Source organism: Bos indicus x Bos taurus, chromosome 2 (assembly GCF_003369695.1).
Source record: "Bos indicus x Bos taurus breed Angus x Brahman F1 hybrid chromosome 2, Bos_hybrid_MaternalHap_v2.0, whole genome shotgun sequence".
In the NCBI taxonomy this organism is placed as follows: Eukaryota; Metazoa; Chordata; class Mammalia; order Artiodactyla; family Bovidae; genus Bos; species Bos indicus x Bos taurus.
The window spans coordinates 25849095-25993273 of NC_040077.1; the positions used below are offsets into that span (position 1 = coordinate 25849095).

The 144179-nt window shown below is 40.7% G+C and overlaps 1 pseudogene; it reads right to left on the reverse strand.

Moving 5' to 3' along the window:
• Nucleotides 1-305: 305 nt before the first annotated feature.
• Nucleotides 306-59953, reverse strand: LOC113880983 (annotated as a pseudogene).
• Between the last annotated feature and the right edge of the window lie 84226 nt (nucleotides 59954-144179).

Below are 144179 nucleotides of genomic sequence, written 5' to 3' on the forward strand. Positions count from 1 at the left end.
CCCGCCATTCCTCAGCTATTTGTTCACTCAACTAATAAACTTTCTGAGTGCCAAGTATGGCAGGCACTGCACCAGATGCCAGGGATACAGGACAGAGGATTCCTGGTCTCTGGAGCTTCCTTCTAGTGATGGACAGAGATGAATCAGTATGAAAACTGGTGATAAGGACTTTGAAAGAAACAATCAAAGGGCTGAAACAAACAACATTTGCGGATGAGGGTCACTTGTGCCCAGTGAAGGGAAGGACTCTCAAAGGAAATACCATGAAAATCAAACTTTAAAGTGTGAGAAAGGAGTGGAAGGAGCTACACGGAGAAGAGGGAAAGCATTTCAAGGAGGCGGAGCAGCACGTACACGAAGCCTCTGAGCATGATATCCATGTAGGGACCAAAAGTCTGTTGGTTGAGAAGCCGGTAGACAGGTGGGCAGGGCCAGCCCACACAGGCCTTATCAGGCTATAATGAAGATTTTGTTGATTATGCAAATAGAATTCTTTGAAGTGTTTGAAACTGTAAATGTGAGACTAGATTGTAAGAAGTTAACATGGATGCAAGGAGACCAATTAGGAGGACTTGGTGAGAGAACCCTACTACGTGCCAGAGAAGAGCAGAACCAGAAAGATCAGATGACCAGGACTTACACAAGTCCCACCTTCTTCTCATCCAATGTCTTCGGTTTGTTTTACCCACCAGTGGGCTGCGGTTCATGGGGTCGCCAAGAGTCGGACACGACTGAGCGACTTTACTTTCACTTTTCACTTTCACGCATTGGAGAAGGAAATGGCAGCCCACTCCAGTGTTCTTGCCTGGAGAATCCCAGGGATGGGGGAGCCTGGTGGGCTGCCATCTATGGGGTTGCATAGAGTCGGACACCACTGAAGTGACTTAGCAGCAGCAGCAGCTATCATATTGACTAAAATTAACAGCAATAATAAGTTATGGGTTGCTGCTGCTGCTGCTAAGTCGCTTCAGTCGTGTCCGACTCTATGCAACCCCATAGATGGCAGCCCACCAGGCTCCCCCATCCCTGGGATTCTCCAGGCAAGAACACTGGAGTGGGCTGCCATTTCCTTCTCCAATGCGTGAAAGTGAAAAGTGAAAGTGAAGTCGCTCAGTCTTGTCCGACTCTGAGCGACCCCATGGACTGCAGCCTACCGGGCTCCTCCGTCCATGGGATTTTCCAGACAAGAGTACTGGAGTGGGGTGCCATCGCCTTCTCCGAGTTATGGGTTATTAGGTGCCAATTATTCTATATTTGGCAAAAATCACATACAATCGAATTCTCATAACAGCCCTGTGAGGTTGGCTTTGAAAGTGAAAGTATTAGCCGCTCAGTCATGTCTGACTCTTTGCAACCCAATGGACTATAGCCCACCAGGTTCCTCTGTCTATGGAATTTTCCAGACAAGAATACTGGGGTGGGTAGCCATTCCCTTCTCCAGGGGATCTTCCAGACCCAGAGATTGAACCTGGGTCTCCTGTATTGAAGGTGGATTCTTAACCATCTGAACCACAAGGAAAGTAAGGTATAAGGATAGTTCTATTAATAAGTGACAGAGCTGTGTTTTAGAACTCTCCTTACATTTTCCTTGTAAAAGACCACTTTACATTTGAACACAGAAAACTACAATTTCCATTCTGTCAGAGGTAGTTTCCTGAACTTTAAAATAACCCTAATTTAGAAAGAAAGAAGCAGGGCACCTCATAAAAATTAATCAAGACACCACAGGGAAGCTAAAAATGACTGATTCTATCCTTTCATGCATTTGTTTAATTTTCAAGTCAGTCCCTATTTTGTGAGGGAACTGCAGGTATCTGATAAAAGAAGATGCTGGGGTTCTGAACCTAAAACAAGTCCTGTGGGTTCTACTTGCACAACCTCTCTCAGATTCATCAGCTCCCCTGCTTCCCCATCTCCACTGCTACCCCCTCAGTTCAGGCTAACAGTCTCTCTCAGGTTGATTTGAAAACAGCCTCCTAGTGGTCTCAGTGTAACAGTACTTCTTGTATCGTCTCCAATCCATTTGCTCCACTGAAGCCAGAGCCATCATCTCATCATAACAAAATGCAAGTTGGGTTTTGTGACTCCCCTTCTTCAAAACATTAAATGGCTTCTTTTTACCTTTAGAATAAGGTTCAGAAGAATTGTCTTTAGAATAAGGTTCCTCAACCTGGCTCCAAAGCCCTGCATGATCCGGCCTCAGTCTTGTCTTTGCTCCTCTCTTCCCCCACCCCTCCACTCCTGTCCCCATCTCATCTCCTTGGCTGACTTCTAGTGATCCTCAGGGCTCAGATTAAATGTCTCTCACACAGGAAACCCTCTCCTCCTAGGCTAGGCTATTGCCCTTTCACCTGCTCTACTTTCAGAGTGCCTTACATTGCTTGCTGGTACCTACCACAATTGTTATGCATTAAGCTTATTTTTTTTTTGCTTAATGCCTGTGACCCTTCCCGCACCTATCCCTCTCTCATCCCCGATCTACTCCAAGCTCCAAGAATACTAGGACCTTGTCTATTTTGTTTACTCTTGCAAACCCAACAGAGAATATAACACTGGCATGCAGCAGGAATTCAATAGATAGTAAATGCATAAATGGAGCCATGCTCCTGAGGAAGTCTGATGTCCTGTAATAGTAATAATAATAGGAAGAGAGGCTAACTCTCTGATAACATGTACCAACCCAGGCACTTTTAAAAGTTCTTTTACATAAACAAACTCACTAATTTTCATGGCAAACTCATGAGGTAGGCTCTAGGAGCATTTTCATTTCACAGATGAGGCTCAGAGAGGTTAGGTGATGAGAGCGTTAATTCTTAGGTAGCTTGATAAGGAGTCAGGGGCCCTTGAGGTGGAGAAAGGGATAAACCTTTTTTCTGTATTGTTTTGTCTTAATCACATAAGACGTTTTTTCTTAAACTCTGAGTTATTATAACAACAATCTTTAAGACTTTCTTTAAGCCCAGAGCTAATGATTACACATTAAAACAACTCATCTTGCTCAAAGTTATGTTTTTCCTTAAGCTCTGTACTAATGATTATATTGGAGAAGGCAATGGCACCCCACTCCAGTACTCTTGCCTGGAAAATCCCATGGATGGAGGAGCCTGGTAGGCAGCAGTCCATGGGGTTGCACAGAGTCGGACAAGACTGAGCGACTTCACTTTCACTTTTCCCTTTCATGCATTGCAGAAGGAAATGGCAACCCACTCCAGTGTTCTTGTCTGGAGAATTCCAGGGACGGGGAAGCCTGGTGGGCTGCTGTCTATGGGGTCGCACAGAGTCGGACACGACTGAAGTGACTTAGCAGCGATGATTATATAAGAACAATGTATCTTGCTCAAGGACATGTTTCTCCTTCTTAACAAGAATCTTCTGACTAATCTTGTTATCTTAAGATGTATGTTGTGGGAGTGGGTCTGGTAAAAGTATATAAGGACTTGATAAGACTAGTGGGTCACTCTCTGTCCCCCTTCTGATGTCTATGTCAGAAGCTTTCTTTGTCCTTTTTCACTGTAATAAAACTTCTGCCACACAAAAGCTCTGCGTGATCAAGACTGGTCCCTGAAAGTGAAAATGAAAGTGGCTTAGTCATGTCTGACTCTTTGCGACCCCATAGACTGTATAGTCCCTGGAATTGTCCAGGCCAGAATACTGGAGTGGGTAGCCTTTCCCTTCTCCAGGGGATCTTCCCAACCCAGGGATCAAACCCAGGTCTCCCACATTGTGGGCAGATTCTTTACCAGCTGAGCCACAAGGGAAGCCTGAGAATACTGGAGTGGGTAGCCTATCCCTTCTCCAGCAGATCTTCCCGACCCAGGAATCGAAGCGGGGTCTCCTGCATTGCAGGCAGATTCTTTACCAACTGAGCTGCTGCTGCTGCTAAGTCGCTTCAGTGGTGTCCAAGTCTGTGCAACCCCATAGACAGCAGCCCACCAGGCTCCCCTGTCCCTGGGATTCCCCAGGCAAGAACACTGGAGTGGCTTGCCATTTCCTTCTCCAATGCATGAAAGGGAAAAGTGAAAGTGAAGTCACTCAGTCGTGCCCGACTCTTTGCGACCGCATGGACTGCAGCCCACCAGGCTCCTCCGTCCATGGGATATTCCAGGCAACAGTACTGGAGTGGGATGCCATTGCCTTCTCCGACCAACTGAGCTATGAGGGCTAAATCTTCTTTGGAGATCATGAATCTGACATCGTTCTCCATAAGCTATCAGTGACATACCCAAGGTCACACAGTAAATGTCAGAGACAGCCTTGAACCAAGAACAGTCCATGCTATTGACCACTACTGCTATGCTGCTATTTTTTTTTTTTTTTTTTTTCTTTTTTGCCGCACCATGCAGCTTGTGGGATCTCAGTTCCCCAACCAGGGATTGAACCCTCAGCAGTGAGAGCCAGAATCCTAACCACCAGACTGCCAGGCAAGTTCCTATACTGCTCTTCTTAAAACAAAATAACTTTTTCCTCTCTCAAACTAGGGGAAACTTAATATATGGAATATTCTCAGTGCTTTTTTTTTTTTAATAGACAAGCTCAATTTTAAGGGAACTAGTAATTTATAAAAGTAACTGCATATTGTTAAATTCTACCTGGTATAACCAACTCCAGGGAATGGGCATATCTATCCCAAAGTAATCCCAATCCAGCCCTTTCTATTGTGCTTGTAAATATCTTTTAGGTTAGAAATCACCATGTATCCTTTCCTTAAATAGTTTCTTGCCTTAGGGGAGGCTGAGGGTAGGAATGGGGAGGGATACTAAGAACAAAGAATGGAATGTAGCCATAAAAATTCCCAGAGCCTCCTATCTATGCTGCAGCATAAAACCAGAGTGAGAAAATAGGGCACGTACACTGCCTGTTTTATAACTCTGGATTTTTCAAGGAGATATTCAGAGATTCTTGCTCCCATCACAGCTCCAGTTGGTGTAAACATCATTTCCAGATATTTTCCAAAACGGCTGGAATTGTCATTGATGGCAGTGCATGCATTTCCAAAGGCTTCCACCAGAGAGTTGACTTGCAGAATTTTTTCTCTCAAGGTCTGATTATCTGCCTGTGCCAAACAGAGAACAGTCCAGTGGAGTCTCCAGAAACATTACTCCAGTAGAGTTGCCACACACCCCTTCCCGTCCATAAAAATCACATTTATCTTTTTGGGAAAAAACTCCATTAGGGAAATTAGCATCAACCACCAGCACTGTTTTCTCAGATAAGCATCTCCCCAGGTGCATGTGTCAGATGAGGCTAGATTAGGTCAGTTTTTATGACCAGCCACACTTCTCTAAGTCCTTGACAGATAAAATGCCTAGAGTTTAGAAAGAATTTTAGAGAGATTCCATCACTTTTCTCAGTTATTCATTATAATATTCAATAAACCTCCTCTGTAAAAAAAATACTTAAATTTGTTCTTAGTCTCATAATACACTGCTTATAAGTAATTGCTAGGCTATTTTTACAGCCATATCTTCAATGTCCATTTCACCAAGCTAAAAATTTCTATTTCCCTCAACTTTTGCTCAAAGATTTCTACTTTCCAATCCTTTAATCATCTTAGTGACTCCCCTGCTCCTGCTTCTGGTGTTTAACCACTTTTACTACTTAATGGCTAACTGTTTGTATTATACTGAGAACAAGAAAAACTAATTGCCAAATCTAGTAAATTCGTGCTGGCATTATTTTCTTCACTACATGAAAGGAGGAGGACATGCTGACATCTTACAAGGCCTAGCAATCAGGAGGCGAGCATAATAAAGATGGAATGTTTCTATGTACCCCTAATAAAATCCAGTATTTCCATCATTTTAGAAATATGCAGTAACTCTGAAGGGACTTCAAGCCACAATACAGAAAGCAGGTCATCATTACCTTTCCCAAGAAAGTCAAATGCTGAACGATCAGGTGGGCACTTTCCGTCTTCCCAGAGCCACTTTCTCCGCTGATGACAATGCACTGATACAGAAAATGAAGTGTCGGTGAAGAATTCATAGCACAGTAACCATCCTGTGTGTTCAGCTATGGTTTTCATATAACATCCACCACTGTTCACCTTAACTCTTCACTGAGCAATACATCTTAGGGATCTTTCCATTTCAGTACACTGAGAGCTTCTTTAACCTTTTTAGTCATTTGTGGCTCCTTTGTACAGATGTACCATAGTCTATTTAACCAGTCAGAATGGATACTTGAGTTTTTCCCTATGTCACTACAAACAATACTGCAATGAACAGCCCTATGGATAGGTCATTATATTTATGCAGGTTCATTTGTAGAATAAATTCCCAGAAATGGGATTATTGGACCGAAAGGTAAACACATTCATAAGTTTGACAGATTATACCAAATGGCTTTCCTAAGGACTGTATGACAGTGCCTATTCTCCTGCAGCATCACCACCTGGGTATGTTGGATTTCTGCTATTCTGATAGGCAAAACACTGTATCTCGGTAGAGTTTTAATTTGCACTTTTATTATGAGTGAGATTGGCCATCTTTTCATAAGTTTAATGTCATTCATATTTTCCTTTTTTGTGCCCAGTCTATATATCCTTTGCCTTCTTTTAAAAATATTATTGGTCTTTCTATCAGTTTTTTCTAGGAGCTCTTTATGTATAAAGGAGATTAGTGGGTGTGGTATAATAAAAAACATATATTGGGTCTTTGCCTCTGGTTCCTGACTCTGAGCTCCTAAACTTTTGGAATGTCCCGAATGATAGAACTGGTGGAGCATCCTTTGTTATTCACAAACAAGTCCCTTTCAAGCAAATATAACTGCTAACCAAGTGGTTCAAGGTGGAGCCCAAGATAGCTTCAAGATGGGGGCTGATCACCAAAAAAGACCAAAAAAGATTTAGGGGGAGGGAACTTTCAGCTTTACCATTCCAGCTTCTGGAGAGGAGAAAAGGGCTAGAGACTGACTGAGTCATAAAATCTCTTGAACAACGAGATTCAGAGAGCTTCCAGTATGAATATGTTGCAGGCCTGGGAGGGGCCTGTGCCTAGAGAATGCATAGAACCTTTGCACCATTTTCTCTCCTATATCTTGCCCTAAGCATCTCTTCCATTTGGCTGTTTCTGAGTTGTGTCCTTTATAAAAACCCAGTAAACACAAGTATTTTTCTGAGTTCTGTGAGTCATTCTAGTGAATTATCAAACCTCAGGGGGATTCTGGGAATCCCTAAATTTGTAGTCAGCCAGGCAGAAGAGTGGGTAGCCTAGGCACCCCATTCACAACTGGCGTTGAAGTACAGGTGGTCTTGTGGACTGAGCCCCGAACCTGTGAGGTCTGTGCTAAATCTGGATAGCTAGTATCAGAATTGAATGGAACTGAATTGTTAGACATCCGGTTGGCATTAGGGAATTGCAGAATTGGCTAGTGTTGGTAGAGACACAACATTTGGTGTCAGAAGTGGTGTCAGAAAAAAGATAACACAGTGGGATAACTTTGTAACTTGAAAAACATATATATCTCCCTTCATTTACTCCTGTCTATGAATTCTGTGGACATTTCACAAATCTCTGGGAAAGGTAATAATTTGGAGAAGCCAAGTTTCTAACCCATAGTTAATCCATGTATTCCATTTTATAATTTGCACTATTTCAAGTGTTCCTCAACAAATCCAAAACTGGATTTCACAGGTCTCAGGGAATTTATACATTGTGCTTCTCTCATAAAAATTTCTCATGAAATTAGACTGTTTCTATTTCAAATAGAATAAACACACCAGGGAAAAAATACATATTACAAGTAAAGGAAGGGCCAAAGGTTGGATATGCCACCACTGTGAACTGGAGGTCCAGACAGTTACAATTTATGGGTGAGCTTTGTGTTAATAACATTGAGTTTAAGATTTGTGCAGTTTTTACCCAATTCATCACAATTTCTTAGCAGCTAAACAGTGTGGTACGTGACCATTATCAGCCTGTGTGCAGTATTTCATACAAAAAGGACTGGACCATGAACTTTCTGAAACCTTCCTAGGAAAGAACTTAATTTCTGTCATTCTCCATCTTGTTTTTATTATAGTCATTACCATGTCATCAGTTTTGTGTTAGCTCTATGTTCTCATATTAGAATTATCTTATTATATTTTAGGGATTCCCTGATAGCTCAGTTGGAAAAGAACATGCCTGCAATGCAGGAGACCCCAGTTCAATACCTGGGTCAGGAGGATCTGCTGGAGAAGGGATAGGCTACCCACACCAGTATTCTTGGGCTTCCCTTGTGGCTCAGCTGGTAAAGAAACTGCCTGCAATGTGGGAGACCTGAGTTCGATCCTTGGGTTGGGAAAATCCCCTGGAAAATGGAAAGGCTACCTACTCCAGTATTCTGGCCTAGATAATTCCATGGACTCTACAGTCCATGGGGTGGCAAAGAGTTGGACATGACTGAGCGAATTTCACCTTCTATTATATTTTACCAGGGAAAATGAGTGTATTTGAGGAGGATGTCTCACATTTCTTGAAAAGGGTTTCTACATTCACTTGTTCCTCTAGTTTATCACTACTCCTGTCCCACTGAGCTACTATTTCATTGCCTATTTCCTTGAGTCAGTATCAGCAACCAGAATGGCAAGTTTTTAGGAAAACTCAAGAGCTGCAAAGGAGGACAGAAAACATCCTACTGTGGGACTTGGTGGGAAAGGACAGTTAAGTTCTTACCTGATCTTTGCTGAAAGTAACCATGCATTGATAAGCAGCATCTGCTGATGCAAATATGTGGGGGGGATTTGAGGCACGTTTCACTCCATGATACAGTCTGGAAAACTGAAAAACATTAATTTAAAGAACTCTTCTAATGTCCCAATACCCTTTGCCCATAAAACCAAAGCTGTGTCACTTTTCAGGGGAACTGTGGCATCAGAGAGGCTGTAGAGCAGAGTCTCCGGAGTCTACAGGCCTGACTTCAAATCCCAGTTCTTCACTTACTGGCTCCATAGCTTGTTCAAGGACACTAACTTCACTATGTGAAGTCTCCTCATCTGTCAAATAGGCTTACTAACAGTACCCATCATGCAGGGTCATGAGAAATATCCAAGGCAACTCAATGCCCGGTATACAGTAAACGCTAATTTAATGTTAGCTGTTATCGTTACATCTTAACTTAAAAGTCACCCCCAAAGTGTACGAATTTTGTTGCACTATTATTTTCAGTTTGGGGTATGTCCACCCATGGTATTTTATTCTCACTTTTTCTCCCTTTTCATTTTTCCTTGAGATTTCAAATTTCCTGTTAAGGAGCCACATGCTCAAAAACATTCCTTACCTGTGGAGAGTATATGCTTAGATTCTGGAAGGGGTTTAAGGCAATTAAGATATCTCCAACATATGTGTAAATAAGTAAGTCCACATAACGCTTCTGCAGCTGATGAATAATTGTATCCTAAGAAGAGGATAAATAGTACCGAGAGTAAGCATTATTTCTAGTCAAGGGAGAGATACTAAAAATAACAACAAGTGTATTCTTACAAGAATAATTTTCTCCAAAAGATTAAAATAGTCCATTTAAATTATACCCTATTGATTAGGACCCTAATGATCCTAAATGCAGATATTTGCCTTGAAAGAAGAAAAAAATTAGGAATATACTATTTAAAAGAATTCAGCCCATTTAGGACTTGCTAAAAAACACTGACATATCTGACAAGAGTTTTGTTATTATTAAAAAACTGTTTGACCCCATCCAAATGTTCTATTCAGAATGCGATTTAATAGGCCATTCCTATTAATAAAGTACAGATAAATTATAACTTCATTTTTCAAAGCATTACACTTAAAATTTATGTGGTGGGAATGTAGAATTGAACACTTGTATATCACACTTTAGTGATTCATACATTGCATTTAAGGGTCCCCAGAGTTAGAAACAGAAGAAGCAGGCCCAATGCAATTAACAGCTCTATTAAACATGCATATTTTAAATGGGGATTATCACAATTTTCAAATTTGGAATTCAAGCTATATTAGCTTCACTATTTCCCTAAATGAAGCTCTTCTTTATGAAGAACAAACAACTGTCTTAATTTAAGGGTTAAATTGCACTGTTCTATAAACAGAAAATAATTTCAGCTGATATAAAAACATCTTTTAAGCCTGGAATATAAAAGCCTTCAAGGGAAAACTCCAAATCCTTTTCTCTTCACCATTTAGGACATTTAGGGGACTATAAATGAACACAGAACAACAAGGGATCATAGTCACAGCAGCCAAACATCCTTGAGTTTCATCCCAGGGCTACACAAACCAAGTCTCAAGTGACCTTAGGAGAACATGGTCTACGACAGAAAGATCAGACCAGTCGTGTGAAACAAATGTCCTTGGTGAAAATTGCCTATTAAATATTTAGTACCTCATCCAGGACCTCCATATTGACCAAGTCATCCTCAAGGCAGTATTTTTCAGCATCTTCCACATGATAGGGTCTTTTGGTGTGCATCCTTTCATGCCTAGAGTTTATCCAGAGAATATTAGTACTAAGGCAGTAAAAAATATATCAGAAACTAGGCCACAAGAACAATTCAGCCACTGTCTTATCACACAACACGTTCAGAGACTTCAGAGAAGGGATAGGAAGAGCAAGCCTAGTCCAAGCCCTCAGCCCTCTCTCATCACTGCAGAAATTCCAGAGGAAAGGGGTGCTCCAGCATTCAAGCCTTCTGCTGCGGTGAGGAGCACTGCCAAATGGGCCCATATAATACTCATATCTGCTTTTCTTAAATGCCAACCACAGTACTTCCTCACATTATTTTCTGTTCAGCATCAGACACATAATTCTCATTAAGGTACTTCCCTTGAGGTCCCCTCTTGCTTCCACCAGCACCACTCCCCATTTTCTGGGGAATTTTTAAAGCTACAGAAAACTTTAGAGAATAATATAGCAAATACCAATGAATCAAGAAACGCTCATATTTTATCTTGTTTGTTTTAAATCCCTTTGTGACCCACTCCACTTTATTCAGTTCAGTTCAGTCACTCAGTCGTGTTTGACTCTTTGCGACCCCATGAATCGTACCATGCCAGGCCTCCCTGTCCATCACCATCTCCTGGAGTTCACTCAAACTCATGTCCATCGAGTCAATGATGCCATCCAGCCATCTCATCCTCTGTCACCCCATTCTCCTCCTGCCCCCAATCCCTCTCAGCATCAGAGTCTTTTTCAATGAGTCAACTCTTCGCATGATGTGGCCAAAGTACTGGAGTTTCAGCTTTAGCATCATTCCTTCCAAAGAACACCCAAGGCTGATATCCTTTAGAATGGATTGGTTGGATCTCCTAGCAGACCAAGGGACTCTCAAGAGTCTTCTCCAACACCACAGTTCAAAAGCATCAATTCTTCAGCACTCAGCTTTCTTCACAGTCCAACTCTCACATCCATACATGACCACTGGAGAAACCATAGCCTTGACTAAACAGACTTTTGTTGGCAAAGTAATCTCTCTGCTCTTGAATATGCTATCTAGGTTGGTCATAACTTTTCTTCCAAGGAGTAAGTGTCTTTTAATTTCATGGCTGCAATCACCATCTGCAGTGATTTTGGAACCGAAAAAGATAAAGTCTGACACTGTTTCCACTGTTTCCCCATCCATTTCCCATGAAGTGATGGGACCAGATGCCATGATCTTTGTTTTCTGACTGTTGAGCTTTAAGCCAACTTTTTCACTCTCCTCTTTCACTTTCATCAAGAGGCTTTTTAGTTCCTCTTCACTTTCTGCCATAAGGGTGGTGTCATCTGCATATCTGAGGTTATTGATGTTTCTCCCGGCAATCTTGATTCCAGTTTGTCCTTCTTCCACCCAGCGTTTCTCATGATGTACTCTGCATAGAAGTTAAATAAGCAGGGTGACAATACACAGCCTTGACGTACTCCCTTTCCTATTTGGAAAATAGGAAATTTGGAACCAGTCTGTTGTTCCATGTCCAGTTCTAACTGTTGATTCCTGACCTGCATACACGTTTCTCAAGAGGCAGGTCAGGTGGTCTGGTATTCCCATCTCTTTCAGAATTTTCCAGAGTTTGTTGTGCTCTTCACAATCAAAGGCTTTGGCATAGTCAATAAAGCAGAAGTAGATGTTTTTGTGGAACTCTCTTGCTTTTTCCATGATCCAGCGAATGTTGGTAATTTGATCTCTGGTTCCTCTGCCTTTTCTAAATCCAGCTTGAACATCTGGAAGTTCATAATTCACATACTGTTGAAGCCTGACTTAAGAGAATTTTGAGCATTACTTTACTAGTGTGTGAGATGAATGCAATTGTGTGGTAGTTTGGGCATTCTTTGGCATTGCCTTTCTTTGGGATTGGAATGAAAACTGACCTTGTCCAGTCCTGTGGCCACTGCCGAGTTTTCCAAATTGTTGGCATATTGAGTACAGCACTTTCACAGCATCATCTTTTAGGATTTGAAATAGCTCAACTGGAATTCCATCACCTCCACTAACTTTGTTTGTGGTGATGCTTCCTAAGACCCACTTGACTTCACATTCCAGGATGTCTGACTCTAGGTTGGTGATCACACCATTGTGATTATCTTGGTCATGAAGATCTTTTTTGTACAGTTCTTCTGTGTATTCTTGCCACCTCTTCTTAATATCTTCTGCTACTGTTAGGTCCATACCTTTCTGTCCTTTATTGAGCCCATCTTTGCATGAAATGTTCCCTTGGTATCTCTAATTTTCTTGAAGAGATCCCTAGTCTTTCCCATTCTATTGTTTTCCTCTATTTCTTTGCATTGATCGCTGAGGAAGGCTTTCTTATCTCTTCTTGCTAGTCTTTGGAACTCTACATTCAGATGCTTATATCTTTCCTTTTGTCCTTTGCTTTTCGCTTCTCTTCTTTTCACAGCTATTTGTAAGGCCTCCCCAAACAGCCATTTTGCTTTTTTTGCATTTCTTTTCCATGGGGATGGTCTTGATCCCTGTCTCCTGTACAATGTCACGAACCTCCGTGCATAGTTCATCAGGCATTCTATCAGATCTAGTCCCTTAAATCTATTTCTCACTTCCACTGTATAAACATAAGGGATTTAATTTAGGTCCTACCTGAATGGTCTAGTGGTTTTCCCTACTTTCTTCAATTTAAGTCTGAATTTGGCAATAAGGAGCTCCTGAGCCACAGTCAGCTCCCAGTCTTTTTTTGCTGACTGTATAGAGCTTCTCCATCTTGGCTGCAAAGAATATAATCAATCTGATTTTGATGTTGACCATCTGGTGATGTCCATGTGTAGAGTCTTCTCTTGTGTTGTTGGAAGAGGGTGTTTGCTATGACCAGTGTGTTCTCTTAGCAAAGCTCTATTAGCCTTTGCCCTGCTTCATTCCGCATTCCAAGGCCAAATTTGCCTGTTACTCCAGGTGTTTCTTGACTTCCTACTTTCGCATTCCAGTCCCCTATAATGAAAAGGACATCTTTTTGGGTGTTAGTTCTAAAAGGTCTTGTAGGTCTTCATAGAACTGTTCAACTTCAGCTTCTTCAGTGTTACTGGTTGGGGCATAGACTTGGATTACTGTGATATTGAATGGTTTGCCTTGGAAACGAACAGAGATCATTCTGTCATTTTTGAGATTGCATCCAAGTACTGCATTTTGGACTCTCTTGTTGACCATGATGGCTATTCCATTTCTTCTGAGGGATTCCTGTCCACAGTAGTAGATATAATGGTCATCTGAGTTAATTCACCCATTCCAGTCCATTTTAGTTCGCTGATTCCTAGAATGTCGATGTTCATTCTTGCCATCTCCTGTTTGACCACTTCCAATTTGCCTTGATTCATGGACCTAACATTCCAGGTTCCTATGCAATATTGCTCTTTACAGCGTCGGACCTTGCTTCTATCACCAGTCACATCCACAACTGGGTATTGTTTTTGCTTTGGCTCCACCCTTCATTCTTTCTGGAGTTATTTCTCCACTGATCTCCAGTAGCATATTGGGCACCTACTGACCTGGGGAGTTCCTCTTTCAGTATCCTATCATTTTGCCTTTTCATGCTGTTCATGGGGTTCTCAAGGCAAGAATACTGAAGTGGTTTGCCATTCCCTTCTCCAGTGGACCACATTCTGTCAGACCTCTCCACCATGCCTGCCCGTCTTGGGTGGCCCCACAGGGCATGGCTTAGTTTCATTGAGTTAGACAAGGCTGTGGTCCTAATGTGATTAGATTGACTAGTTTTCTGTGAGTATGGTTTCAGTGTGTCTGCCCTCTGATGCCCTCTGTACCAATTTCTTTACCCAGTCTTATATTGATCCTCATTTAGGCTGATTCCAGCTTTTTACTATTATAAACAAAACAGCACTCAGTATCTTTATCTGCATCCCCTTGCATATATTTGTGAGATTTTCTCTAGGGGCTGTTGCTCCCCAGGAATTTAAAAACTTCCTGCCTATTAAATTAGAAGTTACTTCCTGATCCCTATTAGTGATAGATTTGAAGAAGGAATATTTTAAGCAGGTATTAGTCATCTCTAGTACTAGAATCAACTTTTCTGCTAATTCATATAAAGCTCCAAAGTGGATGAAACTTAATTTTACTTAGTAAAATCAAATTTATAACCTAAGCATTTAAAAATTGTTATTAAACAGAACAGTTTATTCATCTCTATTCTATCATATTAGTGATATGAAAGAAAATAGGTTTGGAAAACAGCTTTTTATAAAAACTCAGAGCTGTTTCTATCTAGCCACTTTGCTAAATAAAAAAGCAAGAAGGTCCATATTTCTGGCCAAATCCTCTTCACATAAAACCCAACCAGTTTATTCCCTTAAAGTTCATCATAAAACCAAATACTGTAACATATTTTTAGTAAACTAATTAAATTCTCATCATTTGAAATTCAGCTAGTTTATATCCTTCCTAAACTTATAGCTTGCAATCATATGAAATAGGTTATGTTAGAGTTTATTTCAAGCATCTTTTAACAAAGAAAGTCAGGAATTTAATAACAAAGAAAGTCAGCCCTGGTTCCAGAATAAGGACTCTCCATTCTCTCCCAGTACTGAATGCAAGTAAATATGTTGGACACAATGCATGATATTCTCAAAGGTACGTGGTAACAGGCTGACTGAGGGAATCAGAATTCAAAATATCATTGAATAAAATGGCAAGTTTCCTAGGAATTATTTTTCTTCCAGTAACTCCTGACCTGAACTTGAAGTCAGCCTGATCTGCATACAGGGATGTCAATCTTCACACTGTGTGGCATTTTTATAACCAACTAAAAATGGAAGCACTGACAAACCTCAGTTGCAGTATCACAAATAAATAAACTCTACTACAAAGTCCTGACTTTAACTATGAACATGTACAACGCAATATTGAAGGACTGAAACTATTATCTTCTGAACTCGTAGAGTTAATCTATATACCAATCTATCTGTCTCACAGATTTAACCTCCAGGAATTATGCAGATGTTGTCTGCAAATATGAGCTTGATTCTCATAAAATCTCCAGTAATATTTTATAAACAAGAAAAACCTTTTAAAAGATTTAACCTGCTGTCCTTAGCAATGTATGACCTTTTCTCATGTGTATAAGCAATTAACTTTGGGAGCAATTATTTGCTCCCAAAATTGAAACTAGCAATCTAGAAGTTGATGTAGATGTAAGGTATTTCCACCCTGATAAAGGCCACTTCATTTTCTCAACCAGGGGAAAAAAAATATGCCAGCCATATCTCTATCTTCCTCAACTAGTGTTCCTCTGAAACTGCTACCTGCTTCATTTTCCTGCTTTGGATACTGGAAAGGTTTGGAGAGAATAAAGAGAAAAAATTATTTACTCCAATTTTTATATTTTAAAATTGACATTACCCTAGATTACATGTTTATTCAAAGTGTTACACGGTTTTATATTTATGCATTTTTAGTTGAAATTATTCAAAATAAATTTGGTTTAATTTTTTTACAGTTTTCTAGAGTTAAATAATTTGTTGTCACTGGTTAACAGATGACACCACCCTTATGGCAGAAAACAAAGAAAACTAAAGAGCCTCTTGATGAAAGTGAAAGATGAGAGTGAAAAAGTTGGCTTAAAACTCAACATTCAGAAAACTAAGATCATGGCATCCGGTCCCATAACTTCACGGCAAACAGATGGGAAAACGGTGGAAACAGAGACAGACTATTTTTGGGGGCTCCAAAATGACTGCAGATGGTGACCACAGCCATGAAATTAAAAGATGCTTGCTCCTTGGAAGAAAAGCTATGACCAACCTAGACAGCATACTAAAAAGCAGAAACATTACTTGGCCAACAAAGGTCTGTCTAGTCAAAGTCATGGTTTTTCCAGTAGTCATGTATGGATGTGAGATTTGGACTATAAAGAAAGCTCAGTGCTGAAGAATTGATGCTTTTGAACTGTGGTGTTGGAGAAGACTCTTGAGAGTCCCTTACACTGCAAGGAGACCCAACCAGTCCATCCTAAAGGAAATCAATCCTGGATATTCATTGGAAGGACTAATGCTGAAGCTGAAACTCCAATACTTTGGCTACTTGACGCATAGAACTGACTCATTTGAAAAGACCCTGATGCTGGGAAAGATTGAAGGTGGGAGGAGGAGATTACAGAGGATGAGATGGCTGGATGGCATCACTGACTCAATGGACATGAGTTTGAATAAACTCCAGGAGTTGGCAATGGACAGGGAAGCCTGGCGTGCTGCAGTCCATGGGGTCACAAAGGGTCGGACACAACTGAGCAACTGAACTGAACTGTCAACTTAAAATTTCCTTTAAATTCACATGCTCCACCTAGTGCCTTATTTGAGAATAGCATCTATTATCAGTTGTTGAACACTTCCTTATTTAATGTGAACATTACAGATTTCCAACTGTATCCAACTCTGGATCTAGTATTCCAAAGCTTAGAGGGATGGAGAGATAGATAAATGTGGATAAAGTAAACAAAAGGCTTCCCTGGTGGCTCAGACAGTAAAGCATCTGCCTGCAATGCAGGAGGCCTGGGTTCAATCCCTGGGTCGGGAAGATCCCCTGGAGAAGGAAATGGCAACCCACTCCAGTACTTTTGCCTGGAAAATTCCACAGATGGAGGGGCCTGGTAGGCCACAGTCCATGGGATTGCAAAGAGTCAGACACGACTGAGCAACTTCACTAAAGTAAGCAAAAAGTATTCTATTAAACTAAGAGTTATGGTAAGGAATTACAGTTTTGATGATTTAGAAGACATTTTCAAAATTCAGTTTTTTGCCAGATTTTCTATTAGTTTTTATGAAGCCCTAAGCACATTGTCTGCCATGCCTGGATTTCCAGATAAATGGAGTTTGGGGGTTAAAGCTTACAGAAGATGAGACTCAAAGCTCTGGTTTAGGCTGGTTCTCAGAGTTTGGGTTTTGTGTGGTAGTGGGGGAGGTAGTGGTGAGTAGGGTTGACCTAAGGATTCAGGGTTCAAGAAAAGAGGAAACTGGTATCTGAGTCCCCAACTCAAGTAAGATGGGAATGAGTGAAAGTCTGAAACATCAAGTCTAAGGAAATAATCACTGGATCTGAAGAGTGGGTGAGACAGAGCCAGAGGTGGAGCCTAGGAGCTCCTCTAAAACAAGAGTGGGCACAGATGGGACACAGGATAGAGGGATTTTTTGGAATGCCTTGCTGCTGCTGCTGCTAAGTTACTTCAGCCGTGTCCGACTCTGTGTGACCCCATAGACGGCAGCCCACCAGGCTCCCCCGTCCCTGGGATTCTCCAGGCAAGAACACTGGAGTGGGTTGCCATTTCCTTCTCCAGTGCATGAAAGTGATAAGTGAAAGTGAAGTTGCTCAGTCGTGTCCGACTCCTCGCGACCCCATGGACTGCAGCCCACCAGGCTCCTCCGTTCATGGGATTTTCCAGGCAAGGGTACTGGAGTGGGGTGCCATTGGAATGCCTTAGGTCCAGTTTATGAGGAGGAAAGGAGCTGTAGAGGGTATGAAGCTGACTCAGACACTGAGAGAATAAACCCTGGAGTGCTGTTGCCATCACTATAGCTTAATCTCTATATCTGTATTAGGTTAAAACCATTTCTGTGAGTTCTTTTTAATGTCTCATCACTGACCTGTGGACTTCTTTATTTGAGCTGTTGGCCCTATGAATAATATTGATCATATAAGATATATTATGTCCCAAAGTGACTATTTAAACCCTTAGCCTGTTCCTGTCCATCAACTCTGCCTGTGGAAGCAGTAACTTCAATGTAGGTAGGTCTAACAGGGCAGCAAGAGCTTCACATAGGTGTGGCAGGATACATTCTTCCCTCCACCCCGACTATGTAAAAGAACAAAGAGATAGAAGGAGGGCCTCTAAACTATAACTGAAGAGTAGGAAGGAAACAAAATCTTTTAGCCTAATAATGACAAGGGAATGTGCTAATTAGAGGCTAAACTCTGCATTGAAAAATGCCTGACTGTCTTTTAGACAGCTGCCCTGTGACAGGAGGACCACTGGGAAGGCCACCTCTACCTCCACCCCTCCACACTTAGGATCAGAACCCGAGCCAGTAGACGCAAAAAATGACTAACCCGCTTATCAGATTCCAGATAAGTAAGTAAAATCTGTTGGGCATGGAGAAGAAAATGAGTAAGGGAGAGGCTTGGAATCACAGGTGGTGGTCCTCAAGAGTCTAAGACAAAGATTCTGTGGCTATATACAAAGCTTAGAGACATGCTGACAATTTGGATACATTTAGAGAAACCTTTCCTTTATCATCACATTCAGTGGCTCTCATATAGTAAGGAAAATGTTACTCAAAGTGGGGATAGAGTACTATTACTCCAACAAAGACAGTGATGTTGAATATTTCTTCCAAGTCATTATTTCCATTTCAGTATATCTCCTGATAACAGGACAGATGAAAGAAACTTTTGACTATAATTATTTAATCATGGACCTAGCATGAGAAAATTAATGGCAGACCATCTAGGTGTACCATTATTTTTTGGTACACCTGGAGGGCATGGTAACCCACTCCAGTACTCTTGCCTGGAGAATCCCCACAGAGAGAGGAACCTGGCGGGCTACAGTCCACGGGGTCACAAAGAGTCGAAAATGACTGAGTGACTAAGCACATCTAGGTGTAACTTCATCCTGTTGTTTAGTTGCTAAGTTGTGTCTGACTCTTTCGTGACTCAACAGGAAACAGGAGATGGCAAGAGTGAGCATCGACATTTTAGAAATCAGTGAACTAAAATGGACTGGAATGGGTGAATTTAACTCAGATGACCATTATATCTACTACTGTGGGCAAGAATCCCTTAGAGGAAATGGAGTAGCTATCAAAGTAAAAAAAAAAAAAAAAGAGTCTGATGCAGTACTTGGATGCAATCTCAAAAACAATAGAATGATCTCTGTTTGTTTCCAAGGCAAATCATTCAATATCACAGTAATCCAAGTCTATGCTCCGACCAGTAATGATGAAGAAGCTGAAGTTGAACAGTTCTATGAAGACTGATAATCTAAAACTAACCCAAAAGACATGTCTTTATCATTATAGGGGACTGGAATGCAAAAGTAGGAAGTCAAGAGACAAGCTGGAGTAACGGGCAAATTTGGCCTTGGAGTACAGAATGAAGCAGGGCAAAGGCTAATAGAGTTTTGCCAAGAGAAAGCACTCGTCATAGTAAACACCCTCTTCCAAAAACACAAGAGAAGACTCTACACATGGACATCACCAAATGGTCAATACCAAAATCAGATTGACTGTATTCTTTACAGCCAAAGATGGAGAAGTTCTATACAGGCAGCAAAAACAAGACCAGGAGCTGACTATAGCACAGACCATGAGTTCCGTATTGCCAAATTCAGACTTAAATGGAAGAAAGTAGGGAAAACCACTAGATCATTCAGGTATGACCTAAATCAAATCCCTTACGATTATACAGTGGAAGTGACAAATAGATTCAAGGGATTAGATTTGATAGACAGAGTACCTGAAGAAATATGAACAGAGGTTCATGACATTGTACAGGAGGCAGGGATCAAGACCATCCCCAAGAAAAAGAAATGCAAAACGGTAAAATGGTTGTCTGAGGAGGCCTTACAAATAGCTATGAATAGAAGTAAAAGGCAAAGGAGAAAAGGAAAGATATACCACACTTGAAAGCAGAGTTCCAAAGAATAGCAAGGAGAGATAAGAAAACCTTCCTCAGCAATCAATGCAAAGAAATAGAGGAAAACAATAGAATGGGAAAGTCTAGAGATCTCTTCAAGAAAATTAGAGATACCAAGGGAACATTTCATGTAAAGAGGGCACAATAAAGGACAGAAATGGTATGGACCTAACAGAAGCAGAAGATATTAAGAAGAGATGGCAAGAATACACAGAAGAACTGTACAAAAAAGATCTTCACAACCCAGATAATCACGATGGTGTGATCACCAACCTAGAGTCAGACATCCTGGAATGTGAAGTCAAGTGGGCCATAGGAAGTATCACCACAAACAAAGTTAGTGGAGGTGATGGAATTCCAGTTGAGCTATTTCAAATCCTAAAAGATGATGCTGTGAAAGTGCTGTACTCAATATGCCAGCAAATTTGGAAAACTCGGCAGTGGCCACAGGACTGGACAAGGTCAGTTTTCATTCCAGGCCCAAAGAAAGGCAATGCCAAAGAATGCCCAAACTACCACACAATTGTATTCATCTCACACACTAGTAAAGTAATGCTCAAAATTCTCTAAGTCAGGCTTCAACAGTATGTGAACTGTGAACTTCCAGATGTTCAAGCTGGATTTAGAAAAGGCAGAGGAACCAGAGATCAAATTGCCAACATCCGCTGGATCATGGAAAAAGCAAGAGAGTTCTAGAAAAACATCTACTTCTGCTTTATTGACTATGCCAAAGCCTTTGATTGTGAAGAGCACAACAAACTCTGGAAAATTCTGAAAGAGATGGAAATACCAGACCACCTGACCTGCCTCTTGAGAAACCTGTATGCAGGTCAGGAAGCAACAGTTAGAACTGGACATGGAACAACAGACTGGTTCCAAATAGGAAAAGGAGTACGTCAAGGCTGTATATTGTCACCCTGCTTATTTAACTTATATGCAGAGTACATCATGAGAAACACTGGGCTGGAGGAAGCACAAGCTGGAATCAAGATTGCCAGGAGAAATATCAATAACCTCAGATATGCAGATGACACCACCCTTATGGCAGAAAGTGCAGAAGAACTAAGAGTCTCTTAATGAAAGTGAAAGACGAGAGTGAAAAAGTTGGCTTAAAACTGAACATTCAGAAAACTAAGATAATGGTATCCAATCCCAACACTTCATGGCAAATAGATGGGGAAACAGTGGAAGCAGTGAGAGAATTTATTTTGGCTGAAGGAGATCAGCCCTGGGATTTCTTTGGAAGGAATGATGCTAAAGCTGAAACTCCAATCCTTTGGCCACCTGATGGGAAGAACTGACTCATTTGAAAAGACCCTGATGCTAGAAAAGATTAAAGGCAGGAGGAGAATGGGATGACAGAGAATGGGATGGCTGAATGGCATCACCGACTCAATGGACATGAGTCTGAATAAACTCCAGGAGTTGGTGATGGACAGGGAGGCCTGGCGTGCTGCAGTCCATGGGATAGCAAAGAGTTGGACATGACTGAGCAAGTGAACTGAGCTGAACTGGACTACAGCCCACCATGATCCTCTGTCCACCTGATTTCCCAGGCAACAGTACTGGAGTGGGTTGTCATTTCCTTCTCCAGGGGATATTCCTGGCCCAGGGATGGAAGCCGAGTCTCCTGCCTGGCAGGCGGATTCTTTATCACTGAGTCATCTGGGAAGCCTAATACCATCCTACTGAGAGCCAAATATGAATGAAGTTACCACCTAGATAACTTTAAGTACATTAGTCTATCTTGATCTGAAATTTAAGCTTATATGTATCAAATAAACATTATAATACAAAGATTAAAAAATACAAGAATTAGTTGGGGGGAAATCTCTAAAGTATCACCCTATTTTTTCATTTAAACATAGTTTTGACCGTAATTCCAATAAATCAGCATCTTATCAATTATATTAAATTAATTTGACATAGCTACCTTCTCCAGGCAGTAAGAATCAGTGACAGCAGCAGAAAATTAAACATCAATTCACTTAGTTATAGACAGACAGAGACAGATACGCTGTTCAGTCATGTCCGACTCTTTGCAATCCCATGGACTGCAGCCTGGCAGGCTTCCCTGTCCTTCACCATCTCCCAAAGCTTGCTCAAACTCATGTCCATTGAGTTGGTGATGCCATCCAACCATCTCATCCTCCTTCCCCTCCTGCCTTCAATCTTTTCCACCATTAGGGTCTTTTCTAATAAGTTGGCTCTTCAAGTCAGGTGGAAAAGTATTGGAGCTTCAGCATCAGTCCTTCCAATGAATATTCAGGACTGATTTCCTTTAGGATTGACTTGTTTGATCTCCTTGCAGTCCAAGGGAGTCTCAAGAGTCACAGTTCAAAAGCATCAATTCTTTGGCACTCAGCCTTCTTTATGGTATGGATTTGTTTCTTGTCTGTTAGGAAAATCCTTAACCTTCTATATGTCAATCATCTTCAGCACTTGATGAAGTAATCATTCAAAATTCGTCATTTACACAGGAGTTCAAGAAACCAACAGTGTGTGTGTGTGTGTGTGTGTGTGTGTGTGTGTGTGTGTATTGGGGTGTTACATGTTTACAGGTAATAAAGGAAGCAAGTGAGCAAGACTTACTGGAAAAAGCTCAGCAGTTAAGCAGTGAAGTAAATATCTGTTTTTAAAGGTCATTGCTGCTGTTTGAAAAGAAATCAGAAAAGCTGAGGTCATTGTTTTAATCATTGTTTTAAAGCCTTAGGCAAATTGCAAGAGTATAATCAAAATCCATTAAACAGAGCAGGAAACAACCAGCAACTTAATTGCTCTACCAAGTAATACTTGGTAGTAGACCCTTGGCATTTGAGGGTTTAACATTTGTGGTTTCAGCTAATCCCAAACCACCCACTGGGGAAGGAACAACAGGCTGGATTTTGCAATTTTCCTGAGGCCAGAAGCTGAATCCACAATGGGAGGCTGGGAGGTGGGAGAGGGTCAGGTCACAGCACAGCCAACCATTGGTTTCCCTGTCTCCACGGCCACTGTAGACAGTGGTTTTTACTCTTCTCCCACTAACCCTTGTGAAGTGCTTTTTTAAAAATTCATATCTTCTCTAACTTTGATAGTGATAGGACACACCAGATGATATTGATGAATTCAGGGATTTCCAAAAGTGATTTGGGGAAAAAGTCCTTTTGAAAGTCAAAGAAATGGGAGCTGATGTAAGGGAAATGGCCAAATTGTTTCACAGTATCCCTGACAGGTTAAGTAAAAATGTAACTCTAAACTGTTGTTCATGGAATATCAGGGTTATTTAACCTCCTTCAAGAGAGAGTCAGCTTTGGGTACATAACCTCTTTACTGTTCCTGAATTCAACATATGCTACAGCAAAATTATCAATTACTGGAAAAACTTAAATTCCAACAGTTTCACTCATTTAATCAGCATCAAAAATTGGTATCAAATCTCAGATAGTACAACATAATGTGAAAAGGGAATGGATCAGTCTAGCTGTCCCCGCCAAACTGTACCATTCAGAAGAGAATGCTTAGACCAGGAGACAGCACCTGGGACCTCACCATTTAAGCCCTTTTTTTATTCTGTGAATGAAAAATACTGCCTGCCTTATCCATGAACAAAGGATGTTGCAGCCATCAGGCCATCACATTACAACCTCACTGATGGTGAGCTCTGAGGGAATTCAGGATGGAAACTGGATGCCTGATGCCCACCATTGAGCAGTCAACTGCTCCACCCACCCTGAATGGTGCACCCCGAGGAGACAGGAGACGCAGGATGGGAAAGCACAGGATGCTGGCCCCAGATAGCTAAGGTGCATATCAAAGGAATGATTCCAGGGAGCCCACAATCTTGTATCTTCCCATACATAGAGAGGCACTAAATTCCTTAACTTGAGATATCTGGTTTTCTTTAATTAACTGTAATCTTTGGATGTTCTGACCATTTGGTCTTCATTGCAAAAAAAAAAAAAAGAAAAAAAAACTTCTACGTATCCTGGATCCCCACCTTGCCTCTTTGGAGCAGTTCTCCAGAGTTATCTGAGATGTTGTATCCCAGGCTTAAGTTCTCAGTTGTGTCCACCAAGTAAAGCATAACTCTCAATTTTTAGGTTGTACATTTTTTTTTCAGTTGACAATATATAGTACAGCTTCTGCTCTATTGTGAATAAGCCCCCCATGATTCCTAACCTCACTCCTGAATACTCATCTATTTCCTCATCACAGCTGAAATGGACCATTTCCCTATAACATTCCTGTTCGCCCCTACCCCACCTTCCATCCACTTACAGTGAGGGAATAGGGGAAAGGAGCTTCCTCCTTGCTCCCCTCTGCCTTTTCCCATCCATTGTTCTCCCTGACCAGTCTCTCTCCTTGAAAAAGTTCACATCACACTCTTAAGTCATCTTCTCCAGCACCTGGCCCCCATTTGCCTTTCTCTCTCACTCCTTCTCCTGATACCAGGCTTTGGTTTTCCCATACCCTACCAATCACTCCTTGTTCTACTCTTTCCCTTCTTCTCACTACTGCACTTGACTAGTCTTTTGCAGACCTGCCCCCCTTCTAGGTATTAAACACATTGTTCTTGCCTTGATTTGAATTTTAAAAATTCGGAAGTCAACACTTTCTTATCACTGAGACAAGAGCTGGGACTTTATTTGGTGGGGGGGCTCCAAAATCACTGCAGATGGTGACTGCAGCCTTGAAATTAAAAGATGCTTGCTCTTTGGAAGAAAAGTTATGACCAACCTAGACCGCTTATTAAAAAGCAGAGACATTACTTTGCCAACAAAGGTCTGTTTAGTCAAAGCTATGGTTTTTCCAGTGGTCATGTATGGATATGAGAGTTGGACTATAAAGAAAGCTGAGTGCTGAAGAACTGATGCTTTTGAACTGCTTTTTGAACTGTTGGAGAAGACTCTTGAGAGTCCCTTGGACAGCAAAGAAATCCAACCAGTCTGTCCTAAGGAAATCAGTCCTGAATATTAATTGGAAGGACCAATGCTGAAGCTAAAACTCCAATACTTTGGCCACTTGACGCATAGAACTGACTCATTTGAAAAGACTCTGATGCTGGGAAAGATTGAAGGCAGGAGGAGAAGGGGATGACAGAGGATGAGATGGTTGGATGGCATCACCGACTCAATGGACACGAGTTTGAGTGAACTCCAGGAGTTGGTGATGGTCAGGGAGGCCTGGCGTGCTGCAGTCCATGGGGTTGCAAAGAGTCAGACACGACTGAGTGGCCAAACTGAACCAATCACTTTGTTAATTCTTTTCACATTGTGATTTCAAGAGTCTTCTTTGTTGATTCTTTAAAAATTTTTATTTCTCCTCTACTGAAGCTGTCCACAATTGTGCTGTGACTAGTTCCCAGTAATCTCTCAAAGGTTCCTGAGAACTCAGTTCTACAATCTCTTTTCTCACCATCCTTTCACTGCATCTGCTCTTTGTCTTCATTGTAACCGCCAGTCCCCTGACCCAGACGCATGTTCAAAGTCAATAAACCGCTCTGGCTTCACTTTTCTTCCACACTCCCAAAAGACCTCGGGGATACACTCCTACTCAGATTCTTTTGCCCCCATGTCCACCCATAATGTCCATCCAACCCAGTCTCCAACCTGAAGACCACAGTATCTTCTTTGTCTCCTCCGGCTCCTGTGGCTAAGAATTGCGAGAGATGATAGATGGAAAAGGTGACAGTGTTAATGGTACAATTTTACGGAGGTTCTAATGCCAAATGGTCTCCTGAATGCTCTGCATGCATTATCTTAGACACTGATTAATTCCACTAAAATACATTGCTATTTGATGAAGTTCCACCTGGGTTTTCTGTGCTATTGAGTAATAGTTACATCCATCTTTAATAAACTCTTTATCATATTTGTCATATTGGCTATTTCAAAGATTTAACACTTCCCTGGAGTCCACAGCCCATTCCCAACTTTGAGACCACTTTGCTTACTTTTTTGGAAAGCTAAAGGCCATACAACATCAATGTCCTCATAGCATCTCCTCTTCCCCCTGCCCTTCATATTTTCTGGGTATCACAACCTTTCTGTGTCTTTCCCAACCTAGATGTGTTTTCTAAGGTCAGTCTTTCTCTTAGATGCTTAATTCTCCTCCCTTGTGCTTCCTCTGTTACCTTCTCTGTTTTCAGTGCCTCCTTCCTTAGACGATCCTTCCCTCACCTATCCAAGTTCTTCCCCATTTTGCCTTCTGCCTTCTCTGCCTTCTGCTCCACAGCCCCCTGAAAATACCAACTTTTCTCTCCTCTCGGGAAAGTACTAAAGTGGATAGAACATTCCCTGCCTTTGCAGGAACAGTAAAACATGTCCACCCTATAGGCTATAGTTCTCATTTCTCTACATTAACTCTCAAAACTAAACAAGTCTGTGCCGCTGAGGGGCCCAGTACTGTCTGGACTATTGAAGAACACTTCTTTGGGCAGAAAGCTAGAACCTTTGTGTGAATCTGTAAGTACACAGCATAGCATGGGCTGTGTAGGGCATCTGATAGGATATGAAGAGGAAGCAAAGCCTTTTCACTGGTCTTTGTTTCTCAGTGTCTTGCAGTTTCTATTTGATTGAAGTCTGAAGCAGGGTAAGGAGCCCAATTCAGGCAGACACTGTAACACTTCTCTCTTCCCTAATCTCTCTCCAATTCACCACTAAGTCCTGATGATACTATCATCATACTATAAGGTTGGGGCAAAATTAATTGCGGCTTTGCATTGCTGAAGTTTGCCATTTTATATTCAAATACATTCTTAAAGAAATGTGGTTAGGTTATACATCATTTAAACGCATATTTCTTACTTTTTTTTTCTTTGCTAATGACATTACTTGCTATCTATATTTATTTTAGACTGGGGAAATGATGTTAGACAAAAAGAAAATTCAAGTGATTTTCTTATTCAAGTTCAAAATGGGTCGTAAAGCAGCAAAGACAACTTGCAACATCAACAATGCATTTAGCCCAGGAACTGTTGATGAACATATACTGCAGTGGTGGGTTAAGAAGTTTTGCAAAGGAGACGAGAGCCTTGAAGATGAGGAGTGCAGTGGTCAGCCACAGGAAGTTCGCAATGACCAACTGAGAGCAATCATCAAAGCTAATCCTCTTACAACTACGTGAGAAGTTGCTGAAGAACTTCAACATCGACCACTGTATGGTCATTGTGCATTTGAAGCAAATTGGAAAGGTGAGAAAGCTTGACAAGTGGGTGCCTCATGAGCTGACCAGGAATCCAAAAAATCATCATTTTGAAGTGTCGTCTTCACTTATTCTACACAACATCAACAAACCATTTCTCTATTGGATTGTGATATGTGACAGAACGAGGATTTCATGATGACCAGCTTAGTGACAGGACTGAGAAGCTCCAAAGTACTTCCCAAAGCTAAACTTGTACCCCCAAAAAAGGTCATGGTCACTGTTTGGTGGTCTGCTGCTGGTCTGATCCCCTACAGCTTCCTGAATCCTGACAAAACCATTACATCTGAGAAGTATACTCAGCAAATCAAGGAGATGCACTGAAAACTGCAATGCCTGCAGCCGGCACTGGTCACCAGAACGAGGCCAATTCTGCACAACATCTGACCACACATCGCACAACCAACGCTTCGCAAGTTGAATAAATTGGGCTACGAAGTTTTTCATCATCCACCATTTCACCTGACCTCTCACCAACCCACTACCACTTCTTTAAGCATCTGGACAACTTTTTTTGCAGGGAAAATGCTTCTACAACCATCAGGACTCAGAAAATAGCTTTCTAAGAGTTCATCAAATCCCAAAGCAGATTTTTATGCTCCAGGAATATAAAACTTATTTTTCATTGGTAAAAGTGTGTTGACTATAATGGTTCCTGTTTTGATTAATAAAGATGTGTTTGAGCCTAGTTATAATGATTTAAAATTCATGGTCCAAAATTTCAATTATGTTTGCACCAAACTAATATCTTCTGTTATTTACAATTGCCACAATCTGCTCTCATTTGCCCTCCTAGTTCCAACTCTGTCCAACTCCATTCCATCACTGCCATCAGAATGGTCTTCCTCAAGCACATCCCTTCTTGAAATCCTTCTGCTGCTCCCCAGTGCCTAAGAACACATCCAGGCTCCTTAGCCCATCTTGCCCTGGCCCCTGTCTCCTTGCACCCCCTTCCCCCAAGTTCCAGCGATACCAACCAACTGTTCACCAAATCCCGTAAGCTCTCTTCAGCCTCTGTGTCTTTGCCCTCTGCTCATCCTTCTCCTCCATGTGGAATAACGGTGTTCTGTTTGTTCTTCAGGATGGTTCAAGGATCACCTTCCCAACAGTTTCTAGGTTGTTCCTTTCCCAAGTACTCTGGGAAGTACCCCAGGAAACCTTCTATCCAGGTACTTTTCATGCTGAGCTGTTCTCATCTGATTCTTGTCTATTTCACACACTGGACTATTAGCTCTTTATCAGGAACTGTATCTGATTTCCCTTGTAGTTCCTCTGTTTGGCAGAGGGCTTGACACATATACACACATAAATGTCTCTGGAATGAATAAATTAGATTTTAAATAAGAGACAGAAATTTGTATTTGTAACATTTAATATCTCTGTACTGTTTATTCTCATGATGTGGTTTGGTAAGTACATAGAGATGAATTTCCACAGATTAAGGCCAAAAGAAATGGAGGACTCTGAATTAAACAAATCTCAAATGTATTCAACTACAACTACTGCTAACAATGACTGAGTTATCAACTATCATCGTTATCAGAGTTATTTAACTCCGTTATCAACATTAACTATTTTTTAATGTATTGACTCAACTCTCAAAATAATCTCCATTTCACAGATAAAGAAATTTTGGAACAGAAAGATTTAATAACTTGTCTGTAAGTGGTTGAGCTGGGATTCAAACCTGGCAGAGTCAGGTTTTTTTTTAAACCACTGCATTGTACCACCTGCTGTGTGACCAAAACTGTGCAGAAAAAAAAGTAAATTGGGTATTTGCCTCACTCATCTATGCACTTACCCCACTTATTCTTTGCTTTTTCCACCTTAACTTGGAAACTCACAACTTTAAATATATTGAATTAACAGCATCAAACATTATCTAAGAATTTTTCTGGACTTAACAAACACCTATGTAGCCAGCTCCCTGCCGATTGCTAAGAGGAAGTAATAATATAGGCTAGGTCGTAAGATGTGTCAATTACATGCATTATGTTTCCTTTAGAATTAGTTTTACTTTCTCCTAAAGAAGTGCCTGCTTAAAGTTTTGACACCTATTTGTGAGGTTGTATTTTTTTAGTGACTTTTTCAAAGAAACATACACTTCTGAGTGAAACTTTAGATTACAAAGACCCTGAGAGAAGGGTCTTTGACCCTATGAGGCCTTTGACATCAAAAGAATTAACACACATAAAGAGAAATTAGAGGGGGAGGGGAGAGAGCCTGGAGCCCTGGCTTTCTATGGCAAATGGAGGAAAATTTTAAAAAAGAGGACACACATCTGGACATGCAAAATCAGACAAAAGTACAAAGCTGAATCATTTTGCAACTAAGTTTCAGAAACTGTTCTGGAGCAAATCAGAAGAAACAAGAAGACACCTGACTCAATGTAAAGTATTTAAATGCGGGGTTTGTTTCTCCCTTGGTTTGTACTTTATTTTCATCTTCATTTCTCATGGCGGTTTTGTGTGTGTGTGTGTGTGTGTGTGTGTAAAGGTGAGTGGTAGAGGAGTGGTGGCTGGCATAGGAACAAAAGCAGAAGAAGAAAAGAAGATTTCAGTTCCCTGAGGCTTAAACACAAATTCTACTGCTTCAAAAGGTACCAAGTGACAAGAATTTCTCTACACTGTAGGCAAGCCATAGAAACAGAAATTGCAGTGGAAAAAGGAAAAGAGTAGGAAAAAATTTGTTTTGAGCTATCAAAAAGGGAACCTGGTGGTGGTGGGGAAAAAATCAGCAAGATATAGTCACCTTGAAACTATGCCTCTAGCTTCCAGAGTTCTGATGCTTTTTGATTTGTAAACAGTTTTCTGCAGAATACATGAATATTTCCAGAACTTGTGACTTGTGATATTTTAGTTTCTTCACCTCCAGTCCTGTGAATGTTCTTTTAATAATAATGGATTAGAGCTTATCTGCATCCTGGCTAGTTTTATAAAACCAAGTAATTGCTGAGCTGGGGAAGTAGCTTTATTCGCATTTAATATTTTAAAAGAGAAATTCTGCCACCCTCTGGACAGAAACCAAACATCTATTTCTTAGAGACTACCACAGAATACTGTCTTAAGGAACTCCCTTTAAAAATAAACATTTTTTAAAAAAATCTACGCTACAAAAGTAGAGGAGGGAGGAATCACAGTTACTTTAGATAGCATAGACAATATCTGGAGGAAAAACTCATATAAAAATACTAAATTGCTCCTAAGGAATTTTTAACAAAAGGAAATGGGCTCAAAGCACTTTAGAGAAAAAATCTTCAGTGTTGAACTCATAATCTTTCCAAAACCACTTTATAGCCTACACTTCTGCTTTCCAGCCTGCAACAGCCAAGTAAAGATTTCTCGCACAACCTCAGCCATGGCTGGTTTCACCCAGTTTTCATTATTGGTGGAATTTTTAAAAATCTACATTTATATTAAATATATATGTGTGTTGGGTTTTAACTAGAATACTAGGACAGAGTGAGATTTCAGCCACTCTGAGACAAATTAGCCATAACAGCACAAATGGGCAGCTAGTTTCTGAAGCTTTGCTGTTGTCATCTACTGCACATGGAGTACTTAATGTCATGTAAATGAACTCAGAAATGCAGGGGTGTGATAATTACCAGTAATAATGCTGGGTAAATCAAAACACATGACATGCCATTTTTTATAAACAACCAGAGAGAGAGAAAGCAGAAACATGCTGAGGACCATACCTGGTTTTAACAACAGGATTTAGATGCTTCTGGTCTTGGAGGACCTTAGCCAGCTGCTTCTGCAGAAACAAAAGCTTTCCGTGGACTCCTTTAATAAATGGGTGGTCGAGGAGATGCGTGACCGAAGGTCGCTTTTCAAAATCTTTAATGAGACACCTGTTCACAAAAATCAACAAATAGTCCAAGTATTATCTTAGACACCTGGCTTCTCTGTAAATATGGGAGAGAGGAGAAAAAGCTCATTTATAAAACCTGATCACTAACCTTACATAGCTGTTTATTCATAGGTAGCAGAACATAGAGAAAAATATTCTCTACTAGTCAAATTAATCAAAATATCAGAAATATATTTTGTATGCTTTAAATATGTATTGAAAACACAATCAATTTAATTTGAAATATTCAAAATACTGAAAAGATAGATTGGTCAGACTACAATTTCATTACAAAAAAATGTTTACAATGGAGTCAAGTTGATTAGTCTACCTACTTTATTTTAGAAGCATATAAAATTATACATTATCATTTAAATGAAATCCTAGTATATGAAATGTCCAGTATTTGGTGGTTGGGGAAATGCATTTCGGAGTTTGCAAGGACAGAAATGAATCATAAAGAAATCTTCACAGAGAAGATTCAATCCCTTGATTTCTAATATCTTCTGAAGAAGCAGAAAAACCTCAGAACAGGAAGTGACTACAATATAATTCAGATGAATTGGAATGGAATTATTCAAACAGGGAACAAAAAGTCCATTCAAAATGGTAAAAACTGGGTTGCATTTAAACTCCTCTGCGGTTAATTGGTTAAAACTGCATGGTTGTAACCACTTTCTGCTTCAGATTCAATGCCCTTTTCAAAGAAAACAATGATTCAGTACATTTTGCTGTGTGCTTTATGTTATTAAAGATGATTCTGACACAGGAAATTTCTAGTGAAATTGAATCTGATGAATACCCCTCCAATTACCATCGTATTTCCATTCTGAGTAGCTGCCCTTGACAGGAGAAAGAAATTTCAACATCCACACTTTTAAGTTATCAGTCCTTAGCTCACACTGGAGACTTAGGGTAAACAGTGGATGTCTTTCTGCCCACTCCATAAAATAAACGTTTTCAGTTTCCCCAACAGTGACATGCTAGCAACATGTGAAACACAACATACTTAAAATAATGAAATGCACTGACAAATGGTAAAATGTTCAGCCTCACCTTGAGCATCTTTTCAAAACATTTAAGAAGACACACTCCTCAACTGTTGGTTTTATTAAAAGGCCTTAATCTTTGTACTTCAAACCACTTTTGTATCCCTTGACTTCAGGTCCTGAAAGATACTTGGTAAATTTCCCAGTTATTTGGTTTTAGACTTGATTCAGGGGATTTCCTATCTATTGGTACTGGAGCTTTCAACTAGAAAAGCCAAAAGAACCCAGACTATCTCCATTCTGCTGCCTGCACAACTATAAATACCACCTCTGTCTTGCTATGGGAAGAAATCAATCATTTGACTTTTATAGGTCCAGGAGCCTTTTGTATTTATTATTTTTCTTATAAAATAAAAAATCAGTGCCCAAGCCTGAAAAATACTCTGTTCATATTTTTAAATCAACAGTCTTCCTGGGATTCCACGTATATTCATTTATATATAATTATGTGACTACCAAAGGAAAATAAATGCTAATAATTCCCTAAGCACCTGGGAAGAAGGAATTTCTGGATAGTTTATTTGGTCAGTAATACAGGTGTATGGCTTCATCATCTTGGCTTGAGGGATGGTGTATGAAAACTCCCAAAATAAGAACAGTCTGTGCTCTCTGAGAGTTCCTACTGAAGACGGACATGGTGGCTTCATACCAACACCCCTACCCAACCTGGATGGGAAACCAGACACTGCTGGGACCCCTAGCTAAGCCGGCCCAAGGATATTGTGAGGGTGCATTACATCTGTCTCCCATCACCAAACAGCCATACCTCCTGTACTCAAGTATATGCCCAAACATGGGGAATGCAATTCCTTAATAGATTTTCCCACCATATTAATTCATTTTGCTTTCTGAGCAACTCTCAACTGCTTGTTGACTAGCCAGTACTTAAATAGAAAACTCAAGGAGGCAAAAAGTGAGAGGCACACAATTAGTAGAAAATTTACAGCAGGCGAATGGAAAAATGAGCAGGAGCTGCTTCTGTCTCCTCCTTCGGAGAGGTGCCTTGGAACAGTGCTCCAGGTACTCAAAGCTTCTTGGACAGGGCTTGAGACAGACCAGGAAATCCATACTCCACCCTTATGAAAATAGGTATCTACTGGGTTCTGGAGACGCAATTAAAGGTGCTATAATATCTTTCAGAATTTTAGCATCCACTGGAAGAGCAAGGTTGCAAACAAGGTTACAAGATCCTTTGGCATTTTGGAGAGGATTTCTCTCTAGATCACAGGGGGAGTAAGAGGAATGAGGATAAATAATTTAGTGAGATAATCAGACAAGGGAGAAATTAACAAGTGGATCTGTGGTCTCTTGGGAGATTCAAAAAATATAAAGATGGTAGGCATTCTACACTTTGAGGGAAAGACCAAGAGGATCTATTTGTTAGTTCTCTCAGGAAGGCCCAAGTGGGCTGAATGTCATACCACTGGGTCAGCAAAACTGAAACTGAGTGTGTATGGGAAGAATGCTAAGCAGAGGTGCGACATTCCAACTGCATCGGAGGGTTTTTAGGAGAAGGACAGGAAGACCTTGAGGGTAGGGCCTTATTCTAAAATACTCTTGCATACTCTTTTCTCATGGGGAGCAAATAGCCAGGATGAAATGGACTTATTATTTTACTGATAAATAAAAGAAAGTTCTGTCTTAGGAACAGATATGGCTGGAAGTCAAACATTACTAGATATCAATCAGGTCATTGAAATCATATCATTTGTTCAGCAAACATTTATTACACAACCAGAATTAGTCAAAATAGATTAATTCATAAAAAAATGATGATCCTTTTCCTCGAAGATCTACAATGTGATTTTAAAGATGGAAGGACAAGAGGAACATAGAAAACAGGAGAAACCAGCGTTTGATTATTTAGAATGAAAAGGTCACAAAAAAGCATAGGGTTTTGGAGCTAAAGGACCAAGATTTTCTATTCTAACCCCTCTTTTACAAGGTAAGGAAGTTGAGGTCAAGTCCTGATAGTGATGAGACCAATTCCCTGGCTCCCACAAGAGAACCCCTCCTACTTTGCAGTGTGTTGTTAAAACAGCACAGGCACAATGTGCAGACCAATGCTAAGTTATGGCAGGTGGGGGGAGCAGTCAGGTAAGCCTAGTGGAGAGAATGAGAATTGAGCTGAATTTGGGGAGAAGTTTTGGAACTAAATTGAACTCAATTCAGGGAGAAGATATAGAAGACATTTCCAGTTTGGGAAACTGGATCAGCAATGCAAGAAGCCAGATTAGGCAAGCTGTGTAGCTAGGAACTCAGGAGGCCACCAGAATGTTGACATTCACCTCCTAAGCTGCCTTCTTCGAATATCTAAGAACAATTCTTTGCTTTAGTCCTTTTTCCAACTTTAACTTGGGAATATTCTTTATTGTTTAAGACGTTGCAATTTTGTGCCCCAAACCCATAACACTATGCTTGTCAGCTTATCATTCTGTCTTATTCTCCTTTCAGGCAGGGATTTAGTGGATTGATATAGAGTTGACAGTCAAGACCCATAAGAACTCCTGACAGCTTCCATGACCTTTTTTACAGCATGATTAAATCCTCTAACGATGTGGAGAACAAACATGGAAAACTAAGGAAGTTATAGTATGTTTATTCATTTCAGGATTTCTTATTAAATCAGGAATTGCAAATTCCAGATGCAGAATATTTTCTCCCAGCCTGGGATTCAACAGTTTTTATAAGAACATGCATAAAACATTGACATCTGTGTGGGAATATAGGGGCTGGCCAATGTGAGGTAAGTTGAGTGAAACACTAGATTCATGAGACATTCCACTGAAAAATGAAACTAGTCTTCTGGTCAAAAGGTTGGGAAACACTGGTGATTCCCTAAATCAAGTAAATCTGGAGTTTCATAGTGCATATGAGCATATTAAATGTTCTTAGAAGTATGGAGGTAAAGAAAATTCAATTTTGTTTAGGTTCATGTTTCCAAACTTACTCGGCCACAGATCCTTTTTTGTATCATGGAACCAGGGCCCTATAAATGACATCCTTGAAAGCTCCATTGTGAGAAATCAGTACCAAACTTTTGCAAATAACAGCTGAGTCTTCATCTCAGCTGATTGAGGGGAGACACTCAGAGCCCCTAATTTTCACCAGCATGTTTGAGATACATGTAGGCTGCATTTCTGCAGAAGACAGGGTCTTCTGGGGACCTGGGGAAATACATTCTCTAAAATAACTTCTTCCCAGAATCTTTGACTCTGGAAAAAAGAAATTGAACAAGGACTAGATTTAGAAAATATTGCTTTTTTTCCCCCAAAATCATTAAGTAATTTTTTCTTTCAGTTCCAGATGTTTTAAAACTCTTTTTTAAAAATCTGGACTTATGTGTGGTTATCTCTGTGCTAAGATACAAAACAAAAGAATAAAAAATTAAAACTACCATGAGATGTATTAGCTGGATTTACAAAGCCATGGAAGGTGGTTTAGAATATGATAGAAAAGTCTACCAGAAGAAAAAGGAAGCAAACTTCAGCCCTGAAAGAAATTAATCCATTACCTAATTTGAAATTCTAGTACCTTCCATCATGCATTCTTGGCTGAAGATTAATTCTCAGAATTCATTAGTGTCACCACATTAAACACAGGTTGTTGCAGCCATTTGCTGCAATCTCCCAGCCTGGCTTCTGCCAGAATCAGGGGGAAAATAAAGAGCCATTTCTTAACAAGAAACAAGGTCAGACTTCTGTGTCGGGCTCTGGAGCTGGCAGTGCTTGTGTTCCTTTTGCTCCCAAACGATCACACTGTTGAGATGCACCTGCCTGGCCACTGTAAACTGGCATTTCATAACCAAAGAATCAGATGCCTTCAAGAGGGAGCTATTTATTAAGAGTTACTAATGGATGTTTACTGATAACTAAACTATGCTTGATAAAAGCAGCTGAAAAGTCAAAAACTAAAAATACTGGTGAACTTGGAGAGAAAAGCAGGAGAGGGAGCAACTGTATTCTACATGTTGGGACAACAGTAGACGAAAACTTGAGATTCATGTCTCTTTTCATTTCTTTTTAGTATGCTGTCTTTTATACTTTCTGCTGTTTTCTTGTGGGTTTGCTACTTAGGTTGTTAAGTGTTTCCGTTGTTACCGAGTAGCTGAACCTTCTTGATCTGAGCAAGCATTTCCCTGCCCCGTGATGCACTGCATCTGCAGTTTGTATCATTGGCAGACAGAAGCCTGAGTGAAAAAGAGGCCTCTGCATGAAAAGAAGAAATCCTCCAGAGGGTATACTAATTATAGGTTAAATATCAGAGCCCATGGTGCTGTCCTGGAAGGAAATTTCCATTTTGGAAGACAAGATTATGACAATCACAGGCATTTCCCCAATATGACTAATGCCTCAAAAGAAGGCAGGCTGAGAAACTTGACATTGTATATGTAGCAAAACAAAATCTCATTTGGTGAAAGACTTAGCTCCATTTCAGTTTTCATGTTCAGTCTGCAAATATTGCACAGGGTGGTGAATTGAAATCATACACTAAGTTCACACATAGGGTAGGGAAGTAGGGTCCTAACCTGAAACAGAGAAGAGAGGACCAGAAGTCTGTTTCCCAGCGAGGCTGATCTAGGGTTATCAATCAGAGAAATCAGTCAGTATTTGCCAAAAAAAAAAAAAAAAGCCCTCAGAAGGTAGGTTGGAGGGTTTTAAAACAGGAAGCTCAGTCCTTACTATGAGATGGGTAATGGGGTAATTTTGTTTAGGTTCATGTTTCCAAACTTACTCGGCCACAGATCCTTTTTTGTATCAATGGAACCAGGGCCCTGTAAATGACATCCTTGAAAGCTCCATTGTGAGAAATCAGTACCAAACTTTTGCAAATAACAGCTGAGTCTTCATCTCAGCTGATTGAGGGGAGACACTCAGAGCCCCTAATTTTGGCAAAGTAGGAGAGAAGTTGCAGAGTGGCAGGACCACAGGGCAGCTGGCATCTTGCCTGAGGTCACTAGGGTGAGAAGGCAGGAACAGAGTTAGAAAGATGAGTAAGTCAGCGCCACCTTTAGACAAAGTCATCAGCACCAAAGGTCCAGAGTAAGTTCAAGGGAACACAGGAAGGAAAGAGAAATGGAAGAACATGACATGTGCATCATGGCAGCTGGAGAGAGTCCTAAAGCAAAAGGAGGGTCCAGGATAGGAGGGTGGCCTGAGGGCAGAGAGCCACCATGTGTAACCTGGAATGACCCAGGATTGTGCCCTGCATGACACCTGTGAACACAACTACCTCTTCATGTTACCTTTATGTCTCTGATCCCAGAATCAATAGTAAAGAGTTAGAAAAGTCCAGACGGACTCATTGTATTCTTAGGGAAGGTAATTGGTAACAGAAATTCTAGATCCTCAAGCATAGCTTGTCTGGCAGACAAGTTGAGGGCCACAGCCAGGAAGGACTGAGGGAAGAAGAATTTACTACACCACAAAAGAATGAGTAAAAGTGCAAGAGGCAAAGTGAGAAGAAGAACCAAAAGGAACCAGGCCAGAGCAGAGGAACAAGACAAGATGGGGCTCAGGGGACACTGAAGCTGAGGAGAAGCCAAAGGAGAGGATGGCAGAGGTGCAGTCTTATTACCATTGTTATCGCCACTCTTTCTTCTGTCTCAGTTGTGCTTTCCACATTGCAAAGACTGGGGATGAGCACACCCTCTAATGCTGTCACCAAAAAGGACCCCCGTGTCCATGTCTTAGAACTAAGGCTGTCTTAAGGACTGAAACCAGAGGGCCCAAGTCACCACCTTCTCACTCCTCTTTTTCTTTCTTTCTTCCTTGATTGGGAGAAGTATCGATACTTTGCAATTAAACAGCTATTTCTCCAGGTAACTCTGGCCATGTGGTTCAGTCAGGGTGCAGGAAAAAAATGAACCATTACTCCATCTCACAGCTCCAGCAAGTTTATTGGACAATTAATCCATATTCAGATCCCACCATCTGGTTCAAAGGGTTAGGGAAGGGGTAGTCCCTGGAGATGGGAGTCCTCTGATGGCTCCATCTCTCAGGCCGTGGCTTCCCAAGGATCTGGGAGTTGGCTGTTGCTTCAAGTGCTGCTGAACTTCCCCTGCAGCAGCCAAGCCACTGCCTTTGGGACCTCTGTGAGGGGCTGAGGTTGGCCACAGGTCAGCCCTAGACTCAGCCAGGAAACCAGATGTGGGCCTTGGCTTCTGTGAAGAGGTCTTTGCTTCAGGTGGAAATTAAGGTAATACTTAAAGCAGGTCAGGAAGATGAGGAACAAAGAGGGAAGTGATGGCTGAGCCCAGAAGGAAGTGTGGTTATGTAAATGTGGGTGAGTCAGAGCAAAAAGTTCATTTTTAAATGATATTAATCGTTACATTAATTATTAATATAACTAGATTCATATAACACATTTATTATTATATCCAAACTATTATTAATCTTAAAATATTTAAAATAGTCTGTTGATTTATTTAAATGACAGTATACTTAATCACTCTTACTCAAGCATGACACATATACTCACTTATTTAAAAAAATTGGGGTGCCAATCATTGGAGCAGTAATATATAAAGGTTAAAAGTCAGGGGTTAGGATCAAACCTAACTACTTCATATAAGTACATGATGATACACAAGTTAATTCAATTCTCTGGGCCACAATTTCTTCATCTGTAAAATTGCAATAAAGTCATTGTAGGGAGTGAATGAGATGATCAATGTTCAGTGCCTAGTACATAGTAAGCACTCAATAAATGCCAGCTCTGTGGGCCAGCCACTGTACTAGGTGGTGGGGATACAGTCAGTCGGTTCATTGGAGGAAGACAGCATGGCATATGCATGGATAAAATGGCATATCCAGTTCCAAGTAGGATGAGTGCTATAAAAAAGAAAGGTTAAAGTGCAACGGCTCCTTGAGTCAGATTTGAATAACACGTGCCCATTAATTACCTACTTTTTCTCAATGTGATTCCCACCACTCAGGATAAAATTACTATTTGATAGATGTCCTGATCAGAACTTTCAGAGTTCTGGGAGAACAAAGAATTTTAGGCCCTGACAATTCAGCAAAAGCAAAGAACTTTGGCATTTTCAAGTTCAAGCCTTTGGGCACTCCTATTTTTGAATGTCTGGCTAATTTCTTTGATTCAAAAATCAATTTCCATTTTGACAAACCGTTATGGTCTGCTTCTTAGTCCAGGTTTAAGTGCCAGGGCATATATGAATTCTAATCTTTCCCTTGATCCTACTTGCCATGTTGACTGGAATTAAATCCATAATTCTTATTTGTATGCATTTTTTCCTAGGAAGGGGAGGCAATGGACAGTACCCAGCCATTCCCTATGAGAAAAGAATAACCAGTTTCACAGTACATGACCATTACAGGTAGGACTACTCCAGGACTGGAGTGGGGAGGCTAGGAGAGTGCAGAATAAATAGAAGATATATGCCTCCCCCCAAAATTTATTTTCTGGGATAACTCCAAACTTACACATATGAAACATTTAGAGATCCAAGTGGGATTAAATTCATTGATTCATTCAAACACTTACTAGGTATTTAGTGTGAATGGCACTACACCAAGTATTTCGAAGAAAAGATCCCTGGAGTGAGATGTCAACTTTTACGGAACTTAAAAACAAGCAATAGGATATAGACATCAATAACAATAATTCAAGGCTAAAAAGTGTAACCATTAGAGTGGTTCAGATGAAGTAAACAATTCTAGTTAGGTAAACAGTGTTTCACTGGAGAAGTGGTATTTAGGTCTTAAATTAGGAAAGCAATATTGACCGGAAATACAAGAGAGGAGCATTCTAGTGCAGAACACAGTAGGAATGGAAGCCCATCCGCTCATATGGGGAACAGAGTAGAATAGGACAATACAATTGTAATATAGATGGGGTGAGACCAGGAACATCTTATGCAGATCCTAGAAGATCATACCATTGAGCTTGAGTTTTCTTTCTTAGTCACATTGAAGTGGCTTTTTTGAACAGCAAGATAACACAATTACTTTAAAAAACAAACTGGAACTATACTAGAAAGTAAATTAGAGGGAGGGAAGTAGGCAGGGAAGGGATCCATTTAGGAAACATACAGTCTGAATTAAAGAAATGAGAAGGGAAAAATGATGACTGTAGCTGTGGAACTTGAAGGCAAGTCAAGAGTATGGAAAGAAAAAACAAAGAACCATCAATGGAATCTTAGACCAAGTTAAATCTAAGGACAGACCTGTAGCTAAATCTTTGTGAACATAACAATCTACTTTTTACCTTCACTATCCAATTACAATCTCTCTTGATGAAAACCAAAGATCTTAAGTTACCAATTCAATGGTCTCTCCCCATTCTATTCTCTATTCACTGATGATCACCACTGACTTGCTCCTCCTTGAAATATTCTCTTTCCTTGCCTGCAATGATGCCACAATTTTTAGTTATTCTCTTACTTCTCCCTGACCACTTTTGCTCATTTATTTTCACTACCAGGTGGAATAAAATGACAAGGTAAAGGAGAAAGGGTCTAGAAAGACAAGCCCAAAATGAGGAAGAATGGAAGTAGAATATCAGCCTTTATGCCCACAGGCTTGGAACTTGCTGCTAAACAAACTCTGGCTTTACCTGGTGGATAAAATGACCCAAATAGAGTATTTATTTGCATCCTATGGAGAAGGCCATCTCTACTCTCACAATTCCAAATAAGTCTACAGATTCCACTGCAAATAAGTGAATTTAACTACAGTGCACCTGTCTGGCACAAAGTGAAAATTAAAAGTGTAAGAAAAGCAGCAAATACTACTCCATAAAATTTACAGTTAATTGCTGCAAATGACTTTTATAATAGCCATAATGAGACATAATTTACATACCATAGAGTTCACTCATTTAAAGTATACAATTCAAATAGTTTTAGCATATTCACAGTTTTGTAACCACTAATAATCAATTTTTAGAACATTTTCATTGTCCCCAAAAGAAGCTCTATATCCTTTAGCAGTCACTCCCAATTTCCCTTCAACCTCCTTAGTCCCAGGTGACTACTAACCTACTTCCTGTTTATATGGATTGCCTGGTCTGGACATTTCATATAATATGTGTGGTCTTTTGTAACTGGCTTCATTCATTCAGCAAAATATTTTCAAAGTTCATCCATGTTGTAGCATGTATCAACACAATATTCCTTTTTATTGATAAATAATGCTCCATATAAGGATACATCATAACTTGTCTATCCGTTCATCATCTGAGGGACATTTGGGTTGCTTCTACTTTTTGACTACTATGAATAATGCTTCTATGAACATTTGGGTACAAGTTTTTATGTGGACATATGTTTTCATTCCTCCTAGGTGTATATACCTAGGAGTGGAATTGCTGGGTCATATAACTTACTTTGCCAACAAAGGTCCATCTAGTCAAGGCTATGGTTTTTCCAGTGGTCATGTATGGATGTGAGAGTTGGACTATAAAGAAAGCTGAGCCCTGAAGATTGATGCTTTTGAACTGTGGTGTTGGAGAAGACTCTTGAGAGTCCCTTGGACTGCAAAGAGATCCAACCAGTCCATTTTAAAGGAGATCAGTCCTGAGTGTTCACTGGAAGGACTGATGCTAAAGCTGAAACTCCAATACTTTGGCCACCTCATATAAAGATTTGACTCATTGGAAAAGACTCTGATGCTGGGAGGGATTAGGGGCAGGAGGAGAAGAGGATGACAGAGGATGAGATGGCATCACTGCCTCAATGGACATGAGTTTGAGTGAACTCTGGGAGTTGGTGATGGACAGGGAGGCCTGGTGTGCTGCAATTGATGGGGTCGCAAAGAGTCGGACACGACTGAGCGACTGAACTGAACTGAAATGATGATAACTTTATGTTTAAGCTTCTGAGGAACACAAGACTATTTTCCAAAGGGACTGCATCATTTTAAATTCCCACAATCAGATACAATTTATTTTGAATATTTCATCTTGCTCTAGAAATAATTTAAGGCATCTCACAACAGCATGTGTTTAAATAAATAAAGGTACTTGCAATAAGGCAAGATAAAAATAATTAAAAGCAGAAGAGAAAAACAAAACAAAGGGGAAATTAGGGAATGAAAATAGGAATTAGAATACCAAATAAACTACTTTGTTAGAGGTGGCCACAGATTTGGTTCCAGGCTCTCAAGCAGTCAATGTGAAAGGGAAATGCAGTCTGTTCTCTATTCTTAAAATCCATTATATAAAAACAGACCAGCTGCTTGAAGAAGGATGATGAAGATGATGTTGCTGTTGACTGGTAAGGAGACTATAGAGATTTACAACTTTACTGGGTTTTCACAGAAATGACTTCATATAACATAATGAATATTATTTCCCTTTAGTAAACATGGCCATGGGTTTCATAGGGCTGTTTCATATATCAATAACATGTTTAATCCCAACTGATACCTTGTATCAAAGAACCATCAAGTAAAAACATTCTCCCTGGGTGGCCAAGGAAACACAGAGTTCTCTGATCTTAATCTAGGCTTTATATCTACTAGCAACTAGGTGAATTTTTGTACAGTTAAGTCCCTTGATTCAGCACATGCTGAACGCAGCATCCAGATGCTGACATCCATCAAGGAAAAGAAAGGCAAGGTGCCAAGCTACCATGTGCTGTTCATTGCAAAGAATGGAAAGAAGATGGCTTAAAAAGTTTAGCCTATGAATCAAAAGCAACTCAAAAGTCAGGAGGGGAGATTGGGAGAGGTGGGAAAAGGACTGGAACATCCCATCAGTTCAGTTCAATTGCTCAGTCGTGTTTGACTCTTCGCGAGCCCAGGAACTGCAGCACGCCAGGCTTCCCTGTCCATCACCAACTCCCAGAGCTTGCTCAAACTCATGTCCATTGAGTCAGTGACGCCATCCAACCATCTCATCCTCTGTGATCCTTTTCTCTTCCTGCCTTCAATCTTTGGCAGCATCAGGGTCTTTTCCAATGAATCAGCTCTTTGCATCAAGTGGCCAAAGGATTGGAGTTTCAGCTTCAGCATCAGTCCTTCCAAAGAATATTCAGGACTGTTTTCCTTTAGTATTGATTGGTTTGATCTCCTTGCAGTCCAAGAGACTCTCAAGAGTCTTTTCCAACACCACAGTTCAAAATCATCAATTCTTCGGCACTCAGCTTTCTTTTAGTCCAACTCTCACATCCATACATGACTACTGGAAAAACCATAGCTTTGACTATAAGGACCTTTGTAGGCAAAGTAATGTCTCTGCTTTTTAGTATACTGTCTAGGTAAGTCATAGCTTTTCTTCCAAGGAACAAGCGTCTTTTAATTTCAAGACTGCAGTCACCATCTGCAATCATTTTGGAGCTCAAGAAAATAGTCTCTCACTGTTTCCATTGTTTCCCCATCTATTTGTCATGAAGAGATGGGACCAGATGCCATGATCTTAGTTTTCTGAATGTTGAGCTTTAAGCCAGCTTTTTCACTCTCCTCTTTCACTTTCATCAAGAGGCTCTTTCATTTCTCTTTGCTTTCTGCCATAAGGGTGGTGTCATCTGCATATCTGAGGTTTTGATATTTCTCCTGGCAATCTTGATTCCAGCTTGTGCTTCATCCAGGCTAGCATTTCACATGATGTACTCTGCATAAGTTAAATCAGCAGGGTGACAATATACAGCCTTGACGTACTCCTTTCCCACTTTGGAGCCAGTTTGTTGTTCCATGTCCGGTTCTAACTGTTGCTTCTTTACCTGCATACAGATTTCTCAGGAAGCAGGTAAAGTATTCCCATCTCTTTAAGAATTTTCCACAGTTTGCTGTGATCCACACAGTCAAAGGCTTTATTTCATAAGTGACATGAAAACAATAGGAAAGTCACATTTGCCTCTTAAATGATGGCAATAATGATTCCAACTAAAATTTCAGGCCATAGTATATAGTGGAAGTGGGAGGAGGATTAGATTAAGAAGAAAGATAATGGCCTAGTTCAGTCGTCTCGCTGGCATTGTGTCTACCCATATTTAGTGCCCTTTCTTTTACATGGTAAAATTTTGGTAATTTGGTTCTTTTGGTAAATATTTAAACTGACTAAATACTTCTCTGGCTGATTGCCAATTGTATGAATATTATTGATGATATTCAGTCAATTTGGGGGAAAAAAGCTAAATCAGGTTTTCATTAACAACCTAAAGTGAAAGTGAAAGTTGCGCAGTCGTGTCCGACTTTTTGCAACCCCCATGGAATTCTCCAAGCCAGAATACTGGAGTGGGTAGCTTTTCACTTCTCCAGGGGATGTTCCCAACCCAGGGATTGAACCCAGGTCTCCCTCATTGCAGGCGGATTCTTTACCAGCTGAGCCACAAGGGAAAGCCCAACCTAATTGCTACTGAAAAATCTGGAGAAAATACTGTCAGATAAAAAGTAGTTGTATGAGATTTCCCTGGCAGTCCAATGGTTAAGACCTCTGTGCTTGCACTGCAGGGGGCAGGGCTGATCCCTGGCTGGGGAACCACAATCCCGCATGCCTTGCAGCAAGGCCAAAAAAAAAAAAGTAGTTGTAAATGTCACGCAAATGAGGATTTTGCACAGCTACTGGCTGCCTGGGTTCCTGTTTGTGAGGATACAAACAACTAGCAACCCTGTCTTCTGCCATCCCTCTGCCCAGCTTCTGACAAAAAAGAACCTTCCAAGGCGATGAACTACAAAGCCAAAGAGATGGCTCCTTTTGCTTTTGGGAGAGACAGTTCTTCCTGAGGAAGTGGTCACCCAAGGAAGCCAGTTAGTGCTGTGCCTCTGCGTTTAGACCAAAAAATGAACACCAGGGAGGCCAGTACAGAGTCTTGTTCAAGCACTAAATTTTTGTATGATAAAATAGTTTTCTTTTTTAGGCAAGTGAAATCAACTGTCAAGGAGAGCCTGGGGAGTCCTTAAGGCCCCTGCGTTAACATGAAGGAGCAGAACAGCTCCATCTATTACATCAAAGCCTCATCAGAGACCCTAATCCTTTCTGAAAGGAACTCTCAGGCAGCCAAGCCTTTAATTTGATGCATAATGGGCCCTCTAATTAACCCTTGCAAAGCAAAGCATAGACACACAGACACTGCAGGGAACAAATGTTCTTGGGGGTTGATAAAGAAAGTGGGGGTGGGTAGTGTGGATAGCTTCTGCTCCCACTGTTAGTGATCTAAGTCCATGCATATGTTTCTAAATGGTTAGCTTTCTGTTTTCCTTTTTAATTTTCCTTCTTCTCTCTACAGGGAATGTGTCACTTGCCTGCTCTGTACTGGTGTGTCCTGAGCTTCAAGCCACTCTAACTCAGTGACAGGCATAGACAGGTGATGCAGAATGACTGTGTCGCTAAATATATTCATAGCAGCAAATCAGTGACATGATAGGCTATTTCAGGCCATTTACTCACCCACCCTGCTCTAGGACAAACTACTTGTGCTCAAAAAAGAAAAAAAAAAAGTAAAAAGAGTAGGAACATATGCCTGAGGGGAAGAGAGAAGGAAGAGAGAGTAACAGCTCTAGTATTTCTCTGATGTGTTCTAATTCAACAGAAGATGTCTAGATTTAAAACGCCGTTGATCCTCCTCGTGGAATCCTATTACTGGATGGAGACAACTGTATACTATGTTGCCAAGGACAGGTAACAGGTTAGATGGGTCATGGGTTTCACACTAGTGTGCATTAATAAATCACATACATATTAGACTTCCGGCTCATTTTATCAGATAATGAAATGAATGATTGAATGTATGACACAGTGGTCAATTATCATGTGGATGATATAAATTCTATTGTGCTGAAGACATTTATCTGTGAATCGATCTGGCTTTTCCAGCAAGGATCATAAATTACTAGCCTTCCATAACCATATGATAAATACTCTAATAACAGAATGCCACCAACTCCTGGTTTCCCAATAAATTTCTACGTGGTTTCGGTTAGAGAAGTAATGCAGAGAATCTGGGTTTTCTAAATCTTTATTCTGTTGTCAAAATTATATATAGTATGAAGACCATGGAGAAAAGCCTGTCTTTCCCAAACAAACAGCAGTATGCTAAAGTCCGCAAGCGGAAGCTCCCTACGTATTACTGTTGTATTTTCAAGGATTTTGTGAACTGACTGATGTTATATTGGTATCTTGAAATTGGTCATGGTAGGAGTCCTTTTTACCATGGAAATCAGTAAAATCAATGAATACAAATCAACCCCCTACCCCCACTCACTCAGTTGTTAAGTATCACTGCTTGTGGACTAGAGATCCTGGGGAAAGCTATCTGATACTTCAACAGCACAATTCAATAATTTACATAGGTAGAAATCTCTTTTTAGCACCTTTTCCCTCTAATTCTTTTTTTCTCATTTCCTGTCCTGTTGAATTAATAAAATTTTCTATAAACCTCTTTTTTCCTTCTGTTGATTTAGAAACTAGACAACTTTATTAACATTATCGTGCATGTTTAACATATTTGCTTAACTATAAATTTTCCAGTAGTTTTATCCTCACTTTGAGCACAAGAACATATGCATACCATAACCATGCTTTAAACACTGCCTGCCAGTTTTGTGACTGTTTAGTTTTTACATGTTTTAGCCCAAATAGTTCTCCTTCTTAGAGTTAATAGTTACTTATATCACTCCTTCAGATTGTTCCATGAAGTCAATTTCATTTCAACTGAATTTGTTTCATTTGTTGTTTTGGTGGGTTGTCTTCTTAGCCTTAGGTTTCTTTACATGTTTTGAAATATCAGTTGGCAGGCTCACTTTGAGGAGGAGAAGGGTTTTGTTTTCCTTCTCATTTCCTCTGTGTCCACCCCCATAGGCTAATAACTGTAGGGCTGTGTCTTTTCTGGGTTTCTAGCCCCAGTCTACATTGTAGAATGGCATTTTGTGCTCCTGTTCCGTGATTGCGTTAGGTATACAGAAGAGCCCATCCCTGTGGCAGCAGAAGATATAGATCCAGCTGCCTACATATCCTTCTACCTCCTTGAGTCAGAAGCTGGCTAACAGCCAGCATCCCAGGGAACAGTCAGCACCACCTCAGGTGATGGAGAACAACAAGGAAGAAACTGCCACAAAATACAGAATCATATGGCCCCTCCCCTGCCCCATTCTTTTCCCAGACTCTTTTTATCAGTCCTGGAGAGCCATCCAAACACTGCTTCAAGCAGAAGTCCAAATGAATTGCTTGAAGCCCTCTTAGTCCCTTATTCACAGGAACCAAACTCCCAGACACCACTACTTGCTTTTGATCCTAGGAGACTGTGACTTCAGCCCAGCAGAGCACTTCTTGGTTTTATCCATTCCAATCTGTCACAATATTTAGAGTCCTTCCTTTCCTCCCTACCACTATGTTTTTGGCCTTTTCTTTTTCCATGTGGCCTGTCATTGTTACCTGTTTGGAAAAGCACAAACTTGAAAAGCCCCCTTGACAGAAAATCTCTTGCATCTTAAGGCAAAAAATCCTTAAATATCAAAATTGAACAATTTCTTAACACTATCCTAAATTATCTTTTTAGTTACACCTATAGATAAGAAGAATGTATTAAGCTATTAACATATGTGGCCAAGATTAACATCTATCTGTGAGATGTGCCCCTGATTTTATTTTATGTGGAGGAAGCAAAGTTTAGGTCATAGGCCACAAACTCCCCCACTTCCATTTTCATCCATCACACGTTTGTATTCCCCTAAGCAGCCTTAGTGAGGCAATGTTTATATTAAAAGGAAAATTTCTGAATCTGTGGGACACAGTGAAAGCTATTCTAGTGGGAAGACGGAAGTTTATAGCAAGACAGGCCTATTTCAATAAACAAGAAAAATCTTGAATAAAAAACCAAACCTACCATCTAATGGAATTAGAAAAAGAACAAGCAAAGACTAAAGTCAGCAGAAGGAAAGAATAATAAAGATCAGAGAGGAAATAAAGGGGGATTCTACCAAAAGGGCAAAGTTTCAAAGGGGAATTCTACCAAAAAAGAAAAAAAGAAGAGCTAATCCTATATGCAGATGACACCACCCTTATGGCAGAAAGTGAAGAGGAACTAAAAAGCCTCTTGATGAAAGTGAAAGTGGAGAGTGAAAAAGTTGGCTTAAAGCTCAACATTCAGAAAATGAAGATCATGGCATCTGGTCCCATCACTTCATGGGAAATAGATGGGGAAACAGTGGAAACAGTGTCAGACTTTATTCTTTGGGGCTCCAAAATCACTGCAGATGGTGACTGCAGCCATGAAATTAAAAGATGCTTACTCCTTGGAAGGAAAGTTATGACCAAACTAGATAGCATATTCAAAAGCAGAGACATTACTTTGCCAACAAAGGTTCGTCCAATCAAGGCTATGGTTTTTCCTGTGGTCATGTATGGATGTGAGAGTTGGACTGTGAAGAAGGCTGAGCGCCAAAGAATTGATGCTTTTGAACTGTGGTGTTGGAGAAGACTCTTGAGAGTCCCTTGGACTGCAAGGAGATCCAACCAGTCCATTCTGAAGGAGATCAGCCCTTGGATTTCTTTGGAAGTAATGATGCTAAAGCTGAAACTCCAGTACTTTGGCCACCTCATGTGAAGAGTTGACTCATTGGAAAAGACTCTGATGCTAGGAGGGATTGGGGGCAGGAGGAGAAGGGGATGACAGAGGATGAGATGGCTGGATGGCATCACTGACTCGATGGACGTGAGTCTGGGTGAACTCCGGGAGTTTGTGATGGACAAGGAGGCCTGGCGTGCTGCAATTCATGGGGTCGCAAAGAGTCGGACACGACTGAGCGACTGAACTGAACTGAACTGAATCCTGTATTTCTCAAACAATTCCAGAAAACTGAAGAAGATGGAACAAAAACTCCGAATTTATTCTATGAGGCCACCATTACCCTGATACCGAAACCAGACAAAGATACTACAAAAAAGAGAAAATTGCAGTTCAATATCTCTAATTAGAAATCTTCAACAAAATCTTATGAATCAAATTCAACAGTATATAAAAGGAACCCTGCATCATGATTAAGTGATTTATTCCAGGGATTCAATGTTCACAAATTAATGTGATACACAACATTAACAAAAGAAAGTATAAAAACCACATGGTTATCTCAATAGACACAGAAAAAGCATTTGACAAAACCCAACATTCATTCATGATAAAAAAAACACAAAAAGCCCTCAGCAAAGCTGGTATAGTAGGAAAACATACGTCAACACAAGAAAGGTCATTTAAAACAAACCCACAGGTAACATCATACCTAATGTGAAAAGCTGAAAGCCATTCCTTTCAGGAACAAGACAAGGATACCCGTTCTCACCACCACTATTTGACACAGTATTGGAAGTCCTAGCCACAACAATCAGACAAAAATAAATAAATAAAAGACATCCAAACTGGAAGGGAAAAAGTAGAGATGTCACTACTTGCAGATGACATGATATTATATATAGAAAATTCCCAAAATAAAATTAGTTCTCTTGTAGCTCAGTTGGTAAAGAACCTGCTGCAATGCAGGAAACCTGGGTTTGATCCCTGGGTCAGGAAGATTCCCTGGAGAAGGAAAAGACAACCCAATCCAGTATTCTTGCTTGGAGAGTCCCATGGACAGAGGGGCCTGGCAGGCTACAGTTCATGGGGTTGTGAGAGCTGGACCTGACTTAGCAACTAAACCACCACCACACAAATAATAAACTACCAGAAAGAGAAAGCAAGGAAACAGATTTAAAAATCACATCAAAGAGAATAAAATACCCGGGAATAAAATTAATCGAGGAGGTGAAAGACCTGTACTCTGAAAACTGTAAAGCGGTGATGAGGTAAATTGAAGGTGACACAAAGATATCCCATGTTCTTGGGCTGGAAGAATTACTATTGTTAAAATATCCATACTACCCAAAGAAATCTACAGATTTAATGCAATCCCTATCAAAAAACCCAAGGCATTTTTCACTAGAACTAGAATAAATAATCCTAAAATTAATAGAGTACCCAAAGACCCTGTATTGAGAAAGCAATCTTGAGAAAAAAAGGACAAAGCTGAAGCCATCAGATTCCTTGACATAAGAAAAGGTATGGTAATCAAAACAGCATGGTACTGGCACAAAAACAGACACATCGATCAATAGAGCAAAATAGAGAGGCCAGGAATAAACTCATGCATATATGGTCAACTAATCTAAGGCAAAGAATATACAATGGTGGAGACAGTCTTTCCAATTAGTGGTGCTGGGAAGACTGGCCAGTTAAAAATGAAGAAATAGATACTAGAACATTTTCTCATATCATATATAAAAATAAATTAAAATTTATTTTAATTTATTATTTTAATTTATTTAAAATAAATAAAACTAAAATTAAAGAGCTAAATGTAAGACCAGAAATCATAAGACTCCTAGAAGAGAATATAGGCAGAACACTCTTTGATGTAAATTGTAGCAATATTTTTTTTGGATCTGTCTCTTAAGGCAAAAATAAAGAAAAGAGACCTAATTAAACTTAAAACATTTTGCACAGCAAAGGAAATATTCAACAAAATGAAAGAACAATCTATGGAATGGTAGAAAGTGTTTGCAAATGATATGACCAACAAGGGGTTAATATTTGAAACATATAAACAGCTCATACAACTCAGTTTTTTAAAAAGGCCTCAATAAAAATGGGCAGAAGATCTGAATAGATATTTGGCCAAAGATACATACAGATGGCCAATAGGCACAGAAAATGATGCTCTACATTGCCAATCACCAGAGAAATGCAAATAAGTACAATGAGATATCACTTCACACCTGTCAAAATGTCTATCATCAAAAAGTCTACAAACAACAAATGGTGAAGATGGAAAGGGAACCCCAGTACACTACTGATGGGAAAGGAAGTTGGTGCAGCCATGGTGGAAATCAATATGGTCGTTCTTCGAACACCAAAAAATAGAACTACCGTTTGATAGGATCCAGCAATTCCGCTCCTGGATACACATCTGAAGAAAATGAAAACGTTAATTCAAAAAGGTACATGCACTCCAAAGTTCAGAGCAGTATAATTTACAATAGCTAATATAAGAAATCAACCTACATGTCCATCAACTGATGTGTGGATAAAGAAGATGTGGTATATATAGATATACAATGAAATATTACTAAGCCATAAAAAATAATTAATTTCTGCCTTTCACAACAATGTGGATGGATCTAGTGGGAATTATGCTTAGTGAAATAAGTCAGACTGGGAAAGACAAATACTCTATGTTATCACTTACATGTGGAATCTAATAAAAAAAAATGTCTGCATATTAAAAAGAAACAGACTCACAGATACAGAGAACAAAGTAGAGGTTACCAGTGGGAAGAGGAAAGGGGGAAGGTGGCAAGATAGGGGTGTGGAATTAAGAAATACAAACTCTCATATATAAAATAAATAACCAACAAGGACATATTGTACAGCACAGGGAAATAGAGCCATTATTTTGTAATAACTTTAAATGAAGTGCAGTCTATAAAAAACTGAATCACTGTTATATATCTGAAACCTATATAATACTGTAAATCAACGACATGGTGGCAGAGGCGGTGGTGGTGGCGCTCTGTCATGTCTGACTCTTTGTGACCCTATGGACTGTAGCCTGCCGGGCTCCTCTGTCCATGGCACTTTCCAGGCAATACTGGAGAGGGTTGCCATTTCCTACTTCAGGGGGTCCTCCCAAACCAGGAATTGAACCCAAGTGTCTTGCATCTCCAACACTAGCAAGCAGATTCTTTACCACTGTACCACCTAGGGAGCCCATACATCAATTTAAAATAACAGAAAAGAAAGGAAATTGCCAGCTCTGTAGAATGTCATGTCACTGATCATGGTCCTGAAACACCATGTGCTATGAGAACATAGCTTTTTCTCTTAATCCTGGGTTCAGAAATGGCTCCTCTTCAACGTCTCCTGGACTTCTGAACCAAGTGACGAAGGATGTATGGTGGGAATAGCAGCAGTGGATTGGGGTCAGGGGAAAGGGAATAGGCGAAATGGAGAGGAGTGGGCAGAAGTTGTTGGAAGGTAATAACCACTAAGAGTGCTGGGGAAGGGATTTGTTTTGATGTTATTTCCATATATTCAAAGCAACCAAAACAAACAAAAAATAATCCACAGGCAACTATGTAGTTGTCATCATTCACTTTTACCAATCCTATCATTTTTCTGACTGTTGCAATTTTATTTTTGCTCTGGGAAAGTATATGTATGTTGTTTGTTGCTGTTAGTCATTCAGTTGTGTCCAACTCTTTGCGACCCCATGGACTGTAGCCTACCAGGCTCCTCTGTCCATGGGATTTTCCAGGGAGAATAACTGGAATGGGCTGTCATTTCCTTCTCCAGGGAATCTTTCTGACTCAGGGATCCAGACCATGTTTCCTGCATTGCAGGTGGATTCTTTACCACCGAGCCACCAGGGAAGCCCATATGTATGTTAGGAGAGTGAATCTGACTACCTTTTACACCTCTCATAATCTTCCTAATGTTATATTTTTGGCTAGAAGAGACTGTTAAAAGATTATGAGTCATAACATCCAACTTCTAACCAGGTCCATCATATGCTGTGCATAATTTTGAAGATAGCACCTCCTCTCTAGGGTTCTTGTTTCTTCAGAAGGAACTGATGTTTATGAGTTCCTGCCATGTGCTAGAAACTGAGCCAGATATTGAGGATACAAAACAGAAAGACATTCTCTGCTCCCAAGGTACTCAAAATGTGAGTGGGGAGATAGACACACAAACCAATAATTTCCGAATGGCTTGACCTGCTGCTCTCCCTTCCTTATTATGAAGATCTGTCAAAGGTACCATGCTGACATGAAAGCATGAAGGAAAGGGGACCTAATTCAAGTTAAGGAGGCAGGGGATGGCCCACTTATTCAACTTTGCTAGAAAATGCAAAGAGTATGGAAGAGAAGATGCTATTGCATAGACAGTCTATTCTGAATGGCTCAGTGTACTGAAGAGCCTTGGTGTATTCTTTCAGTAATGCAAAGCCACAGTATGATTGTGAGGAGGGCATGACTTGATGAGCAGTTTAGGGGTTTGGAAAGATGCTGACTTATGAGGGGTGGTTTCCAATGACTGCAGTTGTAGAACCAAGGAGAGTAGCATGGAGGCTCTTGCCCTATTATAGCACAAAGCTGAGTCATCACCTAGGAACACCAGAGACCTGTATGATGGAATATTCTGGGCACCCATAAGAAGCCAGATAGCAAAACTACCAGCCTAAGTTGGGAGGAGATAGGGGAAACCACATATCCTGTACTATAGTTAGTGCTCTCACCTCCAGAGGCTCTGGGTGCTTTGGCCATGGATATGAGGTGGACAAAAGACCATGTCCAAACACTCCTAACTTATATGGGTACAGGGGAAGAAGAAGCATGATTTTGACAGGTATTCAACAGTCTGGTCACCCTTGGTACCATGTATGGAATGACAAGGGAAAGTACAGGAGAAATCTGAGCAGCCAGACATGGGTCCTCTTCATATCTCCACATGGAAAAAGGTGTGTGTCGGGGCGGTGGAGTGGCTGTTGACATTCTGCCTCAAAAACATACATACAGTATCATTCAGCCATAAAAAAGTAATGAAATACTGATATATGCTACAACATGAATGAATCTCAAAAACACACAGAAGGTCACCTGTAGTATGATTTCATTTATATGAAATATCCAGACTAGGTAAATTCATCAAGAAAGCAGAAGTAGAAAGTAGATTAGTATCAGCCAGGGGCTAGAGGGGAGGAGGAAATAGAGAGTAACTTCTTGGTGGGTACAGGGCTTCCTTTGTAATAATTAAAATGTTTTGGAACTAGGTGTAAGTGGTGGTTGCACAACATTGTGTATGTACCAAATGCCACTGAATTATTCACTCTAAAGTGGTTAATATTATGTTATGTGAATTTCACATCCATTAAACACACACACACGCTGCAGCATCATGAGACTCAGAAGAGATATTGTACTATGATGCAGACCTGGGTTTGAATTTTAGTTCTGCCAGTTTCTAGTAGGTCCAGCTGCGAGAGCACAGGCTGGTCACTGAATCCCTAAGGTGCTCAGCCCTGGATCTGAGTAGTGACCTGCCTCATATGGCAGCAGTGAGGAGTCACAGAAACAGCGCATGTAAAATCCACTTCACTGTGACACATGACAAGCTTTAAATAATTCCTCATGATTGATGTCTGTACTTCTCACATACACAATTCCAAATTTATTCAACTAATTTTATTTTAACTCTCAAGTATCTTTTATGCTATATCTTATTTAGTTGAGTGTAAACTTTCTTTGCTTTGGAATGAGTTTTGCCAAGAACAAAGATTTTCACATAGCAGAGACCCTGGTCATAATTAAAAAGATCTACAGTGGTACAAGTTACCCAGTTCAGGTTCACAGCAAATATCACTAAGCGATCATGATCCTCTATCCTGGATGTAGCCTCTGAATCCTTCTAACACAGCATTCTAAAAAGGTGATCTGGTGGTTAGTGCTGGGATGCAGGATGACACCAACTGGTCATCTCTTTCTATTGTAAGTTGTTCCTCTCAGAGAAGCACATGTGACTATGAAATCTTAGAGCAAAAAGTATATTTGGTTCTTGAAGTTCTTAATAAAGGCCAGCAAATCATTGACAAGTACAAAAACATCCCTCTTTTACTATTGGTCAATAGGCTTGGGAAGAGGAATTTAACACAAACCCTTAACATTTGAGACATTTTTTTAAAAAAAGGAAAGGGAAAAAAGGGAGGAAGGAAAGTAAAGGAAGAAAATACACTATGACTCTGTGGTGTAATACTAATACTTGAGGTTGTGCTGAGGTTGTGGGTACTAAAGGATTTTACACTATCCTCACTGGTAGATGGGTAGACATTGCTATCCTCATCCACAACTTAGGAAGCAGAGGCCTGGAGAGAACAAATGACTTGAAGACATTGAACCACAAAGCCAAGCTTCCCTGGTGGCTCAGATGGTAAAGAATCTGCCTGCAATGCAGGAGACCCGGGTTCCATCCCTGGGTCAGGAAGACACCCTGGAGAAGGGCATAGCAACCCACTCCAGTATTCTTGCCTGGAGAATTCCATGGACAGAGGAGCCTGGTGGGCTACAGTCCGTGGGGTCACAAAGAGTTGGACACGACTGAGTGACTAACACTTTCACTTGACTTTCAACCACCAAGTCATGGGCTATATTGGTTTCCTAGGGCTGCCGTAACAAAGTACCACAAACTGATATTTATTCTCTCACAGTTCTGGAGCCTAGAAGTCTGAGATCAAGATTTAAGATAGGTAGAGCCATGCTGCCTCTGAAGGTGCTAGAGAAGGATCTACTCAAGCCTCTTTTGTAGCTGACGGTGGTTCCTTGCTTTGTGGCAACATAGCTCCAATCTTCACACGGCATTTTCTCTGGCTGTGTCTGAATTCAAATTCCCCCTTTTAAAGGTCACTCTTTGTGACCCATGGACTGTAGCCCGCCAGGCTCTTCTGTCCATGGAATTCTCCAGGCAAGAATACTGGAGTGGGTTGCCATGCCCTCCTCCAGGGGATCTTCCCGACCCTGGGATGGAACCCAGGTCTCCCACATTTCAGGCAGATTCTTTACCATCTGAGCCACCAGGGAATTTTACTAGTTACACCAAATTAGGCATCCACCCTACTCTAATATGATTTCATCTCAACTAATTACAGGTACAATGTCCCTATTTCCAAATAAGGTCACATTCTGAAATATGGAGAGTTGGGACTTCAACATATGAAATTTTAGGGGCACAATTCAACCCATATCACGGGATGATCAAGGCCACGTTTACTGCACCTGTGTGAGGAAGACTGCCTGAGTCTAAGAGTTTAAGTTTTGGGCCTCCACTGAAAGCAAGAATTCTCACTATTCACTAAAATATCAGTTCAGTTCAGTTTAGTCGCTCAGTTGTGTCTGACTCTTTGTGACTCCATGAATTGCAGCATGCCAGGGGTCCCTGGTCCATCACCAACTCCCAGAGTTCACTCAAACTCATGTCCATCGAGTCGGTGATGCCATCCAGCCATCTCATCCTCTGTCGTCCCCTTTTCCTCCTGCCCCCAAGCCCTCCCAGCATCAGAGTCTTTTTCAATGAGTCAACTCTTCGCGTGAGGTGGCCAAAGTACTGGAGTTTCAGCTTTAGCATCAGTCCTTCCAAAGAACACCCAAGACTGATCTCCTTTAGAATGGACTGGTTGGATCTCCTTGCAGTCCAAGGGACTCTCAAGAGTCTTCTCCAACACCATAGTTCAAAAGCATCAATTCTTTAGCGCTCAGCTTTCTTCACAGTCCAACTCTCACATCCATACATGACCACTGGAAAAACCATAGCCTTGATTAGACAGACCTTTGTTAGCAAAGTAATGTCTCTGCTTTTGAATATGCTATCTAGGTTGGTCATAACTTTCCTTCCAAGGAGTAAGCATCTTTTAATTTCATGACTGCAATCACCATCTGCAGTGATTTTGGAGCCCCCCAAAATAAAGTCTGACACTGTTTCCCCTGTTTCCCCATCTATTTCCCATGAAGTGATGGGACCAGATGCCATGATCTTAGTTTTCTGAATGTTGAGTTTTAAGCCAACTTCTTCATTCTCCACTTTCACTTTCATCAAGAGGCTTTTTAGTTCCTCTTCACTTTCTGCCACAAGGGTGGTATCATCTGTATATCTGAGGTTATTGATATTTCTCCCGGCAATCTTGATTCCACCTTGTGCTTCTTCCAGCCCAGTGTTTCTCATGATGTACTCAGCATAGAAGTTAAATAAGCAGGGTGACAATATACAGCCTTGACATACTCCTTTTCCTATTTGGAACCAGTCTGTTGTTCCATGTCCAGTTCTAACTGTTGCTTCCTAACCTGCATATAGGTTTCTCAAGAGGCAGGTCAGGTGGTCTGGTATTCCCATCTCTTTATGAATTTTCCACAGTTTATTGGGATCCACACAGCCAAAGGCTTTGGCATAGTCAATAAAGCAGAAATAGATGTTTTTCTGGAACTCTCTGGCTTTTTCCATGATCCAGCGGATGTTGGCAATTTGATCTCTGGTTCCTCTGCCTTTTCTAAAACCAGCTTGAACATCTGGAAGTTCAGGTATTGCTGGAGCCTGGCTTGGAGAATTTTGAGCATTACTTTACTAGCGTGTGAGATGAGTGTAATTGTGCAGTAGTTTGAGCATTCTTTGGCATTGCTTTCTTTAGGATTGGAATGAAAACTGACCTTTTCCAGTCCTGTGGCCACTGCTGAGTTTTCCAAATTTGCTGGCATATTGAGTGTAGCACTTTCACAGCATCATCTTTCAGGATTTGAAATAGCTCAACTGGAATTCCATCACTAAAATATAGAACACTTTAAATAAAATTCTTCTTTCAAAAAGCCAATCAATAGTCCTTCACATAAAAAATCAATTATGGGATATTTCCCCCCACTCATTAACCTAGTATGATAGCTATATCACACACTTGATCAAGTTTCAAATAAAAATACTGAGGGGTCACCAGAAGTCACACACATACCTAGAAGGAGATGAAAGATCAAAAGTATCTATGATGACTTACCGTATTTAAAATCACTGTTATAAATTTTGAATCCACTTAAAAACAAACAACAACAAAAACCAGCCCTTTCTTCATCACCCTCAAAGGGTGATATCTGCTATTTTTAACCCTGCCAGAAATTATCAGTAGGCTGGAAGAATGTAGTACTACGACATGAGCCTTCATTTCCATTTCTAATTAAAACACTTACTGATCCCAACCCAGATGTGTTTTTTTCACCATAGCCATTGGAAACTTCACAATGGAAACTATAGTGTCCTCAGAATGGAGGAGCAAGCAGGCAAGAATCTGGGGCTTAGCATCAAACTGTAAAACCTTCACAGCCCTTGGGAGAAGACCCAGGAAGGGTATCAACCAGGCCACTCCATTTTCCCATCTTATCCTTACAATCTCATCTCTCCTAGCCCACAGGTCAGCCTTGGTGGGGGTCACGATTGGCTTTCCTCAACATCCACCACCTGGATCTACTTCCTGACTCTCTCATCTGTTGGCATCATTGTTGTTGTGAGTTACAAAATTCATTGTGACCACTTACATTTGCTGAACTTTCAGTCTGTACCTCACTTCTTTCAACACTCCATAAAGAACCTAATTGTGGATTACTACCTGTCTACATGCTCTTCACGAGCCATAAGGATAGCACCTTGGTACCAACCTGAGCCTGTGGCTGCCCTGTTCAAGGACTGCATTTCTTATCTTCCTTTGTAGCTATATGTGGCTACATGATAAATTGCAGTTAACAATATATCGTATGGATTTGCCAGAAAGTCTTCTTCAAGAAAGGAAGCTTTCATTTTTATCTCCTTCCATCTGCCCATAAATGTTGGAGCTACAGCAGCTATCTTGGTCCATGAGGGAATGGAAACAACACTTACTGGGCAGCACGGGGGCAGGAGTCTGGGTGGGTGCCACGTGCCCTGCCAGACCAGCAGTACATGCAAGTTTTAACACCCAGCTTACTTTATGTGAAAAGAAATAAAAATCTACCTTATTTAAGCCACTGTTATTTGGGATTTTCTTTCACAGCAGTCTTAATCTCAAGTGGTTAAGTGCTAACTAGAACTCCCATTTTACAGATAAAGAAACTGAGGCTCAGAGAGGTTAAGTAACCTGTTCAAGGTGAAAATTCTCAGTGGCAATGCTAGACTACAACCTGATTTCAGACGCTAAGCTGTTAATCTCTCCAACATATATTCTCTAAAAAGACCCTTCCCCATGCTAAAAATAGTGGCATCCTGTTTAACTCTTCCCTGTCTGTAGCATTTGTCTCCTCCCATGGCTTCCCTGATAGCTCAGTTGGTAAAGAATCTGCCTGCGATGCAGGAGACCCTGGTTTGATTCCTGGGTTGGGAAGATCTGCTGGAGATGGGATAGGCTACCCACTCCAGTATTCTTGGGCTTCCCTTGTGGCTCAGCTGGTAAAGGATCTGCCTGCAATGCAGGAGACCTGGCTTCGATCCCTGGGTTGGGAAGATCCCCTGAAGAAGGGAAAGTCTACCCATTCCAGTATTCAGTCCTGGAGAATTCCAAGGACTGTATAGTTCATGGGGTGGCAAAGAGTCAGCCATGACTGAGCAACTTTCACTTCACTTCACAGACAGGTGCCATGCACTGTGGGTTCTGCCTTCCAGGGTCCTGGCAACAGTTTCCTGTCCCACTGCTCCCTACTTATGTAGAAACACATGGCCGGCTGCAGCAGAGACAGAAGTGCTCAGCCTGTACGAGGTATGCCCTGGGATGTGGGGGGAGCTAAGATTGTCTGCACTTCAAGCACTGTGACTCCTGCTAGGGCTGGTTCCCCCAGGCTGAGCTTGAAGGGCCTGCACCCTTGAGAAGGGAGCTGAGGAGTGTGTGTGTGTGTCCTGAGCTGTGGAAGTCGGCAAGCTGAAGTCTAAATAAACAGAAATTGGACAACAGATTCCAGAGGTGTCAAAAATGAGGTCATTGACACTCTCTTTTTTCCTAAACTAGAGGTTTCACACATATATTACTGAACCTACTAGTACAGAGGCAAAGAAACAAAAAGAAAAATAATATCCCTCCCCGCTTCTCACAAATGCCCAACTCTCCAGAGAGTGGTGATGTCTTCATCTTGATGTGGTAAGAAGTATATGCAAGTGCATACAGACCCAGCTTGGTTCTTCTCCACTGTCTCCTCTTAGAGTTGTACCTGATTTTAAGACTAGTTTTCCTATTAGAATCCACTGGGGGATTGGACAGTTCTGCTTTTGTTTCTTGGCCAGGAATTACTTGATCCTGAAAGTCTTGTGAGAAGAACAGAATCAACCACACATCCCACGATGGCAGGGAAAAGGAAGGAGCCAGTGACACTTTCAAAAGTCAGTTTCAGAACGGTGATATGGCCAATTACGAAACATAAAAATAATAGCCACTGTTGGCTGGGCACAAATGCACATGAAGCAAGTCTTCTTGGGGTTGAAATTCCAACTCTACTCCTTAACAGCTGTGGTCTTGGGACATGGCCTCTTTTGACCTCACTTTCTATTAAATAGGGATAATATTAGAACTACTTTATAGAACTGTGAGGATTAAGCAAAGTATATGACATGTAGGTCATATCTGAATGGTCTAGTGGTTTTCCCTACTTTCTTCAATTTAAGTCTGAATCAAATCCCTTATGATTATATAGTGGAAGTGACAAATAGATTCAAGGAATTAGATATGATAGAGTGCCTGAAGAACTATGGACGGAAGTTCATGACATTGTACAGAAGGCAGTGATCAAGACCATCCCCATGGAAAAGAAATGCAAAAAAGCAAAATGGTTGTCTGAGGAGGCCTTACACATAGCTGTGAATAGGAGAGAAGCAAAAGGCAAAGGAGAAAAGGAAAGATATACCCATTTGAATGCAGAGTTCCAAAGAATAGCAAGGAGAGATAAGAAGGTTTCCTCAGCGATCAATGTAAAGAAATAGAGGAAAACAATAGAATGGGAAAGTCTAGAGATCTCTTCAAGGAACTTAGAGATACCAAGGGAACATTTCATGCAAAGATGGGCACAATAAAGGACAGAAAGGTATGGACCTAACAGAAGCAGAAGATATTAAGAAGAGGTGGCAAGAATACACAGAAGAACTATACAAAAAAGATCTTCATGACCCAGATAAGCACGATAGTGTGATCACAACCTAGAGCCAGACATCCTGGAATGTGAAATCAAGTGGGCCTTGGAAAGCATCAGTACGAACAAAGCTAGTGGAGGTGATGGAATTCCAGTTGACCTATTTCAAATCCTAAAAGATGATGCTGTGAAAGTGTTGCACTCAATATGCCAGCAAATTTGGAAAAGTCAGTAGTGGCCATAGACTGGAAAAGGTCAGTTTTCATTCCAATCCCAAAGAAAGGTAATGCCAAAGAATACTCAAACTACTGCACAATTGCACTCATCTTACACATTAGCAAAGTAATGCTCAAAATTCTCCAAGCCAGGCTTCAACAGTACATGAACCGTGAACTTCCAGATGTTCAAGCTGGATTTAGGAACCAGAGATCAAATTACCACCATCCGTTAGATCATAGAAAAAGCAAGAGAGTTCCAGAAAAATATCTACTTCTGTTTTATTGACTATGCCAAAGCCTTTGATTGTGTGGGCCACAACAAATTCTGGAAAATTCTGAAAGAGATGGGAATACCAGACCACCTGACCTGCCTCTTGAGAAATCTGTATACAGGTCAGGAAGCAACAGTTAGAACTGGACATAGAACAACAGACTGGTTCCAAATAGAGAAAGAAGTATGTCAAGGCTGTATATTGTCATCCTGCTTATTTAACGAATATACAGAGTACGTCATGAGAAACGCCGGGCTGGATGAAGCACAAGCTGGAATCAAGACTGCTGGGAGAAATATCAATAACCTCAGATATGCAGATGACATCACCCTTATGGCAGAAAATGAAGAACTAAAAATTCTCTTGATGAAAGTGAAAGAGGAGAATGAAAAAGTTGGCTTAAAGCTCAAAGTTCAGAAAACTAAGATCTAGCATCTGGTCCCATCACTTCTTGGCAAATAGATGGGGAAACAGTGGAAATAGTGAGAGACTTTATTTTTGGGGGCTCCAGAATCACTGCAGATGGTGATTGCAGCCATGAAATTAAAAGATGCTTGCTCCTTGGAAGAAAAGTTATGACCAACCCAGACAGCATATTAAAAAGCAGAGACATTATTTTACCAACAAAGGTCTGCCTAGTCAAAGCTATTGTTTTTCCAGTAGTTATGTATGGATGTGAGAGTTGGACTATAAAGAAAGCTGAGCACCGTGAACAAATGATGCTTTTCAACTGTGGTGTTGGAGAAGACTCTTGAGAGTCCCTTGCACTGCAAGGAGATCTAACCAGTCCATTCTAAAGGAAATCAGTCCTGAATATTCAGTGGAAGAACTGATGCTGAAGCTGAAACTCCAATACTTTGGCCACCTGAAGCATAGAACTGACTCATTGGAAAAGACCCTGATGGTGGGAAAGACTGAAGACAGGAGAGAAGGGGACGAGAGAGGATGCAATGGCTAGATGGCGTCACCAACTCAATGGACATGAGTTTGAATAAACTCTGGGAGTTGGCAATGGGAGGCCTGGTGTGCTGCAGTCCATGGGGTTGCAAAGAGTCAGACACGACTGATTGACTGCACTGAGTGAACTGATGATGTGTAGGGAACAGAGCCTGGCATGAGTAAGAGCTATATATGTTAGTTATTATTATAATTATCTTCCAGGTTCTACATATACATTATATAATGTCACCCTTACAGTAACCTTCTGAGACAGGTATTCTCAGCCCCAATTTGACAACTGAATACCAAGGATCAGAGAGGTTAAATACTTTCCCCAGGGTTACAGAGCTATTAAGTGACACTGCTGGATAGCACACACTGCTCTCCCATGGCTGCCTCGTCTTGATGATGAGCCCAGCTGCACTTGGGGAAGGGCTGAGAATGAAAGGACATGGACAGATGTGTGAGCCATGCCACCATCTCTCCACCCCTAGCCCATGCACACAGCTCACTGCCGACTATCACTTGTCTATTTCAACTGCAGATTCTTTTTGATGTACGTTATGAAACTCAAGCATGTGTTTTCTTTTTTTGAATAAATGGTATAGATGGTAAATTCAGACTAACCTTATCTAAAAGTCATCTAACAAAAAAAAATCTACAAACAATAAATGCTGGAGACAGCGTGGACAAAAGGGAATCCTCTTACACTGTTGGTGGGAATGTAAATTAGCATAATCACTATGGAGAACAGTATGGAGTTTCCTTAAGAAACTAAAAATATTGCTGGATCAACCCCACACCTGGACATATATCTGAAGAAAGCCATAATTTGAAAGGATGCATGTACCTGGATGTTCACTGTGGCACTATTTACAATAGCCAGGACATGGAAACAACCTAAATATCCATCAGCAGGGGAACGGATAAAAGAGATGTAGTGTGTGTGTGTGTGTGTGTGTGTGTGTGTGTGTGTGTGTCTATACACACACACACACACACATACTCAGCCACAAAAAGGAATGAAATAATGCCATTTGCAGCAACACGTATGGACCTAGAGACTGTCATATAGAGTGAAGTAAGTCAGAAAGAGAAAGACAAATATTGCATAGTATCGCTTACATGTGGATCTAGAAAAATAGTGCAGATGAACTTATTCGCAAAGCAGAAATAGAGTCACAGATGTAGAAAACAAACTTATGGTTACCAAGAGAGAAGGTAAGGGGTGGGATGGATTCGGAGACTGAAATTGATACATATACACTACCTTACATAAAATGGACAATGGATGAGAACATACTGCCTAGCACGGGGACCTCTCCTCAGTGCTCTGTGGGGACATAAATGGGAAGGGAATCTGAGAAAGAGTGTATGTACTCTTTCATATATATATATATATATATATAAACTGAATCACTGGCATGAGTAAGAGCTATATATGATATATATATAAAACTGAATCACTTTGGTGTACAGCAGAAACTAACACAACATTACAAAGAAACTATACTCCAAAAAAATTAATAAAAAAATTAAAATAAAAGTCACTTAACATAATATGGTACAAGCACTAATATGAAATCTATGACATATGCTACAGACTTGGTCTCTTACAAGTTCCAAGTGCATTTGTTGGGAAATAAACAGAATATTCTGACAAGAGTCTGGGGCACCTACTTTACCATGCCATTTGCTTATTTTGGATTAGGCTGAACTCCTCATTGCCACAGTTCTCAGGACAACAGTATATTTCAGGTATGTGCAGATATTACACTGTGTTTCAAACTTCAAGTCACACTAAGGTTTGTACCATGAGAAAAGCAGATTTTATCAGCTGAGTTTACAGGTGGAGTATAAGTGAGATTGAATCGGGCCCTTGGTGTTTTTAGATGATCTATTAGGTAATCAAAATTAGATGCTCTTCAGGGAGATATAACCTTGAAACACACAGCTTTATTCTTCTCATGAAGGGGAAAAAAAATCTCAGTTTTTCAAAATGAGAAAGAAGTTGGGTTGCATTTATAAATATATTGATCAATATGTTTAGAGAGGACAGGAGAATTGGGAGTTTTTTAAATTAGAATTTTTTTAACTTCTCCATCAGTTTTTATTAATTCACTAATTCCCTATAGCTCAAGAGATGCTAATTAATTCAAGAAACCATAATGCTAATCATTGGCTAAATAAATCTAAAATGGAAAGAGTCTGTCACCAGAGATACCACTGCTCATTTTAATTAGAATTACCAATTCGTGAAGTAATATAAATAAAGGTTATTGTATCCTTCTACTCAGGCGATATTAACCCTGTGCATAGCCACCTGAGAATCCATCAGGACTTAAAAAGCCAAGAATATTTGTGGAACCTTATCAGTCTCTGAGTTAGGATATTTATCATTCCAAGAGTGCTGTTCACTGATACTATAAAGCCATGTGGAATTAAGCTGCCTTGAAATGCAAAATGGAGAATGGCGAAGGGCTGAGAATTGTTGCCTTGGAGGGAGTACAATCGATGTCAAGAAATTAACCATTCCAAAATGATTACCTTTACAAACATTCAGGCCTAGAGAAAAGCAGATGTTCCAGGTCTGAGTTTCAATTTTTAAGGAATAAATTTATGTAAATGCCCATTTGTTTTAGTAGTTTTGTAGCTCAGAGTGATCTCACCTTGTTAACATTCAGTGCAACTGTTTATAGCCATCTGAATGTCATTTGCAGGGATAGGAAAGGTTGCCTCAGCATTTCATAACTACATGGCAGGCATGACCACGATGCTCACTCCGGGAAACCACCTGCACGCTTAGCTACTTAAGCCAGCCAGCCCTGGAAAGAGGTGTGTGCGTGGGCAATCATGTGGTTCAAGTCATCAATGAGTCTGAAGCTGAATAGTCATAGTATTCTTGGCGGATTTGCCCTTGACTAAGAGAAATCCATCTTTATTGTCTCACTAATCGGCTCAAAAGACATTGATGATGAAGTCCTAAATCTAATTTCTAATAAAACCCCAAAAGTTTCAGAGGCAAATGAAAAAGCACAGCTCACAGATACCTTTTGACCAAAGGTTGGTAAAGAATTTTTGTAGATTAGTCCAAAGACCTGATATTGGTTTGAACTAAAAAGAGAAGTGACGTCCTTCAGAACCAAAGAGAACTTGGTAAAGGAAAATTATTGTCATCTTATCAAAAGGCTACTTCTGAATGGAGCTTCCAGACAAAATAGAAATCTGTCTGGGACTTCAACCAGATAACCTTGTTATGCAAATAGCTTTAGCCAAAGGGTAAAGGGCTGATAATGAAATCGCTACAAAGCCAGCTGCACATTACAAAGGTGACAAAAAACATCAGGCAGGGTCCTAGCATCTGGATAAAAAGCAGTGCAGAATTCATGTGAGCATCATGTTTAATTTATCATAACTAAGCTGTCAGGAGTCATGCTTTGGCAAATGCTTAGCTAACACACGTAAATGAGTCAATTATCACTAACGACCAAAGGTTCAAAACCAAACAGGCTGATGTTTCTTTTTTTTTAACCCTCAAAATAGGTTTACTAATAGGATTTCAGAATTTAAAATCTCTTCTGCTGTCTCCAAATTAAGAAGAATGCTGGAAACATATCTAAAAACATTAAGCTACTTCCTGACACTTATAGCCTGCCTCTGCTCCCACCCCAGCACTTATTGCACTTGCTCTTGCTCTCTCTCTCTCTCTCTCTCTCTCTCTCTCTCACACACACACACACACACACACACAGAGTCCCCTGTCTACATAGCTGTGATCACTGGGCTGCAGCCTGACCAATTCCTTCAGATCCCTGCAGCAACAATGAGAAGCCATGAGGTCCTTTGATGAATGGTGACCATCATGGACCAAGAAAGACTTAAATTATTGAATTGACGCTGATATGGCTCAGCAGTTACATGAGAACCAGGTATTAAAGATTTTAAAACTTAAATTTTTCTAGTCCTATTTATTCTTTAGAAAGAACTAGTTTAGTTTACTTTAAATCAAGGCACCGTGGCTCCATCCACAATGGAAGTTGAAGAAATTATCTAGATAATTCAGGCTAAAAAAATTTACCAGATAACCCTCTTCCCACCTCAGTTTCAGCAATAACGAAAAGTTTATGATCTGAAGATCTTAATCCTTCATAGTTTTCCCTTTTCCTTCCCAAGATGAGTAAGGTAAGGCTCTCTCTTTAAATAGACATTTCTAACCCAGTGAGTATATTTGTTTACATTTAATTAGAGATTTGAATAAATAGAACGAAATAGAAAATTAAAATCGCATTTGGTAGGCTGGTTCCTAATAACCAAAGGGTAATACTTTGGAATAGTAAATAGTTTTCTACCTAAAGATATAAAATACAATAATTGTTCCTAATCTTGACAGTAATATTCCTAAAAATTTTGTAAAAGGAAAATTCATGGTTAAAAAAATCTCAGATGTTATGGGGAAAATAGAATTGAGGGACTGAGGTCAGGAAAGAATCTATGAACACCTATAACATATAATATTTTCACTAATAAAACCAGTAAGGACAAGTCATTAAATAAAGATAATACTGGTGACATTTTTCTATATCTTAAATTAGTAATAAAGCACACTATCACTTAATTTCTCTTTACCTTCACTGGTTCTTTAGAACCTTTTCAGACTCTCTCTCCTCTGCCATTTCAATAAGATGCTTTTGCTATGTAGCTGACGTATGCATACTAAAGGCATTGTTTTCTGTGTTGAGTCCTCCCTTCTAGTACCAACATTTTTCTAAGTCTAAAGCAACTCAGAATGAGCACATATAGAATTCTCAGAGTTGGGGACAACTTAACCAGATTTAAATGGGAATATAATGGGATCTGCCATAAAGAAAAATCAATAGTAGAGGGGGACTTCTATACTATATTTAATCCTGAAAGCCACAACCCTATCATCAATTACGTACCTTTATTCCCACATCTATCCATTAAATACTGTGCTTACTTTAAGAACACAAACATACTCTTGAAGCCAAAACTTTGGTGAGTAAGTCAAGTCACATTTTAGAGGCATGCTGCCGTCTATGGGGTCGCACAAAGTTGGACACTACTGCAGTGACTTAGCAGTAGCAGTGTTTGGTATAGGAAAGCGTATTTGTGAGTATGTGATGTGGTTTTCTAGGTCAACAGCTTTGAGAAGGTCAGTCAAGGGCATCTGTGTGAAGCAATGGAATGAAAAGAAAAACTCTGGAGTCAGCTTTGCCAGCAAAATCATGAGAACCCTAACCCCTGGGTTTCTTTCTCTGGGGTCATCTGAAATGTGTTTCCAGCCACCAGGATGTCTGTAGCTCTCCAGTGCCTTCCACCTCTTCGATTGGCTTCCAAATATCAGGAAGTGGCTCTTCCTCTGCTCCTCTGAGAGCATCATCCCTCCTGCTATATCTGTTGTTCCTCTCAACACTGCCCACTATCACCACCCTTGACTTGCGGCTGCTTTTGCATTCTACAGTCACTGCAGAAACATCAGAGTGGGGACCAGAGGGACAAGAAAATGTCCTCCATCCCTGGCCCTGAATTTCATGGTCACATTCCAACACAGCCATCCTTAGAGTTGTGGAATTCTTGGACCTCTTTACCCCTCCTTCCTTCTGAGGATGATAGCAAAAAGCTAGCAGGGATTGACTGGACAAACAATTTCAGGGGCCTTGAATTACTCTGTATTTGAAATGAAAATGAAATACAGGTTCACAGCTCTTTATACAAAACCCTTGGGGCCAAATATGTTTCAGAATTCAGAATTTTATCAAATTGTAGAAAAGTAAATCAGTGCATTTACTGTATGTTATATAACATCCCAGCAGGATCTGGGGCAGCACACTATAATCAAACACATTAATATATCTGCAGCAATTCACATGAATATTCACACTGAGTAGGACAAATAATGGCTATAAATAGCCTCACTTCAGTTTAGATCATGTGTTGCCACCAAATCAGTTCACATAAGGTCAGGGCTTGCAGCTAAATGACTCAAATACAAAAAAAAACTATTTTTCCGAGTTCTTTGGGTTTTGGAATTGTGAACAAGGGATTGTACTGTGCTTAAGTAAGGCGATCAAGAGACCCAGCTTGCTTCCTTGCACTGTCTTTGTGGAAGCTAAGTCTGCACATAGGCATAAGTTAGAGAAATTTGTATTGACCCTTTCCTTCTTCCTGTTTATCAGCTATTTTGGTCACATCTTTTCTCCCTCCATTACCCTTGAGCCCCTTGTTTGATACACTAGATGCTGAGGGCACCGCTATAGCTTATAATCACCTTGTCTAGATTCCTGCCCCCCACAGTTCACCAGGCCCCTTTACATAGACCGCTCCAACACTGAGCACCTTCCCCAGATTCAGGACTAGTGTGGTTTCTCCGTCAGGCGACAGCACTCAGTCCCCATCCTATTGGTGCTACTGTTGGTTCTGCTCCTGTCTTCAGTCAGTTCAGTTCAGTTCAGTTGCTCAGTCGTGTCCGACTCTTCGCAACCCCATGAATCGCAGCATGCCAGGCCTCCCTGTCCATCACCAACTCCCAGAGTTCACTCAAACTCATGTCCATCAAGTCAGTGATGCCATCCAGCCATCTCATCCTCTGTCGTCCCCTTCTCCTCCTGCCCCCAATTCCTCCCAGCATCAGAGTCTTTTTCAATGAGTCAATTCTTCTCATGAGGTAGCAAAAGTACTGCAGTTTCAGCTTTAGCATCATTCCTTCCAAAGAAATCCCAGGGCTGATCTCCTTTAGAATGGACTGGTTGGATCTCCTTGCGGTCCAAGGGACTCTCAAGAGTCTTCTCCAACACCACAGTTCAAAAGCATCAATTCTTTGGCACTCAGCTTTCTTCACAGTCCAACTCTCACATCCATACATGACCACTGGAAAAACCATAGCCTTAACTAGATGGACCTTTGTTGGTAAAGTAATGTCTCTGCTTTTGAATATGCTATCTAGGTTGGTCATAACCTTTCTTCCAAGGAGTAAGCGTCTTTTAATTTCATGGCTGCAGTCACCATCTGCAGTGATTTTCGAGCCCAAAAAAATAAAGTCTGACACTGTTTCCACTGTTTCTCCATCTATTTCCCATGAAGCGATGGGACCAGATGCCATGATCTTCGTTTTCTGAATGTTGAGCTTTAAGCCAGCTTTTTCACTCTCCTCTTTCACTCTCATCAAGAGGCTTTATAGTTCCTCTTCACTTTCTGCCATAAGGGTGGTGTCATCTGCATATCTGAGGTTATTGATATTTCTCCTGGCAATCTTGATTCCAGCTTGTGCTTCTTCCAGCCCAGTGTTTCTCATGATGTACTCTGCGTATAAGTTAAATAAGCAGGGTGACAATATACAGCCTTGACGTACTCCTTCTCCTATTTGGAACCAGTCTGTTGTTCCTTGTCCAGTTCTAACTGTTGCTTCCTGACCTGCATACAGGTTTCTCAAGAGGCAGGTCAGGTGGTCTGGTATTCCCATCCCATGCAATACTGCCTAGTTCCTGGTAACACAGTTCCCACCAGGCACATTATCCATCAATTGGGTTTTCATCTTGTGCTCCACACTCTGAGCCCTGGCTGGGGCTTCTCACCTTGGTGCCTCAGGCCCCAGATCTCACTTTGCCTCTCAATCATCTTGGAAGCTGGAGCCCTGCTCCTTAGACCACAGATCCTAAAGCAAAGCCTAAATTCCAAGCTGCAAAACCTCTGCTGAAGGCTGCCATCTTCTGTCTCCCCTCTGGCTCAAGTGTGAGTGTCAGATGTTTATATGGAGTCCCCTCTCTTATTAAACAAGACACTTTGGCAATATTTTCCCCAGGACAGAGTAGTCAGAAAATGTGACACATATGATCAGGAGGTCTGATTATAACCAAGAGTCAAATGGAATTCCGTATTTTTCAAATCTGCAGAAGCACTGTCTATCATTTACCAGAACAAATTCTGTGCCATGATGCGCTAGAGGCATAACAACATCTAGCGCCAAATCAATCCCACAGCTTGGATTCCTCCAATCACTGCCCAAGGCCTTGCTGGATGAACACTTTTTCGTGGAAGAAATACTCACTGTGAAATGAAGTGGTTGAATTCTTCACACCATTTTTCCGGATGAAGTAAAGTAGGTGGAGGATTTCTGAAAAACAAAAACATTTTTCTTACAAAAAAATTGTTTTGTTAAAAGCAAAATATCAACTTATCTTTACTGATATTGTTCTAAATAGCTCTGATAAAATCTAGGCTTATTTATTTCTGGGTAGGAGTCATTTATCAGTGGTAAATTATAAAGTACCAATCCCTATTTGTTTAGTGGCTCATTTCCATTGACTGAAGGCCTACTATGTCACAGCTTTCTGCAGGACCTCTGAAGGTTACACAGATCAGGAATATCCCTCAGGGAGTGGACACTATTGAACGGTGAGGCAAGCACATAGCCACTATAACTGAGAGCTGAGTATTATTGGTGCCATAAGAAAGTTATAAGCCAAGTGCTATGAGCTTGAGAGAAGACTTTTAATTTTACAGGATTTTCAGATTATTATGATCCACTTGAATTAATTACATGATACATTTAAAGTATACTTATAAATTCACTGGTCACATTTTAAAAAATTTTTCCTATATGTCAACCTTGACAATAGGCACCGGAGAAAGCAAAACAGCTAAGACAAGGTTCCAGACCCTGAGAAGTTCCCGGGTAGTGAAGAGGACAGACACCTAATGCAACTGGAGTTAGGTGTACACCTAAGTACTGGAGGTCCCAAGAGAACTAGAGAACTGCAGAAAGACTCCGGGAACCAGACCACTTCCTGGTGAGAAGGCAGGAAAAGGAAAATGTCAAAACCCTGCATTTGGCTGAATATTTACCCAAAGAGGATCAATTTTAAAATAGAAGTGACATTACCTTTAACTGATAAGAATGTTTTTTTTCTAGCAATAAATGCTGGAGAGTGTGTGGAGAAAAGGGAACCCTCTTACATTCTTGGTGGGAATGCAAACTAATACAGCCACTATGGAGAACAGTGTGGAGATTCCTTAAAAAACTGGAAATAGAACTGCCATATGACCCAGCAATCCCACTGTTGGGCATACACACCGAGGAAACCAGAATGGAAAGAGACACGTGTACCCCAATGTTCATCGCAGCACTGTTTACAATAGCCAGGACATGGAGGCAACCTAGATGTCCATCAGCAGACGAATGGATAAGAAAGCTGTGGTACATATACACAATGGAGTATTACTCAGCCATTAAAAAGAATACATGTGAATCAGTTCTAATGAGGTAGATGAAACTGGAGCCTATTATACAGAGTGAAGTAAGCCAGAAAGAAAAGCACCAATACAGTATACTAACGCATATATATGGAATTTAGAAAGATGGTAACGATAACCCTGTATGCAAGATAGCAAAAGAGACACAGATGTATAAAACAGTCTTTTGGACTCTGGGAGAGGGCGAGGGTGGGATGATTTGGGAGAATGGCATTGAAACATGTATAATATCACATGTGAAATGAATCACCAGTCCAGGTTTGATGCATGATACAGGATGCTCGGGGCTGGTGCACTGGGATGACCCAGAGGGATGATATGGGGAGGGAGGTGGGAGGGGGGTTCAGGATGGAGAACACGTATACACCCGTGGCGGATTCATGTTGATGTATGGAGAAACCAATACAATATTGTAAAGTAATTAGCCTCCAGTTAAAATAAATAAATTTATATATTTTTTAAAAAGAATGTTTTTTCTAGTGGTAAATGGAAATAGGGGCTTATGGGCAAGTCAAGTTCAGAAAATGAAGAAAGTTACAGTTCTGCACACCTGCACTATGACTATAAATCTTAAACCCATTATACACCTTTGTTTTCACATGGGTTCTAATTGCTCCCTAAAGCCATAGTTTGCTCAGCTTCCATCGGCAAAGAAGGGGGAGCAGCATGAATGATCAGAAATAAAAAATGTATCTGATAATGTGATAGTAAGCTGCCTCTCAATACCCTTCCTTTTCTCACCTCTTCTAATACAATTTTTATTCTGATACAATGTTGCCATATATATTTTTCCTGAGTTTTGTGCAGCTAGATATGGCCACGTGGCTGAGTTCTGGCCAAATTATATACTACTGAAATTGTTCTATGATATTTCTAGAAAGTCCTCTTTAAAAAGGATAGACATGCTATCTATTTTCTTCCTCCTTTCTGCTTCTTGGAACATGGATGTTATGACTGCACCATGAGCAGCCATTTTGTATGTGAAATGAAAATGTGAGCTATGAGCTGAGTATGGCAAAGAAGAGGGATTCCCTGGTGGCTCAGATGGTAAAGAGTCTGCTTGCAATGCAGGAGACCCTAGTTCAACCCCTGGGTTAGGAAGATCCCCTGGAGAAGGAAATGGCAACCCACTCCAGTATTCTTGCCTGGAAAGTCCCATGGATGGAGGAGACTGGGGGGCTATAGTCCATGGGGTCACAAAGAGTCAGACATGACTGAGCGACTTCACTTCCATGGCAAAGAAGACAGACAGGACGTTGGATTCGTGATGACATTTTAAAGCTGCCATACAAGCTCTAGATTGCTTCTGCCTAGTCTTCCTTAACAGGACAGAGAAATAAACTTCCATGTTCTTTAAGCCACTATTTTATGTAATTAATTCTAATTGAGCTGATCATATTTCAGAGGATTGCTCCATTATATGATTATAACAATTTTATAAGTATATCACAAGCACAAAAATATGTGGAAGCATAATAAAGCAGCAGCTTATCCAATCTGGGGAGTTCCAGAAGACTTTAAAGTGAAAATGAACTTCAGCTAACCCTTGAAAATTGGTTGGAGTTTTTTAAGATAGAGGACAGGAAAGCTATCTCAGTTTTAGGAAATAAGATGTACCAAGTTCCAGAACTGTAAAAAGTCTGGTAAGTTCAAAGAACATGAGTAATCTTTTGAGGCTAGACCATATGATTCTTTCAGATCTGGAGAGAGAGTAGGCGGGAAGGATAAGGTGGGAAAGGAAGAATGATGAAAGAAACTATACGATTTCCCTGTTCTGCATAAGAATTTAATTATTCTTCAGATCTTCTGATTCAGAAACCCAAAGGAAAATTACCTGTGTACCCAGCTAGAAAGAGTAGCCGTTGAAAAGCTGCCCTTCAGTTATTTTGGAGACTGCCTCTATCTCATTCATTTAACAATATTTGCCTTCAACTTTCCCTGGGCTTCTTTACATAACAAACATACCATCATATAACTTCTGCTTTAATACCAGCTTGGCTGAACTATTCTTACTGACTCTAGCTATTTGAGATTATATGTCCACATGTCCTTCCAGTTCACCTCAGGGTAGCAGCTCTTGGTGAGCAGTTTACTCTAGATCATCTCTACAGCCCTTTCCACAGCTCAGACTTCCCTAATTCTGCTCAGGTTTCCTGCTTATTCTGCTCTCAGGGAGGTCAGTTCCACAGAGAAGAGCTGCTCAAGCAATTTACTGTCTAACAGACTTCATCCACCTCCAAAACCATTAACTGTGACCAGTAAGTCACTTGTAGGCACACTTGATTAAACCCTAGCAGGTTTGACCTTGGCCAGTCAAGCGTGGAGGGACAAACCTCTGTCACAATTAGAGAGTGACCTCGCAAGAGACAACTGGATAAGTGGATGGAAGTGTCCGTGCTCGTGTGAGGAACACTGTCCCTTCCTGTTTCCAGTCTGTCCCTCAGCAGGAACTATAAGCAGGGGTTACTGTTTATGTGTCGGCCTGAACCTCTGCAGCAGGACACAGAGGAAAACAGCAGATCACCATTCACCCAGGCTACCACCAACCCCTCATAGCTCAGTTGGTAAAGAATCTGTCTGCAATACAGGAGACCCGGGTTCAATTCCTGGGTCAGAAAGATCCCCTGGAGAAGGAAATAGCAACTCACTCCAGTATTCTTGCCTGGAGAATCCCATGGTCAGAAAAGCCTGGCAGGCTACAGTCCATGAGGTCACAAGAGTTGGACACGACTTAGTAACTAAACCACCACTACCACCACCAACAACCTATGACGGCCTCACATGAACCCTACACAAGGAAACGCTTTCTCTGAGCTTGACATCATAGGAATTTAGTTTTAGAAAAGCTCATTTGACCTTGTAGATGCCCCACCTTTCCTGGAGTCCATCCATCATACTTAGGTTCAGTAAATTGAGGTTTTGTGAAAGATTACTCTCTGAGCATAATGAAAACTAAAAGGAATTTGAAGGCTTTACAGTACTTTGTTTGCATTGGCAATATAAATTTTCTTTCTCCTGATACGCAGGAAGAGCACAAATAATAATAGTTGTGCCTTTTTGGCTCCTCTAAACACTACAGATGAAAGCTGCAACCCTGCCCAAAAAGGTCTCTCAACACAAGGAGAAATGCTTCATGTTCCTTGTGATAAAGAGTGTCAGAGCATAGCTGAGATCAGCAGGCATCACTCACATATGTGTATGGATGCTGAGAGCCTGTAGGATGTTTGAATGCTGAGTGGTTGAAAGGCCCATGAATCTGAATAACAAGTTCTCATTTGGATAATATTTATAAATATACCAAGGCAATGTAGAAAAGAGATTAGTCAGTAAAGGAAAATGACTATATTTGATTTGAGGTTTCCCTGCCTGGATTTTATTCCTGTGATTTGGACTCCAAATTCAATTTCTACAAAATGATCCCTGCATATAGACAGCATTAGAGCTACATGAGGCTAGCAGCAAGGGGTGATGCCCATTTTTGACATCATAATCTTAGATCTAGCAAATACGATGGAGATAGAGTTAACCTTCTTCCCTGAAAGCCTCTGTGGAACAAAATGATTTGCTGAACAGTCAGACTGAATTCATTTTAGTTCCTGAAATAGAGAAGCAGCTGATTGGATGAAGGGGGGCACCCAATCTCAGGATAACCAATCCAAATTTCATCTAGTGACCTGTGCCAAAGCATGACTCAAAATTATAAGCTGGGTCAGTTTGATTCTCTTTAGAAGGTTTCCTCCCCCCCCTCCTTTTTTTCCCACCTTGAACAGAAACAGAACAAAAACAAACAACAGGCAGTTTAGTAATGGGATCTGAAGCGGAAAGATCCATGATGACAGGAGAGTACAATATACAAACTGGTTTTGGGAAGCAGATACTAGGAATAGGCAGGAAACTAGGGAATGAGGAGCAAGCAGCCCAGGTAAGGAGAAAAAAAGAAATAAGCTACAAACATCCCAGACCCCATGATGGGACGTAGGTTTTCCTTCAGTTCCTTTTGTGAGTCCTTCTCCCTTTGGTGCAACTACAATATATTGGTCCCAGCATTCTGTTCTGAGCTCTCTTCTCCTCCTATTCTAAACATTCACTGAGGGCTCACTATACATTAGCAGCTTTCTCATCTTTATCTCTTGCCTTGGTTTTTCCTCCACCTTTTCACTGGTGCATCCAACTATTTATTAGATTTTCCATTTTGATTTCATAGGGTCACCTTAGAGTCAGCATGTTCAAAATTAAACCCATCATCTTCTCCTAAATCTGCATTCTACCTGGTAGTTGAAGTCAGAAACTTGAGTTCAGTGCTCCCCACTGGCCCCACGTCCAATCTAAAAAAACAGAATAAGGGCTCCCCTTATTAAAGAAGTCCACATTCTAGCACCTGGTGCCTATGAACATGTCACCTTCTATGGCAAAAGGGACTTTGCTGATGATTACAGTTAAGGACCTGGAGATGGAAGATTACCTTGGATTATCTGGATGAACTTAATTTAATCTCAGCTCCCTTAAAGCATAAAAGAGAGGTAGAAAGAAAGAAGAGGTAGGAAAGAATCGAAATGTGAAAGGTACTCTACTTGCCACTGTTGGCTTTGAAGATTAGGAAAGAGAGCCACAAGCCAAGGACTGCACGTGGCCTCTGGAAGATGGGAATGGGACTCAGCTGCTACCCAGCAAATAAATGGGGATCTCAATTCTGCAAATACAAGAAGCTGAATTCTGCTAATGACCTGAACGAACAAGGAAATCAATTCTCCCCTGGGGCCTCCAGAAAGGGATGCAGCCCTGCTGACACCCTGATTTTAGCGCAGTGAGATCCATGTTAGATTTCTAACAAATTTGTTATGACAGTAGTAGAAAACTAATACATCAATCAAACACCAACATCTATCAATTCTGCTTCCTAAATTCCTTTCTCATCACCCCATTCCCTCTTTCATGGCCTAGTTCAGTCACTTATCTCCATCAGCCTACTCCATAGTCTCCTTATTTTCCTCTCTCCCTCTGTATTCATCTCCCTCTAATCCATCTTGTACTTGGAAGCTAGAACTTCTTTATAATATACAAATATGACCTTGTTATTTTCTTCTTCAAAATTCTGTGGTAGGCCTACATTGCCAGCATGATAAAACGTCAACTCTTTGCCATGATATACAGATGGCCACACCTGCCTATCTACTCAATCCCATCTCAAACCACCTACCTCTCTCACCCAGAGCTGCAGCACTATACTGTGCAGAACTTGAACTCCTAAAGTAAGTCCTGTTCTTTCATGCCCTGGGGCCTTTGCACATGCTATACCTTCAGTTTAGAATGCTCTCCCCAATTTGTCGACCTAGTAGGCTCCTACTCAAGTTTCATGTGTATCTTTAGTACCTAGCACAGCAGCACTCAGTAAATTTTTAATAAATGAACGACTACATGAATGAATGCACATAAACACAGATATGTTGTAAGTAACCCAAGAAATGATGCCAGGACAAAGTATGACCGTGATCCCCAAGGTAGCAAAAACAAAACAAAAAAATCAAAGTAGCAGGAAAAAAAAAAACTAGACAAATATGGAACAGTTCCTTTGGATGTGAGCAAATTCACAGTAAGCAGAGTTTGAGGAACAAAGGAGTCCCCTTAGGTAGTAACTTGAGTATTGGGCTATCTTTGTAGTACCCAGGACCCTGAACATATTTGACTAAAGCTAGCAAATAAATCATCTGACATCAGATAATGTCATTGGTTTAAATCATGATTTATTCCAGTTTTACATGTGGGGAAAAAGTAGCTTAAAAGAAGGAATTTTCTTTAAAATGTCCAACTAAAAAGTAGAAAGCTGCAGCAGCTGCTGCTGCTGCTAAGTCGCATCAGTCGTGTCCGACTCTGTGCGACCCCATAGACGGCAGCCCACAAGGCTCCCCCATCCCTGGGATTCTCCAGGCAAGAACACTGGAGTGGGTTGACATTTCCTTCTCCAAAAGTGGAAGGATCAGGTTTCAAATAGGTGTTTCTGTCTCCAATGTCCATATCCCTCACTGTTCCCTGTATTTCATCTCATAAAGAGTCCATTACTTTAAAAGATGAATTAAGAGAACATATATGCAAAAAATGACAGAAAAACAATTAGCAAACAATACCTCTAGAAGGTGTAAAAGGAAGTTGTCAAGTATTAAAGCACATTCATCAAGAACATACTGAGTAAAGGATTTATCAATAAGACTAAGTTAATTAAGAAAGACTACCTGGAATTTGTCAATTTTGTGGCAGATCCTATACAGGATATATCAACCAGATGGTAAGAGGGGAAAGATATAAGCTAAGGAGAGAGAAAATAAGCGGAAGAAGATAAAAAGATTGAAGTATAATAGTTAAGAATCATTAATATACAGTTAAATAAACACAGGAGTGTGCTAAAAAGCTATTCTATTTCCTTACTGATAAAAGCAATAAAGCGAGACATTCGAGAACAATGAACTATTCTGAGAGTATTAACCACAGGGACAGAGCTGCCACTCTGACGCCTACTGCTAGATTCTCTAATGAGGGGGAATGGTTGGGTCTGTGTCCATGTCTCCCCTCAGGATCACCACCTAGCTCCAACCAAAGTGGTTGCTTTTTGTCCTAAGTCATATCTTCCCTGTTCAGAATTATGTTAAAGTTTTTATATTTAATTGTAATACATGATTCCATCTCAATATTAAAAAATTCCCCAGGGATAGAGAAAGCAAAGAGTATAATACCTCTTCACTGATGCTGCTGCTAAGTTGCTTCAGTCGTGTCCGACTCTGTGTGACCCCAAAGATGGTAGCCCACCAGGCTCCCCCATCCATGGGATTCTCCAGGCAAGAACACTGGAGTGGGTTGCCATTTCCTTCTCCAATGCATGAAAGTGAAAAGTGAAAGTGAAGTCGCTCAGTCGTATCTGACTCTCAGCAACCCCATGGACTGCAGCCCACCAGTCTCCTCCATCCATGGGATTTTCCAGGCAGGAGTACTGGAGTGGGGTGCCATTGCCTTCTCTGACTACCACCCCTAATCCCAGTCTCCTCCTTGTGTCAGTATGGCTTGTATTCTCTCAGTTTTTTTTTCACTTTTAAATATTTGCTAAAATATATAATATATATAGTTTTGCTGTACTATAAATTATAATAAATATAAATTTATATTATTATTTACAATATATTTATAGTTGAGGACTACAGAAATGGAATCATATGCTACACGTTAAGTGTCCTGGTCCCTACATTCCCATTCAGTAACACAACTTAAATCCCAGACCAACTTTATACTCAAATAGTATTCCCCAACATGTGCATACAATAGTTTAGCCATTCATTCACTGATGGATATTCAGGCTGTTTTTATTTTTTCCACTGATAGAAGAAGGCTGAAATGGTTTACATATGCCATCATGTGATTTCTAACTTTTAGAAAGTTTCTTAGGTGGTGGACACCTCTTGTCAGTGGACATTTAGGATCCTGCCATATATTTCAAATGCAGAGAGAACAGGTGCTGGCTGCCTCATTTTCTCAAAGTGACCAGTGAGCAATTGTAGAGCAGAGGAGAAAGTGACAACCCAAAGGCCTATAGGGTTGTGAAGAATTGTGAAGGTTGTGAAGCACCCCTGGGTTATCGCCTCCTAGAATATGCTGTCAATGGGAACTTTGAGTTATTCAACTCCATCAATGTCAGACCAAGAACGCTACTCCTGAGGTCCCCTCTGCCACTTGCAGGCATCTGCACCCTGGTTCGGACAGTGGATATCTCTGGGTAATTATCTTGACACACAGGACATAGACCAAGATATATCAAAAATATACATGCAATTCTGCTAAAGAGGAATCATTTGAAAAAATTAATAGCTATAGCTATATCTTTAAAACCAGAAAAGAGATACATGAAAATGACATAGAAATCAGAAATACAATGCTGTGTGCTACACCCTCAGTAAATGTGAAAGCCTGGTTCAGGCTGGAATGGACTCCACTCATGCAGAATGCTAACTCCACAGTGAGGGCAGCTCCATTAGGGTCAGTCCTTTGAAGGAGGGAGGAGGAGGAGGGAAGAGGTTTTCAAGGACAACACTAGATGGATGGGAAGGTATCTGGAAAGAAGTAAATGTACAAAAGGAAAAGTACCAGTACTCCACCCTTTAAGTTCTCAACTGGGGCCCCCGTAGCAAAGGACAGACAACAAGAGAAAAACAGATAAATATGTTTTAATATAAGTTTTACATGCATGGGAGCCTTCATAAGGAAATGAAGATCCAAAGAAACAGTTAAATCTGAGCATGTGGAAGAGTAGAGAATCTTGGAAAGACACGATGGGACAAAGAGTTTGAGTAAGTGTGGTGAACTGGGGAAATTTAGCAAGGCCTGTTCACTCAGGTCCTCTCTGTGTCCACTGTCTTGGTCTTTTGCAGTAAGGATGCTTTTTTCTTTTGGGTATAGGAAGGGCATCTCTCACAAGAGGATTTTATAAACTGCTTCTAAGGATGGTCAGAAAGTCCTTCCTGCACATGCCATTTCTCAAATTCCTTCAACTTGAAATATTCAATATGCCAAGGTCCCGTATTCAAGGGTAGCGTGTCTTGAATTATGTCATAAAAACTAAATGAGTCTAAGTCACATCTCAGCCTTGTATCACCATTGTCTAAGAAAGTAGAGATTTTATGATTAACACCTATGATAATTTTTTCTACACTAATTGACAAAGTTACTAAAAGCAGTGAGGAGAAAAGCGAAAATTTGTAACTAAACCTCAAGCTTGTTTATTCCTTTTTTTTTCTGCTTCTTAATAACCTAATTTGATTTTGTCCCTTAAATAACACTGCTGGCAATGTTAAGCTAAAATATTTAAAATGTAAAGTTACCACATCAAATCACATGGCCCATAATAAACCCATTTTCAACCATTTACCATCAGTAAGTGACAAGATGGTCATTTCCTCTGGCTTTAAGCTCAGCAAGAATCTGTTTCAAAGATCATCTCAGAATCTCAAAATTGCATTATGTTTCTCATGTCAAGCCTAAGCCTGAGATGGAAAGTTTTATTGAACTTTATTAATCTTTAACTGCTACACTACACTTCAAATGTTCACAGAATGTATTTTCTCATTCTCTCTAAAGCACACTGGGGTACCTTTCCCTCATTTGTACTTTCACTATGTAAACACACAGGATACACAGGCAACTCAGTCACGCATGCAGAGTGCCAGAGAAAGTCAAGGACAAGAGAAAGTGCTATGTCAAGCGCTGTGTGGCTCACTGTCTGAACCACTATGGTCACTTGCTGACATCCTTTCTTCAGTTTGCTCCTTCAACAATAACTCAGCAACCCCATCACATTCAACTGTTAAAGTCCAATGTGTAGAGAATTTGACCTTGCCCAACAGCTGGCTAATGACCCATTTCCTCTGTGATCCTTTATGCAGAGAGTGAGCCACAAGTCTTTTTTTTTTTTAAGTAGTTTTAAGTACATGATACATTAATTCATGATTTTAAAGAGATGTGTTTCAAACAGATGACACTGTCTTCTAAATGTTTTCCTTATCCTCAAATTCTGGACTGTTTATATGGGTTCTGTGGGATTGTACTCATTGAAGGGGATCACTAATGATGTGTCAAAGCATTTTGGAGATACAGAATCACTCTCCAATTAGGTTAGTATTTTAAGGAAAAACAACGTGTGGTCAGATGAAAGTCATAGTGATGAGCTAGTAGGTCAGGGGACAGGCAAAGCTAAACGTGTGCTACACATGCTATGCTTTCCTGCTGCATCCATTTTTCTGGCAGTAAGTTATTTTAAATTGTTTTATGCAACAACAAAAAAAATCATTGGTGCAGACAATAAAAAGTAGGACTTCTCCCTGCCTGCATTCTGAACTAATTGAGAAACAAGAAAAAGTCAGCAGATTGAGTCCAAAATGATACCTGTAGTACTGATAAAGCTGATCTCAGAGAACGTGGCTTTTACCTGCAGAAACTAGTTTCTAAGACTGAAAGACAGAGTTAGACAGACTTAACCAGCTGGTCTTGGGCCCAGGGCTGGGCCACCACAGGCCTCTCACTCAGAGGCAGAGCTTTGGCTGAGTGCAGGCTGGAGAACAATCCTCTAGTGCAGGCTGACTCACAAAAGGAAGAGGAGGGACAGAGCTGGGGTCTGTACGTCCAGTGCCTCCGCACACTCCTCATCTGCATACAGCACTTCTGACCCTCTAGGCTCTATCAATTTGGGTCCAATCAGAAGACAAGCAAAACACTAGTAATTTGAATGGGGAAAATTTAATATAAAGAATTAATATGTGAATCAAGAATTTCCAGATGTTCAAGCTGGATTTAGAAAAGTCAGAGGAACCAGAGATCAAATTGCCAACATCCACTGGATCATAGAAAAAGCAAGAGAATTCTATTAAAAACACCTACTTCTGCTTCATTAATGCCTTTGACTGTGTGGATCACAACAAACTGTGGAAAATTCTTAAAGATATGGGAACACCACACCACCTCACCTGCCTCCTGATTAGTGTAGAGATCAAGAAGCAACAGTTAGAACCAGACATGTAATAACGGATTGGTTTCAAATTAGAAAAGAAGTATGTCAAGGCTGTATATTGTCATCCTGCTTATTTAACTTACATGCAGAGTACATCATGTGAAATGCTGGGCTGGATGAAACACAAGCTGGAATCAAGATTGCCAGGAGAAACATCAATAACCTCAGATATGCATATGACACCACCTTTATGGCAGAAAGCAAAGAAGAACCAAAGAGCCTCTTGATAAAAGTGAAAAGAAGAGAGTTTAAAATTCAACATTCAGAAAACTAAGATCATGGCATCCAGTCCCATTACTTCATTGCAAACAGATGGGGAAACAGTGGGAGACTTTATTTTTGGGGGCTCCAAAATGACTGCAGATGGTCACTGCAGCCATGAAATTAAAAGACACTTGTTCCTTGGAAGAAAAGCTATTACCAACCTAGACAGCATATTAAAAAGCAGAGACATTACTTTGCCAACAAAGGTCCATATAGTCAAAGTTATGGTTTTTCCAGTAGTCATGCAGGATGTGAGAGCTGGACCATAAAGAAAAACTGAAAGCAGAAGAATTGATGCTTTTGAACTGTGGTGTTGGAGAAGACTCTTGGAGTCCATTGGACTGCAAGGAGATCGAACCAATCAATCCGAAAGGAGATCAGTCCCAAATATTCATTGGAAAGACTGATGCTGAAGCTGAAACTCCAATCCTTTGGCCACCTGATGCGAAGAACTGACTTATTTGAAAAGACTCTGATGCTGGGAAAGATGGAAGGCTGGAGAAGGGGACGACACAGGATGAGATCATTGGTTGGCATCACCAACTCAATGGACATTGGTTTGCTCAAGCTCTGGGTGTTGGTGATGGACAGGAAAGCCTGGTGTGCTGCAGTCCATGGGGTTGCAAAGAGTCGGACACGACTGAGTGACTAAACTGTACTGAATAGTGGATTAGATACTATGGGGTGAAGAGAACTCTAGCAGAGCAGATATGGGAGCAGCTACTATGTCTAGATGAAACAGAACCTCCGAAGAAGAAACTAGTTTTTAAGAGCCCTTGCCCCCAAGGCTGAGATTCTGATCTCATTGGAAAAGATGTGATTGCGGTCCATGGTGGGTGAAGTTCTCAGAGGTGAGACAAGCCAGGGCTGGCAAACAGGAAACCACCTGCCTGGTGCCTGAGACTCATCAGGAAGCTGCCTAGTGAGTTCTGGTAAAAACATACTGGAGGGTGAACACCACTGGGTGTCCCAAACGCCACTGAGAGTCAAGGGCCACAGAAGCAAGAAGGAAAAGCTACCCTGAAACCAAGAAGAGGGCCCTTCCCTCTGGCAGTGGCCTTCTGGTGCCCTCTACTGACAAAGCTTTACTTCTGCTGCTGCTGCTGCTAAGTCACTTCAGTCGTGTTCGACTCTGTGTGACCCCACAGACGGCAGCCCACCAGGCTCCCCCGTCCCTGGGATTCTCCAAGCAAGAACACTGGAGTGGGTTGCCATTTCCTTCTCCAATGCAGGAAAGTGAAAGGGAAGTCGCTCAGTCATGTCCGACTCTTAGCGACCCCATGGACTGCAGCCTACCAGGCTCCTCTGTCCATGGGATTTTCCAGGCAAGAGTACTGGAGTGGGGTGCCATTGCCTTCTTCTACCATACAGCAAAGGAAAAATGCTTGAGTCCACTCCAGTATCACAAAGCAGGGGAAAGAAGGGGAAATTTGGAGCTGAAAGGCACTAAATTAATAACTGGCATAGGAAAGAAGTGAATGAGAGAAACAGAGAGAGGCTAGGAGTTTTACAGTGTTTTTGGTTTTTTTTAAGATGAAACACCAGATTTTAAGAAATTTCTATTTCACGGTGGGGAGAGAAGGATTAGGAGTTTGGGGTTAGCAGATGCAAACTGGTATATATAGAATGGATAAACAACAAAGCCCTACTGTATAGCACAGGAAACTATATTCAAAATTCTGTTATAAACCATAATGGAAAAGAATATGAAAAAATATATCTATCTACAGAGCTATATACCTGAGTCACTTTGCTATATAGCAGAAATTAACACAATATTGTAAATCAACTATACTTCAATAAAATACTTTTTTAAAAAGAAATTTCTATTTCAGGCTTGGCATAGGTAACTTCCAACCATGAACAACTGAATGAGTCCAGCCTTCTCTGCCTTAAGAGCACTTGCTGAATATATTTAAGAGGTAATGAAGAGATAATGGAAAACTTCTTCATCGCCCACTTAAAAATTTTGTTTTGTCACGGTGCATCAAATTTCCTCATTAAGACTCATTGCTCTCTATCCCAGAAGTTCCTTATTGAAACAGGAATATTCTGGGGAGCATCCTATTGTAAACATTTATTGGCCAAAACTTTTCTTGGGATAAAAGGCAGACAAGAATAAAAACTTAGAAAAAGGGACTCAGCAACGATCAGTGAGGGGACAGAACCACAGACACAGATTTAATCTCTTTTGTGATTTTTCCATTTCTATGATTCCAACTTCGTGTGAGCTGAAAAGTGAAGAGTCAGGTGGCATGACACCTCTTGCTACTCCTTCCTGTCTCTCTGCCTCTAAAATGCCTCCCAGCACAGAAAAGAAAAGGCATCAGTGAAAGTCAGGGTGGTTCACAATGCACAGGATCATGGTCATAGAGATGAACTCCTTTTCCTTCTGGGACTTCTTTCCAGCTTAACAGTCACCAGCACTCTGTATGGAATGGGCGGAGGGGAGCTGATACTTGTTCTTTCCTCACCCCCTTCCCATTCTCTCAAGCCCATTCAGGAGCCCAGGACTTTGCCTTGAGCTGGATCACTTTTTCTGCACTGTTTAATATTATTTCTGGGGAATCCTTAATTTCTTGAGAGCTTATTATGTATTATAAGCACTGTGCTAAGAATTCACTAATTTAATCCTCACATAAACTCTCTGAAGCAGGTTATACAATGCTCTGTTTTAGAGAGGGAAAAACCAAGCGTGAGAGCAGCTTAGAAGCTGGTAATGGTGTGGCCGGGCTTCCTGTGCAGGCAGCCTGATCCTGAAGAACACAATTACAACCACTGCTTCCCCACTTGGGAATTCCTTTTGGTTAATCAGGCACCACAGTATCTTTAGATTTTGCCAGAGCAAATTATGTCCTATTAATACAGGAATATGGGTCTGATTTAAGAAGCCAGTTGTCTTTCTGACATCCCATCAACTTAAACACAGTACTCTTCAGATAACCAAGACATTAAGAAGCAAACCCAAAGAACATTTTGTTTAGGATACAAAATAATCAGTAACAGAGAGCATGAGCAAAGAATGTCTTCATCTGTTGAGTTTTATGCGTCCTCTGTCATTCAGCTCCCTCCAAAGTCACAGCTGGTAAAACCAAATGGGTCATTTTACCACAATCAGACTAACGTCACAGTTCAAGAAGCACCATTTGTCCTCCAAGGCAAAGCCATGCACCTAATTACAACACACTGTTAATAAATTTATAATAGACAAAAAGAAATTGACTGCTATGGATTTTTTCCCCCTAGTAAAGCAAAACCATTTAAAGGGCATTTTGTGCAGCTATTTCTTCTTTTATTGTTTCAATAAAGTTAGTAATATATTCCAGACAGGAAAAAGCAGGGCAGGCCTCAGATGAACAGATTGTATCATCTGATCCTACCACATTGTCTCTAATGGGGGAAATTAGCAGCTGAACGTCAACACCTGTCACCATGAGCAGACCCTGGCACACACACCAGGTAGGAAGACTGTGCTGTTCCTTAGAGCAAGCAGAGCCTGGGCCACCAGACCCCGTGCACATGCCAGAGCCGACAGAAGCAGGCTCCATTTAAAATCAACTGGATATACTAAATGCCAGGGGTGATGCAGCTGCAGTTCCTAAGGAAGACTGGGTGTTTACAACCGTGAGCTCTAAAAAGGTTTTATGAAGACTGTGCTAACTGCAAGTGGAACCACACAGACTTAAGCAGAGAGACTGGTCCCAGAAGCAACCACTGAACATTCATCCCCTTGCAAGGGCAAATGTACCACCAGAACAGCAACCCCCTCTCACACCTAGATGGCTCGAGTCATGTCTCCACTGGCAGATTACAGCCAAGTGTTTTACTAACCTCAAGATCAACTGCAGTTATTGAAACTGAATGAATTATGTTGCAAGTCCAGGCAGTCTGTGAGCATGCCCAAGTGAACAAGCCCACATTTATTTTTCTGACTTTATAAGCATGTCTTCTCTTTATAAGGGCTTTGGCCATTTTTCTATCTGGTTGCCTAGCAACATTTTGAAAGGACAGAAATAAGGGAGAGGGATGCTGGAGTCATACCAGTGAGTGAATTTGTACTTATTTCACAGATTCCTTTTCAAAATTCCTTGGGTGGTGGTGGGTTGGGGGAGAAGGGCTGTGTTATGTTATCAATAGCGCTGCTACTCTTATGGCAGGAACATACAATGCCAGCAAGTATATTTATACAAGGATACTCAGCAAACAAAGGGTGGAAGGAGGTATCACTGGTTACTGCATGTTAATAAAGATGAATAAATATATTAACATCAAATCAAAAGAAACATATTGAGTAAACATAATGCTTATTTCATTGTTCTCTCTCAGGAAGGTCTCAGACCATTCCTGAGGAAAATCTGTAATCTCTATCATTTTATCCAAATGGTGAATGGCTAATGAACAATACAGTGTTCTTGTCTGCCTTTTTGTATCCTTTCTTTTGCTAAATGATATTTCCCGACAGAAAGTACCAATTCCAATCAGATGCTCAATTTTATTTTAAAGGAATTGAATAAAGTAGGCTCCCATGATTCTTCTAATTTCCTCTGCATCTGTGGTAATTAGCCTCTAATTAAAATAAATAAATTAAAAAAAATTTCATGTGCTAAAACTTCCTTTTTTCATGCTTAGGTAATAATTCATCTATTTTATTATTTTTATCCAAAAAAGCTTATGATTTATTTATTGGTTCTATTGTTTCATATGTTTTTGCTTCATTACTTATCACTTCTATTTTATTAAATTCCTTTTTCTTCTACCTGGATTTAAACATTTTTAAAAATTTCTGTTAGAAGTTTAATTCATTTACTTTAATTCTTTCTTGATTATTAATATAAGTATTTGGGGCTATGAATTTGCCTCTAATCCCTGCTTTAACTATTTTCCTGTTAATTCTGATATGTACTATTTTGATAATAATTACTTTCTACATATTCTTCAGCTTTCATTTAGATTTTCTTTTAAACTTGAATTGTTAAAGATGATTTTGCTTTTTTCTCACCTAGGTGGCAGGAGATTTATGTTTTCTGTGTTTATTTCTAATTATATTGTGGACAATTAATGTTGTCTGTACTGTTTATATTTTTGGAATCTGAGAATGTCTTTGTAGTCTTTGTAACAAGCACAACAGTAGTATTGATGTTGTTGTTCAGTCACTCAGTCACGTTTGACTCTTTGCAACCTGTTGGACTGCAGCAAGCCAGACCTCTCTGTCCCTCACCATCTCCCAAAGTTTGCCCAAGTTCATGTTCATTGCATCAGTGATGCTGTCCAGCCATCTCATCCTTTAATGCCCTCTTCTCCTTCTGCCCTCAATCTTTCCCAGCATCAATCTTTCCAATGAGTCAGCTGTTTGCATTAGATGACCAAAATACTGGAGTTTCAGCTTTGGCATCAGTCCTTCCAATGAGTATTCAGGGTTGATTTCCCTTAAGATTGACTGGTTTGTTCTCTCTGCTGTCCAAGGGAATCTCAGGAGTCTTCTACAGCACCGTATTTATATTTATAAAACATATGCAATATAATATCATATACATGTATATTAATATATAAAACCTTGTCCCTCAAGAATAGAGAATGCTCCTCTTTTCAAGCACTCCTGAAACATTCACAAAAATTTATACTATTGCTTATTATTTTTTAATGTACTACAACTGCCATGGGATGAAAGAGGTTCAATAATAACTTCTGCAACTAATGTGTATCTCCTTGCACTTTCTGTAGTTTCTGCTTTATGAATGTGATGCTATAAATAGATATATTTCTTGTATCTTCATTTTAAAAATAGCACCTGTTTAAAAGTACGCTTTTTGAACTAATTAAATATTTTCGGTCCTGAATTCAATATTATCTAATATTAAGAACACGGTGTTAGACCCTGCTGATCTAGTGGCCTGTGTGCCATACTACTGAGCCTGTGCTTAAGAGCCCGGGAGCTACACATACTGACCTGGAATGCCACAACTACTGAAGCCCGTGCACCCTACAGCCTGTGCTCTGCAACAAGAGAAGCCACCACATGGAGAAGACTTGTGCCTCAGCTAGACAGCAGAGCCTGCTCACTGCAGCGAGAGAAAGCCCACACCCAGCACCCACCCTGCAAAAACTAAAGAAAGCCCACACACAGCAATGAAGACTCAGCACCGCCAAAAGAAAAATGGTGTGCTTATAACTATTGCTTTACAAAACCATGTATCCTTTAAAGAAATTAGGAACAAAACTGAAAAATTATATTTAAAGAATTTTTCGCACTAACCCACATATTTACCATTCCCTGTGCTCTTTATTTATTCCTGTGGACTTCAGTTACAATCTGTTATCATTTCCTTTCTGTATGAAAGACATCCTTGGGGCTTCCCTGTAGCTCAGTGGTAAGGAATCCACCTGTCGGTACAGGAGACAGTTTTGATCCCTGGTCTGGGAAGATCCCACACACTCTGGAGCAACTAAGCCCATGCACCACAACTACTGAGCCCATGCTCTAGAGCTCAGAAACTGCAACTACTAACTCCTTGCCCTGCAACTACTAAAGCCCGCGCACCCGACAGCCCATCTATGCTCAGCAACGAGAAGCCGTGGAAATGAGAAGCCTGTACACTGCAGCTAGAGAGTAGCCTCTGCTCACCACAACTAGAGATAAGCCCATGCAGCAACAAAGACCCAGCATAGCCAATAAATAAATAAGTAAATAAAGTTACATTAAAAAGACACCCTTTAGTATTTCTTACAAGGCAATCAGCTAACAACAAATTCTGTTAGTTTTTGTTCATCTGAGACTGCCTTTATTTTCATTTCTGAAGGATAGTTTTGTTACATATAAAACCTTTGACAGTATTCCCCAGCACTTTGAATATGTCATCCCGCTGCCTCTGACTACCATTTTTCACGTGATAAATCAGCCACTAATCACACTGCCACTCTTCTACACATTATCAGTTGTTTTTCCCCTGATGATTTCAAGATTTTCTCCTTGCCTTGCAACAAACTGACCATGATGTGGACAGATGTTTAACTTTGGATTTGTTGAGATTTTTGTTTGTGTAGACCAATGTTTTTCAACAAATTTGGGATGTTTTTACCTTTTACCTCTCCAAATACTTTTTCTGGACCTTTATCTCTCTTACTTCCTTTCTGCACTCCCTTTACATGCATGTTGAAATTTATGATGGTGTCCCACAAGTCTCTGTGTCTTTATTTATTTTCTTTTTTCAATTGTCATACTTTAAAATGCCATTATAGCAGAACAGAAGCAGCCTAGCATAGAGGGAAAGAGCTTGACTGGGATCAAACTTTGTGAATTCAAGTCTACATACCACCATTTACTGACTGTGTGACCTTAGGCAATTTACTTGGTTTCTCTTTACCTCAAATTCCTCATCTATAAATTGGAAATACAAATAGTACTTACTCTATAGCATAGTTTGAGAATTAATTGAGATCATATGTATGAAGTGACTAGAACATAATCCGTCATAAAGGAAGCACTCAGTAACTCTTCGCTATTATTATCTCTGCTGAAGTAGGATTTTGTTTATCACCAACAGGTATAGTCAGGAATTAGTTTTGTGTCTGAAGCCTGAAATCTGGTGTAAAAGGGATAAGCCCCTTGTACATGACCCTTTCGGCAATCCTTTCTAATTTTTCCTCTGCTCCCTCAGTACCTCTGGGTTTCTCTATTGTTTTTTCCAATTTACATTATAGTCACATTATATTATACATTATACATTATACATTAATGCTCAGCTCACTTGGTAAAAACTTTAACATATGACACAGATTTTCCCGGCCCCCTGCTCTCTGGAAGGCCTGGACCTTGATTCTCATGCCTACAGGTGCTAGTTGTCATTGGGCTCCAACCCACACTAACAACTCATAATCATATCACTCTATGTATTAAATAACAAGCATTGTTTCTGTAGTAAAGGACCCACTCCTCTACCTTTCCAGCCCACTATACTGAACTGCTTGTATACGACTCTTAACATATTTGAACTCAAGTTTGTTCAAACTCCTTGAGACAGTGGATTTGGTCTGGGGTCACCCATCTCATGGAGTACAGACCAATAAACACACCAGCAGTCCAGGCTCCAGTTCTTCCTAGTCCTGGCCCTCTTCATCCTATTGGCTCATAGTCTTGAACATCTCCTTTACCATGAGTCACCACTTCCCAGTCGTGTTTCTGCGCTGACTGCGAAGTAGTTATGGCTATAATATTTGGTCAAATCAGAGTGTCAGTGGAATGATCTAGAAAGAAGTATTCTGAGAATTTCTAGTTAACTACTAACGTGGCATTGAGACAAACTCAGGTGAACTAAACAAATCGAATTTTCTAGTCCATTTGGTCAGTCTAGGCTAAGTCTGGGCAAAGATGAAGACAAAATTTTCCAGTGCTCTCTCTCCACTCTCCAAACCTGTATGCAACTCATATGTTTCCCAAAGAATGTGACTCTCAGAAGTTTTCCAATGACAACTAACGGCTCTTTGCACTTTACAGAGCACTTACACAAATATATTTCATCCAATCATCATAATAACCTTGTGATCTAGGTGAAGTCACATGATTATTCCCATTATACAGATAAGGAAACAAATTTGGAGTGCATAAAATTATTGAACTATTTTGGGTGCAGAACTGAGGTTACGAACTAATTTCTCTTGCTTTCAACTCAGTGAGCTTTTCAGAGTGTGTTTCATGAATCAGTAGTCCCATACGAATGCCGTAATTAATAAATTTAGGAAATGGTGAAGATTTTGTCACAATAAAAATCTCCAGGAAACCCTAAAGTAAATAAATCTTGTTAAGTTTATTTTCCATAGTATTTCTCACACTTATCTAACCACAGAACCCCTCTTCTTTTCTAATAACTATTTACATGCCATAGAATTTTAGGAAATGTTGCTCTACACCAAGCTGCCTTACCAGAAAGTCACAGAAGGCCAAATTGAGTGAGCCTAGGGGATTCTTGGAGGGGCATACTGCTCTGAGCAACCTCCAGCCTTTTACCAAACACTTCCTCTATCAAACATGATCCCTGTCTGCAAGTGAAAAGGGACTCTGGTGACAGGAAAAGTGGACTATTAAGAAGAGGACAAGGAGCAAAAGCATACATGTATTTACTACAAGATCAGGATACTTCCTAAAGTGGCCCTAACTCAGTGTTTTTCAGAATGGAGTTTAAGGTAGCACATATGCATCAGAATAATCTAGGAAATCTTGTGACCATAAAGATTCCCAGACAACACTCAGAGCTGTTGAAACAGAATATCTGGGACTAGGGCCCAGGAATCTGCATTTTAATAAGCCTACAAGGTGATTTTGCCATGATTAGGATCTGAGAAGCACAGCCTAAGGTAGTCAACAACAGATGTGAGATACTTTTCCAATTAAATCAAAGTCACGAACCAAAGTGAAAATGATCTGAGATGTATCCAGTAGGGGACTATTTGGTTCCATGGTAAATAACCACATCTCAGTAAGACCAGCCTTCCTGGGGAAGACTATTCCATGGTCTATCAGATCTCTTCATTAGGGAACTTCCCTGGTATTCCATCTAAGTAGCTTTTCTTAATTTGATCCTATTACTCCCATGTTTTATACAAACCAAGTGCAGCAGTTATACTCAATAAACAAAAATGCAATATAAAGGCCATTTCAGGCTCATTTTTCCATCCAATTACTCTCAAGTGGCCATGTCTCTCAACAAAGTGAGGGTCAACCTAACTGCCCAAGGCAAGCTGAAGTCTCAAATCTTGATTTGGATGAGTAGTGCCATATTCAGAGTCAAGTGTGCAGCCATCAATGGCCCCATTCTTACAAACAGATGGCATTCTCACAGCTTCTCGGCCACATTACAAAAATTGGGACTCAGAGGGCTGTTCAAGATGGAAGCGCTTAAGGAAATTGGAATGTGACCATAACTACTGACTCAGTTATAAATGCTGTGATTTCTTGGCTTTGGGAAAGGAACCACAAACAGGATAACATCAGTACCATGACAATCAAATGGAATAAGCCAAAGCAGCAGGAGAGATTTGGATAGCACATCAGGAAATACCTGCTGACTATCTAGATTATTAGGAATGGCAACAAGCTGCCAAGATAGGCTGTATGGTATCTTTGAGGTCATTAAAAATAGAAATACAATCTTCCAAGATTTCCTGCCCAGGCACAATGGGGTGAACAAGATGGCTTTTTCAGATTAGAATAAAGATTTTAATGAGTATTCAGAAGATGTATTTAGAGAAGCGTTTTCTGTAGAACAGAAAAAGAGCTCTTTGGAAGAATAAATAATGCATTTAGAGATCATCTGAAAAATTTCATCAGATTTTCCTGGGAATACCTTGGTTTCAGAGTAACTGGGAAAGACTTCAGCAGATTGGTACACCTAAAATAATTAAAATAACTGTCTAAATCCGATACACTCCATCATCTCTACATGCACATACACATATTATATACATATGTATATACATGTGTGTGTATGGTTGGAGTCTGAAGGCTGCAACACTAGGAAGTTTCAGTCTGGAATACTTGGCAAGATATTTGACCTAAAATTGCAATAATAATCAATAGTAATCCTGCCTAAATAATAATTCTTCGGAATCATCTCTGAAATAGCCCAGACATCTGTTATTTTGAGGTCACATTTGTGTTGACCTGCTTAGATCCTGGGTGATAAAGAATGTGATCATTTCATATACCGTCAGGCTCACAGTTTCAGTCACAGAGAGAAGCTATGACTGGGAGAACCTGCAAAACATAGGCTCTCGATTTGGACTGCCTGCGTTCAAATTCCAGTTCCACTGCTTATTATCTGCATAAGCCTGAACAATTTCTCAACCCTCCGAAGTCTCAGTTTTATCATATATGAAGTGAGAGAAATGCAATGATAAATACAACACTGGGATCAAATGAAGCCAGTAAAAATATTCATGTGAAACATTAAACGCACCAAATAAACATTCAATAGGTGATGTTAAAGTTGATCTTATTGTTAAGAACTATAAGTAAATCATGAGTCTCTTCACTCTAATTCTCCAGATAATCCCTGACATTGTATGATAAATTTGTGAGGAATCAGTCTGCAAAATAAAGCAGACCTTCAGGAATCATAAGAGAAATGCTTCTTTCATTTTCTGAAACTTCAGGCTTTCAAGAAACAAAAGAGATGAGGAATTATGTGCTGCTTATAGATTGTGGGAACCAAAAAACAGCAAAATAAAAGAGTAAGAACAGTAAGATGTTTGTGATCTGAAACAAAATTTGTCCAGTCAGGGCTTTAACCATCCAATACAAACTCCATACAGTTAATAAACCCTTATAAGGGAAGGCTGATGTTTTGTGAAATACATGGCTATTGGTGGCCCAGCCTCGAGGAACATAAGGGAGGACAAAGTGAATAACATTGAGTGATATAGCGTAGTGTGTTCAGTTTATATATTCTAATACCAGAGATTCACCCCCAGCACAAGGTGCTTTTCTTTCAACACCTCCCATTCTAGGACTTCTTAACTCTATCAACTAACCCAAATCTGACACTTCCATTAGGGTTTACCTCTCCCCATAGCCATCCCAAGACATTTAGCTTAAAATACATTGGTCCTTACATGAACATTCACTCATTCATTCATTCAATACTGCTTGAGTGCCTACAAGCAAAATATAAAGCTATACTTAGAGCTGAGGTTGATGTATGTATGTATATGTATGTGTGTGTGTGTGTGTGTGTGTGTGTGTGTGTTATATTCCCCCTTTCTTAGCTATATTTTCTGTTCCTAACAAGATAAAGATCCAGTGAAAGCTTTTAAGACAGAGCAACACAACCAAGTAAATTTAGGGGAAGGAAAGAATGCAATGACTGGGTTGAGCGAGTACATGGCACACTAGCCTGTCTGCAAGAGATGTCTGTCTCTAGACAGGGTTAAAGTAGGGAGGAAAGCACACTTCATAGGGAGGAATGCAACTTCAACTTTCTCCTCAGAATCTCTTTGTGATGAGTTCATGATAAATTCAGTTGGATGAACACATGAATTAATGAAATAGAGCCTATTTAACCCTCATTCAGGAAAATGGGCATACCAGGTCCTGGCTCAAGGTTACTGAGGCCTTCCAGGATGAAGTACTTGACAGAATCCAGTCACAGTACCAATTCTAAACTGCACGTTAAATAAGCATAATAAAGATGTGAGTTTGGAGGCAAATGGCCAGCAGGAGGTTACTTTTCTGGAATGGCATGTGAGGTGGGGAGGAGGGGAAAGGAGGAGAAGCAGTAGGGAGGGAAAACAGCCCCCTCCTTCCCCTCTTACCCATCAGGCTTCTGGTTTACTAAAACTCAAACAGACCCTTGTTTTCTTTTCTGGGCCAGTATGAATGGCAGTAATTATCCACTCGAGTCACGAGGCAGTGCTGGCTCCCATCTCCTTTGCAATTTTGAGCAGCGTGTGTGCATGTGTTTACCCACTACTACTGAGGGGTAGAAAATAGATTACAATTACATTCTGGCTGGCTTTTGAAGAGTTGATAGACAGCTGGAAAGAAACCTTTCCTGCAGCTGGCAGGATGAGAGGGTGGCCAAGAGGCGGGCATGGAGAGAGGAAGAGAGGCCTTGTCAGGAGAGGAGGAAACAATGGACTCAGTACATTCTCAGAGGAGTATTTTTTAAAAGATTAGGGTTGCTAATATTAAAAATGAGTCTGGGGTCCAGGTGGCTAGTTGCATGTATGTGGGAAGTAGGTCCCTTTCAGGAACATTCTGAGTGTTCATTTCCAAAGATGCTGTCACTGGATCACACAGCAGCAAGACCAGACTTGGACAAGGCTGGTCCTGAGGGTGGGTGCAGCCCACACTCTGAGCCAAAGGGCTCAGCTGGACATTTCTCCCTCTGCATCCAGAATCACTTTTCTAGGTTACAACTGATACGATTCTCCAAGAGGTTAGGTGAGATGATTTTTATTCCCTTCCACTCCAAACCAAGGTGTTTTTTTTTTTTTTTTTTTTTAGTATTGGGGTGGGAGGAAGAGAGTGGGGAAGCCTCAGTTACTTCCTGAGCACTAAATGCCCAGATACTGGAGAACAGGGAAGCCTGGCATGCTGTATGCAGTCCATGGAGTAGAAAAGAGTCAGACATGGCTTAGTGACTGAACAACAACAAAGGCTATATGTGTTATCTACCCAGCCCATGTAATCCCAACCACTCCACTGAGAGTGAAAGGTCAGAACTCTTATTCTATAGGGGAGGAAAGTGAAGTTCAGAGAGGTGAAGCACAAGGATGTTCAGGGACAGAGTGGGCAGCCCCATCAGGGTCATTTCAAAGTTAGTCTCCCAGCTCAGGGCAATACTGAGCCTTTATCTGGTTGGTCACAGGGCCCACAGTGCTCTGTGGTTTTTCTGAAACATTATCTCCCAGGCTATAGAACCTATTAAAGGTTGATAGGGTGAACTTCCAGAGACAACAATGGCACCCCACTCCAGTACTCTTGCCTGGAAAATCTCATGGACGGAGGAGCCTGGTAGGGTGCAGTCCATGGGGTCGCACAGAGTCAGACACGACTGAAGCGACTTAGCAGCAGGGTGAACTTCTCACACTGTTATTGAGGAATTGTTGGTCAGAGTGTGGGACACAGGAACAGGCAGGTACAGACCAGAAGAGAATAAGGTTCCACACCCCAGGTCTGGTTCTGAGAAAAGAGCTTATGGCTGGGGCGTGGAAAGACAAGGATGGGAACTGCAGGAGGAAGAGTACAGGGGACAGTCATGAGTAGGGCAGGTCTCTGGAAAGAATGGCAAGGCTGAACTGCAAAGACAAACTCAGCCTACTTTCTAGCCTGCCTTGGCCAGGCTCTTGTCTGTGGTCCCACACACATCCACCCTAGACCACACCAGCAATCCTGTCCCTACAACTTGGAGAACTTTCATGTACGTGGCCACTATGACCTCACTCTCAAAAGGTCATCACAAGGGAGGTCTTTTAAATATATGAAGACCACAGATATATCTTAGTTGGAGCTGGTTCAATGAGTCAGAGAGCCTCAAACAAACCCGAGTCTCCAGAAATAAAGGTATAAGAATTGTCATACATTTCTTAGATTACAGGAGACCTTGTTAGTCTTCCTTAATCTGCTTGGAGTATCTCCTAATAGAATTGCACCTTAAGCCTCCTACTTATAAAAATAAGTGATTAAAATGAAAATTAAAAATATCCTGCTTTGGCACAGCTGGCCCATGCCTGACCTTTCTCCTGACACACTGTAGGGTGTGCCAGATGCACTTTATAGATCAAATGAGCAAGATGTGAGGTTTCATTTAGGGCCTGAATGAGAACTATTTATTCTTGTTTCCAGCTTCCTTTGGATAAGAACAGATAGATTTGAATCACTAAAGAGTGTGGCTAAGGGGAATGAAGGGGAAGGACACATACCTCTTCACTTACTAGTGGTTATCCTCTAGGCTAAATGCAATGTATCTATGGTATTTTATCTAATCATTTCTATGACTGAAATGCATGTCAAAGCAAGAGAGGCAGATCAAATTAGGCATCAAGGATGCAGCAGAAGTATAGTAGAGGTTTCATTTTTAATTTATAAAAATTAAAATATTATGCAATATTTTGTTTTTATTATAACTTAAAAACTACCTATGTGGGAAATAAGAATGTCAATTAGTGGGAACAGTGGAGGGGGCAATGCTAATATATTTGTTACTCTTTTTAATTGTGCTTTTAGATACTCAGTAGTCTAGGTTCTGCAATTCCATAGTTGGTTAAGAAAATAAATACAATGGTTACATCAAAAATGAAATATGGATAGCACTTCAATGTATAGTTTACATACATTTGCCGATATGTGGGTATAAAATCCCCACTCCACGCAAGGTACTGGGGAACTCACCAGCTTTAAGGGTAACTAGAATTCAGACAATAATTGTAGGTGAAAATGGACCCCAAATTTCAGGTAGACATGATTTCCCTGGCTGGCAGATGGAAGTGATTTTGGCAGGCCTCTAATCTCCAGGGAAGGTGGTTAGCACAGTGGTCTGCATAGACCACCTGGAGCTGCCAAGTAAATATTCAGAAAACCTGCTTTATCCTTAGCTAATGGCAAAAATAAACATTTCCACATTTTCCCATCAGCCTTCTATGCAGCGTTTGCCTTGATAGCATTTTGCTTATTGGTTTAGATCAAAATTAGATCACACTTTAAAAACTGGTTTACTAACCACCTCCTTTGTCAATGGGATTGGAACTCTTCCCTAAATGTGAGACAACACTTATCCACATTTGGTCAGGGATTTCTTTGTTCAGTAACACACTTACCAGGCATGGTAAGCTCCTACTGAAGGCAAAGTGAAAGAAGAAAGTGAAGTCGCTCAGTCGTGTCCAACTCTTTGCAACCCCATGGACTGCAGCCTGCACCAAGTTCCTCCGTCCATGGGATTTTCAAGGCAAGAGTGCTGGAGTGGATTGCCATTTCCTTCTCCAGGGGATCTTCCAGACCCCGGAATCGAACCCAGGTCTCCCGCATTGCAGGTAGACGCTTTACCATCTGAGCCACCAGGGGCAAGTGGTCATTAAATAATAGAGGTGCCATCCTTGCACTCCAACTGCCTACAGATTAACCACAGGTAAGTAAATAAGCCATTACAAAATGCTGTCCAGGGGTCCCAGCTGGATGAGTCAGAGAAGGATGCTGTGTCAAATTTTGACTCCCTGCTATCACTTCATCCTATCTCAGACTGGTTTCAAAGGTAATTAGCATCATGAAATCACAGCAAACCCTAACTACTCCCAGAAACACTTGTGACTGTGAAAAAAAAAATGAAAACATTAAAAAAAAATGTGAATCTTAAGACACTTGTTATGTGAGTGATAGAAAGGATAGAGAAGAAGGTATGCAAAGGAATGAAACACCCTTAGCTGAAAGAAAAAGATAATTATGTGCCAGAAGAATATTGAAAAATAAGAACAAAGTTAGGAGACTCATACTTTCAGGTTTCAAAACTTACTACAAAGCAATGATAAAACAGTGTGGTACTGGCATAAGGACAGATACACAGGCAAAAGAAATAGAATAATAAACCCATAGATCTATGGCTGATTGATTTTCAACAAGGGTGCCAAGACCATTCAATGGGGAAAGAACAGTCTCTTCCTCAAATAAGGCTGGGACAAATATCCACATGCAAAAATAATGAAGTTAGACCCATACGTCACAACATATACAAAAACTAACAAATGAATGCACAGTCTAAATTTAAGAACTAAAACCATAAAGCTCTTAGAAGGAAACAAAGAAGTAAATATTCATGACCTTGGAATTGGCAATGGATTCTTAGATATGACACTACAAGCACAATCAACAAAAGGCAAGAATAGATGAATTGTGCTTTGAAGGACATCATCAACAAAGTAAAAACACAACCTACAGAATGGGAAGAAATATTTCCAACTTATATATCACATAAGGACCTAGTATCCAGAATATATATAATTTTAAAATCTCTTACAACTCAACAATAAAAAGATAAACAGGTAAAAGATGGGAAAAGGTTTTTTTTTTATTTTATTTTATTTTTAAATTTTACATAATTGTATTAGTTTTGCCAAATATCAAAATGAATCCGTCACAGGTATATTGAACAGACATTTTCCCAAAGAAAATATACAAACGGCCAGCAACCACATGAAAATAAGTTCATCATTCAGTTCAGTTCAGTCGCTCAGTCGTGTCCAACTCTTTGTGACCGCATGAATTGCAGCACTCCAGGCCTCCATGTCCATCACCAACTCCCGGAGTTCACTCAAACTTATATCCATCGAGTCGGTGATGCCATCCAGCCATCTCATCCTCTGTCGTCCCCTTCTCCTCCTGCCCCCAATCCCTCCCAGCATCAGAGTCTTTTCCAATGAGTCAACTCTTCATATGAGGTGGCCAAAGTACTGGAGTTTCAGCTTCAGCATCATTCCTTCCAAAGAACACCCAGGGCTGATCTCCTTCAGAATGGACTGGTTGGATCTCCTTGCAGTCCAAGGGACTCTCAAGAGTCTTCTCCAACACCACAGTTCAAAAGCATCAATTCTTCAGCACTCAGCTTTCTTCACAGTCCAATTCTCACATCCATACATGACCACTGGAAAAACCATAGCCTTGACTAGACGAACCTTTGTTGGCAAAGTAATGTCTCTGCTTTTGAATATGCTATCTAGGTTGCTCATAACTTTCCTTCCAAGGAGTAAGCATCTTTTAATTTCATGGCTGCAGTCACCATCTGCAGTGATTTTGGAGCCCCCAAAAATAAAGTCTGACACTGTTTCCACTGTTTCCCCATGTATTTCCCATGAAGTGATGGGACTGGATGTCATGATCTTCGTTTTCTGAATGTTGAGCTTTAAGCCAACTTTTTTACTCTCCACTTTCACTTTCATCAAGAGGCTCTTTAGTTCCTCTTCACTTTCTGCCATAAGGGTGGTGTCATCTGCATATCTGAGGTGATTGATATTTCTCCCGGCAATGTTGATTCCAGCTTGTGCTTCTTCCAGTCCAGCATTTCTCATGATGTACTCTGCATAGAAGTTAAATAAGCAGGGTGACACTATACAGCCTTGACGTACTCCTTTTCCTATTTGGAACCAGTCTGTTGTTTCATGTCCAGTTCTAACTGTTGCTTCCTGACCTGCATACAAATTTCTCAAGAGGCAGGTCAGGTGATCTGGTATTCCCATCTCTTTCAGAATTTTCCACAGTTTATGAAAATGCAAGTCATAACCCCATTAGGTACCACTTCAGACCCACTGCTGCTGCTGCTGCTGCTAAGTCGCTTCAGTCGTGTCCGACTCTGTGTGACCCCATAGACGGAAGCCCACCAGGCTCCCCCGTCCCTGGGATTCTCCAGGCAAGAACACTGGAGTGGGTTGCCATTTCCTTCTCCAATGCAGGAAAGTGAAAAGTGAAAGCGAAGTCGCTCAGTCATGTCCGACTCTTCGCGACCCCATGGACTGCAGCCTACCAGGCTCCTCTGTCCATGGGATTTTATAAGCAAGAGTGCTGGAGTGGGGTGCCAGATGGTTATAATACTTTTAAAATACTAAGTAACAAGTATTAGAGGGGATATTGGGAAACTACAGGCATGTTGTTGTGTTGTGCTAAGTCGCTTCACTTGTATCCAACTCTTCATGACCTCATGGATTACAGCCTGCCTGGCTCCTCTGTCCATGGGATTCTCCAGGCAAGAACACTGGAGTGAGTTGCCATTTTCTCCTCGAGGGCATCTTCCCGACCCAGGGATCAAACCTGTGTCTCTTATGTCTCCTGCTTTGGCAGGTGGGTTCTTTACCACTAGCGCCACCTGGGAAGCCTTATTTTTTTTTCACTTTGCAGATTTTTTTTTAAACAAATTGAAAGTTTGTGGCAACCCTGCACTTTTCCAATGATATTTGCTCAATTTGCGTCTCTGTGTCACATTTTGGTAATTTTCACAATATTTCAAAGTTTCTGATTATTACTGTTATGGTGAACTGCGATCCGTGGTCTTTGATGCTATTATACAACTGCAATTGTTTTAAGGCATGATAAACCACATCCACATAAAATGACGAACTTAATCCATAACTGTTGTGTGTGTTCTGACTACTCTATCAACTAGCCATTGTCTCCCTCTCCTTGGCCCCCTCTGTTCCCTGAAACACAACAATATTGAGATTAGGTCAATTAATAACCCTACAATGGCCTCTAAGTGTTCAAGTGAAAGGAAGAGTTGTATGTCTCTCATTTGAAATCAAAAGCTAGAAATGTTTAAGCCTAGTGAGGAAGGTATGTGGAAAGCTGAGCTAGGCCAAAGGCTAGGCCTCATATGCCAAATGGTTACCCAGGTTATGAATGCAAAGGAAAAGTTCTTGAAGAAAATTAAACGTGCTACTCCAGTGAGCATTTGAACGATAAGAAAGTGAAATAGCCTTATTGCTGATGTGGAGAGTTTGACTGGTCTGGTTAAAAGATCAAACCAACTACAACATTTCCTTAAGCCCAAGCCTGATTCAGAGCAAGGACAAATCTCTTCAATTCTATGAAGGCTGAGAAAGGTAAGGAAACTGCAGAAGAAAAGCTTGAAGCTAGCAGATGTTGGTTCATAAGGTTTAAGGAAGAGCCATCTCCATAACCACACGTGCAGGGTAAAGCAGCAAGTGCAGACAGACGTAGAAGCTGCAGCGAGTTATCCACAGGATCTCACTGAGATAATGACTGAAGGTGGCTACACTAAACAATAGATTTTCAATGTAGATGAATCAGCCTTCTAGTGGAAGAAGATGCCCTCCAGGACTTTCATAGCTAGAGAAGGCTTTCATGGCTGGATGTTGCCTCTAACACATTTGAATTTGTGTTCCTGTCTAAAAGAACTAGTTTATTTGGTTGGCTTTTGGTGTTGTCTTTCTTGGAGGTTGTGGAAAAGAGGAGTGTGATAACCTAATCGAGAAAGGTCTAAAGGAAAGTGAGAAGGGGTCATTAACCATAATACAGAATTAAGCTGGTATTTTTAATGCGTCAAAGAATAAAAGGATTCTCGAGAGAAAGGTGAGAACTGAAATCAAGTTGAGTGTCTAAACCCAGACTCTTGGATTCTAAAGCCCAGAGACTCATACCCACAACTAGAGGATGCCCTGCACTAAAGACCCTATTTGAGATCAAGAAGAAGGAAGCATGATCTTACACAAGTCAACATTGTTGTGGGAGCAGTGATTTTTACACTTCCACTGATGCAAGTCTTGGCATGGAGAGTGTGCTCTATTCCCACCAGGCCCAGGGAGACGCCTTTGTGCCGACACAGAGAAGAGAGGTAGTCATGTCTCACCCTCAGCAACACGGCTACAAAAATAATTACAGGAGGCAATGGCTTCTTTGATTTCTGCTTTCAGGTTTCTGAATGCCAGAAAGGCCTCCAAAGGGCACTGCCTACAGCAATTACAGCATCCCCTTGCAATGTTGCTGGAATAGAACATTCACGCTTTCTCAGAAACGGAGAATAGTCTATTATTACTGAGTGTTCTGAGACAATGGGGTTCAACAGGGCAAACGAAAGACTGGAAATAGGAAGCCAGTACATTCAAAGCATTGCCTTAGCCATTTGCTCAATAAATATCTATTGAGTACTTACTATGAGCCAGAACAAGCACATAAGAGAATGACTTCCCACATTTAGCTAAGACAAACCATTCCCTCCACCTGTGACGCAAAGTGTCTTGCCCTAACACTTAAAGGCTGTATGGGGGGATGGGAAGCCTAAATTCAAAGACTTGAATCTGACAGCTTTAGAGAGTCATACATACCACTGATATGCAATGAATTCTCTATCATATTGATAATAGGAAGAAAGGTACCTTGGGAAGAACAACGACCCACTGAACAGATCATTTTCATTTTCTCACATTAAAGGCATAATTCACCATCTGTTTCTGAGCACCCTATTCTGTAGTGAAAGTATATATGCCTTTTCAAGTCAGTGGTCAAGAAGAAAGCAATGTCATGATCAACCTAAAGTAAAAGACCTGGTAAATCACAGGGACTTTGAAATGGAAAAAAAATTCTGTGAATGAATGAGTATAAAATAAATGTTTTCCCATTTCCTTTTGCCTGAGAACACACAGAGCTACTTGCAAAAAATAAAATACGTAATAATTAAAAAAAAACAGTATTTTAAAATAGGTTATTCAAATGTACAAAATGTACGTGGGTACCTAATGACTCTTCATGTAGTAAGACGACATCACAGACCCAACCTGAGAAAAACCTGGATTATTCGTTTTCCCCCAAATGATCACCACACTGTCACTTGGTATCCAGACATGCAACGGCAGGTGGGCTAATGTGGGGTCAGAACTACAGAAGTCCTCTCTTCTCAAATGAGGACCAAATCCCTGGCCCTGGGGTCATGAAGGTAATGCTCCAGCCAACTTGATAAGGATATTTGGAAAATAACAAGCCAAACTAATGGCCAGTAACTAGTCACTGTGTGATAACCTGTATTTCCAAGGTTAGACTGTTTGAATTTAAACTTCTCCACAACACTACACCCACCCACACACACTTAAACCATGAATGTATATCCATGGAGTTCATAAAATAATGAAGAAAACCTTCACATAGCTCTGACTTGAAGTTCTAACTACTGTGGAAGCATGCCCAAAACAGTCATGTGAAACCACAAAATAAAAATATTCTGTGATACTTTTCCTATTGAGGGGTGAGACCTATGCTCCTATTAAGCAGTGGGATCAGTACCCTAACCCCTTGAATCTGGGCCAGTTCTGTGACTGCTCTGATCAACAAACTCTCGCAAAAGTGATGTGGTGCCAGTTTCGGAAACCAGACCTTAAAAGAATGGCAGCCTTCACTTCCTGTAGAGACTTGAACAGCCATGCAATCTAACAACCCTGATGGAGAGATCATGTTCCTAAGGAGAGGGGTTCAGTTGAGCCCAGGCTTCCAGACATTTCCACCAAGGCACAAGCCATGCAAGTGAAGCCATCTTGGACCTACAGACGGGACCAAAAACCAGCAGAATACCACTGGGTGACCTCAGGTTGTGTCAGAGTGAAATGAAAGAATCACTCATCTGAACTCTGCCCACAATTCTAACCCCAAATCTTGAAAAGTAATAAAATGTTTGGTTTTTCTAACCCATGAAGGTTTGGGATAATTTGTCACACAGCAACAAATATGTAAAACAAAAGCTTACAGGATCTTGGAGCTGTGACTACTTGAGTGAAGGGCATAGGGAAAAGTTTCCTAGGAAGGTATTAATTACTAGACAGAGGGAAGCCTGTATCTCTTTCCCTCCATTATTACTGAAGACTTGATATAACGCTTGGTGACAAGGTTAGGAAACTAGAAGTACAAGGGTTGGATAAGGACTAAATAAAGGAAACCACTTCTTACAGTAACACTGCTGCAGCCTAACATGAATAGTTTCTGGAAGAGTATAAGTGGAAAATAGCCAGAAATATTTTGGGGGAAAAAGTGAGGATTCATACTGCCAGCTAAAAAAAATATACCTTCAAGTAATGAAAACAGTATGGTACTGTTTTAAACACAGAATAGAAAGGGCAGAAACAGACCCATGTATATGTGCTTTTGAGTGTGGGATAAATAGGATGAACCATCCTTCATAGTGGTAAAGAATGGAGGCTGTGTCCTACAGTATTAAGACCACAGGTTATTTGTATTTAATAAATCTAATTACATTCCTACTTGAATTAATCATAAGTTCCAGATGGACTAAAAATCTAAATAGTTCTATTATTTAAATTATTGTTGCTTTGTTGTTGTTCAGTCGCTAAGTCATGTCCAATTCTTTGGGACTCCCTGGACTGTAGCATGCCATGCTCCTCTGTCCTCCACTATCTCCTGGAGTTTGCTCAAATTCATGTCCATCAAGTCAGTGATGCTATCTAACCATCTCATCCTCTGGGGTCCTCTTCTCCTTTTGTCTTCAATCTTTCCCAGCATCAGGGTCTTTCCCAATAAGTCAGCTCTTTGCATCAGGTAGCCAAAGCATTAGAGCTTCAGCTTCAGCATCCCTCCTTCCAATGAATATTTCTTTAGGATTGATTAGTTTGATCTTCTTGCTGTTCAAGAGACTCTCAAGAGTCTTCTCCAGCATCACAATTCGAAAGCATCAATTCTTCAGCCCTCTGTCTTCTTTATAGTTCAACTCTCACATCTATACATGACTACTGGAAAAACCATAGCTTTGACTAGACGGACTTCTGTTGGTAAAGTAATGTCTCTGCTTTTTAATATGCTGTCTAAAAGTTTGGCATACCTTTCCTTCCAAGGAGCAGGCATCTTTTAATTTCATGGCTGCAGTCACCATCTGCAGTGATTTTGAAGCCCAAGAAAATAAAATGTCACTGTTTCCACTTTTCCCCCTTTTATCTGCCATGAATTAGTGGGTGGGATCAGATGCCATGATCTTAGTTTTTCAAGTGTTGAGCTTCAAGCCAGTTTTTTCACTCTCCTCTTTCACCCTCATCAAGAGGCTCTCAGTTCCTCTTCACTTTCTGCCATTAGACTGGTATCATCTGTATGAAGATCATGGCATCCAGTCCCACCACTTCATGGGAAATAGATGGGGAAACAGTGGAAACAGTGTCAGACTTTATTTTTCTGGGCTCCAAAATCACTACAGATGGTGACTGCAGCCATAAAATTAAAAGACGCTTACTCCGTGGAAGGAAAGTTATGAGCAACCTAGATAGCATATTCAAAAGCAGAGACATTACTTTGCCAACAAAGGTTCGTCTAGTCAAGGCTATGGTTTTTCCTGTGGTCATGTATGGATGTGAGAGTTGGACTGTGAAGAAGGCTGAGCACCAAAGAATTGATGCTTTTGAACTGTGGTGTTGGAGAAGACTCTTGAGAGTCCCTTGGACTGCAAGGAGATCCAACCAGTCCATTCTGAAGGAGATCAGCCCTGGGATTTCTTTGGAAGGAATGAGGCTAAAGCTGAAACTCCAATACTTTGGCCACCTCATGCGAAGAGTTGACTCATTGGAAAAGACTCTGATGCTGGGAGGGATTGGGGGCAGGAGGAGAAGGGGACGACAGAGGATGAGATGGTTGGATGGTATCACTGACTCGATGGACGTGAGTCTCAGTGAACTCCGGGAGTTGGTGATGGACAGGGAGGCCTGGTGTGCTGCGATTCATGGGGTCGCAAAGAGTTGGACACGACTGAGCAACCGATCTGATCTGATCTGATCTGACCTGTACACCTGCGGTTGCCGATATTTCTCCTGTAAATCTTGATTCCAACTTGTGATCCATCTAGCCTGGCATTTCCATAACGCACTCTGCATATAAGTTAAAAGGCAAGGTGACAATATACAGCCTCGTCACACTCCTTTCCTCGTTTTGAACCAGTCCATTGCTCCACGTCCCGTTCTAACTGTTGCTTCTTGACTTGCATACACGTTTTTCAGGAGACAGGTAAGGTGGTCTGGTATTTCCATCTCTTTAAGAAGTGTCCACAGTTTATTGTGATCCACACAGACAAAGGCTTTATTGTAGCCAATGAAGCAGAAGTAGGTGTTTTTCTGGAACCCCCTTGCTTTCTCCATGATTCAGTGAGTGCTGGCAATTTGATCTCTGGTTCCTCTGCCTCTTTGAAACCCAACTTATACAACTGGAAGTTCTTGGTTCACATATTACTGAAGCCTAACTTCAAGGATTTTGAACATAACCTTACTAGCATGTAAATGAATGTAATTGTACAGTAGTCTGAACATTCTTTGAAATTGTCCTTCTTTAGACTTGGAATGAAAACATTCTTTGAAATTGCCCTTCTTTAGGCTTGGAATGAAAACTCTCTTCCAGTCCTATGGCTATTGGTGAGTTTTCCAAATTTTCTAACATATTGATTGTAGCACTTTAATAGTATCATCTTTTAGGATTTGAAATAGTTCAGCTGGAATACCATCACTTCCACTAGGTTTGTTTGCAGTAATGCTTCCTAAATCCACTTGACTTCACACTCCAAGATGTCTGGCTCTAGGTGAGTGACCACACCATCATGGTTATCTGGGTCATTAAGACCTTTCTTGTATGGTTCTTCTCTGTATTCTTGCCACCTCTTCTTAATCTCTTCTGTGTCTGTTAGTTCCTTGACAATTCTGTCCTTTTTCATGCCCATCCTTGCATGAAATGTTCCCTTGATATTTCCAATTTTCTTGAAGAGATCTCTAGTCTTTCCCATTCTACTGTTTTCTTCTATTTCTTTGCATTGTTCATTTAAGAAAGCCTTCTAATCTCTCCTTGCTATTCTCTGGAATTCTGCATTCAGTTGAGTATATCTTTCCCTTTCTCTTTTGCCTTTCACTTCTCTTTTTTTCCTCAGATTTTTGTAAAGCCTCCTCAGACAACCACTTTGTCTTCTTGCATTTCTTTTTTGGGGGGGATGGTTTTGGTAACTGCCTCCTGTACAATGTCATGAACCTTCATCCATAGTTCTTAAGACACTCTGTCTACCAGATCTAATCTCCTGAATCTATTCATCACTTCCACTGTATAATCATAAGGTATTTGATTTACATCATACCTGAATGGCCAGGGCTTCCCAGGTGGCTCAGTAGTAAAGAATCCATCTGCCAATGAAGGAGACACAGGTCCAATCCCTGGGTTGGGAAGATCTCCTGGAGAAGGAAATGGCAACCCACTCCAGTATTATTGTCTGAGAAATCCCATAGATAGAGGAGCCTGGCAGGCTCTAGTCCATGGGGTTGCAAGAGTCAGAAATGACTTAGCAACTAAACCACCATGGCCATACTTGAATGGTCTAATGGTTTTCCCTACTTTCTTCATTTTAAGCCTGAATTTTGCAATTAAGGAGATCACAATCCAAGCTACACAGTAAGCTCCAGGTCTTGTTCTTGCTGACTGTATAGAGCTTCCCCATCTTTGGCTGCAAAGAACATAATCAATCTGATTTCAGTATTAACCATCTGGTGATGTCCATGTGTAGAGTCATCTCTTGGATTGTTGAAAAGGGTGTATGCTATGACCAGTGTGTTCTCTTGACAAAACTCCACCCTCTACCTGCTTCATTTTGTATTTCAAGGCCAAACTTGCCTGGTATGCTGCGTATCTCCTTATTTCCTACTCTTGCATTCCAATCTCCTATGATGAAAAGAACATCTTTTTTTGATGTTAGTTCTAGGTGTTGTAGGTCTTCAAAGAACCGGTCAGCCTCAGCTTCTTCAGTACCAGTGGTTGGGGCATAGACTTGGATTACTGTGATGTTGAAAGGTTTGCCTTGGGAATGAACCAGGATCATTCTGTTGTTTTTGAGGTTGCACCCAAGTACTGCATTTCAAACTCTTCTGTTGACTATAAGGCTACTCCATTTCTTCTAAGGGATTGTTTCCAACAGTAGTAGATATAATGGTCATCTGAATTAAATTCGCCCACACCCATCCATTTTAGTTCACTGATTCCTAACAAGATGTCGATGTTCAATCTTGCCATCTCCCACTTGACCACATCCAATTTACCTTGATTCATGGACCTAACATTCCAGGTTCCTACGCAACATTGTTCTTTACAGCATCGGACTTTACTTTCGCCACCAGACACATCTAACTGAGTGTTGTTTCCACTTTGGCCCAGCTGCTTCATTCTTTCCGAGTTATTAGTAATTGCCCTCCACTCTTTCCCAGTAGGATATTGGATACCTTCCAACCTGGGGGGATTCATCTCCCAGCATCATATCCTTTTGCCTTTTCATACTGTTCACGAGGTGCTCACCACAAGAACACTGGAGCGGGTTGCCACTTCCTCCTTCAAGGGACTACATTTTGTCAGAATTCTTCACTATGACCCGTCATCTTGGGTGGCTCTGAACAGCATGGCTCATAGCTTCATTTAGTTACACAAGCCCCTTTACCACAACAAGGCTGTAACCCATGAAGAAGATTATCTAAATACAAGACCCTACATTTTAAAAGTAAAGAATACTTTTAAAATCTTGAGATAGGAAAGAGCTTCAGGAGCATGATATAAAATTTAAAGCCATCAATGAAAAACTTGACAGATTAAACTAAAACTAAAGTAAAACTAAAAGTAAAATTTCAAATTCTATACAGAAAAAGATACATTAAGCAAAATTAGAAATACAAAAGAAACCTTGGGGAAAAAATACCTGTGATATATGAGTCAAAGGGTTAAGACCCATAATATATTATAAATATATACAAATTTCTAAGAAAATATAAAAATCCCAGTACAAAACTGGATGAAAAACATCAACAAGCAATTCACTTCAATGGAGTGCAAGTGGCCAAAATCATCCAGAAATATGTTCAAACCTACCAATAATCAGAGTAGTGAAAATGAAGAAATAATTTTACCCACCATGTCGATAAGAATTTTGATGATTAACAATATCCAGTATTAATAAAATGTAGGGAGACGGGTATACTCACACTGTCAGAGGAAAATATAAATGGACATAGCCATCTTTTAAAACAACGTGACAATATGTGTTAATATTAAAAATAAATATATCTTTTGAGTCACAGGCTCCACTTTCTATTATCTATCTCACAGAAATAGTTACACAAATATACACATGATGATATTCACAGAGACCTGGTCTATAAGAGCAACAAAAAAGAGAAACATCCAAAATGCTCATCTATAAAGGAAGTGTTAAATACTTCTATACTACAGAATACAACATAGTCATTTTAAAAGAATAGGTCGATCTATGCAAGACCTAACAAGGAAAGTTATCCCTGAGGAAATTGCTAAGTGAAAAAAACAGTAAAATACAAATGGTATGATCACATTTTGATAAAAAAGCAAATTGACAAGAGTGTGTTTGTGTATAAATATACGTTAGTATGTGCACAATAAAAATCTAGTGGTGCACAAACACACACATATATACATATATACACCAGAAAAGATAATGTCTGAGATTATATAAAACAAGCTACCTCTAATAGATTTAAATATTTTGTATATCACAATCTTTTTAAAAAAAAAGGACCTAAATCACAGCCCTTTTATGATAGAAAAACCAAATAATACAGTGACCAAAAAAGGTTTAGTATTGGGTCAAACCATCTTCTCTTTGTAATTGCATTGTGACACCAAAACTACCTTCATCCTTGTCTCATAGTCAATACCTCCACATTTCAGCTCTTTCTCAGAAAATATGTTCAACATCTGAGAGATTAGCATTTAACTGTTGTGTTTGTAGGACCCATTCTCTAAAGCAGTGATCTCAATGAGGAAAAGTGAAAAATTTAACATGACACATGCCTCATGCACTCCTGATAATTCCCTTCCCCCACCATGGGCTTTTACTAGTATGAACTTCACTACTACAGACAGTACCTTCTTTTAATAGTAGTGTATGTTATGCCTCTCAGGAGTTTGGAGGCAGGAAGAAGTTTGGGATCAACTGCTCAAAGAACTAGTTATTTAGTCTCCTTGAAATCACATGCTGAAATTGGGGCTGATAGATGGACTTCCCTGATAGCTCAATTGGTAAAGAATCCACCTGTAATGCAGGAGACCCCAGTTCAATTCCTGGATTGGGAAGATCCACTGGAGAAGGGGTAGGCTACTCACTCCAATATTGCTGGGCTTCCCTTGTGGCTCAGTCAGTAAAGAATCTGTCTGCAACATGGGAGAAGTGGGTTTGATTCTTGGGTTGGGAAGATCCCCTGGAGAAGCGAAAGGCTATCCACTCCAGTATTCTTGCCTGGAGCCATTGACAAAGGAGCCTGGCAGGCTTCAATTGATGGGGTCGCAAGAGTCAGACACGACTTAGCAACTAAACCACCACCACCACCCATACTATAGGAAGTACTCTTTATTTAGATTATACAGTCCCAAATACAGTTAACATTTAAATTGTGGAAAACAGATAACTAATTCCACCTTTATTTAAGATAAGTACCTTCCTTTCCATATAATGGTTATTTTTCCTCTTAAAACTCTTCCTAACATTAACTAACATTCATATATTAACTCTAAGAGAAAATACCATGTGAATTAAGAGCAAAAGAAATACAAAACCACATACAAAACAAGAACACTATTCACACAATTTCAACTTCAACTGTTATTACTCATTGTGCCTATTCCTTTTTTAAAGTCAGAAGTCTCACTGATCTCATGGTCTGTGGCAGCATTGTCGGTTAGAAGGACTCCAAGAGCTGCTGAAGGATACATCCAGCTTGGTGGGAAGGCTTGCCAACGCTTCCTCCCACACTGCAGTCTTGCTTCAGGGCTTCAGAGAAGTATCCAAAGCTCACAAACACCTATCTACTTAGAAGTTCCCAGTAAGGCTTTAATTTGCCTCCTGCTGCTGGCTCTAATTATCTAGCCAGTGCCTGAGAGGGAAAATCCAGGCTCCTGCTTCTACTCAGCCCATGTGGTGGCTCTCTTGCTTGTTTCCCATAGACTTTCTCCTCTCATACAGACCCTGACACATAAAAAGACCCTAAAATACTGTGGTGGTGTGTCCCCACCGTCACCTGCCGCATGACTGTGTCCCACACAGGAAACATTTGCTCATGATAACTATCATTAGTTACTGCGAGTAGACTACTGAAGATGAGCCATTAAACCACTCCAGCAACTCCCAACTATTGTTTTGTTTCCTGATGGAAGCCAGGATTCTGATGAAGAGCATTTTCCTTAAAGGATTCTGCCTCTTCTCTCTTCCGATCATTTTAAGCATAAATTGAATTTAGCAGAAGAGTTTGAAGGCAGAAAGATTTCTTAGTAACGTTACACCTTAACTGGACTGTGCTTTGTACCCATAAGTATACAAAATTAGGATAACCTATGCCCATTATTGGGGTCTCCCTGGTGGCTCAGACAGTAAAGAATCTGCCTGCAATGCAGGAGACCTGGGTTCGATCCCTGGGTCAGGAGGATCCCCTGGAGAAGGGCATCTCAATTCACTCCAGTATTCCTGCCTGCAGAATTCCATTGACAGAGGAGCCTGCCTGGCTACAGTCCCTGGTGTTGCAAAGAATCGGACACAACTGAGCAACTAACACACACACATGTACATACCCATTATCAATTCAGTTGGAGGGACTATAATTCCCTCAAGCTTCAGATAAATCATCTGATGTATAAAGTTACCCTACAATATCAACATCCCCAAATTTTACACCCTAATATGTTTTAGGACTAAATTATTTATTCAAGTCTAGGATATCTTCATTAGTCAGCTAGGATGCTTTTTCCTAGGACTTCAGTCCCTAAAATAAAACCTGGTTGAGCAGTTGGTACAGATAATTAAGGGTCCTGTAGTCTTTCCCATTCAGCTGAGGAAGGGATGATCACACTGACAAGAAGATTGGTTTAACATTCGGGGAAATTACTCTCGTTGTCATCCAGTTGACTCCCACTCCCCCAACTGAGGGAGCCTCTTTCCTAAACTGAGATGTCTTCTCCACAGGTTGCCAGCACAGATGTGGCCTGAAAAAGTCTAATGAGCCTGCATGCCGGCACCCACCATGGTATGTCAACTAACTGAAGAAACCCTCTCTTTGAAATTCAGCACCTCTTCTCCAGGTTTTTTTTGAATCTCCGAAAGATCTCATGTGTGGAAACCTGGTTCATCTTCACTCTTTGCTAGTTTTGAAACGGAAGACTATAAAAACAAAAACAAACCCTCACTCTCAAGTCTTACTGAGTAAGTCATTTAAGATATAAGGTGGTAAATTTCAAAAGGTAGAAGAGTACTCTGGTGTCTACCTAATTTTTATTTTGTGAGCACTAGCTTCTGGAAGTTTGTTGCAGACTAGATGTGCCAGGATAAAAACAGCAAGGATGGTTTCAGTCTTGTCACTCTTACTGTTTCCTATGATGCCTGATCCTCTACTTTTTAAACCACAAAGGTGACTAGAAGAGAAGAAACAGGTATTCTCACATCTGCAGCACTAAGTCCCTTATACTGCACTCTGGCCCAGCCACCAAGTACCCTTATTACCAGCAGGGCTTTCTGTATTACTATTCCCCAGAGGGACATAGTTGGGGGCAGGGGTTAGCATAAGCTATGCCATGTGGTAAAGATTTAGAAAATGGTATATCCTTAGATTGAGGGTTGGAAATGAGTCTTCTTTTGTGGTCCTAAGCCCTGGTATAGCAGAAAGTAAGGGAAGAGCTTACATGCTGATTAGGACTTCATTCTTTTAATATACAGTGTACTCACACTGGTCCTCTAGCAGACAAGGCACTTTATCAAGCACGTTGTCCATCGGAGTGGCAAGAGAAAGAGAACATGAAACTCGCTTTTCAAAGGCTTCCACCAGAAATGTCACATGTTAGCTCTGCTCACATTTCCTTGGCCAAAGAAACTCATGTGATCAGACCCAATTTCAAAGAGGCATGTGAATGCAATCTAACCTTGTTCCCAAACAAAGGAAACTGGAATAATGACCTCTATGCACTGCATACTTCAGAGGTGATTGAGGATCAAATGCAACAAGATACGAAATTGTTTTTAAAAACTGCAAACCCAATACTACAGCGAGTCCCCTTATTAGTGAGTGCCATACCATTGAGAGTATTCAAGACCTTTGCCACACTGAGACTGTATAATCTCACCCTAACAATGCAAGCACAAATGTTTTTGATATTCAGGAGACGCTTCCTAGGCTTTTATTAATAGATCTCATCAAAGACCCAAGATAATTCTTCCTGTGATCTAGGGATGGACCTTTTTCCTCACTATCCTCTCCCACACTAAAAAGCTTTTTATCCTTATTTTTGGGATCCCAGAATTGAGTTCATTTCCATATGTATTCAGTGTCCAGGAACAAAGGAAAGGGAATGGAAGTTAAGCAACTTGGTTGCAAATTCTGGCCCTAATACTTGTTAGTTACAAAATCTCAGCTAATCTTTCTAAGCCTCAGTTTCCTTCTCTAAAAAAATGGGCATATTAATAGCATTTATCTTCCAAAGGTTTTGAAGATTAAATATACACATTAATATGTAAAGTGTTCAGCCCAATGGCTGGCTCATCATAAGCATTCAGAGAATATTTTCCCTTTTTCTTTCAAGAAAAAGAAACTTACTAGAAAATTATTTTAAATGTCATGGTAGCAGTGAAGGTAATTTGTCCTCCAAGCCATTGGCAATGTCCAGGGAGCAAGGATGGTCCTAGAAAATGGGAGATGAGTCTGCTTCAGTTGATTCATTCATTTAGTAAGTTAATCATTCAGGCATTTATTTCCTGTTCTCTCTATTCCAGGCACTGTGTTAGGCCTATGACTTCAAAGATAATTAAGACACTATCTTTCTTTCCATGAGCTCATAATCAAGTAGGGAAAGATACATAGATGTACTGTTCCAGAACATAAGAAACATGTTCAGTTCAGTTCAGTTCAGTTGCTCAGTCGTGTCGGACTCTTTATGACCTCATGAATCGCAGCACCAGGCCTCCCTGTCCATCACAAACTCCCAGAGTTCACTCAGACTCATGTCCATCAAGTCAGGGATGCCATCCAGCCATCTCATCCTCTGTCTTCCCCTTCTCCTCCTGCCCTCAATCCCTTCCAGCATCAGACTCTTTTCCAATGAGTCAACTCTTCACATGAGGTGGCCAAAGTACTGGAGTTTCAGCTTCAGCATCATTCCCTCCAAAGAAAGATAGAAATCCTAAGTAGAGCTAGAGGAAGCTCCTGGTCACCACCCGTCCTGAATGTTACCTTGCTTGAGATTCTTTCCTAGAGTACTACTAGTCCTTTGGTGAAAGAATTTCTCTCTCTTGTTAAGAAGAAAATAGCACCAAGGAAAGATCCACATTATTCTCACTTCCTCCCATCCAAGACCAAGCATATCAGGAATGTCATCTGGCTGGTCTTTGGGGAGGGCTGTAGCCTCAAACTCCCCTTCCCATTCCCATCATAGGGACCCATATTTCACTGTCTGAGGTTCATTCATTTAGATCACTTTTCAGCCACCTGCAATTTGATTTGGAAATAAAACAAATTATCTTTGGAATAAAATTCCCAGAGAACAAGCCCTGAAATATATATGGCATATATTTATATCAACACATATACAAATATATTTATAAGCCTTTATCAATATTCTATCAAATCTCCAAACAGTATTTCTAGACCATTATTGTCGTAATGATTATTTGCTCGCCTAATCATTTTCCTTTATATATTTGTGTCTTTGGTCTCATGACAGCACCTGTGAAAGGCTAGAGTTCCTTGTTAAAAGTACACTCACAAGCTATTCCTATAGGATAGCTGCAGTGCTAATCAAGAAGAGCGATTAAATATCTCAAGCAATTTTAACATTCATCAAACTGATAATGGCAAGAAACAAATTGGAGCCTTTCAGTGTTTTACCAAATGTGCTCTCTAATTCCTTATTACGCTATATATTTCTGGAAACTATTTCTATACACAAACCAAGCTGAAAAGAAATGTGCTATTTGCTGCAAAAATAAAAGAACGAGTGTAAGCTGCTTGCCACCCTGGAGATAATCACAATCACATTAAAATGCAGCTCCATGGCTCATCTTTCATCTTTCCCCTCTATCAGTCAGTAAATTAATTCCTCTATAGATATGAACATCAATATTCTATTTCTGTAAAAAGTGCCCTTTTTCAATTACTTCCTGAGAAAAGCAGAGTTACTATGGCAATCTCTGAATTTTGCACTCTGCAGCTTTAGACTACCACTGTTTTATAAATGGAAAGCTATAATTTAGCTCAATTCCTTTTGCAAGGTGTAAGGAGAACACCCACATGTTCTTAACTGTCTGTGGCAACAACACGGGAGGGGGAGAAGAGAATGCATCTTTTCTTAAGGGGGAATTTTATATCCCAGCACCCAGTGAGGGCCTCGGTAATGATGGGTGCCAGATAAGTTTGTGGAAGATAAAAATGAAGAAGTAGTTTTGTATTCCCCTGGGACTCCCTCCTATTAATAATCAAATGTTCAACATGTGAAGGAGACCAATTTGTGCAAAGGTTTTGCATTCCTCTGGGCTATGAAAAGTAGTCTCATGGCCCGCGAAGACCCCTATACCTCCCCATTACAGGGCTCTGCTCAGTTCTGTAGCCTCTTTTTAATCCTACTCAATGCTATGCTGCAGCTTCCCAATATCTGGATCACAAGAATCTTCTATAATGGTCTGCTTTGATGTGGAGACATCTAAGTAATTCATTGGAAAGCCCGTTCAAACACCCTTCTTACTGTATACCATGTGGGTGTAGATGTACCGTTAGCCACCAGTAGTTACACAGATGGATTAGTAACATCTTAGGCAACTTATATTTCCACTTCAGTTTCTACATGGATTGTCTTTCAGACCAAGTTCTTTTAGGCACTCCTTTCAATTTCAGTCAGGCCTTTGACTGGAAGGACAAAAGAAGCACTCAACCCACACACAGGTCAGCACTCTGCTTATCAGAGTAGGAGCTTAGAAATGGAATGGAAGTAAGGCTGAAGTCCTTCATAGAAAGATTAGGGTCTACCTCTCACATGGAAAGACCTCCCATCTTTGGAGAGCCTATAACAAATCTTCTTAACCTGGGGCCATGGATGTGCTTCTGAGCATCCATAAATCCTCTAATAGGCAACATTTTATACATTTTCTAGGAAGAAGGCTGTATGATTTTCAGCAGTGCCGTATGAGCTCAGGACCCACAAAATGGGTGAAGCCCATAGGCTTAGCAGAGTTGGGCTTCAGATAGAGACTTGGAGCAGATAGCCAGTATTCTTTGGAATAACATCTTCAACAAATGGAAAAAAAAGAGCTATCAACATGGAATTCTATTCCCAGCTATTTTTCAAAAGTGAAGATGTCCTGTAATAAAGAAAGAAAAATACAAGCCACAGACTTAGAAGATATTTATAACACATAAAACATATTATGGATTAGTATCCATAATCTATAAGATGTTCCCACAAACTAATAAAGACCAAAAAACCCTTGATATACAAGCTGCTAATATCTGATTAAACTGAAGATATTCATATCCAGTATTACAGCTGTTCTATTTCTAGGCATGTCCTCCAGAGAAAGCCTCGTTATACATGTCCACAAGAAGACAACTACACTATTATTCATATAACAATTTAGACACCCATCAAGAAGAATATGGATAAAGTATGATATAGTCTAATAATGGAATACTATGCAGCAGATAAAATGAACAGATTAGATCTACTGCATCAACATGAATAAACCACAAAAACATGGTGTTTAGCAAGCTACAAGTGAATACTTATAGTATGAGACAATTTATGTAACATTTTAAAAGAATCAAACAGTGTCTTATATTACTAATAAATACATATGCAATAAAAGTTTTCAAAAACTCATGGCAAAGAAACACACCAATTTTAGTGGGATGGTTACCTACCTCTAGGAAAGGAGACTGAGGAATGAGATGGATAAAGTCTCTTTACCCCTATTTATTACATTTTATTCATCAAGGAAAAGGAATTCAAATGGATGTGGGAGGTTCATAGGTGTCATATTTTCTAAACTTTTTTGTATGTTTTAACCATTTAACACAAAAATGAAATCAAAATTTAAAAACCTAGACCACACTTTTCGGGCATAAATCTTTTTATCATAAACATCTTTCCCAAAGCTTCCTTTCTCTTTTTTCTCCCCATCATTCACCAAAATTCTATACAGGCCTCAGAAAAAATTCCCTGCTCTGCCTGCCTCTCCCACTTCCTGCTCTGCACTCCCTCTAGACACCGCATTAGACTCAAATGCTCCCTGTTATCAAAACTACTACACTGACATATATTGGGCTGATCCACAAGAGACTGCTGCTGTTTGCAGGTCAAAGATATTTAAGTATTGGGAATGTCATACAGTTCCACCAATCATTATATTTACATAACTGCCTTTCCTAACTAGACTCTGGATCCCTTGGATGTTCACGAGAGATTCACCGCTTTAAGCGTGACACGCAGAGGGTGCTTAGTGAACTGATCCCATAATGACAGGCATTTGCTCTCAGCCTCTCCTTCAGTCTTTTGCCCCTGGATTTAAGAGGATAGATGAGTGGTACATTTTTTCACTGTATATCAGCAAGGAGTTATGGAGTGGTCATTGATGTGTGGTCTTTGTTTCACGGAGTTCTCTGCTTATGGAAAGAACTAAAAACAGAATATGTGAGTGAAGAATTCACAAGAACTGCTCAGCTGCCAGACAGAAGGGATTCTTGGGAAACTGAAGGGCAAGTACACTGTAGCAATAATGCATAAAGATGCACATCCGTGCATTTTTCATTCACTCTTTCAGTTATTCATTTGTTCAGTATCAGTATGCAATTTATCCAAACTTATCAGGAACGACCCAATAATCCAAACATGCTGGGCCTCTTCAACTGCCATTTCCAGCTAGAGGCACCATTGCCCACCGACAGCCTTCTGACAGCTGCTCAGAGAACTGACTAGAACCTTTTACCCAAGAATAGACAATTACAATTGCTGTTACTAGTAACAGTACTGTTAGTTTCAGGAATGAGCCAGTTTATGCCTGCTTTATGACCGATGGATGGTCCGTGTCTCCTTTCTTCTGCTTCTGTGAAAAGGGTGTGTCCCATAATTGCTGTTCAAAGCTGGAGAAAATACTCTAACAGGGAAGAACATCATAAAATTTACACATTATAACGAATTCATTTTAGTATTAAGGATATTTGGGCTCTTATTTAATAGCTTCAAAAGCATTCTGCTGTTGCTAAAAATAGATGTGTGCTATTTGAATTCCAAAGAGCTGTTTTATAAGGGAAATAGAATGAATTGTAGAAGAGATTCTGTGTATAATCCTTTCCTATGCGCTTGCTGTATATAGGACTATGACATTCTTAAAATTTCAAGCAGGGAAACCTGCTCTGGTTACCTTGGTGATAAACTGGGGATAAAAATTACACATAATTGCTGCTGATGTCACTACTGCCTTATTGTTTCCAAGGCTACAGATTGTCTCCAAATAATTGTAATGCTTTGTGCATTGGAAGGCCACCATGTAGGAAAAAGCTTAGTACTGCAGTTATTCTTTCTAAATCTAATAAACCATCCATGGCCTCTCAGGGACTTTGGATAATTACAGAGATAAATAGGCATTGAAAAGGCTTCTATCTTAACCTATCCCAGGAACACAAACATCATTGAAATATCTAATATATAGAAAAGTTAGTTTCTATTATGATACATCAGGAAATTTCCTTCTAAAATATATTTTCTCTAAATGCTAGTCAGGAAAGCAAACTGCAGAAGGGTGTGTGTGTGTGTATTCTGCATGAAATATACTGACAAATGTGCAGCAAACTGTTGACAGTGCTACTTTCTGAGGGGTAGGATTAAGGCAGGCTTTCATTTTCCATAAGACATATATTTGGGTAACATCTGAATTTTTGTGGTTAACATATATTATTTTTTTAATCCGATAAAATAGTTAAAATTCGAAGTCCTTAGCAGAGCTATTTTTAAACTACCAGTCAAAATGAAATGGCCTCCTAAGTTGCATGAATAAATGAAGCCATTTATAAAGGACACGTTTCCCTCTATCCAGCTTTCATTTGTAAAAGCAGTTGCCAGTGAGTTCCTCATAGAGTCACACTCAGCCACAATACAGTTATGTTACACTAGTCACAAATCAAGAATCTCTTTGAAAACCAGCAACTGATGCGTGCTGATTTAATAACTTTCTTTTTCTTTTTTTGCATCAGCCATAGATGTTGACTGCCCAAGAAATCACCATAAAGCAGTAATGGTCAGTGAAAAACACCATTAAATTTACCTTCTTGGGAAATCCTATTTAAAGCATAAGATGCTTGAAAAACAGTGTGGTAATGATGTGATTAACCCTAACAATCATTAGAATAGCATGTGCTTTCCAAAGTCACCAAACCTACTGCTAAACTTGGGCTTCTAGGTGCAACCAAAGCCCCGCATTTCAAATGCTTACTTGACCAACAGCAAACAGGGCAAGAGCCTTCCGTCCAGCCCTCTCCCAGGGCTACAAGGGCCTCATGCTGCTTGGTGACATTGGGCTTCAGCAGTGACCTTGTCAGCAGGACATTTTCCACCAAACCAAACTAAAGCGGCTGTATCTTAGCTGCCTTGCCTTGCTGAGGGGCAGGTTTTACATGGTAACAATTTACCTTTGGAGCCCGTTTACCACATGACACATGACATGGCTCACATCTGGGGTTGGGAGGGGGCTCCCAGAACAAGCTTCATCTTTTAGACTAAAATATATAGAAACATGAGACAGAATTATGATCCAGATAAATAAATTATAAAGCAAAAGCACAGCCCTTTTGTATCAGAGTCCTGATTCTTTTTCTGCTGGTGAAATTTACATCAGAAATTGCTACTATAAAAGAAATTAGAGATCAAAGAATGATGTTTACAAGAAAGGCAATTGGTTATTCTGGCCAGGTATTATATATCTACCTGTGAAGAACTGAATACTAACTACTCCTCTTTCTTTTTTTATGGTCATCATTTTAGGCTCTAATAATGCTTTAATGATTTATCTCTGTGCCTCCTGTAATTGGCTAGGTATGTACCTACCCACACATTTACAACCTAATGACAGCTGCAAACTGTACTATTAAGATGGCAGGACTGTTTAAGCTACAGGGTTTATATATTACATAATATGTTTCCTCATTTTACCAAAGTGGATTTTGTAAGCTCTTAGATAACCATAAGCATATGAGTTCTACTCTAGAAAGCTCTTTAGGGCATCATGAGACCAGAATTAATAGAGCTTGGAATTTATGAATAAGTAGTCTATAAATAACAGGGGACCCATTCATATCACTCCCAGTTTCTCTACATGACCCATTTATTTGCCATTTCAAAGGACCATACTAGGAATAGTTCATTTACAACTTGAACTAACATCAGTTTCCACATCACTCACTCCTGACCTCATCAAAAGTCTCTTTCTAAGGCAGTGGGTATAGATGGGAAATCTAACTCTTTGTATCACTTCATTTGTGTAGAGTGACAATCACCATTTCAGGAATAAAATTTACAAGTGATCTATGAATAATCCCTCCTAGGAGATGAGACTGGCTAGCATGGAAAAGTACAGAACTGTACCTCTAAGTCCTCACTCATTGCAGAGAGGAAAGCAGCCTGGATTTAGTAAAGGTTACAAAATTCTGCTGTTAAAAAAATGTAACTGAAAAAACCTCGAATAGCCAAAGCAATCTTGAGAAAGAAGAATGGACCTGGAGGAATCAACCTGTCTGACTTCAGGCTATACTACAAAGCCACAGTCATCAAGACAGTATGGTACTGGCACAAAGACAGAAATATAGATCAGTGGAACAAAATAGAAAGCCCAGAGATAAATCCACACACCTATGGACAACTTATCTTTGACAAAGGAGGCAAGAATATACAATGGAGAAAAGACAATCTCTTTAACAAGTGGTGCTGGGAAAACTGACCAAGAACTTGTGAAAGAATGAAACTAGAACACTTTCTAACACCATACACAAAAATAAACTCAAAATGGATTAAAGATCTAAACGTAAGACCAGAAACTATACAACTCCTAGAGGAGAACATAAGCAAAACACTCTCTGACATAAATCACAGCAGGATCCTCTATGACCCACCTCCCAGAATAATGGAAATAAAAGCAAAAATAAACAAATGGGACCTATTTAAAATTAAAGGCTTTTGCACAATGAAGGAAACTATAAGAAAGGTGAAAAGACAGCCTTCAGAATGGGAGAAAGTAATAGCAAACGAAGCAACTGACAAAGAATTAATCTCAAAAATATACAAGCAGCTCCTGCAGCTCAATTCCAGAAAAATCAGCGACCCAATCAAAAAATGGGCCAAAGAACTAAATAGACATTTCTCCAAAGAAGACATACAGATGGCTAACAAACACATGAAAAGATGCTCAACATCACTCATTATCAGAGAAATGCAAACCAAAACCACAATGAGGTATCATCTCACGCCGGTCAGAATGGCTGCTATCCAAAAGTCTACAAGCAATAAATGCTGGAGAGGGTGTGGAGAAAAGGGAACCCTCTTACACTGTTGGTGGGAATGTAAACTAGTACAGCCACCATGGAGAACAGTGTGGAGATTCCTTAAAAAACTGGAAATAGAACTGCCATACGACTCAGCAATCCCACTGTTGGGCATACACACTGAGGAAACCAGAATTGAAAGAGACACATGTACCTCAATGTTCATTGCAGCACTGTTTATAATAGCCAGGACATGGAAGTAACCTAGATGTCCATCAGCAGTCGAATGGATAAGAAAGCTGTGGTACATATACACAATGGAGTATTACTCAGCCATTACAAAGAATACATTTGAATCAGTTCTAATGAGGTGGATGAAACTGGAGCCTATTATACAGAGTGAAGTAAGTCAGAAAGAAAAACACCAATATAGTATACTAATGCATATATATGGAATTTAGAAAGATGGCAATGATGACCCTATATGTGAGACAGCAAAAGAGATACAGATGTATAGAACAGTCTTTTGGACTCTCTGGGAGAAGGCAAGGGTGGGATGATTTGAGAGAATAGCATTGAAACATGTATATTATCATATGTGAAACAGATAGCCAGTCCAGGTTCGATGCATGAGACAGGATGCTCAGGGCTGGTACACTGGGATGACCCTGAGGGATGGGATGGGGAAGGAGGTGGGAGGGGGGTTCAGGATGGGGAACACATGTACACCCATGGCTGATTCATGTCAATGTATGGCAAAAAACCACTACAATATTGTAAAGTAACTAGCCTCCAATTAAAATAAATAAATTTTAAAAAATAAAAAATAAAATAAAAGCCATGACCACCATAACTATATGCAGAATCACTCAGAGGTGCTGATTTTTACTTTTCCCTGCATGAACAAAATATAAGCATTGTTATTTAAGATAAAAATTTCTACCGTTTCTTCCTTTACCCCTCTAGAATGCTAGATAACTGGTTTAACCCATGCATTGTGTGTTTTTGTTTTCTGCACAGATTTTACTGGTTTTATACTGTTTTCTGAAAAGTATGAAACAATTCCTTAATTAAGACTACATGCCTCAGAAGTCAAAAAAAGTGCAGGAAAACTATTCATGCCCTGACAATGAGCTTTTCTTACAAGCACCAGAGACTTATTTTTAAAATAAGCTAGTACTGAGCTAATGTATGTGTTATGTGGTATAAACATGAAAAGTTCAAGAAACCCTTACTCTATGCCTTTCTAAAGCAAAACAAAATAAAATTAAGACACCAACACAGTATTTAAAGACATAGCATATATGAAATACTCTGGAGGAGGGAATGACAACCCACTCCAGTATTCTTGCCTGGAGAATCCCCAAGGACAGAGGAGCCTGGTGGGCTACAGTCCATAGGCTCACACAGAGTAGGACATGACGGAGCAACTAAGCACAGCATATATGAAATAAGTCATAGTAACAGTAATGATTCAATCACATCAAGTTCCAAAGCAAAACTGTGGAAGGGGATGGCAATGTCTGGTAATTTTGGATGAAAGAGGTTGACAGTAATCAAACATGTGCAAATCTCAGTATCTCTCTTCACAGACTCTATTCTAAGACATTAGGAAGTCCTGAAACAAGAAAACCTCTTTACTACATCTGATAAGGGGTTAATACCCAAAATACAAAAAGAACTCAAGTCAATAGAAAAACATCTTTTTTGCTGCCAATTAAAAAGTGGGCAGACAATCTGAATAGACATTTTTCTAAAGAAGATGCAGAAACAGCCAACAGGTACATGAAAAGATGCTCAATATCACTAATCATCAAAGAAATACAAATCAAAACCACCTGTCATAATGGCTATTATCAAAAAAGACAATGAACAACAAGCATTAGAGAGGATATGGAGAAAAGGGAACCGTTATGCACTGGTAGTGAAAGTGTAAACTGGAGCAGCCACGATGGAAAACAGTATGGAGGTCGTTCAAAAACTTAAAAATCGAACTATCATATGATCCAGAAATCCTACTTCTGGGAATTTATCCAAAGACAATGAAAACACTAACTTGAAAAGATATCTGACCCCATGTTCATTGCAGCATCATCTACAATCTACAGCCAAGATATGGAAACAAGCTCACAGATACAGAAAACAGATTGGTAGTGGCCAGAGGCAGGTATCAGAAGGGGGTTTTTGCCAAAGTGCATAAAGGGCATCAAAAGGCGCTAACTGCCAATTGTAAAATATATAAGGCATGAGGCTGTAATGTGAGCGCTGTAACTATAGTTAACAATACTGTATTTCATACTTGAAAAATATGAGTAAGTAAATCTTAAAAGTTCTCATAAGAAAAAAATCTGTAACTACGTATACAGGGAGATGGATGTCAAGCAGACTCAAGGGAGTGATCACTTCCCAATATGTTAAATTATCAAACTATGTTGAACACCTGAAACTAATATAATGTTATATGTCAGTAGTTGCTGCTGCTGCTGCTGCTGCTGTTAAGTCACTTCAGTCGTGTCCGATTCTGTGCGACTCCATAGACGGCAGCCCACCAGGCTCCCCTGTCCCTGGGATTCTCCAGGCAAGAACACTGGAGTGGGTTGCCATTTCCTTCTCCAATGCAGGAAAGTAAAAAGTGAAAGTGAAGTCGCTCAGTCATGTCCGACTCTCAGCGACCCCATGGACTGCACCCTACCAGGCTCCTCCGTCCATGGGATTTTCCAGGCAAGAGTACTGGAGTGGGGTGCCATTGCGTTCTCCGATGTCAGTAGTACCTCAGTTGAAAAACAGAAAAAGATCTGTTTACTTTGTTTAAGCCAGGATTTCCCAAATGCATTTGACCCTAGCAACCCTCATAAGCTGTAATTGTTGTTGTTTTCAATTACCCTGTTTAAACATCCTATGAACCAGTGTTTAAGTCTGGGAAGTGCTGACTTAGGTCATCTAATCAATATTGTTTCAAGATCTTAAATCAAATGGTTAACAGGCAAAATGTTAGATGAGGGTCCAGTAGCAGCTAGAGCTCTGATAAGTGGACGTATTTCTCTTTAAACACAATCTTCTAACACTACTCAGAACTATAAAGTGGAAAAACAGTAACCTTCCATTTTGACACATTTTGAATAATGTCAAATCTGCCAAAAAAGCCAAATCACGTTCCAAATCCCTATTATCTAAAGCCTAAGGTCACAGGAAAAAAGGAAAAAGAGGACTGGATGAGCTAAATGTTTAAAAGTTTTGAGATTCTTTATTAGGAAATTAATATGTTGTGCAGAAAATCTTATTTTTGCTTTCTTTTTTCTTTCTAATTAATTCATTTTTTAAGGTCAAGTTTATTGAGTTATAATTTACTTTCAACAAAACTCTACCTCTCGAGCTACACAAGTCCGGGCATTTGAACAAACATACACTGACATGTCATCACCAGCGGAACTAAGCTATAAAACATTTCCATCACTCTAAAGAGCTGCCTGGTGCTTCTTTGCAGTCCACCTCTCCCAGCTTCCCCTATGCCTTTCAGTTTTGATTCTACAGAATAATTTCCTGAATGCTGTGCAGCATCCTTAGTGCCTAATGCTAGTTCATTCGTTATTTACTAATACCAGGATACAAAGAATACAAAAGGGAGAACCCTTAGCTTCCCTCAGAAACCCCCCAGAGATGCACTCGTTAAAGCTCTTCTGTTTGCACTGAAAAAAATGTTTCAAATAGCTCGAGGAGTTTTATGTAAGGCCATGCTGCTGCTGCTAAGTCGCTTCAGACGTGTCCGACTCTGTGCGACCCCATAGATGGCAGCCCACCAGGCTCCCCTGTCTCTGGGATTCTCCAGGCAAGAACTCTGGAGTGGGTTGCCATTTCCTTCTCCAATGCATGGAAGTGAAAACTGAAAGTGAAGTCGCTCAGTTGTGTCCGACTCTTGGCGACCCCATGGATTGTGCAGTCCGTGGGATTTTCCAGGCAAGAGTACTGGAGTGGGGTGCCATTGCCTTCTCCAATGTAAGGCCATAGTACTCCAATAAACCTGAGAACACAAAATTACATTCAGACAGGCCAGGCTCTCCCATCCTGTGCCATTGCCTTCTCTACATGTTGCCTCACCAGCTCCTAAAGTCAGCCCAGTTCTCTTCTCTATCTCACGCATGCACCCTCCACCCGCACCCCACCTTTCCTCCAGCTGGTTCTACTAATTCATCTTGAAATACGACCATTCTGGTCATCCCAGTCATCCCAGTCCCAACTCTTTCCCACTTCTCAGCTCATATACTGCTATAGTCTGAATGAGTACTTCCCCTCAAAATTCGTATGTTGAAACCTAGTCCCTAATGTGTTGCTATTTAGATGTGGGGCCTGTGGAAGATGATTAAGTCATGAGAGCAGAATTCTGACGAACGGGACTAGTGCCCTTTTGAAAAGGATCCCAGAGAGCTCTCTCACCCCTTCTTCCATGTAGGGACACAATTCCTTGTTCCTATCTATGAACAAGGAAATGGATTCTCACCAGACACCATTGTCATTCATAAGCCAACCAGCCTATATGGATTATACCACCAAATGGAATGTCTCCATGTCTCAGTTAAACTTTCTAAGAGAGGAAATCTGATTGGCCCAGCACCACACTATGCCTTCCACAGCCACTTTCCTCATTCAATCAAAGTGGAGTCTACAGGCCTCTTATTATCAACTATGGTTCATGAAATTGGGGTCATTTCAAGCTTGCGAATGCCTTACTCTGGGAATAGGCAATTGTCACAAAAAGTATTTCTAGCATTATGTGATAAAAATACATGAGTCCAATCTTTTATATGTTGAAGAAGTTTTCACAAAGGAGGTGATATATGAGCTGGGTTTTAAAGCCCACGTAGTTGGGCTTCCCTGGTAGCTCAGATGGTATAGAATCTGCCTGCAATGCAGGAGACCCAAGTTTAATTGAGTAGCTCCCCTAGAGGAGGGGATGGCAACCCGCTCCAGTACTCTTTTCTGGAGAATTCCATGGACAGAGGAGCCTAGTGGGCTACAGTCTATGGGATGGCAGAGTCAGACACAAGTGAGCAACTAACACTTTCACCATGTAATTAGGGGTAGAGCCCAAGGGGAATGTGGAGTATGTGAGAACAAATGGGCAATGAGCATTCTAGGCTAAGGATACAGTATGTGAAAAACATAAAGAACTAGGAAAGCACATGTCTTCCATAGGAAGCTTAATTTGATATTATTGGAGAGCAAGGTGCATTTGGGCAGTGTCAGGAAAAAAGTTGGAACCAGAATATGAAGGGCCTTACAGGCTATAGCAAGAGATCTGGATTTCATCCTATGGGCAATCATGGGTCATTCAGAGATTTGAGGCAAAATGAAGATCCTAAGTTTGTTAGGATATCATACAGCAAGGACCCAGAGTTTCAGAATTTTCAGATCCCTGTATCTGCCTCTAGTTCTCAAGAAAGAAATGCAGGAGGACTGCTCTGGGCTTCTCTGTTAATTATCAGGCTTTCACCCCAAGGCCCTGGATGATCAGTACATCAGACAGGTGAGACTTCAGAGAGCTGAGTAGATCCCTTTTGCTTTGGGTCCAGACAGCCCTCAGGCTTACACCAAAAGCAGACTGAATACCCTCTCTGGATCTTTCTTAGAGACCAACTTTTGAATCTTGACCCTCCTGATTCTAAGTTTTATGTGGCCAATAAAGTTGATCCTGGGGAAAACACATATACCACCCCCCCCCCCCCAAAAAAAAAAAAAAATTCACCATCTAAAAGAAAAGGAAGAAAGATCAGTTAATCAGGATTCCTTCCCATAATGGCTAACACACACACACACATACACACACACCCACTACCAAAGTCTTACTGCATCCACAGCCTGGGGCTGTTCTTCATAGGTGAGTGGAGTAAAGGGAGGAAACCTGGGGTCCCTCTAGTGTTAAGCCCTCCACTGGTGACAAGATGAAATCGGCTTTTCATTAAGAAGGCAGTAATGTGGAGAAAGGATTGGAGAGGTTGACTTGAAGGTAGGAAGACCAGTTGGGAGGGGCTGCTCCAGCTCAAGTCAGGGTCCATGAGGGCCTGTCCCAGGGCAGTAGAGGGCTTGGAAAGCAGTCAAGGAGCAATGGCCCATCCAGGTGTTTTCAAACCTTTGGGAGCATCAGAATAGGCCACAGTATTTGTAAAAACACACATTGGGGGTCTACTTTCAGTTTCTGATTCAGTAGGTCTGGGGTAGGGCCTGTGAATTTGTATTTCAGACAGGCTCCCAAGTGATGCTGATGCTATTGGTTCAGGGGCCAAGTTTTAAGAACCATTGGAAAAGAACCATTCTGTGTGCTAAATCAAAAATGCACTGTTCTCTCATTTTAGAAAAATAAGTCACTTGTGCTAGTGGCATTAAGATAAAATGCAGAAAAATAACAGTCCCTTACCAGTTATCCAGCATCTGCAAGATGCCTAGACACAAAGAGCTATTTTCATTGTTATGTACAGAAACCCAGGTGCACACAACCACCCAAATCTACCAGTTCTCACTCCAGACTCAGAGGCTACATTCAAAACAACTTGAAAATGCAAAAGCCATTTTTAAGCAAGGTTTCCAAATCACATTGTAGGTAGTAATAGAATAAGTACTGGTTTTAAAGTAAGAACTCCTTAAATTTGGTTTCTTTGTGGTAGAAATTCTCATCAGTGTAGTTCAGTTGCTCAGTTGTGTCCGACTCTTTGCGATATCATGGACTGTAGCACGCCAGACTTCCCTGTCCATCACCAACTCCCGGAGCTTGCTCAAAGTCAAGTTCATCAAGTCTGCGATGTCATTCAACCATCTCATCCTCTGTCATCCCCTCCTCCTCCTGCCTTCAAACTTTCCCAGCATCAGGGTCTTTTCAAATGAGTCAGTTCTTCGCATCAGGTGGCCAAAGGATTGGAGTTTCAGCTTCAGCATCACTCCTTCCAATCAACATTCAGGACTGATTTCCTTTGGATGGACTGGTTGGATCTCCTTGCAGTCCAAGGGACTCTTAAGAGTCTTCTCCAACACCACACTTCAAAAGCATCAATTCTTTGGTGGTCAGCCTTCTTTATGGTCCAACTCTCACATCCATACATGACTATCGGAAAAACCATAGTTTTGACTAGATGGACCTCTGTTGTTAAATTTGTTGGTTGTTGTTAAATTTGGTTTCTTTGTAGTAAAAATTCTCATTATGACTGTTAGCAATTTTTGAGACCAGACTAGTAGCATTATTACATCACTTTTCATAACATTGCTTAAGGAATTTCTGGGTTCACTGAAAGTTAAAATGGTTATTACTTTCAGTGATTCTCAGCATTAGGACATGTTGTACTCCATCTACTGGGCCACACCTCACACAAGCAGAAGCTGCAGATGGAGGAGGTTAAAAGAATCAAATAACAAAGCATCAACTTTGCTAGGCCACCTCCCTTCATAATTTAGACCCTTCTGTTGGAGATTTGAAAATATATTCTAGACAGATGACATGTTAAGAGAATCATTTCATGGTTCAGTGTCCTCTCAGTGTGATTTATCTCTATCTGCAGACACCAGAGGCCCCCATTTAAGAGATTTATGAGCTACCTGTACAATTCTATTTCGTTGAAAGGAAATGTATGCATTATTGAAAAACAAAATGAAACTATTTAAGATTATGCCACTTTCCAATTAGAGGGTTTAGAAACAAAACCTTTATATTCCCTGTTGCCTACTCATTTCTTTATCCCATTAACAAATCCTAAAATAATACCTTGAGGAAAACGGCAAAGTCCTCATTTCTGAATTCTTGGACCTGGACTTGAAGTTTCGAAACCTGGATGTGAATTACAAATCACTACTTAGTAGCAATCTTTATGGGCTTCAGTTTCCATATTTAGAAAATAAGTATAACACTTCCTTCCAGGGTCTGAGAATTAAGGAGAGAATACATGCCGGGGTCCTGCCCCGGCTGATCCAGGGTATTCGAAGCGGGGACGGCGTCGGCGACCTATTTATTTAAATATTTTATCAAAGATATAAAGAGTAATAGGATGAGGATAGCTCAGTAGGAAAATTCAGTGGAGAAAAGAGGCTGAGTAGCTTGGTTTACGCGGGAGACCAATAAAACTTCAAGACAAGAAGTTTGCACCACTTACGTAGGCCGCAGGCGTCCTTCCGTTCTCCCGAAGGAGAGGAGACACTGAGGCCTCCCCGGTCGGATCTTAGAAGCCCAGGCATAATTAGTAAGCATGGTGGGTTCCGCGCTCCAGATGGAGACTCAGCCAGAGTGAGAGAGAGAGCGACATGGGGAGACCAGTATTTCGAGAAACTGATCCCAATTCTTTATTTTCCAGAGTCTGTTTTTATACACTGAGATGTTATACAAAAGTCATGCGGGGTCAGCAGTCCTGACTTTTATCAAAGTCAGGTGCTTCATACAAATGTATACAGAGGTCTTAGGGGTGTTACATCATCTTCTGGCCAGGGGGGCCTGCTGACAATTTACGACCCTCTCCTTGTGACAGCGGTCAGTCAATCAGGACACTTATTTCTCCAGGGCTGATTATTCTCAAAACAGACGCCACCCAAATAAAGTTACATTCCTACAGGGTGAGGGTGTAGTGGGTTTTAGTTAAGGAAAGAATTTACTTAGCCTAAGGTCTAACGTGATTAATATCAAAGGTTAATTCTATATATTCATTAATGTGTATAAGGGCAGGGGATATGGAGACTTAGCAACAAACATTGGCTCAACAAATGAAAAACCCTTCACCAACACAATTTCTAATTAGCCCATTATACTTATAGTTTTCTAACTTCTCTAAAGAACCTGTTTTTAGAGGGTTTAAAGCATCTTGTGCCTCTCACGGTTGGGAGGCTGTGAGCAATCACATGTGGCCGGACGAGCCTGTCAGGCAGGCTAGAGAACCTTCAGAGGAGTTTGTAGGTTAAAACACTTATCACGCCCAGGAATTATTATAAACTGGAGCTCTAAGTTAACTCCTTCTCCAAAAGAGGTGGTGGGGGACAGCCCCCCGTAAAGTCAGAGGTGTAGGTGAGAGCACAAAGTAGTAAAGTAGGCAGGCTCTGGTTATGGGGGCAGATGCTCGAGGAGTTCCAGGGGGACTCCTGAGGCTCGATCCCGCCTTTGCGTATGTCGAGCCTCCTTCCTCATGACCTTTGTCACGGGCGGAGTACCTCACTCTGGCCCCCAACAAATACATATGGATACAGTGTGTATAGGGAGAAGTGTTAAACAACTCCATGGTTGTAGAACTAGTCTTAGCCCCTGCCTTGGAAAGATCCCCTGGAAAGGGAATGGCTACCCAACTCCAGTATTCTTGCCTGGAGACCCCCATGGACAAAGAGCCTGGCAGGCTACAATCCATGGGGTCACAAAGAGTCAGACTCGACTAAGCAACAACACTTTCACTTTTCAAAGCAGGACCAATAGCTGTGAAGGTCCTAATCTTCAGTACTTTAGACCCCAAACCTGCAGCAGCATCACTATCACATGAGATTTGCTAAGAAATGCAAATTCTTCCTGCTCAGACCTCCTGAATCAGAAATCTGGCAACGGAGCTCAGCAATGTTTTAACAAGTGCTGCAGGTGATTCTAAAGCTGTGAGAATTCAAGTGCCAAAGTGTATTTTTATTCTGATCTTGATAGATATTAATAAACTGCCCTCCAAAAGGTTTTACCAATATTCCCATCAAAAACGGTGATGACTGTTTCCCCACATTCTCACCAAGGTTTGTTATTGCCTGTCTTTCCCAGTTTTACAAACCTGATGAGTGAAAAAAAAAGTTATAGTATAATCACACATTACATGTAAGGGGCAAGGGGTGGTGAAACACAAGTTCTAAAGTGGTGAGAAGAAAACCATGGATAGACAAAATTACCTTCAAAGATCTTTTAGGAAAAATGCTAGTTTGATGACCTACACACCCACTCCAACTACAGACAACTCAGCCAGCTTTTTCCCTAGGTTATCTCTGGGGCTCTGGATGAAATCTGGGGGAACTTGTCATATGAAAAGTACACATAATACCAGACTCACACTGTATAAAGGAATCTCTCACATTAAGAAGCATTAATGAGATATGTGACTACCTGAGCAAACGCAGGTTTTTCTCCCCCTACCCCCAGTCCCCCACAGCTCGCATCTTACTTTCAGAGCAGAGCCGGATGCAGGTAACTTTCATGCCCTATGAAGCAGTTCAAGTGTGTGCTGCTGCTGCTGCTGCTAAGTCGCTTCAGCCGTGTCCGACTCTGTGCGACCCCATAGACGGCAGCCCACCAGGTTCTGCCGTCCCTGGGATTCTCCAGGCAAGAACACTGGAGTGGGTTGCCATATTTTCTTGATTTTGCTACCAAAATGCAAGTCCGTGTCCCCAGTACACAGCGAGGCCAAACAATGTCAAAACATCAGAGTTTGGAACAGAGAAAGGTTTGTTGCAGGGTCATGCCAGGAGATGGGTGGTTCGTGCCCTAAAAAAAACCCCAAACTCCTTGAAAGCTGTTAGCAAAGATGTTTTCTAGGAAAGGTGAGGGAGGGCATGGTTAGTTGTTGCAACTTCCTGATGTCAGATGTTTGGGCTTGAAGGTCAGGTCATGGTCATGACCATAAATCTCCAAACAAATACTATTCTCTGTTCTGACAAGAAAGGGTGAGGTCCCAGGGCACAACTTTCTCCTTCAAGGTCCAGGTCCTGGCTAAGAGCAAGCTGATCTCAGTTGGTGGCTCCCTGAGGGCCAGGTCCCCAGATCCTGCCCAGCTGTCATTGCTGAGGAAGCCAGGAGCCCAGAATCTAGCTGGCTCTCAGGTTCTTCGGGCTGCCTGATGGGCCCCACAGACTGCGTCCCTTGCAAACGGCCACTGCCATTAGGTCTCAGTGGCAGGGATGGGGAGAGGTTCACCTCTGCCTCAATGCCCCAGTGATGGCTCCAGAGCCCTACAGGACACAGCCCCCAGACTGTTCCCTGGGACCCCCAGGCTCACCCACTGTCCCAAGGCTGGGTGAGCTGGAGGGTGGTGGGAGAAGTCCTGTATGTTCCTCTTATCTCATTCTCTGACGACCACCAGTCCACTGACTGTTGGCTGAATAGGCCACTAACGGTCACTTACTGACCGTTGCTCGCTTAGGGGAGGGACCTATTGCAGCACTGACCAATGGCTGAGCAGGACCACTAACGGTTGCTAATTGACAGTTGCCCACTTGGGGGTGGGGCCCCCTGAGGGGCCTAGCTGAGTGTGGCGGTGCTGTATTACAATTTGGACAGTTTGAGCACATTTCCATGTTTCAGTGGCCATTTGTATTTCTTCTGTGGAATGCCAATGTCTATTCTTCAACGTTTCTTCAATTGAACTGTCTCTTATTTGAAGGGGTTCTTTATATATTTTGCTATGTGTAATCAGTCACTAACTTGTGTCTGACACTTTTCCAACCTCATGGACTGTAGCCTGCCAAGGTCCTCTGTCCATGAGGATTTTCCTGTCAATAATACTAGAGTGGTTTGCCATGTCCTTCTCCAGGGGATCTTCCTGACCCAGGAACTGAACGCCCGTCTCTTGCATCTCCTGCATTGGCAGGCAGATTCTTCACCATTGTGCCACCTGGGAAGCCCCTTTATAGATTATAGATATTAATTTTTTATGTTATATATGTTACAAAAATTTTCCTTCCACCTCAGTATTGCTCATTGGTACTCCTTTATACACTATATTATTTACCTGTTTCATATGTCTTCCTAACTAGATGATTGTATGAGTGAAGAACAGTGAATATGTCTTACATTTTAAAATGTATCTCATCCCCTCCAGCCATCAATTTTATAATAGAGTTACCAACAGCAAAATATTCAATAAAGGGACTCTCCTGGTGGTCCAGTGGCTAAGACTCCAAACACCCAATGCAGGGGGCGTGGATTCAATCCCTGGTCAGGGAACTAGATCCCACATGCCACAAAGATCCTGTGAGCAACTTAGACCTGGTGTAGCAAATAAATATTTTAAAATATTCAATATATTGAATGAATTACTATAGAGAAAAGCCAAGTTTTAAGCATAAACCCCGGATTACTCAAAATTCAATTTAATATTTAAATTAACTATTCACTTAAATATTTCAATTAACAGTTCCTGTTATGATTCCTTCTTTTAAACACCTTGTCAACCATTTAACACTATTACCATCAGAAGAAACCTGTTAAGAACAATATACAGCTATTCAAAGTTCTTATCGACCTTCCTTGAATTTCTGACTCTGTGGATGAGAATCTGTTATGAACTAAGAAGTATGAATTCACTATAGATTCCTAGTTATTATGACCTTTACATAGAATTTAGAACTTTCTTCTCTCACTTGTGTCAGTTCTTCTACTCTCCCGTATGACAGAGAAAAAGATGATGAACATGTTACTACATACAGAAAACTGACTTTTTCTTGAAACAAAATTGTTAAGAAATAGATGAGACATATGCAAGCCATAGAAAGGATTACTTTAAAACATTCTAAAACAAGTCATAATTTCTGGTAAGTCATCCTACAAAAATATAATTAGCTTATAACAATAAACCAACTTGATTGGTTATCTGGAAATCCATTTGTTTAACTCAGGGAGTATACCAAGAAATAACATGAATTAAAGTTAGCTTAAAAAATTAAAATGAGATGCCTTATTGACTTCAGTTGTGCTCCTGTTTTATAGCCAGGTGGGGGTTTAATCTATCAGTCTAGAAAATCCAAAAATTAATCTCCTATTAGGCTAAACCACTAGAGAGCTATACATGTGAACTGTACTGTTTTATTAATTTTGACCTAATTTTCCTTTATAGTCATAATGTCAATTTACATTGAAAAATTGTTGTTGGATTTACCATGAATATGATAGTGAAAACATTGTTTACTATGCTACCTGTCTTGAGCACACTGCATTTGTTTTTAATTTTTTAAACATTGCAAATCATGTAGCTGATTGTATTTTGCTGTTTGCCTTGAGAGTTAGGAAACTCAGAAACAAATGTACGGGCCAAAGGTAAATAAGAAAGCATGGTACACAGTTTGTTTATCAGCCTCCCCTTGGCTTAATCTTTTTCCTAGCTTTGTTTTCCATCCATACTAAATTCCTTCCCTCATGTGTTTTCATCTTGTTACAAAGTCTGCGTTTTCTTAAATACTTTTTGGAATAGCCACGTGATGAAGAGATGGGTATCTAACTAGAGAGAAGAGAGAGATCAAGGTACAAGGGTGGACGCTAAAAGTAAGCCCTCAGCAGAGTCACAGATTTTCTTCAAGCCGAAATCTGGCATTACCTGGGCCATAATTCAGAAGACTAAAGTACTTTAACTCCCTGGTTATCTCTTTACCCTGAAACCCCTTGTTGGGAGATCTCTGACCTTGCAGCTCCTTCACTTTGTGTCCTGGCTCCTGCTTGGCCTGCCCTTGCCTGCCTCCTGCTTGTGACTACCCCACACCTTGGCCTGGGGACCTGGGGGCTCTGGCTCTGTTCCTAATGACTCTAATTTGCTGATTTTGGCTCAACTACACTATAATTACTCCAAATTCACCTATGATGTAGGGCTTTTTTTTTTTTTTTAATCACATTTACCTTCCAAATTATGCAGGAAAGTGCTTTCTTTTAGAATCTTTTTGGAATGCATGAATCTTTTCAGAGCTTTGGAAACTCCAGTGGTGTGATTTATAGGCAAAATTTCATAGTACTCTGAAATTAAGGCCAAGCCTTAAAAATCTAGAAGAGCTTCAAATTCTTTAAGTGTTTGTCTCCAACCAGAGAGACACTTTGAAAGGTGAGAGGACAAGAGACCTCTGTATCAGGAGGCAAGAAAAGTTAAAGAGATGGAGTCCTGTTATGAAAGCCAACCTCAACAGCTTTCTGGTTCATAATCACAGCATTCTAAATATGAATCTGTAAAATGTTAAGAAGCCTTTTAAAAGCCCTGCCCTCATCAATTATCTCCTCTCACATGGCATCATCCACCTCTCTTCCTGCCCTTCTGTTTAACCTGATTTTCCCACATGACAGTCCCTTTCACTTTATTTCCCCCTTCACTGCCAAGCTGTGCTCACTGCCCTCAAATTCACTTACAGCTTAACTTCTGCCACTGGCTTTTGCTAATCACCTTGCTTCTGCTCTCTCCCAAAGTCAGGCAGTCATCAAAAGTTTCTTAAATGTCAAATTCAACAGACATCCTCTTCTCTATTTTCATTGTATTTATCCTCTAAGTGCATGTGACAGTAGTAATAATAATAGCTATTATTTATTGAGCACTTACCACAACCCACTCCAGTATTCTTGCCTGGAGAATCCCATGGACGGAGGAACCTGGTGGGCTACAGTCCACGGGGTCGCAAAGATTCGGACATGACTAAGCGACTTCACTTTCACTTACCACATGCCAGGGCACTTTGCCATATCATCTCTCCCTTAGCTCTTCCAATGTTAGCATCCAATAACACTGATATTATCTCAGCTAAGGGAATTCACATAACTTACCCCAAAGCACACTACCATCAGTGGAGGATCCAGGATTCAAATTCAGGAATGTCTGTGTGGTGGATTAGAGATGGCTGCAAACTCTCTGCCAGTCCTCTCTCAGGTAGAGTCTATTTTCCTCCCCTTGAATCTGGGTTGGTGCTGTGATTTGTTCTGACCCATAGAATGTGGCAGAAGGGATGTGTGCAACTTCCATGGCAGGGCCTTATAAGATCTGCAGGTATCCTTTCATGCACTGGGAACTTGGTCACCACTCGGGAAGTCTGACAACCCCAAGACGAGACTGCCACACTGTGAGGCAGCTGGTGGATAGAGGAGGCCATGTAGGAGCCCAGGGCATGTAAGTGAAGAAAGACTCCTCTGATCCTTCTGGCCTAGTCAACTGCTAGCTGAATGCAGCAGTTGAGCCAATGCTCCAGCTGACTCTCACTATGTGGAGCAAAAAACCTACCTACCCAAGTCCCACCTGAATTCCTGACCCACAGAATCATGATACATCATCAACTGTTATTCAAGCCACTAGGCATTCAGCCAACTAAGTATTAGAGTTGATTGTTACATAGCAATAAATAACCAAAGAAGTCTGATATAAAAGCCTCTGCCACTTGGCCTCTCTAATATTCACTTTCTCCTACTTTCCTTGAACAAATTTCTATTTTCAGACTTATTTGATGATACATCTACACACTCAGTTACCTCAAAGTTATGTTATTTAAAAAAAAGCCTGAACACATAGCATATAATTTGGTCCCAGGTGCTATGACAGATATAAAGATTTAGAAAGTTGTAGTCCTATCCCTCAAATAGCCAATCAGAGAGAGAATCAAATACACAACTTGACGCTAATACACAAAGGAGTAAGTAAAGATGGATGCAACTGCGAGAACTTGACATGGGAAAAGCCTGGGTTCAGGCTTCTGACAGGAACCCTCAGATTAATAGGGAGGCGTCAGCGCATGACTGAGGGAAGCATGCCTGGGGAAGGATCAGCCTTGATTTCTACCTGCCGACAATGCGCCACAAGCATCAGCAAGTTCTGACACCTGCCCTTGCCCCCTCGCCTCTCTCCTTGTCTTGTGCTGACTTGCTTGGCCCTGGCACAGCCTCTGCATGCCCTCCTTACCCCTATTTTCTCCAGTTCATCCTTACTCTGTCTCTAGAGGTATCTTTCTAAAACAGGGGACATACTTGTCACTGTTCTCCTAAAGGCAATGGCTTCCCAGTTCTCTGCAGTCCCAAGAAACCACTCAAAATAGCCATCAAGACCCTGAGCACAGGGTTCTCCAGTCACTTTCGAGTCCCATCTTTCATGCTCACAACGCTCGACCTGGACCCACTTTTGCACTGTGTTTCCTCTGCTCATGCTCTCACTTCACTTCTGAAGTAGCACTTCATCCATCCATCACAGATGTACAAATCCAGCCCTCCCTAGGTCTCCTCAGTCAAAATCATCTCCATACCCTTTACACCCTCCCTCCATCTGCCTTAGGTGTACTCTTCCTTACATGTGTGTGTGTGTGCATGCACTCAGTTGTGGCTGACTCTCGGCGACCCCATAGACTGTAGCCCACCAGGTTCCTCTGTCTATGGAATTTCCCACACAAGAAAACTAGATGGGTTGCAATTTCCTTCTCCAGGGGACCTTCCCTACCAGTCTCTTGTGTTTCCTGCATTGGCAGGCAGGTTCTTTACCAGCTGAGCCACCAAGGAAGTCTTTCCTAACATGAAAGTGAAGTCACTCAGTCGTGTCCAACTCTTAGCGACCTCATGGACTGAAGCCTACCAGGCTTCTCTGTCCATGGGATTTTCCAGGCAATAGTACTGGAGTGGGTTGCCATTGCCTTCTCCAATTCCTAACATGAGGGAGTTTTAAATAGATTGTGAGCTCCCGAGGGCCATGTCAAGGCTGTATATTGTCACCCTGCTTATTAAACTTATATGCAGAGAATATCATGAGAAATGCTGGGCTGGATGTAGCACAAACTGGAATCAAGGTTGCTGGGAGAAATATCAATAACGTCAGATATTCAGATGACACCACCCTTATGGCAGAAAGTGAAGAAGAACTAAAGAGCCTCTTGATGAAAGTGTAAGAGGAGACTGAAAAAGTTGGCTTGAAACTCAACATTCAGAAAACTAAGATCATGGCATCTGGTCCCATCACTTTATGGCAAATAGATGGGGAAACAATGGAAACAGTGACAGACTTTATTTTTTTGGGCTCCAAAATGACTGCAGATGGTGACTGCAGCCATGAAATTAAAAGATGCTTGCTCCTTGGAAGAAAAGTTATGACCAACCTAGACAGCATATTAAAAAGCAGAGACATTACTTTGCCAACAAAGGTCTGTCTAGTTAAAGCTATGGTTTTTCTAGTAGTCATGTATGCATGTGAGAGTTGGACTATAAATAAAGCTGAGCACCAAAGAATTGATACTTTTGAACTGTGGTATTGGAGAAGACTCTTGAGAGTCCCTTGGACTGCAAGGAGATCAAACCAATCAATCCTAAAGGAAATCGGTCCTGAATGTTGATTGGAAGGACTGATGCTGAAGCTGAAACTCCAATCCTTTGGCCACCTGATGTGAAGAACTGACTCATTTGAAAAGACCCTGATGCTGGGAAAGATTGAAGGCAGGTGGAGAAGGGGACAACAGAGGATGAGATGGTTGGATGGCATCACCAACTTGATGGACATGAGTTTGAGTAAACTCCAGGAGTTGGTGATAAACAGGGAAGCCTGGCATGCTGCAGTTCATGGGGTTGCAAAGAGTTGGACATGACTGAACTACTGAACTGAACTGAACTGAAGGCAAATGCTCTTCCTGGCTGATCAATTCATTTCCACAGGTTTGAGCAATCCTTCACACATTGTAGGTGCTTATATACTTATAGTTAATTGATGGTATCCCAAACACTTTTGTCTTTAATTTCAAGCTTTGATTAAACCTGCCAAATCTATTTTATTCTTACATTTTTATTCTCAACCCCAAAGATACAGATTAACAACCAAGATTATCAAATCATCCCAGGTGGGATGCAACAATGCTATATGTAATAGCACCAGCCGCCACCAGGCATGCTTCTCTAGAAAGTATTTTTCATACTGCATACACTTTGTAATGAAAGACCACATTGTGCACATACTGCACACCACAGTCTCATGTGTGCATACTGGAATGCCCTATTTATAACACTCACAGATACAAACGACTACTGAAATTTAGAAAACGTATCCTTTATCTCCTTCTTCAGTTACCAGCTCATTTTTCCTGCTCCATTTAGAGCTAACTTATCAAAAGAGTTGTCTATAATCACTATCTCAACTTCCCTTCCGTTTATGAAACGTTTTATTATGTAATATATCATGTATAATCTAACACTAGTATAACCACTACCCAGCTCAAGAAACAGAATATTGATATCATCTGAGACTCTACTCCACTTTGGTTTTTATCCCCATAACTCCATCGAAACAGGTCTTGACCGGGTCACAGTTTCCTCCAGGTCATCAGATTCAATAGGCAGTTCTCAACCAGTATCTTACTTGACTCATGAGCACTTTATACATCTTGATCATCCTCTCCCCTAACCCTTCCTTCTCTGGTTTCTGGAAATCACCCTCTTTTAGTCCCCCTCTTGTCTCAGTGCCATTCCTTGTCAAACTCCTTTCCTGGTTTCTCTGCGTCTTTCCCATCTCTAAGTGTTGGAGTCACCTTCAGGACCTCATACCTTCTTTATCTACACCCACTGGTAAAGAATCCACCTGCAATGCAGAAAACACAGGAGACATGGGTTTGATTCCTGGGTCAGGAAGATCCCCTGGAAGAGGAAATGGCAACCCACCTCAATATTCTTGTCTGGAAAATCCCATGGAGTGAGGAGCCTGGCAGGCTATAATTCAAAGGGTCACAAAGAGTTGGACATCAACACAAGCATGGAGGGACTGCCCAGGTAATGTCTACAAGACCTGTGATATTAAAAATCAAATGACTCCCATCTGATGACATCAGACCAGATGTCTCCACGGAGCTCCAGAGTCCTGCTTCTCACTGCTTGCTCAATAGCTCTACTTGGATGACAAATCTGCGTTTCAAACAGTGTCTGAAACAGAACTCTTAATTCTTGACTCCTCACCCCTGCTCACCAAATCAGCTCTTCCCACAACCATCTGCACCTCAGGAAATAACCTGTTTTCCAGTTTCTCCAGCCAGCTACTTTGAGGTTTTCACTATCTCCTCATTTTTTCTCATGTCTTACATCTAATCCATCAGCAATCCTTACAACTCCACCTTCCAATTACATCCATAATCCACCTACTTCTCACCACCTGCACTTTGGTCCCAGGTACCATTCTCCCTTACCTGAGTTATTACAGGTAAGACACCCTTACCTTCCTTGTTTCTCTACCTGAACTCCTACCTCCTTCCTTCCCTAACATTCCATTCTCCATATACTATCCAGAAGATTTCTTTAAACAAAAGTCATTTCATGTATCTTCTCTACCTCAAACTCTAATGGCTTTCCATCTCATTCATAAAAGAATTCAAAACCACTGCAGTAGCCTACAAGGCTCCGCATGATCTGTCCCCAACTCTCTCCCTCTCTACATCATCTCCTCCCTTCCCGCCTCCCTCTCACTCTCATTGTGCTCAGTTGGCTTCCTTCCTACGCAAAATGCGTCTCCGGCTTCCCACCTCAGGAACTTCGCCTTTACTTTTTCCCTAGGCATGACTTGCGCCCTCACTCCTTTTAAACTCTTCCCTCTACCTTATCAGAGAGGCCATTTTTCAGCACTTTATCAGTACAGTTCAGTTTAGTAGCTCAGTCGTGTCTGACTCTGCAACCCCATGGACTGCAGCACACTAGGCCTTCCTGTGCATAGCCAACTCCTAGAATTACTCAAACTCATGTCCATTGAGTCGGAGATGCCATCCAACTATCTCATCCTCTGTTGTCTCCTATTTCTCCTGCCTTCAATCTTTCCCAGCATCAGGGTCTTTTCAAATGAGTCAGTTCTTCACATCAGGTGGCCAAAGGATTGGAGTTTCAGCTTCAGCATCAGTCCTTCCAATCAACATTCAGGACTGATTTCCTTTAAGAAGGATGGTTGGATTGCCTTGCAGTCCAAAGGACTCTCAAGTCTTCTCCAACACCACAGTTCAAAAGCATCAATTCTTTGGTGGTCAGCTTTCTTTATATCCAACTCTCACATGCATACATGACTACTAGAAAAACCATAGCTTTAACTGGACAGATTTTGTTGGCAAAGTAATGTCTCTGCTTTTTAATATGCTGTCTAGGTTGGTCATAACTTTTCTTCCAAGGAGCAAGCATCTTTTAATTTCATGGCTGCAGTCACCATCTGCAGTCATTTTGGAGCCCCAAAAAATAAAGTCTGTCACTGTTTCCACTGTTTCCTTATCTATTTGCCATGAAGTGATGGGACCAGATGCCATGATCTTAGTTTTCTGAATGTTGAGTTTCAAGCCAACTTTTTCAGTCTCCTCTTTCACTTTCATCAAGAGGCTTTTGAGTTCCTCTTCACTTTCTGCCATAAGGGTGGTGTCATCTGCATTTCTGAGGTTATTGATATTTCTTCCAGCAATCTTGATTCCAGCTTGTGCTTCTTCCAGCCCAGCGTTTCTCATGATATACTCTGCATATAAGTTAAATAAGCAGGGTGACAATATACAGCCTTGACATACTCCTTTCCTGATTTGGAACCAATCTGTTATTCTATGTCCAGTTCTAATTGTTGCTTCTTGACCTGCATACAGATTTCTCAGGAGGCAGGTCGAGTGGTCTGGTATTCCCATCTCTTTCAGAATTTTCCACAGTTTATTGTGATCCACACAGTCAAAGGCTTTGGCATAGTCAATAAAGCAGAAATAGATGTTTTTCTGGAACTCTCTGGCTTTTTCGATGATCCAGCAGATGTTGGCAATTTGATCTCTGGTTTCTCTGCCTTTTCTAAATCCAGCTTGAACATCTGGAAGTTCACAGTTCATGTATTGCTGAAGCCTGGCTTGGAGAATTTTGAGCATTACTTTATTAGCGTGTGAGATGAGTGCAATTGTGCGGTAGTTTGAGCATTCTTTGGCATTGCCTTTCTTTGGGATTGGAATGAAAACTGACCTTTTCCAGTCCTGTGGCCATTGCTGAGTTTTCCAAATTTGCTGGCATATTGAGTGCAGCACTTTCACAGCATCATCTTCCAGGATTTGAAATAGCTCAACTGGAATTCCATCACCTCCACTAGCTTTGTTCGTAGTGATGCTTTCTGAGGCCCACTTGACTTCACATTCCAGGATGTCTGGCTCTAGGTGAGTGATCACACCATCGTGATTATTTTGGGCATGAAGATCTTTTTTGTACAGCTCTTCTGTATATTCTTGCCACCTCTTCTTAATATCTTCTGCTTCTGTTAGTTCCATACCATTTCTGTCCTTTATTGAGCCCATCTTTGCATGAAATGTTCCCTTGGTATCTCTAAGTTCCTTGAGGAGATCTCTAGACTTTCCCATTCTATTGTTTTCCTCCATTTCTTTGCATTGATCAGCACCTTATGTATAATAGCAAATCCCACCCCAGCTGTCGCTCTCTCCTCCCCTTGTCCCAGTTTGTTTTCTTCAGTCAGGCCCCTGTCACCACCCAGTATATTATATATTTCTTTACTGTTTCTCCCCCCGCCTAAAATAAAAACTCCATGAGGACAGGAAATTAGTTTTGTTCACTGCTGTGCCTGACACAGTGCCTGATTACAGTGTATGCCTGATGAATATTGATCAGATGATTCAAGAAATTAATTGCAAGCATCAATTTACAGTCCATTTGTAAGTAGGTCACTATTGACATACAGGCTCCTAGTTTTAACTGGGAAACTCTTAAATTTTGCTAAGTTCATTTGGCAAACATTTTTTTACCCAGGTGTCATTCTTTTCTTACTTGTAAATTTGTTCCAGATGCACTGATTTTTTTTCCCACCCCTTTCCAGTTAGAGAGCTAAGCCAATGAACCATGTCCCTGATGATATACAAATTTAGTTATAGTTGGGGTTATTTTCTTTCTGATAGACTTGGAAGCACCAAATGTGAAGTGTTGGAAGGAAGTAAAGGCAGGGGCTTCTCTGATAGCTCAGTTGGTAAAGAACCTGCCTGCAATGCGGGAGACCTGGGTTTGATCCCTGGGTTGGGAAGATCCCCTGGAGAAGGGAAAGGCTACCCACTCCAGTATTCTGGCCTGGAGAATTCCATGGACTGTGTAGTCCATGGGTTTTCAAAGAGTCAGACACAACTGAGCAACTTTCACAAAGTGGGGTAGTAGAAGGAAGACTATGAGCTCCAGAAAAGAAGATCATCATCAAGGCAAAAACAAAACACACTTTCGACCTGTTGCTTTAAAGTCACTGACAGAATAGTGAGCCGTGGCAGGTAGAGGCAGACCACCAAGGCAGGACCAACAGCAATTCTAGTGATGAAGGAGACAGGCCAATTTCTCTACATTCACCCCTCGTGACCTTGACCTTGAACTGAAGAGTCCGAATGTGTGAGACTCAGCCATATCACCTAGGAAAAGTCACTCTCAGCCTCTGGGCTGCTCATGGTTGCACTGAATTATATCAGTGATTGTAAATATTTTAGGGTCCTGTACCATTTTCAGAGCTATGGACCATTGTATTAGTTTTCTAGGGTTGCCATAACACAGTACTACCAACTGGATTGCTTATATTTTAACTCAAATACCTCTGTTAAGACCATATTTCCAAATAAGGTCACATTCTGAGGCATGGAAGGTTAGGACCTCAATATAAGTTTTGAGGAACACAATTCCACTCATGACAACCATTTTTCTAAAACTGGCCCATTTTGCATTCAATCTTGGCTCATTTACAGACCCCTTGAAGCTCA